This window comes from Coregonus clupeaformis, chromosome 24, assembly GCF_020615455.1.
Source record: "Coregonus clupeaformis isolate EN_2021a chromosome 24, ASM2061545v1, whole genome shotgun sequence".
NCBI classification, from domain to species: domain Eukaryota; kingdom Metazoa; phylum Chordata; class Actinopteri; order Salmoniformes; family Salmonidae; genus Coregonus; species Coregonus clupeaformis.
The window spans coordinates 10,377,286-10,492,434 of NC_059215.1; the positions used below are offsets into that span (position 1 = coordinate 10,377,286).

General features: G+C 43.2%; 5 protein-coding genes across 7 annotated transcripts; all 5 read left to right on the forward strand.

The window, feature by feature from the left end:
- The first annotated feature begins 8,332 nt into the window (after positions 1 to 8,332).
- Positions 8,333 to 19,706, forward strand: LOC121538088 (synaptophysin). The gene is made up of 7 exons (XM_041845858.1): positions 8,333 to 8,417; positions 10,088 to 10,153; positions 16,100 to 16,224; positions 16,565 to 16,763; positions 16,925 to 17,116; positions 17,267 to 17,592; positions 17,770 to 19,706. The coding sequence occupies exons 1-6, from the start codon at positions 8,400 to 8,402 to the stop codon at positions 17,567 to 17,569; spliced, it is 903 nt and encodes a 300-aa protein (XP_041701792.1). The 5' UTR covers positions 8,333 to 8,399; the 3' UTR covers positions 17,570 to 17,592; positions 17,770 to 19,706.
- An 8,922-nt stretch (positions 19,707 to 28,628) lies between these two features.
- plp2b (proteolipid protein 2b) lies at positions 28,629 to 45,473 on the forward strand. Its single transcript, XM_041845857.2, has 5 exons — positions 28,629 to 28,928; positions 43,659 to 43,814; positions 44,020 to 44,118; positions 44,284 to 44,380; positions 45,305 to 45,473. Exons 1-5 carry the CDS (start codon positions 28,833 to 28,835, stop codon positions 45,316 to 45,318), a joined length of 462 nt encoding a protein of 153 aa, XP_041701791.1. The 5' UTR covers positions 28,629 to 28,832; the 3' UTR covers positions 45,319 to 45,473.
- Positions 45,474 to 51,582: 6,109 nt separating this feature from the next.
- Positions 51,583 to 87,294, forward strand: LOC121538085 (prickle planar cell polarity protein 3-B). The gene is made up of 11 exons (XM_041845855.2): positions 51,583 to 51,816; positions 68,118 to 68,200; positions 80,000 to 80,183; positions 80,976 to 81,089; positions 81,347 to 81,484; positions 81,750 to 81,953; positions 83,233 to 83,419; positions 84,275 to 84,613; positions 84,919 to 85,227; positions 85,508 to 85,873; positions 85,974 to 87,294. Exons 1-11 carry the CDS (start codon positions 51,775 to 51,777, stop codon positions 86,450 to 86,452), a joined length of 2,445 nt encoding a protein of 814 aa, XP_041701789.1. The 5' UTR covers positions 51,583 to 51,774; the 3' UTR covers positions 86,453 to 87,294.
- Positions 87,295 to 89,054: 1,760 nt separating this feature from the next.
- On the forward strand, positions 89,055 to 96,477 carry LOC121537215 (protein FAM110A-like). Of its 2 annotated transcripts, XM_045207034.1 has the most exons (3): positions 89,055 to 89,371; positions 89,706 to 89,767; positions 93,778 to 96,477. In XM_045207034.1, the coding sequence occupies exon 3, from the start codon at positions 93,994 to 93,996 to the stop codon at positions 95,245 to 95,247; it is 1,254 nt and encodes a 417-aa protein (XP_045062969.1). In that variant the 5' UTR covers positions 89,055 to 89,371; positions 89,706 to 89,767; positions 93,778 to 93,993; the 3' UTR covers positions 95,248 to 96,477. The 2 variants fall into 2 exon arrangements, with proteins under 2 accessions (XP_045062969.1, XP_045062970.1); XM_045207035.1 differs by lacking the exons at positions 89,055 to 89,371; positions 89,706 to 89,767 and adding an exon at positions 93,590 to 93,667.
- A 2,733-nt stretch (positions 96,478 to 99,210) lies between these two features.
- On the forward strand, positions 99,211 to 106,493 carry LOC121538083 (sodium-dependent lysophosphatidylcholine symporter 1-like). 2 transcript variants are annotated; one of them, XM_041845852.2, is made up of 14 exons: positions 99,211 to 99,749; positions 100,203 to 100,322; positions 100,638 to 100,762; positions 100,874 to 101,006; positions 101,599 to 101,677; positions 101,785 to 101,948; positions 102,332 to 102,422; positions 102,660 to 102,781; positions 102,861 to 102,944; positions 103,216 to 103,299; positions 103,387 to 103,499; positions 103,806 to 103,949; positions 105,667 to 105,840; positions 106,069 to 106,493. In XM_041845852.2, exons 1-14 carry the CDS (start codon positions 99,630 to 99,632, stop codon positions 106,445 to 106,447), a joined length of 1,932 nt encoding a protein of 643 aa, XP_041701786.1. In that variant the 5' UTR covers positions 99,211 to 99,629; the 3' UTR covers positions 106,448 to 106,493. The 2 variants fall into 2 exon arrangements, with proteins under 2 accessions (XP_041701786.1, XP_041701787.1); XM_041845853.2 differs by having other exon boundaries at positions 103,216 to 103,257.
- Positions 106,494 to 115,149: the final 8,656 nt, after the last annotated feature.

A 115,149-nucleotide genomic window follows, 5' to 3' on the forward strand; every position in this document is an offset into this window, starting at 1 on the left:
TCATTAGTGCCTTAGCAGATGGAGAACATCTATGTTTCCTTGGCCCACTCAGTTCCACATTAGAAACTCCTCTTTAATTACCATGACAACACTTGGCTTAGTGGATGATTTTGTTTTTCAGCAAGGAAGATAAATAAAGACGTATATGACTGGCCATTGTCACGACTTCCTCCGAAGCTGCCTCCTCTCCTTGTTCGGGCAGGCTTCAGCGTTCGTCACCTGCCTTCTAGCCACTGCCGCTCCTCATCTCATCATTCCATTTGTTTTGTCTTGTTTATTACACACACCTGGTTTCAATTCCCCTCATCAGTACCTGTATAAGTGTTCCCTCTGCCCCCTTGTCTTTGTGTGTGATTGTTTATTGTGGAGGTTATATGAGCTCGGTGGAGCTCCTTGTACTTTGTATCGACATATATACGGAATAAACCTTTATTCTGTGGTTTACCCTCCTGCGCCTAACTCCGTCAAAATCACATGCCACAGAATCACAAACCCGCCATGGAGTCAGCAGGAGAAGAGCCCATGCCTGGAGTCGTGGCACAGGTCCACGAGCATTCCATGATGCTAGCCAGCTTGGGAGAAGCGATGGATCGGGTTCTCCAGGTCGTCCAACGCCTGGAGAGGAGAGGACCCGACCCGTCGGGACCAGCTGAGCTACCGGATCCGGCCACCCACACTCCAGCACCCCGAGGGATTCATCTATCCCGACCGAGGGAGTTTGATGGGACGGCTGCCCGCTGCCAGGGATTCCTCCTTTAGCTGGACCTCTACTTGGTGAACATCAGCCCGGCTCCATCGGAGTGGGAGAAGGTGTCTGCCCTCGTCTCCTGCCTCTCGGGGAAAGCCCTGGATTGGGCCAACTGCGTTGGACAACTACGGGGAGTTCGCTCGCCTCTTCCAGGCAGTCTTCGACCACCCGCCCGAAGGACGAGAGGCAGACGAGCGTCTGGTCCAACTGAGGTAGGGTACAAGGACCGCGCAGGACTTCCCCCTGGAGTTTCGGACCCTAGCGGCTGGGTCCGGGTGGAACGAGCGGGCCCTGATCGACGGATTCCGGTGCAGCCTGCGAGAGGACGTCCGAAGGGAGCTAGCCTGCCTGGATGCCATGTTAACCTTCGACCAGCTGGTGGACATGGCCATCCGGTTGGACAACCTGCTGGCTGCTAGAGGACATCCTGGGAGTGGCCTGCCCATTTCACCCCCCCCCCCCCAACTCCGAGTCCGTTCCGATGGAGCTGGGTGGGGCAGCGATCCGGGAGAATGGAGGAGGAAAGCTTCAGTGTCACTCTTGTGGCAGAAGAGGACATTATACTGCACGCTGTCGTCAGGGTTCTTTCGGGTCTGGAGGCGGCAGGCAGGGCACTCTTGCATCACCGCAGGTAGCGCAAACCCACACTCGGTCAGAGCCCTCTGCTGCACACTGCACAATATACGTCACCTTCCCTGAATACCCCGTAGTTTCCCAGTGTAAGGTCTGGTCGATTCAGGCGCAGCTGGGAACTTTATGGACAGGTAGTTAGCTCTAAGTCTAGGTATTCCATTGGTTCCCCTATCCACTCCACTGCCCAATGAAGCACTTGACAGTTGACCATTAGGGTCAGGGTTCATTAGGGAAATTATAGCTCCAGTCACAATAGTGAGGACCCATAGAGAGCATGTCACATTTTTTTATTATTTTGTCCCCTGATTTCCCTGTTGTGTTGGGTCTTCCCTGGTTAGCACTACACAACCCCACCTTTCATGGCCGCAGAGGGTTCTCACGGGGTGGTCGCGAGAGTGTCAGGGTAGGTGCCTAGCTGTTTCCGTTGGTGCAACCACGGTGGAAAGTCCAGATACTTCCTCCACTCTGCGCATCCCCCCCGAATACCTCGATTTGGCGCACGCGTTTTCCAAAACGCAGGCGACCAAATTACCACCTCATCGGGGCAGGGGGGATTGCGCGATAAACCTATGAGTAGACGCTGTGCCCCCCAGGAGTCATGTATATCCCCTGTCGCATGCTGAAACGGAGGCGATGGAGACAAGCGCCAGGGGTTCATACTTCTCTCCACTTTGCCCGCCTACTGAAGTTTCTTTTTTGCGAATAAGAAAGACGGAGGTCTGCGCCCGTGCATTGATTACCAAGCATTGAACAAGGGGACAATATGTTATAGTTATCCTCTGCCCCTCATCCCATCTGTGATCGAGTCAATGCATAGGGCGTGCTTTTTCACAAAATTAGATCTCCGGAGTGCGTATAACCTGGTGCGGGTCCGAGAGGGGTACGAATGGAAGACAGCATTCAGCACAACTACGGGGCATTACGAATACCTGGTGATGCCATACGGTTTCCATAATGCTCCATCCGTTTTCCAGTCCTTTGTGAATGAGGTGTTTCGGGACATGCTTGGTCATGGTGTAGTGGTCTACATCGGTGACATTCTGGTTCCGCTACGTGCGCCGAGCATGTGTCCCTGGTTCGCAAAGTGCTGGGCCGACTGTTGGAAAATGACCTTTATGCCAAGGCAGAGAAGTGTCTGTTTTTCCAGCAGTCCGTCTCCTTCCTCGGATACAGCATTACCACCTAAGGTGTGGAGATGGAGGGAGATCGCATTTCAGCTGTGCGTAATTGGCCGACTCCAACCACGGTAAAGGAGGTGCAGAGCTTTGCCAACTACTATCGGAGGTTTATCCGGGGCTTTGGCAAGGTCACAGCTCCCATCACATCTCTGTTGAAGGGTGGGCCGTCCCGGCTCTGCTGGTCTGCTGAGGTTGACAGGGCCTTCAGTAACCTGAGGGTTCTTTTCACCTCAGCCCCGGTACCGGCCCATCCCGATCCATCACTACCGTTCGTAGTGGAGGTGGATGCGTCGGAGGTAGGGATAGGTGCTGTCCTGTCTCAACACTCGGGGCACGCCACCCAAGCTCTGCCCCTGTGCCTTCTTCTCCAAGAAGCTCAGCCCGGGGGAGCAAAACTATGACGTTGGTGATGGGAGCAGTTGGCTGTAGACAGAGCCCTGACAGTGTGGAGGCACTGGCTCGAGGGGGTGAAACACCCTTTCTTCGTCTGGACGGACAACCGTAACCTCGAGTACAGCCGGGCAGCGAGGAGGCTGAACCCTCGCCAGGCCAGGTGGGCCCTAATCTTCACCCGGTTTGAGTTTACTCTGTCATACATCCCAGGTACGCAGAACGTGAAGGCAGACGCGCTGTCACGACTGTACGACACAGAGGAGGGCCCATAGACCCCACACCCATACTCCTGGCCTCCTAAATTGTGGCGGCGGTAGTATGGGCGATGGACGTGGACATAGAGCGGGCGGTACGCACAGAGCCATCTCCACCTCAATGTCCAGCTGGGCTGCAGTAGGTGCCATCTCTTGTCCGTGACCATCTGATCTATTGGGCCCACACGTCTCCCTCCTCTGGTCACCCAGGAATCGGTCGATTTACCCTCCTGCGCCTGACTCCATCCAAATCACACGCCACAGCCATATTTTACTGAGAAACATGGTCATGGCTAAAAAGGATACATACAGCTTTTGTCAAATTAACATCAAAAGTAGTTTTTTGTATATTAGCTAATCCTAACTCTTTTCCTAACCTTAACCTAATTATCCTAACTTGCTACACTCTAAGAATGAGGGGTTCAAAAAGGTTTCTTCTAAGATCCTCAAAGTTCCTTGAAGAACCTTAGGGTTCTTGGCACTGAAAAATGCCCCCAAAACGTTCTTCCAAGAACCCCATAGGGGATGGGATTAATTGAGGAATCTCTAGTTCTTGGGGGTTCTTGCAGGAACCTTTTTAAAAAAAAAAAGTGTTTTTACTTCACCTTTATTTAACCAAGTAGGCCAGTTGAGAACAAGTTCTCATTTACAACTGCGACCTGGCCAAGATAAAGCAAAGCAGTGTGATTAAAAACAACAACAGAGTTACACATGGGATAAAACAAAACATACAGTCAATAACACAATAGAAAATATATATACAGTGTGTGCAAATGTAGCAAGTTATGGATGTAAGGCAATAAATAGGCCATAGTGCAAAATAATTACAATTTAGTATTAACACTGGAGTGATCGATGTGCAGAAGATGTGCAAATAGAGATACTGGGGTGCAAATTAGCAAAATAAATAACAATATGGGGATGAGGTAGTTGGGTGGGCTAATTACAGATGGGCTGTGTACAGGTGCAGTGATCGGTAAATTGATCTGACAACTGATGCTTAAAGTTAGTGAGGAAGATAAGTCTCCAGCTTCAGATATTTTTGCAGTTCGTTCCAGTCATTAGCAGCAGAGAACTGGAAGGAATGGCGGCCAAAGGAGGTGTTGGCTTTGGGGATGACCAGTGAGATATACCTGCTGGAGCGCATACTACGGGTGGGTGTTGCTATGGTGACCAATGAGTTAAGATAAGGCGGGGATTTGCCTAGCAGTGATTTATAGATGACCTGGAGACAGTGGGTTTTCCAACGAATATGTAGTGAGGGCCAGCCAACGAGAGCATACAGGTCACAATGGTGGGTAGTATATGGGGCTTTGGTGACAACGGATGGCACTGTGATAGACTACATCCAATTTGCTGAGTAGAGTGTTGGAGGCTATTTTGTAAATGACATCGCCAAAGTCAAGGATCGGTAGGATAGTCAGTTTTACGAGGGCATGTTTGGCAGCATGAGTGAAGGAGGCTTTGTTGCAAAATAGGAAGCCGATTCTAGATTTAACTTTGGATTGGAGATGCTTAATGTGAGTCTGGAAGGAGAGTTTACGGTCTAACCAGTGTTAAGTTGCGTCAATTCAAATCTGGTATTAGGAACAAAAGAGGTCAATACACGTCTTCTAAAATAGACTAGTATTTTAATTAATGCAAACCACTTCAATGGTAAATATGATGTTCGTATATACGGGTCCACTGAAATACCACACAGGGCACTCAGAGAACTAAGCCATTGTTATGAGTTCTTCTTAAAATACTCTGACAGAGATAGTTCCTGCTCCCTGCTGGCCAATCAGAGTAGAGACTGAGCGTGGTTTAGACTTACTCAGCCTATCCGTTGGCGCACAGGCTGGTCCCAGCCCCTTGGCGCTCCACTGTTGCCAGGCATAAGTTGTTATCATCACAACCTGTAGAGTCAGCACCCATAGACACTGTTCCCCTGTACCTACGTCCTTGAGCGCGGTTTAACAAAGAGGCAGTGTTCGTGTCTGTGAGAAATACAAGTCTTATCTCATCCTACCCCCTAACGTTCCTGACATGAATCACAGCTTGTTATGTGAAACAATTTATATCAGTACAGTACAAACCCATTATGTTTAATCATTAATGCATTCCTTCTAAGCTAGTCATCACATCTAGATCCCCACACCAGACACCTAGGTATTTGTAGTTATTTGTAGTGATTCTAGTCGGGCGGGCGGGTGCAAGCAGTGTTCGTTTGAAGAGCATGCATTTAGTTTTACTAGCGTTTAAGAGCAGTTGGAGGCTACGGAAGGAGTGTTGTATGGCATTGAAGCTCGTTTGGAGGTTTGTTAACACAGTGTCCAATGAAGGGCCAGATGTATACAAAATGGTGTCGTCTGCGTAGAGGTGGATCTGAGAGTCACCAGCAGCAAGAGCGACATCATTGATATACACAGAGAATAGAGTCGGCCCAAGAATTGAACCCTGTGGCACCCCCATAGAGACTGCCAGAGGTCCAGACAACAGGCCCTCAGATTTGACACATCTCTATCTGAGAAGTAGTTGGTGAACCAGGCGAGGCAATCATTTGAGAAACCAAGGCTATTTAGTCTGCCGATAAGAATGTGGTGATTGACAGAGTCTAAAGCCTTGGCCAGGTCGATGAAGACGGCTGCACAGTACTGTCTTTTATCGATTGCGGTTATAATACCTAACTGAAATATTTTGATTTGAATTTGAGAGGACAGCAGGTGCAGACACCTAACTGAAAAATGTAAAGATGTCCTCAATTTAAGGTAAGGTTTCTCCCTTTATGATCTTAATTGATATTGTTTTATGATAGGCCTACCATCTATCTTTTCATATTTGTGCAAATGACTGTGCTATTTGACACTTTCTCATTTTTAAAACAGAACATGGACACAATTCAATGGATATGAATCAACAACAAGGTAAGAATATGTTAAAGGCTATAGTTGTATTGGGCGCAGATGACTGAACTGCTCACTTTTTTAGTTGTCTGTCTGCATACAGGTATACTGACAAGGAGGCACACAAAGGTATGTACAATTTGTATTGGTTTGTCTCATAATGTTATGCAGATCACATGCATCATCTACAATTAATTTGAATTAATGGTTTCTCTAAAACCTTATGACTCAGTCACAGCGGCCATCTTCCTCCTCCCTGACCTCTTCAATGAAGATCACAGATGGCCTCTACATTATGGACAAGGTATGTGTTACGAACCCCGTGGCTTTAAAAATCTAGGGTGGATGGAAAAGAGACCCGTAACATAACTCATGCAAATTAGAATAGTGACACAGAAACAGTGAGAACAAAAATACACCGACAACCATAAACTACAGTCAAACACAAAATGTTTATTATGAACACACAGTAAAGGTTTGGGAAAAAGGGCTGAGCAGGACCCAAGGAATGAAACAATAATGTCAAAAACCCCTAAACTGATCTTGCCTGCCTCAAGAACCGCTAAGCTACTGCTAACCATACAAAAATACAGTGGGTGGTCCGCTCAGGTCTAACTAGTGTTTTTAGACAATGTTCTTTCTACAGGTAATGTATACCCATGGGCAACTTGCTAAATCCCCCTTTTCCCAGGAACACACAACATAGTTACCATATAGAGTAACCAGCAAATTAGTGCGTACACATAAAACAGGACACCACAGTATCCATACTCACAAACGAAAAGAGTCTCTGTCAGCAAATACAACTGACTGGCTTTTAAAACAATGGGAGGTGTGAGTGAAAAACCAGAAACAGGTGGTGCAATGCAGAGGAATGTCCATTGATTGGTCCACCTCAGCAATCAGCAGACAAACGGATGTCGGACAGGTGGGACACCCCAACGACCACCAATCAGGAACACAAAGGACACCTGTGATTAGGGCAGAAGGAGAGGAAAAACACAAAAACACATACAGCATACCTGTATCCGTAACAGTATGTGTATGAAAACTGTTGTCAAAAGTGAACCTTTTTTCATTCACATAATTTTTACCACAAAAAAGAAGATATGAATACTGTTGTGTGCACGTTTTGTTAATCATCTGTATAATTAGATTTTTTTTTTTATTCACAGTCTTCACCCTCCGTTCACCTCTGATGAATTTATCAGGAAACCTATTCCATCACCATGCACTGCTAAATCATTCTGACCTACAGAGAACAACACGCCAGAGGATATAATGAACCTATTGAACTTGGGGCTGGGAGTGTACCTCATATTTGGGTTTTATATTTCTGCTTTGCCACTAAAATCATAACTAACACTGCCAACTAAAAGATTGTGTTATTATTGTGATTTTATGCTGATTATTATTATTAATAATAATAATGGGGGGGCAAAAATGAACCCCAAAAGGTTATTTGTGGAACCATTAATGGGGGTTCTTTGAAGAACTTATAGGGGTTCCCCCACAGTTTCAATTTGAAGAACCCCTAAAGGATCCTACAGGAACCTTTTCTTTTTACAATAATTATCATAACTTTATTTTTTTTTATTTACCTGCTGCATAAGTTTTCCTAACCTGGTATGAAAAGTCAAATCTGACAAAGGCTGTATTCCGACTAGTCAAAACCATTACCAGTCACCACCATCATGGTCAGCACCCACTAGTGGAGCTCTTGTTTGATTTCTCACATCATGGACCATGAGCACCCTGTAAGGTGATAAAATATACTGCATTATAATCACATATAATATAGTTATATAAGAATATCAGGCTATTTTAGACCCGTTTTCTGTGATGATGAGACGGCCTTTGGTAGGCTTTATGGTAATCGAACAGGCTTTACAGGCTTATGAGCGTCAACCTGAAGCCCTAAAGCTCAGACTAGTCTTGGCAGTGCAGCTTGATTGCCTCTCCAATATCATGTATAAATACTAAACCTGCCCAGTGCCCACCTCCTAACAAACGTAGTAAAAGACGTATGCATGCACACATTTGTGTTGTCTCTCTGTTATCCCTTGTGGCAATCGCTGTAGTATACTAGAATAAAGCAGCCATATGATTGGCCAAGCTGTCGACCTCGTCATTACTGTATGTCCAATTATTTATCTGACTCGTCCACGCTCCAGATGCCCTCGACGAGCTCGTGACGTAATACAGCTATTCCCATCTCTTTACCCTCGTCCCCCCGTGGGCTGTTCCGGATGTAACGCCTCCCTCCCGCCACCTCGCTGATCCTCTTATCTACAAGCAGGCGGCCAAGATGGATGTTGTGAACCAGGTAGGGCTCTGGGATGAAAACCAGCAATACCAATGTTTTCATTTGATTTAGTTAGCTGAAAAGCCATAATTTGGCACTCCTGCAGAATGCGCACTTTGACGGGGTAGCGTTTTGGGGAAAAATAATAGGACATCATTATGATAGGGGCCGCTGTAATTGTAAAGCTGCGGACGGTTAGTCTGAAATACAGTGCTTTCAGTGGTCGACTCGTGAACGAAAAGTGAGCACTGAGCGCAAAACACCGCAATACAGGCATGATAGATTGCATGTGATTTAGCCAATTTTGAACCAGCAATGGACTGGTTCAGTGGAACGGTTGGCTCATAAATAGACCATGGTCCAAAAGTCCAAAGAATTGATCAAGATACCCTGCGCAATATAATTTCAACAGCATTTCAAATAACTCCGACAAATAGGCTTAACACATCCAGGGTATTAGTTGAGGTGAAAGCTATTGGTTGTAGGCTATATGAAGAGATATGCCGTTTCAATTGTGGACACATAAATGGATTGTCTATTTGGAAAGCCTACTTATATTTTTGAATAACTGCTATTGAACTAATAGAATCGTTGACTGGATCTATTTTGAGGGGATTAGTTTTTCTCTCTCAGCCTATGTAGCCTATGGGGTGTGTGCAGAGTATATGCCAGAGCAGAGGCTGAAGTATAGCCGATTAAATATGGAATGAGGATATTTTTTCAACCAAAAAAAAAGCTACAAAACAAGAGATGATGCAAAATAAATGTCTAACTCGTGAAAGAGAAAAGAAACAGAGATATGTTTTTTTTAACTGATCTTGCTAAAAATAGAAGAAGCATAGGAATAGCGACAGCCCCTATTTCATCAATACCGCAATATTAGACGTCGTGCTTCTCTTACTACTGTAGCGAGTTATATTATAGGCCTATCAATTTATGAGGGGCGGCAGACCGACTGGGGGTTAAAAATTAGATATTGCGATGTGAATCGATAAGCTAAAGACAGAATCGATAGGCTACAGGCCATCGCTTCTTCAGGGATGCTCACAGACCACCTTCCTTTGCGACTGATGTGTTGCTTTCAACCGCACATGGCAAGGCTTTACAAAGTATAGCCTAAACTATAGGGCCAGCTATATCTACTATAGGGCCAACTACTATCGAGGTAACTCGAGATTTTCTTTCTTGTCTAAATTTCTAGTAGAGTGCTTGCTGTCTATCAAGCTTTGGCAAAACAGTGGGATAAGCAGCTTTGTCTAATTCTATGCTGGCAAAGTCTCTCTCTCTCTCTGTCTCTCTCGCTCTCGTCTCCCCTAAACGATGTCAGTGCTTTGTCACACGACCTGTCACGCCCCAAGTCAAAGAATACAATTACTGTACTAGCGAACAAATGGCAGCATGAGAAAATTGATCATATCACCGCCTCCTCCACCGCTCCAGAAATATACATTTAAATTAATTGAAAGGTGCAAACTGTGGAGTAATGACAGATAGGCTATGCTGAAAATGCATGTAGGCCTACACAGCACACACTACAAACGTTCAAAAGACAATTCGTGTCTGTCAGATAACCTAACTATGTGGCCTCTTGCTGGATTGTGCGCACTCACTCGAGTGTTTTAATATTTTTAGAATCTAAGCTGTGGACAAATTCATAAAACAATGTTGATTGTTGATTTCTGTGTTGACAGTTGGTGGCCACCGGGCAGTTTACCATAATCAAACAGCCTTTGGGATTTATGAAAATCCTACAATGGGTAAGTTACTGTTTTCATACAATGTTTAATTCTTTGGCTTCTGATGATGGCCTTATAGTGATGTTGGGCCCCTGTACTGTGTCAGAACGTGTCCTTCTGTCACACAGAGGTCACAAAGCTACGTGAAGCTTTGTGCTCGTGACGACAAACAGGCAGCGCAAGGTGGATGACACTGGCCATCCTCCCACTCGCTGCTTCCTCTCGGTCACCGCAGGCAGGTCTCTTGAAAGCTCGACGTCGTTTCAGTGGTACAATGTTACTGTAAATCGATCATGGTAATTGTTATAAATCTCTCTTCAAACTATCCAGGCCACTGTATTTATGTGTCCTCTCCTGTGGAGTTTGTTGTAGGCCTATCTGATCCACCAGATAATTAACTCACATCACATTAGCCTTTCACTCTGTAATCTAATCTACAGTATTTTGTGACCACCTCGTGTAGTTAATTCTTTATGTGTTCTGTAGTTGCTCCCTCCTAGTGCTAATCATTTTCACTATCATTTCATGTTTTGGAAGTGGCACATAATTATTGAATAAGCCTACACTGAACTAAAACCTGGGTAGTAGTAGTAGTGGCCATTGCCGTTCCTGCAGCGTCACCTGAAAAAGGCGCTGTCCACTTTCAGGGGTTCTGAAACGTCACTCACGGGGTTCCAAATGACCTCTGTCCATAGTGGTGAATCTGAATCTCCGCTATTTGCTTGTTTGTTTACCTTTACAATTCTTCATGCGACAAAGTCACCACAATGCTCTATTTGTTGTATTGTGCTGCAGCATGACAATCGTTGATGGGCAATTCATGATGAATCTGTGATAAAGCATTCCACACATCAATGTCACAAAATGTACTTCATACATCCACATCAAGGTTTCTGCATGCTTTATGTTCTCTTTATTCAGTAACACCCGAGGCACAGTGTGACCCCTCTGCCAAAGTGTTTTGTGCCAGGGGCTAGAGTTATTCGTCTATGTAGATAGGCTCTCTCAATTGTACAAAGAGGAGTCTACATGGCTGCATTTACACAGGCAGCCCAATTCTGATATTTGTTTCACTAATTGGTATTTTGACCAATCAGATCAGCTCTAAAAAAAAGATCTGATGTGAAAAGATCTGTTGTGATTGGTCAAAATACCAATTAGTGGAAAAAATATCAGGATTCGGGGGAGGGGGGGCTTATTGCTGTTGTGCTCTCTCTTGGGAGCTGTGTGCTGATAAAGCCTAGTTTTGATGGATGATGGGAGAAAGCACATCGAAATCTCCCCAAATGAAACTAATGCTGTATAGAGAATGGTTAACCACTGTGTCTACCATAACAACATCCTGCCCCAGGTCACGCTTGGGAACTAGGTTATTTTTGTCTTACAGTTAACTGCTCTGTTACAGTTTACATATTTGCTTTACTGATTCACTAAGTGCATTATTGTACTGTAAGACCAGTTTTTATACTGTGTGGTCAATGCAGTAGAGATCTGGGATAATCTGGCAGTATTCTATAAGTGGTTCCTGGTGTTGTTGATCATCAAAGCTGCTCATTGTAGGAGTATACAGTGCTGCTTGAAAGTATGTGAACCCTACAGAGCTGGTAATTATTTTGCTATAAAATATTAAAATAAACATAAAATCCTTATCTAAACCCCAATTCGTAATAAAGACATTCCAATAAATTACAGAAACAAAAAAATATTATCAATTTTCATTGTTTATTTAACAAAAGTGGTTTATTTAACAGAAACTCAGATTTGATGTATGCAAAAATATGTGAACCCCTTCAGTCAATAGCTTGTGGCACCTCCATTAGCAGCGATAACTTGGACTAAACGTTTCCCATAGCCAGTAATCAGTCTCTGTTTTGAGGGATTTTTACCAACTCCTCCTTACAGAACTCAGCCAATTGAGTGAGGTTTGAGGGGTGCCTGGCATGAACTGTCCGCTTCAGGTCCTGCCACAGCATCTCGATTGGATTTAGGTCAGAACTTTGACTTGGCCAATCCAAAACACATCTTCTTTCTCCTGAGCCATTCTTTGGTAGATTTGCTTGAATGCTTTGGGTCGTTGTCTTGTTGGAAGACCCATTTTCAGCCCAGCTTTAGCTCCTTGACTGATGGCCTGACGTTCTGTTCAAGAATCTCCTGGTGTACCTCAGAATTCATTGTTCAGTTAATGATGTGGAGTCGTCCAGGTCCAGAGGAGGAAAAGTAGCCCCAGTATGAAAATGTATGCACTCACTAACTGTAAGTCGCTCTGGATAAGAGCGTCTGCTAAATGACTAAAATGTAAATCTTGACATTTGGTGGTAGGCAGTGTTGGGTTTTCGCCAAACATAGCGGTGTTGATTGTGACCAAAACGGTCCATTTTGGACTCATCGGTCCAGAGAATGGACCACCAGAAACCTTCAGGTTTGTCCAGGTGGTCTCTGGCAAAGTTAAGACGGGCAGTTTGGTTCTTTTTTGACAGCAGAGGCTTCTTCCTAGCAAACCTCCCATGAATGGCATTTCGATTCAGTGTTCTTACTGTTGAAGCATGCACAGTTACCTGAGATGCAGCAAGGGAGGTCTGCAAATCTCTAGATGTTATGTTTGGGTTGGCTTTTACCTGATTTATTATTGTTCTTGTGGCTCTTGGGATATTTGGAAGGGCGTCCACTTCTAGGCCGAGTTGCTGTCATGTTAAATGCTCTCCAATTGTAAATTATTTGCCTCACAGTGGACTGATGGAGCTCAAATATTTTTTAGATGATTTTATAGCCTTCCCCAGTCTGATGTGCTCTCACTACACTCGTCCTGATGCCCTCTGAGATCTCCTTTCCTCTCGGCATGGTGTGCTTTGCAATCACCTGAATGGGTAACACCAAACTGACCAGGTTTCTTATCTTTATTTATCAGAGTTCCACCCAAACCCTTTCCTGACGATCTCTCCTTTGATTGGTTCATTTGGTAGCTAAATATTTACCCACCTGATTCTACTTACCTACTTGATTTAACCAATGCAATTTGGGGTTCACTTATTTTTGCACCTGCACTAATTCCTTTTTAATTTAGTTTTTCTACTACATGCATGATTTCCTCCACACCAACATATGGTATTGGTAAATATAAACCTGTTATGTCAGATCAAAAATACTGGTTCTGATTAAATGAAGATTCCATGGTAAAAACTGAACAAATCTGTAATTGCACAAGGGGTTCACATACTTTCAAGAAGCACTGTATATGGTAAGGAGTTTACATGTTAAACCTTTGCAAACTCATTGCCAGGGCTCTCTGCCCACTCGTCTGCCCCTGGCTTAGAGGAGGTGTGATTGGTTGAAGCTCTCATACTTTGGATTCCTGCCAAACTCTGAGACAGAAAGACACTGGAGAGCATACATACGGTACTTACATGGTGATGGATAGACTTGTGGTCCTACAACATCCATTTATGCTTGTGTATCAATCAATGTATTAAGTTCAGTTATTCATTTACTTGAGTTAATTTTGGAATACCTGTGGTTTTCAGTCGTGTCGGACTCGGCTATAAAATAAGCAGGTATTTATAAATGCTGCTGATTCTAACTCCAAGAGTGTGTGTGTATGAGTGCACTTCTGGGTTTGCTTTTATGCATGTGCGTGTTTGTGCCTGCTTGAAATGTGGTAGTGTGTCAGTGGATTTATGTGAGAGACTGCAACATTTACCATGTTAGTGGGAACATAGAAATAGAATGAACAGAACGGGCATCCCCATTCAAGTCAATGATTGCATAATGGTGGACTGGCGGCCATTGCGAGGGTACCCATAGGAGCAAAGCAGAAAGTAAGTGTACCCATCAATATGTGCTGTGATTTGTTGATTCAACTCAACTGACATTACAAAAAATACATTCCATTGCATGAGCCACATCAGTTAACATAATTTGAATGAACATTCTACATTACCATGGACATTTTAGCATCACAATACTACGCAGCCATTGTGAGTGTACCCATGACTTTACCAGTAAAATTGGCAGGGTTAGAAGTTCCAAGCCCGTTCTATTCATTCTATTTCTATGAGTGGGGACCTCCCTAGTTGGGCCACTCAAGGACATTCGCTCTGGAGCAGGTTTTCTTCCAGGATCTCTATGTACTTTGCTCCGTTTGTCATTCCCTCGATTCTGACTAGTCTCCCAGTCCCTGCCGCTGAAAAAAACATCCCCACAGCATGATGCTGCCACCACAATGCTTCACCGTAGGGATGGTGCCAGGTTTCCTCCAGACGTGACGCTTGGCATTCAGGCCAAAGAGTTCAATCTTGGTTTCATTAGACCAGAGAATCTTGTTTTTCATGGTCTGAGTCCTTTAGGGGCCTTTTGGCAAACTCCAAGCGGACTGTCATGTGGCCACTCTACCACCACTCTACCATAAAGGCCTGATTGGTGGAGTGCTGTATAGATGGTTGTCCTTCTGGAAGATTCTCCCATCTCCAAAGAGGAACTCTGGAGTTCTGTCAGTTTGACCATCGGGTTCTGGTCACCTCCCTGACCAAGGCCCTTCTCCCCCGATTGCTCAGTTTGTCCGGGTGGCCAGCTCTAGGAAGAGTCTTGGTGGTTCCAAACTTCTTCCATTTAAGAATGATGAAGGCCACTGTGTTCTTGGGGACCTTCAATGCTCAAACATTTTTTGGTACTCTTCCCCAGATCTGTGCCTCGACACAATCCTGTCTCAGAGCTCTATGGACAGTTCCTTCAACCTCATGGCTTGGTTTTCGCTCTGACATGCACTGTCAACTGTGGGACTTTATATAGACAGGTGTGTATCTTTCCAAATCATGTCCAATCAATTGAATTTACCACAGCTGGACTCCAATCAAGTTGTAGAAACATCTCATGGATGACCAATGGAAACAGGATGCACCTGAGCTAAAGTTCGAGTCTCAAAAATTTATAAAAACCTGTTTTCGCTTTGTCATTATGGGGTATTGTGTGTAGATTGATGAGGAAAATAAATAATTTAATCAATTTTAGAATAAGGCTGTAACGTAACAAAATGTGGAAAAAGTGAAGGGGTCTGAATACTTTCCGAATGCACTGTGAGTGTGCACAAGCATGAGCGTGTGTGTGTGTGTGTGTGTGTGTGTGTGTGTGTGTGTGTACAATAGCCCTGTGCAGCGTCCTTTAGTGACAGATGGTAGAGGACCTCAGTCAGATTAATAGACTGCTTTTCCATCCAATGGGATCTGGCCTGCAGGGAAGGGAGGGTGTGTAAAAATAGGCTGTCTAATCTCCTATGTATGTGCACGCTCGTGTGTAAGAGAGTAGGTTAGCGTTCAGGTACACAAGCGCTGGTTTACATTACTGTACACCCCCCTGTAGTACTGTAGCCTGATCAATAGAGTTGATCATAACTTCTTTAGTACAACAGATATATCAATATCAACCAAACATGTTATTTTACATTTCTTGTATTTATTATTTTATACAAAAGCACACAACTTTAGGTGTTGGAGTAACTATGGCAACAGGTGTAGCGCTGTAACCTGGCAATACAGCTGCATTGATTTGCAGTCTGTGTGCCTTTGAAAGCAACCTGCAGTGATTGGAGGAACATTGGAGCGCAGGAGACACAGCAGATGGTGAAACCACAGTGTCAGGTTTTTCCGTAGCAGTATACCTTTAGCGGGGTTTGCCATTATACTGCATGGGCTTTCCTTAGGCTCACATCAACACCTATTTCAGACCAAACTAGAGTTATGCCAGTTCCTCAACAGAGCACAATCTCTGTGAATAATCATTCCAATATAAGTGCAATTTAATAGATGTATTCTGCTTCTCCCCACACTTCTCTCTGTCTGTGTCATTCTTACAACCATATTCCTTCCCCATTCCTTTGATCTCACTACTCTATTTTCCCCTCACCTTCTCTTTACTTCCCGTTTACTTCGACTGTCTGTCATTTTCCTCCTCTTCTCATCCACCCTCTGTGTCTTTCAGATTTTTGCCATCTTTGCTTTCTCGACATGCGGCAGCTACTCTGGCATGTTCAAGATGAGTGTGGAGTGTAAAAACCGGTCAGAGAGTGACCTGAGCATTGAGGTGGAGTTTGAGTATCCATTCAGGTCAGTATGCCTATTCAGTCACACGTAACCCCTTGAACCCGCACAAATATGGTCTGTCTGTAATTTCTACAGTACCACTGGGCTGCAAAGTCAGTGGTGGAACATTAACCTGTAAACTTTATTATCCCAAATTGACGTCTCTTTCTCTCTCTCTCTCCCCTCCTCTCTCTCCATCTCTCTCTCTCCCCTCCTCTCTCTCCCATCCTCTCTGTCTCTCTCTCCCTCTCTCTCTCTCTCCCATCCTCTCTGTCTATCTCCCATCCTCTCTCTCTGTCTCTGTCTCTGTGTCTGTCTGTCTCCCATCTTCTCTCTGTCTTTCTATGTCCCTTGTCCTTGCCAGGCTACATCAGGTGTACTTCAATGCCCCAACCTGTAAGGGGGGAAACACTGAGCGTCTGTTCCTGATTGGAGACTACTCCTCCTCAGCTGGGTTCTTTGTCACCGTCGGAGTCTTCTCTTTCCTCTACTCCATGGCAGCCCTTTCTGTGTACGTTTTCATTCTGGAGAAATACCGTGAAGGCTGCAAGGGAGCCCAGATTGTGAGTTTGTCTTTCGCGCTTCTTGTTTCTAGTACTCCTGTTACTATTACTAATATCATAGTAATGATGATGATGAGATTGATTATGTTTCTGATAAGGACTTTGATTTGATGATGATGAGCATGTATTTTGCTAATGCTTTATAACGTGATTATCCTCAGGACTTCGTTGTGACCTGTGTGTTCACCTTCTTCTGGCTGGTGGCTTCTTCTGCCTGGGCTAAGGGTCTGTCGGATGTGAAGGCATCCACTGACCCAGACAAGGTCCTCTTACTAATCGAGGCATGCGACGAACCGGAGAACCGCTGCCGTGAAGTCCACGACCCTGTCGTCTCTGGTCTCAACACATCTGTGGTACGTTTTTCCGGATTTAATTTTAAATGGTGTGTTTTTTTAAAAGGGCATGGACTGCTGAGGATATGATGGAAAAACCCTGTACTACAACATATTGACTTCTCTTCGTCTTCTTCTTCTTATTATTTTTCTTCCAAATCAACCCTCTAGGCATTTGGCTTCCTCAACCTGATCCTGTGGGGAGGAAACCTGTGGTTCGTGTTCAAGGAGACCGGCTGGCTGGCAGCCTTCGGAGGCACATACGCACCTTCCCAGGAGAAAGCGCCTGCCCCAGAGTCCTTCGGCCAGGACGGCTATGGGCAGGAGGGCTACGCACAGCAGGGGGATGCCTATGCCGGCACCCAGGGAGGCTACCAGCCCGACTATGGCCAGGGCGGCTACACCGAGGGAGGCGGAGACTATCAGCAGGGGGGATACGAACAGCAGCCCACCTCCTACGCCAATCAGATGTGAGCTGGTCCACCCTATGGAAGCTGGTGAGTGTCAGTGCATATGATGGAGCAATACTGATAAACAACTGTGAGATACTGCATTACTCTTCCAAAGGGAAATACAGACTATGTGGCTTTATGACATCTTCATAATCTTTAGGTATGAATTAGTTGTCATTTCTTTCTCTCTCTATCGCTCTCGCTCTCTCTCTCTCTCCCCAGGGCCACCATGTGATTTGGGAGTGTGGTGCCTGACCACCACCCACAATTCCACACTCGTCTGTTTGTGCATCTGTGAGTTGACAAGAGGAGGGAGGCAGGGAGCGAGGGATGGAGGAAGGTGGGCTCTTGGGAGGGGAAGTGAGCAACACCGTGTCGTTTGGGAGAGGGTTATTTTGTTGAGGGGGAAATGGGTCCTTACTGTAAAATGCTGTTTATTCTCGTGATGTATTTAACTGTAGAAGACAACAGGGGATTGATTGTCCATTTGATCATACGAGGACAAACTTGAATACAAAACCAAAACCTGAATAAAAAAATTAAAAAACAAGATCAATCTTATAAAGGAATAACACTTAAATGAAGGACAATAATGGTAGTAATATTTAACTTGGGAGAATGTATTTGTCTGTGCTATGTAAATATCAACATATTCATATAGAAATATGTACACAGTTGAATAATTGTGCACTCCATATTAGTTGTTATACAACAAATGTAGAGCACAGAGTTATTCAATTGTATTTACTTCAGTTCTGTTTAGGAGCTCACATAGTTCAACCCTTGTCATTTTTTAATATTTATGTTTTGTATATTTTATTTCTCCATGTGTGTTTCTTTACATTTTCTGTTTATTCATTTTCAGAATAGAGTTATATATTTTCTATTTTCTCATTGTGCTTTTTTATTTGTTCAACATTACTGAGTGAGTTTGACGGGATAGAGAAGACGTGATGGCAAAGGATGAAGCAAAAAAAGAAAGCAAAAAGAACGATGAATTCAGAGAGTGAAGAATGAGAGAGGTGTTAGCAGTGGAGAGGTGTTAGCAGTGATTTATGTATTTAACATTGGTTTCATTCATTACAACTTGTGTTCATTGTCTTTTATATTTTTCCATCGAAATATTACTCAAGCAATGATTTCGCTATGTTTGTTCCAGAGAATCTCTTAAAAGCTGAAATGTAAAAAGGAGAAAATGCATCTAGGATAATGAAAAAGTAGTTTGCATGGTAAGAATTGGTATTCTGCTAATACTATGCTGTTTCTAAAAACTGCTGTACGTAGTGTGCTATCAACACTCTTATTTAAAGATGATTTGAGGATGTTAAGGGGGATCATGTTTTTTTATTTTATTGTAGTTTGGAACTTGGCATCGGACAGATTGGGCCCAGAACCTTGTCCTGTTTCGATCGCCTATTTATCTAGTCTAGGGATGAGTCATACGACAGAGTTATTAATCGTGTTTAATCACCATTTCTATTGGTTGTCTGATCAAAATGCATGCATATATTTACATAGAACTAAATCAATATGGCACAATATGTGCCATTTTCAAGACCATACACAAGCCATAGAAAATAAGTACAGCATTTTTTACATATTAATATAGCCAACTGAGGTGTTCTGAACAGTATCTTGGTTCCATGTAAATAAAATATCCTGCATCCCCCATCCCCCCACATTCACTCTCAAAAGCCGGTTTTGCATGTGTCTGACTCCTGGACTTAAAGCAGCCTGGAACAAATTGTAGGCAAGTAGCAAACAAGTGTTACAGCATTTTAAGTAATAGTATGTTTGGCTCATCATAAGGTGACAACACAGCACAGAACAGTGCAGCTCTGCTATATTTTACACAAAGTACAGGGACTACACGTGCTGCGATGATCACTCTTTTCAAGGTCATGTAGATAGGTCTACTCGCCATACTGCCAATCCTCTGTTTGGATAGAAGAAAAACTGTATTGCCAAATGGTAACAGGACAGATAGATAGATTTTGCTTCATCAGTTATCATCACAAATAAATTGTTTTTCATCCATGTTATTCCATTATGCAGTTTTGGATCCATAATTTTCTTTATCAGGTTTTTTTTAATCAGTCGGTGTAGAGCAGGGTTCTTCAATTCCGGTCCTGGAGGGCCGAAACACCTCTGTTTTTCATCCTCTCCTTTTAATCAGGGGCTAATTCAGACCTGGGACACCAGGTGAGTGCAATTAACTACCAGTAGAAATAAAAAACAGAAGTGTTTCGGCCCTCCAGGACCGGAATTGAAGAACCCTGGTGTAGAGGCACCTCACTTTCTCTCTCTTCCCCTGTTCTTCTCTATATTATGCTCTCTCTCTCTCTCTCTCTCTCTCTCTCTCTCTCTCTTTATTTTTCTCTGTAGCTCTTATAAATATGCTCAATGAAATACGTATAGTCTGTCGTTAGTGGTGAATGATGACTTGTGATACTCTTTACGCCTTTGGATAGTTGTATTTATTGTGTATGATGTATTCTTATTAGTATTTATGATAATGACTATTACAATTCAGAGAAAAAAATATCCAAGATTCTCCAGAATTCTATAGTATTCTTATTTTATGGAATCCATGTGAAACAAAATCAAATAAACTTGAAATTATTCTGTTGAAGGTTAAATGTCTTCTCTAACCTTGTAGATCATATGCATTGTTTATGCTGTACTATTTACTGATTGATGTTCAGTAGCGCCGTGAGGTCACTGCGGGATTCACTGTCTGAGGGTATAAGGTATGCCTACTACTAGGCTACATGGGCTGCATTTAGACAGGCAGCCCAATTGTGGTCTTTTTTCCACTAATTGGTCTGTTGACCAATCACATCAGTTCGTTTCACATCAGATCTTTTTCAGAGCTGATCTGATTGGTCAAAAGATAAATTAGTGAAATAAAGATCAGAACTGGGCTGATCACCAACTTCTATTATTGCCACATGTAGTCCTGCTGCTTTGCCACATGATGGCATGATATCGCTGTTTTCCAGAATGCTACTGTTGTAATGCATCGAATGCTTTTTCATTATCAGGGTTTGTAAAATATTCAAAGCGTTTTAATATGATTCAAAAATCTTCAAATCCTTTAAAGTGGCAATCTGTGATTGATACATCAATTTTTGTACTTTTAAATTAATGACATACAGTATACCCGTTTTTCTCTTGACGAGTACAACTTATAAGTGCCTAGTGAGCTTAATTCAACTGTCTAACCCAGGGGTGTCAAACTCATTTTAGCTCAGGGGCCACATGGAGGAAAATCTATTCCCAAGTGGGCCGGACCGGAAAAATCATGATATATATAACTTAAAAACAACAACTTCAGATTGTTTTCTTTGTTTTAATACGATCAACATACAACATAAAGCTGGAGCCTGAGGACAGTGTGTCCAAAATAGTACAAGCACAACATCACTATTAATCACAAAACACGTCAAGTTTATTTGAAAATTCTAAAGAAAAAGAACACACAAACAAACAATGCCTCAGTGATTAACAGAACTGTTTCACAGATCACAGAACTATATCAGGGTGTCATTTCTCAGGCAGAAATGTAGATAAAAATAATGAAATCCTGTTCCCCAAACAAGTGCAAGAACCACAGAGTCAAGAATAGGTTAAATATACAAATAAAATAAAATCAATTAAAAACAATAGCACATCAACATATAAACATAAAGCTGGAGCCTGAGGACAGTGTCCAAAAGCACAACATCACTATTAATCATAAAACACCTCAAGTTATTTGAAAGTTCTGAGGACAAAGAACACACAAACACACAATGCCTCAGTGATTCACAGAAGTATATCACAGATCACAGAACTATATCAGGGTGTCATTTCTCAGGCAGAAATGTAGATACAAATAATGAAATCCTGTTCCCCAAACAAGTGCAAGAACCACAGAGTCAAGAATAGGTTAAATATACAAATAAAATAAAATCAATTAAAAACAATAGCTTTGAACCGCTTCATGTCTGCCACATGTTGGGTCGCGCACACATTTTTCAGACAGGGGAAGTGAGCTGCATCACCACCGGCAAGTTGCGTCTCCCACAATGACAGCTTCAACTTGAAAGAACGTATGCTGTCATAATACTGCGTGACAACTTTGTTGCGCCCTTGCAGCTGTTTGTTCAAGTTATTCAGGTGCTCTGTAACATCCACCATAAATGCAAGGTCCGGCATCCATTCTGCGGAATGAAATTCTAACACTGGTTTGCCCTTTTCTTCCATGAACTGTTCAATTTCTTCTCGTAAATCAAAGAAACGCCTCAGCACAGCACCTCGGCTTAACCATCTTACCTCAGTGTGGTATGGCAGGCCATAGATGTGGTCTTTCTCTCTGAGAAGGCTGTCAAACTGACGGTGATTCAGGCTTCTGGATCGGATGAAATTAACAGTTTGGATGACCACCTTCATGACGTTATCCATCTTTAATGACTTGCAACACAAAGCCTCCTGGTGCAAAATACAGTGAAAAGTCAAAAAATCACATCCTCCATTTGCAGATTGCACTTTCTCTCTGAACTTTGTCACAACGCCTGCTTTTTTCCCTATCATTGAGGGCGCACCATCTGTAGCCAGGCTGACAGCGCGGGACCAGTCCACTCCGACCCTGTCCAGCGCGCCGACGAGTGCGGTAAAAATATCAGCTGCTGTCGTTGTATCTGTCATCGGCACCAACTCCACGAACTCCTCGGTGACGGTCAATGTGTCATCAACTCCGCGGATGAAAAAATGGCCAGTTGTGCAACATCTGTAATGTCCGTGCTTTCATCAATTGCAACCGAAAACGCAATAAATGACTTTACTTTTTGCTTCAACTGGCTGTCCAAATCCACTGAAAGATCGGAAATCCTGTCTGCAACTGTGTTTCTTGTCAGGCTGATATTTGCAAAAGCCTGCCGCTTTTCAGGGCACACAATCTCCGCTGCCTTCATCATGCATGTTTTTACAAATTCACCCTCACTAAATGGTTTTGAAGCCACTGCGATTTCATTAGCAATGAGGTAGCTAGCTTTCACTGCAGCGTCACTGATGTCTCGGCTGTGAGTAAACACAGACTGCTGTTTCTTCAGACCCGCCAACAGTTCATTCACCTTCTCTCATCTCCGCTGTCCTTGAAAGTTGTCATATTTGTCGGCATGAAGACTCACATAGTGGCGACGAAGGTTATATTCTTTCAGCACTGCAACATGCTCTGAACACACCAAACATACAGCTTTCCCATTCAATTCCGTGATTCAATAGGATGACCATTTTTCTTGGAACACTCTGCACTCTGCGTCCACTTTTCTCTTTTTTGACAGAGACATATTGGGGCAATGAGGGTGCCAAAGCACATAATGTTAAAAGTAGAAGCCGTAATAAATATCGCGGGCAAAACAAAGTAGCTCATTGGCTGCACGTGCTTGACCTACTTGCTCTGCCCCGGTATAAACAGTTTGCTTGCTTAACACAATTGCTATTGCGCCATCCAGTGGACGCAATTGGAACAGCAGTTTATTTTATAGAAAAATTGAAGCGCATTTTTATGCTTTACAATTATTTTTATTTTTTTAATCTTTTTTTTTTTCAAAATCATCTCGCGGGCCGGATTAAACCCGTTTGCGGGCCTGATCCGGCCCACGGGCCGTACGTTTGACACCCCTGGTCTAACCCTATCAGAACACAAAATATAAGCTTATTGTTTTAGTCCACTGTTTGTAAACAACATAATTGTAAACAAACACTGTATAGCTTAAAAGCATGGTTAAAACAATCATTTTGATCTCATGGATGGTCAGTCGTTGCATCCATAGCCCCATCTATGAATTTGAGAGTGGTTACATTTCTCCAGCAATCTATGTCAAATCAAATCAAATTCTATTTCCACATGTGCCGAATACAACAGGTGTAGACACCCTTAACCAACAATGCAGTAAAAAAATTTTTTAAACGTGTTAAGTAAAAAATAGATAAGTAAAAAATATTAAAATAAAATAATTTAAGAGCAGCAGTAAAATAAAATAACAGTAGGGAAGCTATATACAGGCGGTACAGAGTCAATGTGCGGGGGCACCGGTTAGTCGAGGTAATATGTACATGTGGTTAGAGTTAAAGTGACTATGCATAAATAATAAACAGAGTAGCAGCAGCGTAAAAGAGGGGGTTGGGGTGGGGTGGGGGGGGCAATGTAAATAGTCCGGGTAGCCATGATTAGCTGTTCAGGAGTCTTATGGTTTGGGGGTAGAAGCTGTTAAGAAGCCTTTTGGACCTAGACTTGGTGCTCCGGTACCAGTCTATGAGAACAGTCTATGACAAGGGTGGCTGGAGTCTTTGATAATTTTTAGGGCCTTCCTCTGACACCGCCTGGTATAGAGGTCCTGGATGGCAGGAAGCTTGGCCCCAGTGATGTACTGGGCTGTACGCACTACCCTCTGTAGTGCCTTGCGGTCGGACGCCGAGCAGTTGCCATACCAGGCGGTGATGCAACCAGTCAGGATGCTCTCGATGGTGCAGCTGTATAACTTTTTGCCAAATCTTTTCAGTCTCCTGAGTGGGAATAGGCTTTGTCGTGCCCTCTTCACGACTGTCTTGGTGTGTTTGGACCATGATAGTTTGTTGGTGATGTGGACACCAAGGAACTTGAAGCTCTCAACCTGTTCCACTACAGCCCCGTCGATGAGAATGGGAGCGTGCTCAGTCCCCTTTTTTTCCTGTAGTCCACAATCATCTCCTTTGTCTTGATCACGTTGAGGGAGAGGTTGTTATCCTGGCACCACACGGCCAGGTCTCTGACCTCCTCCCTATAGGCTGTCTCATCGTTGTCGGTGATCAGGCCTACCACTGTTGTGTCGTCGGCAAACTTAATGGTGGTGTTGGAGTCGTGCCTGGTCATGCAGTCATGGGTGAACAGGGAGTACAGGAGGGGACAGAGCACGCACCCCTGATGGGCCCCCGTGTTGAGGATCATCGTGGCAGATGTGTTGTTACCTACCCTTACCACCTGGGGGCAGCCCGTCAGGAAGTCCAGGATCCAGTTGCAGAGGGAGGTGTTTAGTCCCAGGGTCGTTAGCTTAGTGATGAGCTTTGAGGGCACTATGGTGTTGAACGCTGAGCTGTAGTCAATGAATAGCATTCTCACGTAGGTGTTCCTCTTGTCCAGGTGGGAAAGAGCAGTGTGGAGTGCAATAGAGATTGCATCATCTGTGGATCTGTTGGGGCAGTATGCAAATTGGAGTGGGTCTAGGGTTTCTGGGATAATGGTGTTGATGTGAGCCATGACCAGCTTTTCAAAGCACTTCATGGCTACAGACGTGAGTGCTACGGGTCGGTAGTCATTTAAGCAGGTTATCTTAGTGTTCTTGGGCACAGGGACTATGGTGGTCTGCTTGAAACATGTTGGTATTACAGACTCAGTCAGGGACATGTTGAAAATGTCAGTGAAGACACTTGCCAGTTGGTCAGCGCATGCTCGGAGTTCACGTCCTGGTAATCCGTCTGGCCTTGCGGCCTTGTGAATGTTGACCTGCTTAAAAGTCTTACTCACATCGGCTACGGAGAGCGTGATCACATAGTCATCCGGAACAGCTGATGCTCTCATGCATGCTTCAGTGTTGCTTGCCTCGAAGCAAGCATAGAAGTGATTTAGCTCTCCTGGTAGGCTTGTGTCACTGGGTAGCTGACGGCTGTGCTTCCCTTTGTAGTCTGTAATAGTTTTCAAGACCTGCCACATCCGACGAGCGTCGGAGCCGGTGTAGTACGATTCAATCTTAGTCATGTATTGACTCTTTGCCTGTTTGATGGTTCGTCGGAGGGCATAGCGGGATTTCTTATAGGTGTCCGGGTTAGAGTCCCGCTCCTTGAAAGCGGCAGCTCTACCCTTTAGCTCAGTGCGGATGTTGCCTGTAATCCATGGCTTCTGGTTGGGGTATGTACGTACAGTCCCTGTGGGGACGACATCATTGATGCACTTATTGATGAAGCCAGTGACTGATGTGGTGTACTCCTCAATGCTATCGGAAGAATCCCGGAACATATTCCAGTCTGTGCTAGCAAAACAGTCCTGTAGCTTAGCATCTGCGTTAATCTGACCACTTCCTTATTAACCGAGTCACTGGTGCTTCCTGCTTTAGTTTTTGCTTATAAGCAGGAATCAGGAGGATAGAGTTATGGTCAGATTTGCCAAATGGAGGGTGAGGGAGAGCTTTGTACGCATCTCTGTGTGTGGAGTAAAGGTGGTCTAGAGGTTTTTTTCCTCTGGTTGCACATTTAACATGCTGGTAGAAATTAGATAGAATGGATTTAAGTTTCCCTGCATTAAAGTGCCTGGCCACTAGGAGCGCTGCCTCTGGATGAGCATTTTCCTGTTTACTTATGGCCTTATACAGCTCATTGAGTGCAATCTTAGTGCCAGCATCGGTTTGTGGTGGTAAATAGACAGTTACGAAAAATATAGATGAAAACTCTCTTGGTAAATAGTGTGGTCTATAGCTTATCACGAGATACTCTACCTCAGGCGAGCAAAACCTTGAGACTTCCTTAGTATTAGATTTTATGCACCAGCTGTTGTTTACAAATATACACAGACCGCCACCCCTTGTCTTACCGGAGTCAGCCGTTCTATCCTGCCGATGTAGCGTATATCCCACCAGCTGTATGTTGTCCATGTCGTCGTTCAACCACGACTCGGTGAAACATAAGATATTACAGTTTTTAATGTCCCGTTGGTAGGATAACCTTAATTTTAGGTCGTCCAATTTATTTTCAAATGATTGAACATTGGCTAATAGGATTGATGGAAGAGGCAGTTTACTCGCTCGCCGTCGGATCCTTACAAGGCACCCCGACCTACGTCCACGATGTCTCTTTCTCATGCGAATGACGGGGATTTGGGCCTTGTTGGGTGTCTGTAGGATATCCTTCGCGTCTGACTCGTTGAAGAAAAAATCTTTGTCCAATACGAGGTGAGTAATCGCTGTCCTGATATCCAGAAGCTATTTTTGGTCATAAGAGACGGTGGCAGAAACATTATGTGCAGAATAAATTACAAATAACGCAAAAAAAACACACATAATAGTACAATTGGTTAGAGGGCTGTAAAACGGCAGCCATCTTCTCTGGCGCCATTCATTCATCACACTTTTTTTTTTTTTTTACAGAACAACAACAAAATGGTATGTTCAAAGTCCATAACAATGCTTAAACCACGTCAGGAGACCACTTTCGAGGTCTGGGAAAATTCTAAGACATTTTTATTTTTGACAGTAGTTACCCTTTAATTCAAGTTTGCAGGCATCTAGCACTATTGTTTGATTAGCAGTGTTTCTGTAGCACATGAGATGTAGTTTGCAAAATAAATGGCCACTGGATTGATGCAAATAATCATCATGATATTGTAGTATCTGAACATTTATAGCTTTGGCTGAGGTTTTCATATTGTTGGTTAAATGAACTTTGCTCTGCTGTGCTGAAACATCTGGAAAGTGTTACTATAGGGGCCCCCTAAAACAGTGGACAGGGGGATATGGGGAGGCCAGGGATTGGTCTATTCAAAACACGCCATTTTGTGTTACATAGGATATATACCATGTTTGAACAAAGGGATGAGAGAGTGATTATATTTGAGATTGGGTTAGTTGCTCTCCAGAAATCTGTAAATTGATGCTGAAATCTTTGATGTAATAAAAGTTATAATCAAGTACAGTGTCAGTGGATTCCTTGTCAACACAGCATCTCAGCACTGCTGTCACCACCACAATATCATTCTGACAGGTAGGCATGGGCTACTTTGTAGCTAGTTAACATTTAATAGAGAAGGTTTTTGGCAAAGCCTTTCCATCTACCAGAAGACGGTTAGGCCTATCATTAGCATCTCTATATTTTTCCTGTTCCTTAATTATTTGTCTTACCTTGCTTCATGTCTTACATTGCAATTATTTTTATAAAGACTTACTCATATGTGTTCTCTTGTTCTATTGATTTTCTTTAAACGTTTTTTCCTTGGCTAGCAGCCAAAGGCATTATCCTTATCATATTAGCAACCCATGATAGTTGTTGCATCTTTAAATCCCCCGTCTTTCTAATGGATATTTCCATCTCTGTCCATGAAACCGCCTACTGCCGTGTGTACAGGTCGGCAGGTAGCTTAGTGGTTAAGAGCGTTGTGCCAGTAACCGAAAGGTCGCTGGTTCTAACCCCCGAGCCGACTAGGTGAAAAATCTGTCGATGTGCCCTTGAGCAAGGCACTTAACCCTAATTGCTCCTGTAAGTCGCTCTGGATAAGAGCGTCTGCTAAATGACTAAAATGTAATGTAAATACATTGCTGCGCCTAAAATGTGAAGAAATAATAGTTTATCAACATTTTAAGCTAAACATTCTGATCTGTTCCATCAGCCCTATTAATTGATAGGGCGTATACGTTCACTACACTACTTTGATACGTATCAGTTGGGATTAAGTGAGTATGCGCAATGCCTACTGAAAAATAAGTGGGTATACGGCGTATACCTGCGTATACCCTCCACTACACCACTAAGATTGCCCCTCTAATGAACAATCAATTAACAACACAGTTCTGTTCTATTCTATTCATATTCTATTGTATTCTGCATAGAGCAAAGTAAATGAAACAACACATTTTACAAAAAGGTCATGTGTCATGCATAGCCGTGGGCAGCTGTTCTCAATCTTGTTTGCTCTAAAAACAACTGCTCACACCCTCTGGATGAGAAAGCTGCGCGCTAAGAAGGGGTTTCCCGTATGTGCCCAACAGCACCAGACTACCAGTAGGCAGTTCTAGTTAGTTGTCAAGAACATAGTCGACACTGTTGCCAAAGCAAATAGAGGCTTGTCACACAACAACTGCATAGGATAGGTCTAATGCTTTCGGTTAGTTTCTGCCCACTGAACTTGAGAAAACATATTACTGATGGCTATAATGTTCATGAACGATAAATAACTTCCATAAATTAATCATAGAAACAGAGAAACAGTTATGAATCAACAGTTGGAGCAAACCCACCTCTGTGCGCCAACAGCCCCCCCTCCCCTTACCCTTCCCCACCTAAATCTCTAGAGAAAAATTCAAGCCAACGCCCCATTGCCCGTCTTTACTCCCTCCTTCCTATTTTGTTCTCTAGTTTTGCTAAATCAAGGAAGTTGCCATTACTGACCGATTCGAAGGAGTGGCAAATTGGAGAGAAGAAAACTTGTCTTCGTTGAGTTCTGCAACATTGCAATATTCAGCCGTTATAATTAGCTGGTAAACTATACATTTAATTTCGTTATGGCTGATACAGAGGCCAGTGTCGCTGCAGGCTGCCTGGAGAAGCTGAAGGGCTACGTGAAGACCCGAAAAGGAACTATTCTTGCTGCAGAAATAGTACGTTTGTTTCCATTTACTCTTATAGCCTCACACAAAGAGTAGACTACTGCTGTAACCTAAACGTACTGCTATTTAGGAGTTTCCAAACTATGAATGAAAGGTCTGTTGTAGAAATATAATATAATTTCCTCGAATATATCATTGTTATGATTACATACTACTTTAGGTTTGCATGGTTTGCATTCATGACGTTAGCTTAGGCCTATATTAAGCAATAAGTAAACCTACTACTTTACAAAAATGTATCTTAGATCACAACTGAATAGGCTATGTAGGTGTAGTTCATTTACCTACAGCTGTTTCTGCAATACAGATCTGTGAGTATTTCCATGATGGTATTCCAATGATTTGATCATAGCATGATAATGAATGGGGCCTTTTAAAATATTTTACCCAGTTGTGTGGATTTAGAGGAACTGGACCTGGAATGAGAACCATGTGGTCTTGGAGGTAGGGGCCAGGCCAAGGGCTGGGTTTGTGGGCCAAGGGTTAAGAGCTTCCACCTGTCACTTCTAATGTGGTGGTGTGCTTGAAGCTCCCCTCATTTGGCACCCAACAGTCAAATGCTGACAGTTTAGGTTGAAAATCAGAGTGTACATAGGGTGACATGCTACAGGATATAGTTATGATTATGTGTGACAGTCATGAAATAAAGTACATAAAAATGTATGCACACATGACTGTAAGTCGCTTTGGATAAAACCGTCTGCTAAATGGCATATTATATTATATTATTATGAAATGATGACCGACCTCTCCTTAAGATTGATAAGGAGTTGGTATGCCGAAGCTTTACACATTTACTACCTAGCTGTAGGCAGTAAATGTGTAAAACTCATTCTCTTTGATGTTGCTCTCATTAATGTTCCGTTATGTAGCAAGGTTATTATAGTAAATTATTAACGAAAACTAATCGTGATTAAAAAAAATAAAAAACAGAAATAAAATCATTAACAAACCCATCTAAAAAACTAAAACTATACTGAAATGATTATCTTTGACCCCAAAACTAACTAAAATAACATAAAAACTATCATGAATTATGTTCAGTAAAAAAATAATGTAATGGGGTTTTCAAGCTTTTGGGGGGTTTTCATGCTACTAAATTTGGCAGGTAAAAATGTGGTCAGGAGATGATGATGTTTCAAATAGGCCTAGTTTATGCATCACTATCACTAGCTATCACTAGCTAACAGGGAAAAAATTGTCTAGTTAGCTAACTTTTTTTTATTATTTTTTATTTTTTTAGGGGGTAGATCAGCTTTAATATTGCAGATAGATTGTAACTTCCATCAATGTAATTGTCTGCATCACTTCCAATCCCCCATATGTTTTTTTCTCTCGCAAAAAAATAATAATATATATATATATATATATATATATATATATAATAATATATATACATATACATACATACAGTGGGGGAAAAAAGTATTTAGTCAGCCACCAATTGTGCAAGTTCTCCCACTTAAAAAGATGAGAGAGGCCTGTAATTTTCATCATAGGTACACGTCAACTATGACAGACAAAATGAGAAAAGAAATCCAGAAAATCACATTGTAGGATTATTAATGAATTTATTTGCAAATTATGGTGGAAAATAAGTATTTGGTCAATAACAAAAGTTTCTCAATACTTTGTTATATACCCTTTGTTGGCAATGACACAGGTCAACCGTTTTCTGTAAGTCTTCACAAGGTTTTCACACACTGTTGCTGGTATTTTGGCCCATTCCTCCATGCAGATCTCCTCTAGAGCAGTGATGTTTTGGGGCTGTCGCTGGGCAACATGGACTTTCAACTCCCTCCAAAGATTTTCTATGGGGTTGAGATCTGGAGACTGGCTAGGCCACTCCAGGACCTTGAAATGCTTCTTACGAAGCCACTCCTTCGTTGCCCGGGCGGTGTGTTTGGGATCATTGTCATGCTGAAAGACCCAGCCACGTTTCATCTTCAATGCCCTTGCTGATGGAAGGTTTTCACTCAAAATCTCACGATACATGGCCCCATTCATTCTTTCCTTTACACGGATCAGTCGTCCTGGTCCCTTTGCAGAAAAACAGCCCCAAAGCATGATGTTTCCACCCCCATGCTTCACATCTTTGGATGCAACTCAGCATTCTTTGTCCTCCAAACACGACGAGTTGAGTTTTTATCTGACCATATGACATTCTCCCAATCCTCTTCTGGATCATCCAAATGCACTCTAGCAAACTTCAGACGGGCCTGGACATGTACTGGCTTAAGCAGGGGGACACGTCTGGCACTGCAGGATTTGAGTCCCTGGCGGCGTAGTGTGTTACTGATGGTAGGCTTTGTTACTTTGGTCCCAGCTCTCTGCAGGTCATTCACTAGGTCCCCCCGTGTGGTTCTGGGATTTTTGCTCACCGTTCTTGTGATCATTTTGACCCCACGGGGTGAGATCTTGCGTGGAGCCCCAGATCGAGGGAGATTATCAGTGGTCTTGTATGTCTTCCATTTCCTAATAATTGCTCCCACAGTTGATTTCTTCAAACCAAGCTGCTTACCTATTGCAGATTCAGTCTTCCCAGCCTGGTGCAGGTCTACAATTTTGTTTCTGGTGTCCTTTGACAGCTCTTTGGTCTTGGCCATAGTGGAGTTTGGAGTGTGACTGTTTGAGGTTGTGGACAGGTGTCTTTTATACTGATAACAAGTTCAAACAGGTGCCATTAATACAGGTAACGAGTGGAGGACAGAGGAGCCTCTTAAAGAAGAAGTTACAGTTCTGTGAGAGCCAGAAATCTTGCTTGTTTGTAGGTGACCAAATACTTATTTTCCACCATAATTTGCAAATAAATTCATTAAAAATCCTACAATGTGATTTCCTGGATTTTTTTCTCTCAATTTGTCTGTCATCGTTGACGTGTACCTATGATGAGAATTACAGGCACCTCTCATCTTTTTAAGTGGGAGAACTTGCACAATTGGTGGCTGACTAAATACTTTTTCCCCCCACTGTATTATGGACACAGTATGCTTTACATTAGTTATCTTGTTGTTATTAGTTGTTGTTAGTTGTTATTAGTCCCATCCTTCAACTCCATTCAACACCACCCATCTATCTCTTAACACCATCCATATTGGATTTCTATTTGCCATATATTTTTCAACTGTACTGTGATGTTTCACAAAAGTTCTGAACCCTTCTATTCTCATTGTTTCTACAGATTGTAAATTGAAAATAAACTTTTTTGCTAAAAGCATTATTATATTATTGATCGATTGACTATGACTTTTCAGATCACCCAGTTGTGCTATCTGCAGGGTTAGCTCCAGGTAAATATTGCAATCCTTTAGCCATTCCTGGACCTGTGTCCAAAAACAAGCTACAAATGGACAGTACCAAAACAAATGATGTAATGATTGTCTCTTCGCAGCAAAATCTGCAAAGCTGGGAAGATTGTATCCCCCATATAAATAACATTCTATTGGTAGCAAGAATTTTGTATAATAATTTCAATAAAAAAATTCTAAGTTTTGAATCCAGCGTCGTTTTGCGTATCAGTTCATTAACACTATGCCATGGAATCGGTACATCAAAAATCTCTTCCCGACTATTTTGCAATCTATATGGGACAGCTGTCAATCCTTTGGTCTTTAAATGAAACTGGTATACTTTTATATTTATCACAATTTTCTTTAACCAATTATGTTCTTACTTTTTCCCCCTTCCACTTTCCTCTTCCATTTTTGTGGTAATGCTGCAATTATTTGGTTGTAATTTTGGATAGAGCAGACATTTCCATATGTTTTTGTTAGCTGCATGTGCGACATAACTCCACCAGTCCTACCTATGATATCATTTACGAAGATTATACCTTTTAAAAACATTTTTTCAAAAAATGTTTTTTTTAATCAATTAGTATATTTGAGTTTAACCACAATATTTGTTGCATTATTTGTTCTGTCGTTTCTGGAGGATTAAATTGAAATTGCAACCAACTTTCTATGGCTCGTTTTAGAAATAGTGATATTTGGGAGATTATTTCCTTTTCAAATAACTGAAAGTGAGAGGTTGTAATCTGAATAAAGGGAAAAAGGCCATTCTTGAACATTGGGTGAGACAATCGTACTAATTTGCTAGAGAACCAGTTCGGATTTAAGTATAACTTTTGTATTACTGAAGCTTTTAGTGATAGGTCTAATGCTTTAATATTTAATCATTTCTGTCCCCCGAATTCATATTCATTATATAAATAGGCCCGTTTAATTTTGTCTGGCTTGCCGTTCCAAATAAAATGGAATATTTTTTTCTCATATAATTTAAAAAACTGTTCGCTAGGCGTAGGCTAGACCATAAGCAAATAGGTCAACTGGGATAATACTAAAGAGTTAATCAGGGTGATTTTTCCACAAATTGACAGGTATTTACCTTTCCATGGTAGCAAGATCTTATCTATTTTTGCAAACTTTCTATTAAAATGTATTGGAGTGAGATCATTTTTTTCATTTGGGATATGTATTCCGAGTACATCCACATCACCATCAGACCATTTTATTGGTAAACTATATGGTAATGTAAAAATTGTATTTTTTTGTGATCCAATACGGAATATAGTGCATTTATCATAATTTGGATGTAATCCAGAGAGGTTAGAAAATGTATCTAGATCCTCTATGAGGCTGTGGAGGGATTCAAGTTGTGGATTTAAAAGAAAACATGAATCATCAGTGTACAATGACACCTTTGTTTTTAAGCCCTGGATTTCTAATCCCTTGATATTATTGTTGGCTCTGATTTTAATAGCTAACATTTCGATGGCCATAATAAATAGATATGCCAATAGTGTACAACCTTGTTTCACTCCTCTTGACAGTTTAAAACTTTTGGAGAAATAGCCATTATTGACTATTTTACACCTAGGGTTACTATACATGATTTTAACCCATTTTATAAGAGATTCTCCAAAATTGAAATGCTCCAGGCATTTATATATAAACCCGTCATACTTTATCAAATGCCTTTTCAAAGTCTGCTATGAATAGCAGGCCTGGTTTCCCTGATTTTTCATAGTGTTCTATTGTTTCCAGTACTTGCCTTATATTATCTCCAATGTATCGTCCATGTAAAAAAACAGTCTGATTAGAATGAATAATGTCCGACAATACCTTTTTAATTCTATGCGCTATACATTTTGCTAGAATTTTTGCATCACAACACTGAAGTGTAAGGGGCTTCCAATTTTTTAATGGACTGGATCTTTATATTTTCCACTTGTATCCTGTTTCAGTAATAAATAAATCAGATTTACATAGGAGTGGTTAAAACATGCTAATAACGGTCTTCTGAGTATATCAAAAAAGGTTTGATATACCTCGACTGGTATGCCTCGACTGGTACCTCTAAGTAGCTAACTTGATTCTTACATGTACTACTAAAGTTAAAACGCATCGGATTAGTATATGGGCTAGAGAGCTTTTCCTTCCACCATATTTTTTGCACCTGTCTCGACAATATTCCTTTTGAATCCAAGTCACATTGAGGTTGACTTTATAAATTAAGACGAGGCTGCCCCGCCCCCCTGCATCACTTTTCCCCAGAGCTGAAGATCTGAATCTCATTCTGCGCATGTTTTTCTTTACCTCTACTTCACGTCAACAGTGAATAGGCGACTCTGGGATGCTGACCTTCTAGGCAGAGTTGCAAAGAAAAAGCCATATCTCAGACTGGCCAATAAAAATAAAAGATTAAGATGGGCATAAGAACACAGACACTGGACTTTTTCTTTGCAACTCTGCCTAGGTCAGCATTCCTGAGTCGCCTCTTCACTGTTGACGTTGAGACTGGTGTTTTGCGAGTACTATTTAATGAAGCTGCCAGTTGAGGACCTGTGAGGCGTCTGTTTCTCAAACTAGACACTAATGTATTTGTCCTCTTGCTCAGTTGTGCACCGGGGCCTCCCACTCCTCTTTCTATTCTGGTTAGAACCAGTTTGCGCTGTTCTGTGAAGGGAGTAGTACACAGTGTCTTCAGTTTCTTGGCAATTTCTCGCATGGAATAGCCTTCATTTCTCAGAACAAGAATAGACTGACGAGTTTCAGAAGAAAGTTCTTTGTTTCTGGCCATTTTGAGCCTGTAATCGAACCCACAATTGCTGATGCTCCAGATACTCAACTAGTCTCAAGAAGGCCAGTTGTATTGTTTCTTTAATCAGCACAACAGTTTTCAGCTGTGCTAACATAATTGCAAAAGGTTTTTCTAATGATCAATTAGCCTTTTAAAATAATTAAACTTGGATTAGCAAACACAACGTGCCATTGGAACACAGGACTGATGTTTGCTGATAATGGGCCTCTGTACGCCTATGTAGATATTCCATAAAAAATCAGTTGTTTCCAGCTACAATAGCCATTTACAACATTAACAATGTCTACACTGTATTTCTGATCAATTTGATGTTATTTTAATGGACAAAAAAAGTGATTGTCTTTGGAAAACAAGGACATTTCTAAGTGACCCCAAACGTTTGAACGGTAGCGTATGTAAAGGAACTCCAGGAATAGACATGAATAACTTCAAGCAGGTCATACAGCTTCTCTGTAGGGTTTTTGTACACAGTAGACCCCTTCTATGTGATCTACATCCATGAGGGGTATTGTAGGGTAGTAAGTGTCCTCTGGGGGCTTTGTTACCCATGTGTAAGTGCATTGGAGAGGGCCATCCCACTACTCTGGTGGAGTTGCTGCATGCATACTGATTGCCTATCTTGTTGCTCAGTGTTTTCATTGCCCTAAGAAATCAGCACTGATGAATCTCTCCTTTTGTAAAGATAAGCAGTATTGGGGATGATAGGTGTTCTGTTCTAAAAGAGGTGGTAACTCACCGACTGAGCTTTCTCATAGAATAGAACAGAATAGAATTCTAGCGAGTTCTAGTTCTAGAATGGAAGAGTTTCTTTCCAAAACGCTATATCCACCAATTTTTCATATTTGTGTTTTTTCCTCACAAATGATTGCTTATGGGTACCTTCATGTGTGTGTAAAATATTACTGTTCTCAGATTTTTAGTTCAGAGATTTTAGATCTCCATTAAAATGGGTTTTGTTGCAAAACACTATATATCCATTGTTTAGCTGGAAAGGAATGTTTGTATCCTGTATATTTGACTGTTATGTGGTTGTCTCACCTAGCGATCTTAAAATGAATGGACTAACTGTGTCAATATTTTACATACAGATCTCATATTACTGTATTAATTCATTACAAAAATATTGTTACATATTGATGTCACAAAGGTATCATTTGTACAGTTCTTTATTTAAAATGTTGTTATTTGACTGTGTAAATCCTAGCAGTGCTACTTATTTCTCTGAGAGTAAGGCGGATATACAGTGAGGGAAAAAAGTATTTGATCCCCTGCTGATTTTGTACGTTTGCCCATTGACAAAGAAATGATCAGTCTATAATTTTAATGTTAGGTTTATTTGAACAGTGAGAGACAGAATAACAACAAAAAAATCCAGAAAAACGCACGTCAAAAATTTTATAAATTGATTTGCATTTTAATGAGGGAAATAAATATTTGACCCCCTCTCAATCAGAAAGATTTCTGGCTCCCAGGTGTCTTTTATACAGGTAACGAGCTGAGATTAGGAGCACACTCTTAAAGGGAGTGCTCCTAATCTCAGTTTGTTACTTACAGTGGGGAAAAAAAAGTATTTAGTCAGCCACCAATTGTGAGAGGTGCCTGTAATTCTCATCATAGGTACACGTCAACTATGACAGACAAATTGAGAGAAAAAAATCCAGAAAATCACATTGTAGGATTTTTAATGAATTTATTTGCAAATTATGGTGGAAAATAAGTATTTGGTCACCTACAAACAAGCAAGATTTCTGGCTCTCACAGACCTGTAACTTCTTCTTTAAGAGGCTCCTCTGTCCTCCACTCGTTACCTGTATTAATGGCACCTGTTTGAACTTGTTATCAGTATAAAAGACACCTGTCCACAACCTCAAACAGTCACACTCCAAACTCCACTATGGCCAATACCAAAGAGCTGTCAAAGGACACCAGAAACAAAATTGTAGACCTGCACCAGGCTGGGAAGACTGAATCTGCAATAGGTAAGCAGCTTGGTTTGAAGAAATCAACTGTGGGAGCAATTATTAGGAAATGGAAGACATACAAGACCACTGATAATCTCCCTCGATCTGGGGCTCCACGCAAGATCTCACCCCGTGGGGTCAAAATGATCACAAGAACGGTGAGCAAAAATCCCAGAACCACACAGGGGGACCTAGTGAATGACCTGCAGAGAGCTGGGACCAAAGTAACAACAAAGCCTACCATCAGTAACACACTACGCCGCCAGGGACTCAAATCCTGCAGTGCAAGACGTGGCCCCCTGCTTGAGCCAGTACATGTCCAGGCCCGTCTGAAGTTTGCTAGAGTGCATTTGGATGATCCAGAAGAGGATTGGGAGAATGTCATATGGTCAGATGAAACCAAAATAGAACTTTTTGGTAAAAACTCAACTCGTCGTGTTTGGAGGACAAAGAATGCTGAGTTGCATCCAAAGAACACCATACCTACTGTGAAGCATGGGGGTGGAAACATCATGCTTTGGGGCTGTTTTTTGCAAAGGGACCAGGACGACTGATCCGTGTAAAGGAAAGAATGAATGGGGCCATGTATCGTGAGATTTTGAGTGAAAACCTCCTTCCATCAGCAAGGGCATTGAAGATGAAACGTGGCTGGGTCTTTCAGCATGACAATGATCCCAATCACACCGCCCGGGCAACGAAGGAGTGGCTTCGTAAGAAGCATTTCAAGGTCCTGGAGTGGCCTAGCCAGTCTCCAGATCTCAACCCCATAGAAAATCTTTGGAGGGAGTTGAAAGTCCGTGTTGCCCAGCGACAGCCCCAAAACATCACTGCTCTAGAGGAGATCTGCATGGAGGAATGGGCCAAAATACCAGCAACAGTGTGTGAAAACCTTGTGAAGACTTACAGAAAACATTTGACCTGTGTCATTGCCAACAAAGGGTATATAACAAAGTATTGAGAAACTTTTGTTATTGACCAAATACTTATTTTCCACCATAATTTGCAAATAAATTCATAAAAAATCCTACAATGTGATTTTCTTGATTTTTTTTCTTCTCATTTTGTCTGTCATAGTTGACGTGTACCTATGATGAAAATTACAAGCCTCTCTCATCTTTTTAAGTGGGAGAACTTGCACAATTGGTGGCTGACTAAATACTTATTTTCCCCACTGTATATAAAAGACACCTGTCCACAGAAGCAATCAATCAATCAGATTCCAAACTCTCCACCATGGCCAAGACCAAAGAGCTCTCCAAGGATGTCAGGGACAAGATTGTAGACCTACACAAGGCTGGAATGGGCTACAAGACCATTGCCAAGCAGCTTGGTGAGAAGGTGACAACAGTTGGTGCGATTATTCGCAAATGGAAGAAACACAAAATAACTGTCAATCTCCCTCGGCCTGGGGCTCCATGCAAGATCTCACCTCGTGGAGTTGCAATGATCATGAGAACGGTGAGGAATCAGCCCAGAACTATACGGGAGGATCTTGTCAATGATCTCAAGGCAGCTGGGACCATAGTCACCAAGAAAACAATTGGTAACACACTACGCCGTGAAGGACTGAAATCCTGCAGCGCCCGCAAGGTCCCCTTGCTCAAGAAAGCACATATACAGGGCCGTCTGAAGTTTGCCAATGAACATCTGAATGATTCAGAGGAGAACTGGGTGAAAGTGTTGTGGTCAGATGAGACCAAAATCGAGGTCTTTGTCAACAACTCAACTCGCCTTGTTTGGAGGAGGAGGAATGCTGCCTATGACCCCAAGAACACCATCCCAACCGTCAAACATGGAGGTGGAAACATTATGCTTTGGGGGTGTTTTTCTGCTAAGGGGACAGGACAACTTCACTGCATCAAAGGGACGATGGACGGGGCCATATACCATCAAATCTCGGGTGAGAACCTCCTTCCCTCCGCCAGGGCATTGAAAATGGGTCGTGGATGGGTATTCCAGCATGACAATGACCCAAAACACATGGCCAAGGCAACAAAGGAGTGGCTCAAGAAGAAGCACATTAAGGTCCTGGAGTGGCCTAGCCAGTCTCCAGACCTTAATCCCATAGAAAATCTGTGGAGGGAGCTGAAGGTTCGAGTTGACAAACGTCAGGCTCAAAACCTTAATGACTTGGAGAAGATCTGCAAAGAGGAGTGGGACAAAATCCCTCCTTAGATGTGTGCAAACCTGGTGGCCAACTACAAGAAACGTCTGACCTTTGTGATTGCCAACAAGGGTTTTGCCACCAAGTACTAAGTCATGTTTTGCAGAGGGGTCAAATACTTATTTCCCTCATTAAAATGCAAATCAATTCATAACATTTTTGACATGCGTTTTTCTGGATTTTTTTGTTGTTATTCTGTTTCTCACTGTTCAAATAAACCTACCATTTAAAGTATAGACTGATCATGTCTTTGTCAGTGGGCAAATGTACAAAATCAGCAGGGGATCAAATACTTTTTTCCCTCACTGTATAGCATTTTGCAGCAAAACATGATTATTTGTCTCTCTGAAATGAAACCATCAAGTGATAGACATGCATTTGTTTGAAATCTATCATTGAACAACCCCATGCCATGATTAGGTGGTGAGAACACACCAATCTCTTTCATAAGTTATTTAAACAATAAATGCTAATTTACCAACATTTCTGAAAATAGATAAACTATATATACAAAAGTATGTGGACTCCCCTTCAAATTAGTGGATTCAGCTATTTCAGCCACACCCATTGCTGAATGGTGTATAAAATCGAGCACACAGCAATGTAATCTCCATAGACAAACATTGGTGGTAGAATGGCCTTACTGAAGAGCTCAGTGACTTTAAATGCGGCACCGTCATAGGATGCCACCTTTCCAACAAATCCGTTCTTCAAATTTCTGCCCTGCGAGAGCTGGCCCGGTCAACTGTAAGTGCTGTTATAGTGAAGTGGAAACATCTAGTGCTGAAGCACGTAGTGCGTACAAATCGTTTGTCCTCGTTTACAACACTCACTACCAAGTTCCAAACTGCCTCTGGAAGCAACGTCAGCACAAGAACTGTTCGTCGGGAGCTTCATGAAATGGGTTTCTATGGCCGAGTAGCTGCACACAAGCCTAAGATCACCATGCGCAATGCTAAGCGTCGGCTGGAGTGGTGTAAAGCTCACCGCCATTGGACTCTAGAGCAGTGGAAACGCGTTCTCTAGAGTGATGAATCACGCTTCACCATCTGGCAGTCAGACGGACAAATCTGGGTTTGGCGGATGAACACCTTTGGGATGAATTGGAATGCTGACTGCGAGCCAGGCCTAATCGCCCAACATCAGTGCCCGACCTCACTAATGCTCTTGTGGCTGAATAGAAGCAAGTCCCCGCAGCAATGTTCCAACATCTAGTGGAAAGCCTTCCCAGAAGAGTGGAGGCTGTTATAGCAGCAAAGTGGGGACCAACTCCATATTAATGCCCATGATTTTGGAATGAGATGTTCAACGAGCAGGTGTCCACATACTTTTGGTCATGTAGTGTATATAGCGTTTTGGAATGAAACACTTCAATTGTAGAGTTTATTCCAGCAAGGGAATTCCTAGACTCAGATCCCGGAGGTCAGTGTTTCACCACACGTTAAGAGTCAGTGCTTTGCAGAGGTAATGGAAATTACCGAGGATGTGTGAGGTTCCTGCAGCCTGGGACAAGGAATGCAGGAATCGCTTTGCTTGCAACTCTACATGACCTGGCTTGGCATTCAAGGATAGTTTCACACCTCACTGGAGACCCAGGTCAGGTGGATGACCCCCCTGTGGAACATCACAACAGCCTGGGAGAAAGTATGAAAGTCACAGGACGAGAGATAGTAGGTGTCTCAGACAGTTTACATACTGTAGTTCATACAGAGCAAAGAATACTCCAGCAGGGAGAGAAGGATCATGTGATGTGAGATACACAGGAAGACAACTCCTACCATCATTAATCAGTTGGGAAATACTAATTCTCTAATTTTCTCGCCCAATGTTTCATAGTAACCCCATGTACTGTATAAGATTGACACTCTGACACTATGGTACATTGCTTCTGAACTTAAATGGGCCTATGGAAGCCATACTCCAAAAGGGCGATTCCATGCCAGCATAGGCCGAAAATATTTTTGGTATCTCAGATTGTTCTGGCAATTCTCACATGGAAACTTCATTGGGACGAAGAATGTTTGATATGCTTTTTACTTTTGTAGCGCAAACCATTAATTAGTTCAGTGGTTCATTGTTTTTGAACATGCTTCTGTGATAGCTAGCTAATGTCAAAGTGAAACACAGTCAGTGTGACTCTCCCTGGATAATGAGCAATCGCTTCCATGTAAGCTGAGTGATGCAGGCATTGCAGTAGCTTGTTCTGTTCTTATAACTGTACTTAGAAATTGTATTTTGCCTCATCCCCATACTATTCAGAAAAGCTAGTTCCATTGAAACAGCAGTTTAACTATTCCTGGCATTTCTTTGTGTGTGAGAGAGATTGTGTATATTTACATCTCTCTTTGTTTTTGGTTGCCACTCTGTTCCTGTTTTTAGTTTGTTCATGTATTGACTGTAGTCATTGACAAAATGTTAGTCATTTTCCATAGTCAGTGTATGGAGGACTGAACATCAGAACAGGGAGGGGCAATGCAAGCCTCTCTGATCCAGGCTCTGTCGTAGCTGGCCGTGACCGGGAGACCCATGGGGCGGCGCACAATTGGCCCAGCGTCGTCCAGGGTAGGGGAGGGAATGGCCAGCAGGGATGTAGCTCAGTTGGTAGAGCATGGCATTTGCAACGCCAGGGTTGTGGGTTCGATTCCCACGGGGGGCCAGTATGAAAAAAATAAAAAATAAAAAATGTATGCACTCACTAACTGTAAGTCGCTCTGGATAAGAGCGTCTGCTAAATGACTAAAATGTAAATGTAATTCCATCTGGGTCTTCAGTCTGGTCAGAAACTGAGCAGTTTTTCCTGTGGTGTAACAGTGAGGTGTCAACATCGCAGGCCCTTTTTTGTTGTGAAGGGCTTTTGGATAGTGGGTGTTTCTCCGTGTGAAGGCCTCTTCATTAGCCGGTTCCCCTTCGAGCAGCCGGCTGAGGCCAGAATAGAATAGAGCCTCATTGTGTAGGCCCCTCGCCCCGGCCACCCCATAAGTGCACAGAGGCAGCTCGTGCCAGTCTCTGGAACACATGAAGCACTGATGCGTGTGGGGGGGCAGTTTATTGCATCATCTGTAGGCTACTACCACGCTTTTCACTGGGTTTGCCCTAGCTTTGCTTACTGCTCTGTGGCCAACTCATGACATATTCCTTGGTGCTACACAATGGATTGTAGTTGAGGTGATTTGGCAGCATGAATTTGATTTGTTTTTACATTAAATTTTTTTACACAGTGTTTGATTAAAAGACTAAGGCCCAAATAATCTAACCTACCCTCTTTACATGTATCATTTTGTAAATGATACATACCAAATCATGCAGTATCCCTCAAATTAATGAAAAAAGGGTAGCTATGCAATTGCAAGCAAAGTTGACAAACTCCAATATCTTCCCTGAACATCTAAGTTAGTAACATCTTTGTCATCCTCACAAAGGCTTTGTGATGTCATGTGACACCATGAAACGTGACCATTCTTTCAAAACCTGCCTGTGGTTGTATTTAAATACATCTACCCACCCAGAATCCTAACTCAACAGCAGCTACAATAGAGAGATTCAGTAAGGGCTGGTGTTGCTGCTACACTGTGGGCTGTCCAAGTTTATGTGCTCTCCACACTGACCCTATTTCACTGGAATGGACTGAAGGGAATGCCAGCTGAATTTTTTTATCTGATGGAAAAATTCATTCTTGACTTGGTACAGACCCCTCTGTAGATAAAATTAAAGCAACATGTTAAAGAAATACATCCAAATGTTTAGGATAAAAATGATCAATCCCAACACTGGGGGTCTTACTCAGTGTGATATATGCTTCTAAACTGATTGGCTATGTTGGCTACTATGTTTGTTGTTGTTGTGTGTGTTTTGTGACAGCCTCTGTTGTTTGTGTACTTTGTTGCGTCACCACAGGGTCTTTAACCCCATATAGGCTGTGTATATTGTGTCCTGTTTGAGGTGTGAGATGCTAGTGTTAGTGTGTGACATGGCAGTTAGGGTGTCTGCCCATTTGACAGTGCTGCCCCCTGGTCTCACTCAGACTGGGTCTTGGAGTAGAAGGCTATCATGGATAAAATATGGTCTTAAGTCAACCGTCATACCGCCTTCATGTGTTGGAAATGACTCTGAGATGACTGTTGCTATCACTGCTGATCTGCTGTCTGGGATGAGTTTTAATCACGTCATTCAACCTGAACTGCTAATTCAAAGGAAAGGGAGGAATTTGGAGCCTAATTGTTAGTTTGTTGTAAACTACAGCGAGACGTTCCCCAAGGATTCTGGGATACGTAGCAGTCATTTCCTAAAAAGGAAATGCTATGAACAACATCCCAAGTTCAAGCAATTAGGCTACAGATTCATTGAACAAAAACCAATTTTTGCCCTACAGATTTAGCATTTTCTAAGTATCTTTATTAACATTTTACACTGAATATTTTCATGCAGGCTGTTTTTTTCTCCTCTTTCTCTCACTCTACCTTTTCCCAAAATTAATTTTCTGTCCTTTTCTTTCAGCTCATCAGTTTTATCATCCTAATCTGCTATGCTGCGTCATTGTATGGAGGTTATTCTGCCGTGGCCATCTGTGAGATGGTGTTCGCCAGCATCTTCTTTGGTGTCTTCATGATGGAAATGGACAAGTCCTTCCATGTGGTCAACTGGGTCTGGAGTGTGAGTACAGTATATATGTTTACACAAACGCACACACACACACCTAGACACACATACTTAGAGACACACACACACATACACACACAGAGAGAGAGAAAGAGAAGCACACAAATTAAAGATACATTCATAAAAACAAACAGTGACACGAGGACTTTCCAAGCGCCTATAGGACAATCATTCACTAATGTTGGTCTCCTCCTCTCAGGATTTTATCCGTGCTACTATTGGTGCAGCCCTGTACCTTATCACCTCTCTGATCTGTGTGATTGGTGGAGCAGGGGACGGCGCCCGTATTGCAGGAGGGGTGAGTAAAATGTCTAACCACCCTGAGATTTTTAATAGAAACAAACTAGAGCATCTCAAAATGCCTAGTTCTTCAGCTCTCCAATACTTCAGACCAAGTAATCACTGAAAAGTAGAACTTGGCGCTTAGATTACGTTTAGATTAAAAGTTATTCCATTCCCTTAGGTGTTTGGCCTGCTGGCTGGGATCCTGTTTGCCTATGATGCCTACACCATCTTTCTGGTTCTCAAGAGCACCAGGCAGCACACAGCAGCGTCCACTGGTGGGTGATTTAGATAAGGCTGCAGCTTTGCTATGAACTGGGTCGTTCCAAGAATTCGGTGCCTTTTGAGAAGAGTAATTTGGTAATAAAAAATAAAAAAACTTTGATTTCACCTAATTTTAACATTCTGTCATAAAGAGCACATGTTCAACTTCATAAAAAACACGCAAAAGGTTAAATCAATAAAAATGACTGTAGTAAGTGCCTATTAACTGCCAAATAAAGTAACAGGGGTGACCGTAACAGGGTTTACAATTTCATCTTAAAATCAGCCATAAATCTCCTTTTGACAGGGGAAATGGAAGCTTGTTGTGTGAAACAGGGAGGGGCAATGCAAGCTTCACATTTATTTTTATTTATTTTTTTACATTTCTATCCTGTCTATATATGGGTAACAGGGTGGATGTGTTATGCTTGACCCGCTCAGATTTCCACCACAAAACACCAGAAAATTGACAAAAAGAGTAGAGTTAAGTTAACATAACAGGGTTGACCTTAAAATGAGGGACAGACGTAAATGAATCACTAATCACATTAAATAAATAATCATCTTCAGAAATGACTTTGTCAAAGCAACAAAATAACTAGGGCTTTACAATGATGGTGGAAACTTGGAGAAATGTTGGGGTTAAGTGGATTAAAATCTTCCTAAAAGTCACAGAGGGTGCCAACCTAAACCACGTTGCTGAATATTGGCACTTTAGCAAGGCTTTATTCAGATTTATTGAATTATCCATGTGGTCTATATTAAAGAGCACTTCATTGAATAATACAGGCTTTTAAAATGCAATATTGGTGCACAGTTTTTACTTAAAATATCAAAGGGACTCAGAAGTCACTCATTTCGTGGAACGACCCAACTACAGTTCTGACTGACATTTTCTCACCTAATTGTATTTGTTCTATTCCCTGCTTTGTTTACAGACGACAGAGTTTAAGCACTCAAAGCTATACCCCAATTTAGCCAGTGAAAGAAAAATGAAGTTTGTGCAGGAGGAGTCGACAATGAAGAGAGAAAGAAGTGGAGCAGGTTGGAAGGAAGTTTGATGCTCAAACGAAGAGATTAACAGCAGAAATTAACCAATGTTAGGGTCAGAAGAGAGAAACATCTACAGTACATCTATAGCTGACCCAGAGGAGAATGTTACACTGCATTGAGATCTGCATGTTCAAAAGAATCATGTCAATTTCAGGAGGGATTCCCTTGAGAAGCATTATTCCAGTCTCGGTGTACAATTCTACCATCTACCGAAAAGGGAAAGATGTAAATATTATGCAGCACAAGGAGGTGAAAAGCTTTGGTCAGTTTTCATACATAATTTGTTTTCTGATCTAATTAATTAATGTGTCAAAAGATGTCTGTTGTTTGTATTACATCCACTACTAAAAGGTTGGTTTGTATTAGTAATGAGATTGTAGCATTACATTCATAGAGGTGCTCAGATTAATATAACATCATAATGTAACATCAGCTGTTTACCTTTGCAGTTTTGGTACAAATTACTACAAACGGCATTCTATCTTTCTGCGTCATCAACATTTCACCTCAGCGGCATAGCCCTCTCCGTATTATCACTAATATATTCAAATTGTGCTGGTCAAATTTAGCCGGCACTTAGTCAATGTTCTCCTTGTGACCAGTGATTTTGCTACCTACACTGAGTGTACAAAACATTAGGAACACCTTCCTAATATTTCATTGCACCTCCTTTTGCCCTCAGAACTGCCTCAATTTGTCGGTGCATGGACTCTACAAGGTGTCGAAAGCTTTCCACAGGGATGCTGGCCCCATGTTGACTCCAATGCTTCCCACAGTTGTGTCACATTGGCTGGATGTCCTTTGGGTGGTGGACCATTCTTGATACACACAGGAAACTGTTGAGCATGAAAAACCCAGCAGCATTGCAGTTCTTGACACACTTAAACCGGTGCACCTGGCATCTACTACCATACCCCGTTCAAAGGCATTTAAATATTTTGTCTTGCCCATTCACACTCTGAATGGCACACATACACAATCCATGTCTCAATTGTCTCAAGGCTTATAAATCCTTCTTAAACCTGTCTCCTACCCTTCATCTACACTGATGAAGTGGATTTAACAAGTTACATCAATAAGGGATCATAGCTTTCCCCTGGATTCACCTGGTCAGTCTATGTCATGGAAAGAGCAGGTGTTCGTAATGTTTTGTACACTCAGTGCATAGTGCTACTTGTACAGTAATGCATACTACACATAGAGCTCCTCTCTCAAACAGTGCCTTTAATACACCATTTGTAGTGCCTTAATTGTATTGGTTGTTATTTTGCCTCTCTACTCACCCAGCACTGTTACTGACCACCATTCATTCTGCCCTCATAGTAAGGTTAGATGTTCCTTTCCCACCAAAGAACTTCTCATTAGTAGGCTACTCTTGCTAAAGGAAACACATGTTTTCATCATCCTGGTTTTCAAAAATCTAACTCAGGTTAAGTGTGTTTCTTACCATTTTTTGGTATGTTTTTTAACCAATGGTAATTAAGATATTTTAATGACATTTTATGTTGTACAAGAGAAAGGTTACCTCAGTTAGTGCACCATTGTTAAGGGATTTTGACCGTTTGTATGCAGTTATAGTAAACTCTTAGAATTGTTTTTATTTAGAATGAGCAATTAATTTAATTAATTAGCAGAGAAGGTTATTTTATCAATTGTGTGGTTGACATTTCAGGATGCATATGTTATAATTGTAATATGCTTTAATAAATGCTACCTGACCTCCGAAATATAAAATTACTTTTTCAAGGTATAATTTGGCCTCAATGTTTTATTTCTAACAGGATTTTTTATTTCTTGTTTCATCCTTTTTGCGTGTTTGAAATATTGCGGCATTCACAATGCTTTGCACAATAAAAGCCATTTGTTTTACTCTAATGAATTATGAACCTCTCTAATAACTGTATAATCACATTGTTGTTAAATACATAGTCCTTACTAGCCTGACGACTCACACTAAATTGTTCTGCTGTTCTGTCGTTTGCTACATACCTCCGTTGGCGCGGTGTTTCGTTTGGCTGGAGCAAGGATTCTGGGTAGCCAGGCAAAGTACTAACAACTGTGTACAGTCGTGGTCAAAAGTTTTGAGAATGACACAAGTATTGGTCTTCACAAAGTTCGCTGCTTCAGTGTTATGAGATATTTTTGTCAGATGTTACTATGGTATACTGAACTATAATTACAAGCATTCCATAAGTGTCAAAGGCTTTTATTGACAATTACATTAAGTTTATGCAAAGAGTCAATATTTGCAGTGTTGACCCTTCTTTTTCAAGACCTCTGCAATCCGCCCTGGCATGCTGTCAGTTAACTTCTAGGCCACATCCTGACTGATGGCAGCCCATTCTTGCATAATCGATGCTTGGAGTTTGTCAGAATTTGTGGGTTTTTGTTTGTGCACCCGCCTCTTGAGGATCGACCACAAGTTCTCAATGGGATTAAGGTCTGGGGAGTTTCCTGGCCATGGACCCAAAATGTCGATGTTTTGTTCCCCGAGCCACTTAGTTATCACTTTTGCCTTATGGCAAGGTGCTCCATCATGCTGGAAAAGGCATTGGTTGTCACCAAACTGTTCTTGGATGGTTGGGAGATGTTTTCCAGATGCCCCAAACAATCGGAAAGGGGATTCATCAGAGAAAATGACTTTACCCCAGTCCTCAGCAGTCCAATCACTGTACCTTTTGCAGAATATCAGTCTGTCCCTAATGTTTTTCCTGGAGAGAAGTGGCTTCTTTGCTGCCTTTCTTGACACCAGGCCATCCTCCAAAAATCTTCGCCTCACTGTGCGTGCAGATGCACTCACACCTGCCTGCTGCCATTCCTGAGCAAGCTCTGCACTGGTGGTGCCCCGATCCCGCAGCTGAATCAACTTTAGGAGACGGTCCTGGCGCTTGCTGGACTTTCTTGGGCGCCCTGGCGCCTTCTTCACAACAATTGAACCTCTCTCCTTGAAGTTCTTGATGATCCGATAAATGTTTGATTTAGGTGCAATCTTACTAGCAGCAATATCCTTGCCTGTGAAGCCCTTTTTGTTTAAAGCAATGATGACGACACATGTTTCCTTACAGATAACCATGGTTAACAGAGGAAAAACAATGATTTCAAGCACCACCCTCCTTTTAAAGCTTCCAGTCTGTTATTCTAACTCAATCAGCATGACAGAGTGATCTCCAACCTTGTCCTCGTCAACACTCTCACCTGTGTTAACGAGAGAATCACTGACATGATGGCAGCTGGTCCTTTTGTGGCAGGGCTGAAATGCAGTGGAAATGTTTTTTGGGGATTAAGTTCATTTTCATGGGACTTTGCAATTAATTGCAATTCATCTGATCACTCTTCATTACATTCTGGAGTATATGCATATTGCCATCATCAAAACTGAGGCAGCAGACTTTGTGAAAGTATTTGTGTCATTCTCAAAATGTTTGACCACGACTGTATACTGGTTTGTGGCATGCACAAGTTCAAGGATCTGAGTGCTCTCTCTCAAGCTACCACTAGATGGAAGCAGCTGCCCTTTCAACATGACCAGGGTTCATTCTGTACTTCATTTGTTTCTTCACACATAGGCCTAATAATAGCAATTAAATGGAATGCTGCAAAATACTATCAATAATTACTAATAATTGTTTAGATTTTGACTTGATCTAAATAACATATTTAGTATGATTTTCAGGAAACTAGATAAACAAATGCCCTTTCGCTATCTTTGGTTGATCCTCCTCTGTAAACCCCATGACCCTTTGTAGGCCTTTTGTTAGATCATAAAGATTTTCCCACCATAAACAAATATATCTGGTTCTCCGTTTGCTTTTCCCAAATTCTCCAACAAACCCTTCAGCTGATCCAACAAGGACCCATACAGTGCTGGGAGTTCTACTGGCTTACACCTCTTTGACCATTTGCATGCTGGCCAATATAATATCGTTTTTTGTGCAACTTATCGCCGATTCCTTCCTCTGGTGTTCGTTAATACCAAAATGTTTGGTCATTGCCGTCAAAAAATCACATTCACGTTGGACAATTATTTGGACAAAAAACTTCATCAGAGATTTTAAATCCCATTAGAATAAAGCCCTCCATTTATACCTAGTTTCATCATTGTGAGAAAATATGCTAGAAATATTTGTCACAAGCTAATTAGGGAAAATGTATGTTGGAATGGGGCCCCTGACAGGACCTCCATATGGGCATAGTTGGCTCATGTAAATATATACTGTATACTGTATATAGGCCTAACATGAACTCCTGTGAATAGTCACTTTTCCATGTAAAGATGCTGTACACTAGGTCAAAGTTGAAACAGAGAGATTGGGTTGGTCAGGGGATGCGATTCATGGTTTGTCTAGGGTCTATTCTGAGTACCCAGCTAGAAGAAAATCCATGTTTTTAGATGATTAATACATTTTCACAAAAATGTCATCGCATCCACCACTAAATTATCTATTCCTAGTATATTTGTATGTTTTTATGAATATCGCTAGCAACAACAGACTAAACTAATGTTTTATTACAAAGAGGGGAATATCGTTTTTCTAATGATGTCAACTGTATTTCTCAACTCCTAATATTTAGCAAATCACACTCATTGGAGCTTTGAAAAAGCACCCCCGAGTCCCAGTCGCGGCAAGTGATGCTGGCTGCTGGCAAGCTTTCTTGACTTGGACATGAACTTTCGTCAACACATTGCTAACCTTTGTTTAACCAGCGAAACAGCTGCTATTAGCGAACATGTGTTTGGAGTATGGCTGGCACAATTATCGTATAATAGTAGTCATAATCGTCTTAATACATTAATTTTAGGAGAGGGGGGGATTCAACTTAATATTCAAGTAGATATAGTTTTCCCAATAGCAGTTCTTCATTTTTACATGAAGTGGATAAAGTTGGGAGGAGAAGCTTCATTTCCATAAGTTATATGCGGTCAGAACCGTTCGTTTATGAAACAGGGGTGTCACCAAAGCTGTGTTGTATTTATTAGGTATGTCGTAGCTAATTTTCAAAGATGCATTACAAGCTCAAAACAATTTTCAACAAAAATCACTATTATGACAATTTGCATGACAATTCATTATTACCCCAAATTCCATAATCGCCAAAGCCCTAGTTTAGAGTTACCTTTCTAGCTAATAGGCTACAGTGTGTTAGAGTTAACACTTCTTCCAATTATAATGTGGGCAGGTCAAAATAATGGGAAAAAACGATCTACCAGATGTATTCATTTTAAAATGTTGATTACTTGTCCTTGCCATTGGAAAGAAACATGTTTTGCAAACATATTATGGGGGTCGCTGGTTTGCCTGGGCCTCTGGGCAAGAAAAGGTTGAAGACCCCTGCTTTAGAAAAGCAAGCAATAACTAAATGTACTGAAATCTTTTACCCAGATTTTAGCAGAGATGCAGAGAAGCATATTTAGTTTCTTTAAAAAAATAACCACCAGTCAGGAGGATACAGACAGCTCAAGAGGTATACTTAGATATGCAGAAAAATATACATATCTTTTACATAGAATTATGCATAATAATTATGGCTCTACATGCTTAGAAAAAAAGATGCTATCTAGAACCTAAAATTGTTATTTGGCTGTCCCCATAGGTAAACCCTTTAAAGAACTATTTTTGGATCCAGGTAGAACCCTTTTGGGTTCCATGAAGAACCCTTTCCACAGAGGGTTCTACATGGAACTCAAACGGGTTATACATGAAACCAAAAAGGGTTCTCCTATGGGGACAGCCGAATAACCATTTTGGAACCCTTTTTCTAAGAGTGTAGATTGCAGGAAAAATATGTTTTGGGTGTTTGTAAAATGCGAAATTCTCCAAATTATGGACGAGGGCCTAGCCCCCCCTCAGGACCACCCACCAGCCATCCTCATGTACTTTGTGCCCCTTCAGGTTTTTTGGGGTGCATGATGCCCCTGGTTCACTCCACCTTTAAAAAGTTGACTCATCTCATGGCCCGAGTGTTTTCTGTATGGAACATTTGGCAACAGATGGGTGATGATGAGGAACCTCAACTTGAGGAGCATACCACCAGGGCCCGGGACAAGAGGGGCAGGAGGAAGGGTGTCGCGTAGTTAGAACTACAGTACAGTGTGCTTCCGTGCTCAATAAGTGCAGTCATCTAGGTGTAGCGTGCTTACGTCTGCGTCAGTAATTTTCAGAAAACTCCAGCAAGTCGACTGCGTAAAACTCCAAGAAGAGGGGCTTTGTACAAGTTGGTACTGTATTTGGGACACAGCTTATCGGAACATATTTTACGTTGTTCTGTGAATTTAGATGCTTCATGTATCTACCTATTTAAAAACCCTGCTGGACTATTTGGAAACAACTAAGCCGCTTGTTCTTTTACAATCGACATGTTCACGCGCGGATCTAAAAAACGACGGTCGAATCGCTCGGTAAGTATAATGGCCAGAACTACAGGTTATAACATTGCACTTTAGTTTTTTAGTTTTTCAGTCCGAGGTATAGGCCTACTGTTATCTGGAACGCACTTAAGACCTTATTGACATATAATAGCTTTTGAAAGTTTATCTAGTTAACTTACAAATAAAGATATAGCCTATTTTGTTCTGCCAACTTTGATCATGTGGTTGTTTTTTGCTAACGTTGTGTTATTCGGATTGATTATAGGCCTGCCTATGCGCTATGCGTTTTTATATGATATAATTGGACAAGTTGCTTTGCTTACCTTGATTTAGTTTACAGGAATTCCGTTCTTTGTTTTCTGAGTTGAAATGAATCATGGTTGCATGGGAGGGGCGTATAGTCACCTACGTCATTGGCATTTACCTGCACAGGTTAGGTAGGCAATTTATAGCCCAAAGTATAGCCTACCACTCACCGACCCCAGACCAGCCCACACACTCTTAGGGAGCTCTGTGTGACACACACTTATATCGTTTTTAACATTTACGCACACTTGTTGCGCAAAGGCAAGGTAGTCTTAAAAATGACTCACCAATGCATTGGTTTTTGTCAGTAAGGGAGTTGAACCATTCAGTCATGGATGACTAGTATAGCTGTTGTTATACTAAACATCTGGCTCCTAGCAGACTTGGAGCCGTTCCAATGCCCATAAAAGTGAATCCCACTATAATTATACTGGACTGTTGGCATGTGGAACACGCCACACACAACTGATCCACACTATGGTCCAATTTAGGGTCTGCTGCATTCATGACTGCTCTGTATCTACAGTATCCATTCTATAAGAACTTCAGTAGAAGTAGATGTGTTATGTGGACATGATATCAGACATACACATTTTAAAGCAAGTTAATATTGCAATTTCAAGAAGGCACATGCAAAGGCATATCCAGGGGAGTACGTGTCTCCTTTCCTCTGCAGGAGCTTCCAAAATGTGAATAAAGCTTTTAGTCAGCGTCATTTTAGAAGCCTGAAGCAATCCTCCCATTGGAAACAAAAAACACAGGTAGTTAAGACATGCAAAAGCTGCAGAATTATTCCTCCTCAGTTTTGTCATGAATCGCTTGAAAGGGTGGTTTTGAGGTCAAGACACAACACAGTAAGCCAGCTGGTGAGTTTAGTTGGTGTCAGCCTCTCTAAGTAAAGAGAAGATACATTTTCAGGAAGCAATAAAAGCATTCTTACCAGAAAATGTATCCCTGACTGAAGTGCTTGTATTAAATCCCTACTGACAACAACATTACATTTTATCCCTGATGTACAGTACAGTAGATGCAATCAGGTAAAAACCTGATCACCTTATCAACGTGCATCACAAAAGGTACATAACTTGTGCATTGCAAAGATAAGCAAAAGGCTGTATGATGTTAACATACAGTATGGTATTGTAAGAACTCAAAAGGGATGGGGATGTGTTCCTGACCATTCCAGAGAGAAGAGACAGATGTGTGTGGTGTTGTGATGGTTAGGTGAAGCGTTCCCTGCAGGCTGTGTGTTTGATGTATCCAGCCTAGTGAGGAGTGTAACAACTCAACCCAGCATGCCTTTAGTGATTTAGGCTGCACAGGCCTGTGACCACTGACCTCTCCTCTGTTAACATTTAACTCCTCAAACACAGCAGGAAAACTCTACGTAAAACATTCTGTTTTATGTCTAAGCTGAACATACCCTGCTGTCTCCATTTCAGCATCTGTTTGTCTATGCATTGTAACAATGTTGTTACTATGTAGTTACATTGTTATAACATGAGTATAAGCAGGGGTGAAAGTAGAATACATTTCCGGTAAGGGACCTCCTATGTGTGCATGCGCTTGTCAAATAATCACTTCAAAGGGCTCCTTTACTAAGCTACGTGCGCATGTTCCTTAGTGATGGGAAGTTCGGCTCTTTTGACTGACTTTGATCTTTTCAACTCGTTCAGTCAAAAGAACAAATCTTTCGACCCATTTAGTTCATTTGAGTCGGTAAGGCCTAAGCACGTAGTAGTGGCCGCAACCGGACTCGATTGTGAAGGACTCTTGGCGGAATGCATTGCTTGACTGCCGTGAGGGTGATAAGCACAATGTCATTTGTGAACTGCAGCCCCCCAAATGATTCGTTCTCGAGTTTGAGTTTGTTGAGCAGAGGCTGTGTATGTTTTGGTTCTACAAAGCTGTGTCCATCATAACATTCAATAATCAATTAATTGCATTCATTCTTGCAGCATGCGATCAATTATGAGTTCTAAACATGTATTTTTCTTCTGAAACCAAAAACGGTTCTACCTGGAACCAAAAACGGTTTTGCTATGGGGACAGCCGAAGAACCATTTTGGAACCCTTTTTTCTAAGAGTGTAGGCCAGAATTTATGCATCCACTGCTGTCCGCGTATCTCGGCCACTCATCTCTGCCTTGGCAAAATGTCAGTGTTCTCGTCGAACCACATCCCATTTTGGAGTGTAGGCTATACCACCCGTTTTCAAGACCATTCGCTAATTTTTCATGCGGTAATGATAAATAGTTGTATAATAGCCTACAGTTTTCTTGACATTTTGTTTTAATTATTGTGATAGGCTCATGTTTTTACCGGTACGGCGTACCCCCAATATCTATTTTTCCAGGACGTCGTACCGGACCGCACCACCTTACTTTCACTTCAAAGTGTTACCCCAAAATTGCCATTATATGATTATGATGGCACTGGTCAGCTTTTAGGTTCAACCCTTTACCTACAGTAACTATCTGTGGCCCTCACAATCTATCTGACTGCTGTGTCCACATAGCCATAACATGCATGAGCCTGAGAACAAACACAAAATATCTGATCCCCACCTTGTAATAACAAAAAAAGTTTTTTTTAGATAAAGCTGATATCAAGGTCATATGCAGTAACTAAAGTAGGGTGTGTGTATATGTGAGTGTGTTTGCCATCGCTCAAGTGTACGCTCTCCTATACCAGCCTTTCCTTTTCATGGAGAGAAGAAGAGGTTTGTGTCATAGTACAAACAAACCTATTGTGAATTCAAATGTTCTATGTAGCTCAATTGGTAGAGCATGGCGCTTGTAACACCAGGGTAGTGGGTTCGATCCCCGGGACCACCCATACGTAAAAATGTATGCACACATGACTGTAAGTCGCTTTGAATAAAAGCGTCTGCTAAATGGCATATTATATTATATTATATTATACTTCACACATATCGTTTATTACCTCACTTCCTTCCTCAGCAGTCCCCACCCATCACATCCCCTACTTCAGAAAGCAAAGAAGGCTAACCCACTGTAGGGCCATAAACCTGATGTATATTATCTCTTTCTAAGAGACGTGAAGGAAATACATGAAACCACAATAACCCACATTACTTTGACTTATGTTACAGTATGTGAGGTTTTCTTGACATCATCTCCTTCCCATGTTCTCTAGCACATGATGCATTTCTCCTTGCTGCTCTTGTCTTCATTCAAGGAAAAATAAGCTAAAGTTGTATGATGGATCTGATGTTTTCCATTACAAACTTTATTCGTCATGGTAATGATATGCAGATAACATCCCCTCTCTCTCTGTTTGCACCGTGCAGTTAAATAGAACCAGCTTGGCGGGTTTGGATGCATTTCTTTCTGGATCAGTTTACAGATGGGACTGTTCTAATGCCAGCTTTTTCTCCATGAGCAGAATGGATCAGCTTTATAATGGGGATGGAGTTTGACCTTGTGTTTCTTGTTTATGTACTATTATAAAGGCATTCATATGCAATACATAAGCTCAAGGCCTACATAACTATTATCTGGACATATGACTCCTGGCATTGATCAACTCACATAAATGTTTACATTGATTGTAAGGTCGAAGAGCAGTGTGCTATTATCGTCAATATGTTTGGGGTTTCACTGCTGAGTACAGTGCATTTGGGAAGTATTAAAACCCCTTGAATTGTTCCACATTTTGTTACATTACAGCCATATACTAAAATTGATTAAATTGTTTTTTCAATCTACACACAATACCCCATTATGAAAAAGCAAAAACAGGAAACTGGAAATATCACATTTACATAAGTATTCAGACCCTTTACTCAGTACTTTGTTGAAGCACCTTTGGCAGCGATTACAGCCTTGAGTCTTCTTGGGTATGACGCTAAAAGCTTAGCACACCTGTATTTGGGGAGTTTCTTCCATTCTTCTTTGCAGATCCTCTCAAGCTCTGTCAGGTTGGGTGGGGAGCATCGCTGAACACATATTTTCAGGTATCTCCAGAGATGTTTGATCGGGTTCAAGTCCCGGCTCTGGCTGGGACATTGAGAGACTTGTCCCGAAGCTACTCCTGCGTTGTCTTGACTGTGTGCTTAGGGTCGTTGTCCTGTTGGAAGGTGAACCTTCACCCCAGTCTGAGGTCCTGAGCACTCTGAAGCAGGTTTTCATCAAGGATCTCTTTGTACTTTGCTCCGTTCATCTTTCCCTCGATCCTGACTACCCTCCCAGTCCCTGCCGATGAAAAACATCCCCACAGCATAAGCTCTGTCAGAGTGACCATCGTGTTCTTGGTCACCTCCCTGACCAAGGCCCTTCTCCCCCGATTGCTCAGCTCTAGGAAGTGTCTTGGTGGTTCCAAACTTCTTCCATTCAAGAATGATGGAGGCCACTGTGTTCTTGGGGACCTTCAATGTTGCAGACATTTTTTGGTACCCTTCCCCAGATCTGTGTCTCCACACAATCCTGTCTCGGAGCTCTACGGACAATTCTTTCGACCTCATGGCTTGGTTTTTGCTCTGACGTGCACTGTCAACTCTGGGACCTTATATAGACATGTGTGTGCCTTTCCAAATCATGTCCAATCAATTGAATTTACCACAGGTGGATTCCAATCAAGTTGTAGAAACATCTCAAGGATGATCAATGAAAACAGTATGCACCTGAACTCAATTTCGAGTCTCATAGCAAAGGGTCTGAATACTTATGTAAATAAGGTATTTCAGTTTTTTATTTTTAATACATTCTATAATTTTTTAAAATAAAAACCTGTTTTCGCTTTGTCATTATGGGGTATTGTGTGTAGATTGATGAGGATTATTATTTTTTTCAATCAATTTTAGGATAAGTATGTAACGTAACAAAATTTGGAAAAAGGGAAGGGGTCTTAATACTTTCTGAATGCACTGTATACTGATTTAACCACACTTGTACTGAACCGAACAGTACTGTACTGGCCTAACAGTTGTCAGGTAACATTTTATGTGTCTTTATTGCATTTACTTATGCTCCTTCTCTGCAGGCTTGGTACAGTATGTAGTACGTCTACAATCCCAAATGGACTGCATGATTTGCATGCCCTCTCTCTCCATTCCTCTCTCTTCTCTCCCCAGTATTCTAATCCTCCATTTGTCAATACAACATGATTGCGCTTTTCCTCCCCCATCTTTCTCTCTGTATTTATTACACACTTTGCTGGACTTTTCCATGGAGTCCCATGCTCTGCTGGCGAGATGCACAAGTCAAGGATCAGTGGGTATGGCAGAGGGCAATGTGGCTTCACTAACTGTTTGTTTTAGCACACGTGTTAACATGGATCGCATTCCCCAGTGACAAAAGAGTCAGCTCTCTGACTGTGAGAGACTATGTGTAGTTATGTGTGAGCATGTGTGTTCAGGACAAGGTATGAAGTACAAAACAGATATTTTCATGTTTGTATTCGTATTTTATTAATAGCAACTTGGAGGGGAACATTTGACGACGACCCCCTCAGGAGACTGAAAAGATTTGGCATGGGTCCTCAGATCCTCAAAAAGTTCTACAACTGCACCATCGAGAGCATCCTGACTGGTTGCATCACTGCCTGTATGGCAACTGCTCGGCCTCCAACTGCAAGGCACTACAGAGGGTAGTGCGTACGGCCCAGTACATGACTAGGGCCAAGCTTCCTGCCATCCAGGACCTCTATACCAGGCGGTGTCAGAGGAAGGCCCTAAAAAAGACTCCAGCCACCATAGTCATAGACTGTTCTCTCTGCTACCGCACGGCAAGTGGTACCGGATCGCCAAGTCTAGGTTCAAAAGGCTTCTTAACAGCTTCTACCACCAAGCCATAAGACTCCTGAACAGATAATCATGGCTACCCAGACTATTTGCGTTGTCCCCCCCACCTCACCCCACCCCCTCTTTTACGCTGCTGCTATTCTGTTTATTATCTATGCATAGTCACTTTTACTCTACCCACATGTACATACTACCTCAATTACCTCAACTAACCTGTGCCCCCACACATTGACTCTGTACCGGTACCCGTTGTATATCGCCTTCCTACTGTTATTTTATTTTACTGCTGCTCTTTAATTATTTTTAATTTTAATTTTTTACTTGTCAATTTTTTATTAACACTTTTTTTTCTTAAAACTGCATTGTTGGTTAAGGGCTTGTAAGTAAGCATTTCACACTGTAAGGTGTTCGGCAAATACAATTTTATTTTATTTTATTTACTTTCTCAGTACTCTGTACCATTGGGCTTGTGTGATTAGAGTTGGGGGTGTCCCAACTTTTATTGACAATTACATTACGTTTATGCAAAGAGTCAATATTTTCAGTGTTGACCCTTCTTTTTCAAGACCTCTGCAATCCGCCCTGGCATGCTGTAAATTAACTTCTGGGCCACATCCTGACTGATGGCAGCCCATTCTTGCATAATCAATGCTTGGTGTTTAAAATAATTTGTGGGTTTTTGTTTGTCCACCCGCCTCTTGAGGATCGACCACAAGTTCTCAATGGGATTAAGGTCTAGGGAGTTTCTTGGCCATGGAACCAAAATGTCGATGTTTTGTTCCCCGAGCCACTTAGTTATCACTTTTGCCTTATGGCAAGGTGCTCCATCATGCTGGAAAAGGCATTGTTCGTCACCAAACTGTTCTTGGATGGTTGGGAGAAGTTGCTCTCGGAGGATGTGTTGGTACCATTCTTTATTCATGGCTGTGTTCTTAGGCAAAATTGTGAGTGAGCCCACTCCCTTGGCTGAGAAGCAACCCCACACATGAATGGTCTCAGGATGCTTTACTGTTGGCATGACACAGGACTGATGATAGCGCTCACCTTGTCTTCTCCGAACAAGCTTTTTTCCGGATGCCCCAAACAATCGGAAAGGGGATTCATCAGAGAAAACGACTTTACCCCAGTCCTCAGCAGTCCAATCCCTGTACCTTTTGCAGAATATCAGTATGTCCCTGATGTTTTTTCTGGAGAGAAGTGGCTTCCTCGCTGCCCTTCTTGACACCAGGCCATCCTCCAAAAGTCTTTGCCTCACTGTGCATGCAGATGCACTCACACCTGCCTGCTGCCATTCCTGAGCAAGCTCTGCGCTGGTGGTGCCCCGATCCCGCAGCTGAATCAACTTTAGGAGATGGTCCTGGCGCTTGCTGGACTTTCTTGGGCGCCCTGAAGCCTTCTTCACAACAATTAAACCTCTCTCCTTGACGTTCTTGATGATCCGATAAATGTTAAATTTAGGTGCAATCTTACTAGCAGCAATATCCTTGCCTGTGAAGCCCTTTTTGTGCAAAGCAATGATGACGGCACGTGTTTCCTTGCAGGTAACCATGGTTAATAGAGGAAGAACAATGATTTAAAGCACCACCCTCATTTTAAAGCTTCCAGTCTGTTATTCTAACTTAATCAGCATGACAGAGTGATCTCCAGCCTTGTCCTCGTCAACACTCTCACCTGTGTTAACGAGAGAATCACTGACATGATGGCAGCTGGTCGTTTTGTGGCAGGGCTGAAATGCAGTGGAAATGTTTTTTGGGGATTAAGTTAATTTTCATGGGACTTTGCAATTAATTGCAATTCATCTGATCACTCTTCATGACATTCTGGAGTATATGCAAATTGCCATCATAAAATCTGAGGCAGCAGACTTAGTGAAAATTTATATTTGTGTCATTCTCAACTTTTGACCACGACTCAATAGTCGATAGTCCCTTTATCCCCACCTAATTGCCATTTTACATTTGGGTGTATACACAAGATGTTCAAACAGGCTATGTTCCACTTTTTAATAACTGTTTCTACCGCGTACTGACTAATTGTCAGTGGGTGCTGTAGGTGGGCGTGGTGCAGGAATCAGATGCAGGACGCAGAAAGATAAGTCCAATAGACTTTAGTGAACAGCACACTCAAAATCACGAGTCAAACGCCCGGAGGCGAGAAAGTCCGCACACAGGCGAAAACCAAAAGGCGCACAAAACAGTGCGTAAATAACCTCCTAAACACAGAGGAGGAAAATCCGAAATGCACAAGGCAAACAGTAGCGCACAAAACACGACAGCGAAACAATAACACACAAACACAGACACACACAACGAGAACTAAATAGAACACTAACGAGGACTAACTAGACACAGGTGTACAACATCAAGACCAAACCAAACGAACATGAAACATAGATCGGTGGCAGCTAGTACTCCGGAGACGACGACCGCCGAAGCCTGCCCGAACCAGGAGGAGGAGCAGCCTCGGCCGAAACCGTGACACTAATTTAGATAACTTTGAGTACTTATATGTCTGTGTGTGAGCATGCATGTGCATGTCTATGTGTAGATATTAAATCACACACCAGTTGCAATAAATCGGTATGTGAACCATTCAATGTTCTTTCCAGAGCTTGTGAGTGTTTCTTGTGGGCTAACCTGTTGATGCTGTTCATAGATTGGGCGTCTGAGCTCAGAGCAGGGTGATGGCGCTATTGGTATGTTGTTGTTGAAGTGTATCAGTTGTGTAGTTTCTCAATGACACACAAACATCTCAACATCTGGACTCAATGAACGAATAGGCACATTGATGAAAAGAGCGAAATGCAGAGGTGTTCTTTCTGTACAACAACATCCAACAGATTGGTCTACTGTAGCACTGTTACCACTGCAGCCCTATCATAATAACCCTGATTCACAAGCAATAAAAACCCAAATGGTATAACTGTCTTGACGTGAATACTAACGTTAACATTACATTTACCCTATGTACTGAGAGGTGGTTTAAGAACGAAGTTGAGCAGGTATGCACAGGTGCCTTCCCAATTCCCGTATCACATGGGTTTGGTTTATTGGCGTGTGTGTGTGTATGTCTGTGTGTGAGAGAGAAGGATAAGTGGTGTGTCTGCGTGTCTGTCTAGTTTGTGAGATTGCTCGAGGGAGTCTCCAGTTTTTTGGCAACGTTCTTTCTATGTGTTCTTGTCTCGTGGCAGTAACTACAGTGAGGGGGAAAAAGTATTTGATCTCCTGCTGATTTTGTACGTCTGCCCACTGACAAAGACATGATCAGTCTATAATTTTAATGGTAGGTTTATTTGAACATTGAATAACAACAACATTTTATAAATTGATTTGCATTTTAATGAGGGAAATAAGTATTTGACCCCTCTGCAAAACATGACTTAGTACTTGGTGGCAAAACCCTTGTTGGCAATCACAGAGGTCAGATGTTTCTTGTAGTTGGCCACCAGGTTTGCATACATCTCAGGAGGGATTTTGTTCCATTCCTCTTTGCAGATCTTCTCCAAGTCACTAAGGTTTCGAGGCTGACGTTTGGCAACTCGAACCTTCAGCTCCCTCCACAGATTTTCTATGGGATTAAGGTCTGGAGACTGGCTAGGCCACTCCAGGACCTTAATGTGCTTCTTCTTGAGCCACTCCTTTGTTGCCTTGGCTGTGTGTTTTGGGTCATTGTCATGCTGGAATACCCATCCATAACCCATTTTCAATGCCCTGGCTGAGGGAAGGAGGTTCTCACCCAAGATTTGACGGTACATGGCCCCGTCCATCGTCCCTTTGATGCGGTGAAGTTGTCCTGTCCCCTTAGCAGAAAAACACGCCCAAAGCATAATGTTTCCACCTCCATGTTTGATGGTGGGGGTGGTGTTCTTGGGGTCATAGGCAGCATTCCTCCTCCTCCAAACACGGCGAGTTGAGTTGATGCCAAAGAGCTCGATTTTGGTCTCATCTGACCACAACACTTTCACCCAGTTCTCCTCTGAATCATTCAGATGTTCATTGGAAAACTTCAGACAGGCCTGTATATGTGCTTTCTTGAGCAGGGGGACCTTGCAGGCGCTGCAGGATTTCAGTCCTTCACGGCGTAGTGTGTTACGAATTGTTTTCTTGGTGACTATGGTCCCAGCTGCCTTGAGATCATTGACAAGATCCTCCCGTGTAGTTCTGGGCTGATTCCTCACCATTCTCATGATCATTGCAATTCCACAAGGTGATATCTTGCATGGAGCCCCAGGCCGAGGGAGACTGACAGTTATTTTGTGTTTCTTCCATTTGCGAATAATCGCACCAACTGTTGTCACCTTCTCACCAAGCTGCTTGGCGATGGTCTTGTAGCCCATTTCAGCGTTGTGTAGGTCTACAATCTTGTCCCTGACAACCTTGGAGAGCTCTTTGGTCTTGGCCATGGTGGAGAGTTTGGAATCTGATTGATTGATTGCTTCTGTGGATAGGTGTCTTTTATACAGGTAACAAACTGAGATTAGGAGCACTCCCTTTAAGATTGTGCTCCTAATCTCAGCTCGTTACCTGTATAAAAGACACCTGGGAGCCAGAAATCTTTCTGATTGAGAGGGGGTCAAAAAAGTTATTTCCCTCATTAAAATGCAAATCAATTTATAACATTTTTGACATGCGTTTTTCTGGATTTTTTTGTTGTTATTCTGTCTCTCACTGTTCATATAAACCTACCATTAAAATTATAGACTGATCATTTCTTTGTCAGTGGGCAAACGTACATAATTAGCAGGGGATCAAATACTTTTTTCCCTCACTGTATCTCTCCCTGTCTCTCTCACTTATCTAAGAAATATTGTTTGAAGGGCTGGCTAATAATGTTTTGCACAATGAAACGAGTAGACTGACACATTGTCATGTACACCACACAAACCAAGACAGGGGGTATCAGGTTATGGTGTATGGCAGGGGTTCCCCAAAAAAAATTATTGAGCGGATGGCCGGAACATAGCAATAAATAATTTGTACACTGCAAATTGACCTCAAGAAGCCCAAACAGATATCGAATTTGACAAAAACAGAATAGTTTCAAACCTTGATAACATTGGGATAAGTTCACATGCGTGGGAATAGTTGGGAATAGGGTTGGGCGGTATACCGTATCCAGTGGAGACTCCTCAGAGGAGGAAGGGGAGGACCATCCTCCTCAGTGAATTGCATAAAAAATTAAAATAGTAAAACATTTAAAAAGTTTTCCTTTTTAGATAAAACTATACTAAATATATTCACGTCACCAAATAATTGATTAAAACACACTGTTTTGCAATGAAGGTCTACAGCAGCCTCAGCAGCACTCTATAGGGTAGCACCATGGTGTAGCCGGAGGACAGCTAGCTCCTCTGAGTACATTGACTTCAATACAAAACCTAGGAGGCTCATGGTTCTCACTTCCCTTCCATAGACTTACACAGTAATTATGACAACTTCCAGAGGACGTCCTCCAACCTATCAGAGCTCTTGCAGCATGAACTGACATGTTGTCCACCCAATCAAAGGATCAGAGAATGAATCTAGTACTGAAAGCATAAGCTACAGCTAGCTAGCACTGCAGGACATAACATGTGGTGAGTAGTTGACTCAAAGAGAGAGAAAGACAATAGTTGAACAGTTTTGAACAAATACATTTCTTCAAAAATGAAGGAGAAGCAAGAGAGAGAGAGAGCTAATATGGTGACAACGATGTAGGCTGTGTGTAGCGGTTATGATATGAAGGTTTGGCTTGGAAATGTTTTTTTGCCTGGTCACAGACAGCTGATGTGTTGTGCACTGAAGTCCTCAAGCAACGGGAAAAGATGAGAGGAGGAGCGCACGTAGATGCAAGAAGGAGTTATCCAACGATCAAAGGGATCATGCTGTTTATATGTCGCTGCTATGAAAGTGAACTGTTATCGCATGTGTACAGGGGTACATTCATTCCGCCGACTCTGTTGAAAAACGTTTCTTAAACGGAATCAAACGGAACGAAATGGAAATAAACATACCTGAATTTGTCCAATAGAAACTCTCATTTGCGAGTGTTGGACTAATGATTACACCCTAGATCAGCTAGATCCAGGCAAGATTGTGCAAGGTGATATTGAATGTGTCAATGTCTGTCACCTTAATTACAAAAATGTATCTTGACTTGTGCACCTACATTGTAAACTTTCATTCATAGGCTAGGTTGTAGCAACCTCATGATTGGTATAAGGAAAATTAGAGTGTCATGGAGTAGCCTAAACTTATCGATGTTACATTGAGCTGGGTGAATGGAATATGAATGACAGTCATCCAATATGCTGTAATAGAAATAAGGCCATGCTCATTAAAAAATATATTGTTCTCCCTCATCTTAAACGGCACCGAATGCCACTGATATATACTGTATTCCGGGGTATTTGGAAATACCCACGGGTTGGTTTTCATATACCGTCAATACCGTTGAAACTATTTATTTGAGGTTTTTGAATATTTGTAGCTACTTTTTAAGTAAATACCTGCAGTCAACTCGTGCAGTATGTTAGGAGATAAAGCAGATTGCTTTCTTCATTTCGCCTGCCAAATTATTTTTCATTATGAAGCATACTGTAGTTCCCCAGAACAGCAGGCAGTCACGTGTTCATTGTAAAGTACCCAGTGGGAGAAAGGGGGCGCTGGTGTGTCCATAGCGTTCTATATCTATCGGTGAGTCCCTCTCTGTTGTGCGGCGCATATGAGGTAACATTACATTTGTATGCAATTCACTACTAAATGTTTGCCATCATATATCTTATAACTGTCTAAGATATGCTCTACTCTCCCACGGGACGAATTTGGCCTGCGGGGCGCCTATTGGGGAACCCTAGTGTACGGTGTGAACCAACTGTTTATCATCTACTGTATCTCTCAACACCTCTGGACGAATGTAAGTGCACATTATTGTGAGAAAATAATTGATTAGAATGTGGGAGAGGAGAGGCAGGATGACAGCGTCAGAGGAAAGGAAAGTGGAGACAGTGACTACATGGAGAGGGAAAGGAAAGGGTGAGGCACACTTCCTGTATCTGTTTCCTTCCTCTCATCTCTAAAAAGAGACACCACAATGAGCAGTAGTGTGACACACACACAACACAATCTCAGATACTACTTACATGAATAGACACACCAATACTAATGTGCAAAGAAATGTTTGGCTTTTTTATGGTTTGTTGAATGTACTTTGAGATATTCTGAATTCACCAAATGACTTGTGATAGTTTGGGTCGCGTGTGTCTGTAGTCCCACTCCCAGCAGGAGCTGTAGTTCTGCTGTATGGGGTTTGGACCCAGGGCCTGGGCTGTTTCTTCTGGACCGGAGGAGAACTTAGCCCCTGTTCCCCTCCCACTAACTAGAGCTGTGGCAGTCATTACAATTTGTCAGCCAGTGATCGTCAAGCAAATAACTGCCGGTCTCACGGTAATTTACTGTTAATGAACATAAACACGTTTAGCATCTCCTGGCTTCCACGCATAGCCTACAAGCCACTGATGCAGACCTTTGGAACATCTACATAAAAAAAGTATAATAAATCCTTGTACAATACAAACAATACAAACGTTGGGCTATATGTTTTGATTTTGAATACATTCTAAGGCTGCATGATGCGACTCTAATGATGATTTGAAAAAAGTTGCATCAAAGGCATGAACTCTGCTTTGTTTCTTGTGCAGACTGCACATCAATCTCTCATTCACAATTTGACAAGCACTTGATAATATTCTCAACAGGCCTCGAATTTCCCGGTGGCATTCCCCTTTTGTGGCCGCAATGCCTCCTAAAAAATCCATGCCTTTTGCAGCCACAGTGGCCGTTGTGCCCTTGGGCTGAATATAATAATTATAATTCCATTCTCCCGGCTGCCATGCTCTGAAGAACCTCTCACTCACATGGCTCTCTCAGATATCTAAATGTTTATTAGCCAATGCCCGTCACATGATCGGGTCCTTCTCACAGGCATCTCAGCTAAGAAGTAGGCTACAAGTGAAGACAGACACATCGGGGACGCAACAGCTCCCGTACATCTTATTGAATTCCGTGGCGCATATTGAAGATGTTAGAACTGTCCACATTTAGCCTACATTTCATCAGCCAACAAGATACAAGAGTAAGCCTAATGAACAGCAAAAGCACTAGCCTATTTCAATCTACTATCCCCTATAGTACAAAAGTTGACTTATTCTATTGGTCAACTTGTCCTTCTGTGCAATAAATAAATATTCAAAACATACTCTGGGACAGTTGTGGGATGCAATAGATCCCAAATTAATACAACCACTCTCATCAAATAAACTTTTAAAAGCAATGAGGCTGACGCAACAGATCAGAACGTTTAGCTTAAAATATTGATAAACTATTAGGCTATTTCTTAACAATATAAGCGCAGCAATGCGCACACGGCAGTAGGCTATAAGGGCAAATGTTCCTAAATGCAATCAATTAGCGGGAAAACATTGTTCTCAAAAGTGACCGCAAATGTGATTATGCATGTAGTGCGTTATTATAAAGGAAAAGGATCTTCCCCAAACTTGAAACTCAGGCGCCGCCTATGTATGCCAGTTATTCTCTACACCGGTTGTAAAGCGGATTAATGTGCTTAATTTTAATGGGCTAGGCTACATGAGGTGTGCGACTATGATTAGAAAAGTCGCAAAAAAAGGCATGTACTGTTTCTTGCCTTACTGCACATGCAGGGCATCCTTCACAAGTGATAATAAATCATTCACAAGTGATAGGCTAATATTGTCACCATCAGACTATTCTTAATTTAATATTGTCTTTACATATACTAAATAATATATGTGTGAAATTAGTTTTGATTTAGAATGGACGATTATCATGCACCTGTCTCGGAACAGGGGCATGGGGGGGAAAAATACATGTAATCTATGAAGGACGCTTTTCCCGTGGTTCATTTTCATGCCAGCCAGGTAGGCTATGCTATATGCTGTTGTATTAGGAAAGTTGATATAAAGTTAATATTAGGAAAGTTGATCAATAAATATAGAAGGCCTAGCCTATAGAAAGCTGATGGGATCCTCCTCTTTTTAATAGAGGCCATCAAAACTCTCACACAATTGCATAGCCTATAGAAATGTTGCGCAACATGAGCTCATGGGCTCTCATTAAGGGTTTTGATTTGATTTTCAAAAACATTTGCGTTGATGTCAGAGTGATTAGAGGGACAATAGAGTGCTGAGTACCAGGCAGTTAACAAGTTTGATAGGCTACTAATGACCAACCGCAGCATCAGAGCTTGGAGAAGCCAAGTTACGTGACTAAATGGTCACGTGAAATTTGACTGCGGTCATGACTCATGACCGCCGGTGTGGCGGTAGTACGGTCACCATAACAGCCCTACCGCTAACCCCCTGCCACATATCAGCGAGCAGTCAGCACCTAATCCGCTCGTCCGCTCGCTCCACACACACAAAGCTGGGTAATGGACCAGGCGGCTATGCAAGCATACACACAGACCTTTGACATGCATATTGGGCGGCAGGTAGCTTAGTGGGTAAGAGCGTTGTGCCAGTAACCGAAAGGTCGCTGGTTCTAATCCCCGAGCCGACTAGGTGAAAAAATCTGTCGATGTGCCCTTGAGCAAGGCACTTAACCCTAATTGCTCCTGTAAGTCGCTCTGGATAAGAGCGTCTGCTAAATGACGTAAATGTAAATGTAATAGGAATACAGTCACAACATAATGTATGTGTGTACACATAAACATACACAACCCTATTAACACACCCTGTTACACAGTCATGCACATTATTTACACGCATGTACTCACAGATGGCATCACACCCATGGATTATGAGCAAGACCACTCTCACATACAGTACCCTGATGTGGATTTGAACCAATGCAATCCTACTTCTCTGTCAATCATGGAATCAAACTGCAGTTGTGCAAATTGAGGGGGGAGAGGATTTTTCCATGTATTTCTCTGGATCTCTGTGAATTTATTTTGCTTCCCAGAGAATAATCTATTGCGAAAGATCACTCCACTCACATCCTATGCAATAAATGACAGTAGAGATTGACCTCTCAGGGATTAACCTCTCACAATCCATACTGCTTTTGATTAAAGTGGAATGACCACTTGACACATGTGACCATTTCTCCTCACACTCACTAACTGTCATGTGAAATAAATAAATGCTGTATTTGTTGATCATTTTATTGTCATTGTTTGTGATGCATGAATGATGTTAACATACTGGGTGTCTAATGTCATGTTGTTGTATGTTGTGATTTCAGGAGGAGACGGAAGACCCAGACCGGGGACAACCATGTATAAGATGTGGAGACCAGTGTCCTGGCTTTCGCATGCATGGCTGGAGGTAGGCCTCTCATACACCCATCACATACTCCTCACCTCCTCACAGGAACATAGACACTGTTTCCAAGATGTTTCATGTGATTACATTTGCATTTACATTTAAATCATTTAGCAGACGCTCTTATCCAGAGCGACTTACAAATTGGTGCATTCAATTTAGGATAGCCAGTGGGACAACCACCACTGGGGGAGGGGGGGGGGTGTAGAAGGATTACTGTTATACTATTCCAGGTATTCATAACTCATAAGTAGGATAGGTATGATCACAGTCTAGTGCAGGCAGTGCCCTCTTGTGTGTCACTATTTGGTTGTGACTTACTTATTGAGGAAGAGTCATATAGCTAACTTCCAGTCTTTATTGGGTGATTTGAGGTGATTGCTGACAACAATAGGGTTTCTCTGTGTGTTTGTATGTTAGAGTGGAGAGCTGATTAACCAAACTGTGTCCATGTTGAGAGTAGGTCTAGGTATTGACTCAAACAAACATTATCCACACACAACGCATTTACCACATCCAGAGCAGATAAAGCATCCAGCAATGTGAATGAAAAGGTCATAGAGAATCGAGGCAAAAAATAAAGTGAGAGCAGCTGCACTTTGTGTGAGTGGACGTTATCCACACACAACACACACAACCTCTGAGGGCAAGGGATTACCATTAGACATGCTAGCTGCATGTGGTTTAGCACGTTTTAAACTTTTGAAAGGGTTCATAGCAGAGACCTAAAACATACTATGGATGGAGGGAGCTCTCTGATTATATATGGAGCCTATATAGTGTATCACTGTATCTCATTTCATTGAATAAAATATGATACATTTGGAATGGAAATGGCCGAGATTAAAAGAGACCATTTGGCTAAACTAAATAAATCTTGACTTGGTCTTACTACCAGAGAGTAGGAAATAGCTGAGTGTTGAACTGGAACAAACTCTACAGGACACAAGGGGAATTCCACCAGGCTCAGAGGTGTGAGCCTCTGTCTGCCGGTGTGTCACACATTTTAAAATAATCTACCCTACATATTTATTTGGACAGTGAAGTTCAAGCTTTTAATTTGGCTCTATACACCAGTATTTTGGTACAGAATGTCACCTTTTATTTTATTTGACCATTTAGAAATGAAAGCACTTCATGTATCTAGTCTCCCCATTTGAAGTTGTCATAAGTATTTAGACAAATTCACTTATAGTGTATTCAATTTAGTCAAAAGTTTAGTTTTTGGTCCCGTATTCCTAGCACGTAATGACTACATCAAGCTTGTGACTCTAAAAATATGTTGGATGCATTTGCAGTTGGTTTTGGTACGGTTTTGGATTATGTTGTGCCCAATAGAAATGAATGGTAAATAATGTACTATTTACAGGGGAGGTTAGGATTTTCTTGGGGGTATGATATTTATGCATCTGTAACTTTCTCACTCATCATTATTCACGATTCATTCATGATTATCCGTAATCATCGTAGCATCCACATGAATGTAGAAGTGTTCAGAAATATATTACATTTATATTACATTACATATTCTATTCTTATTTGTCCAGAATAGAATTTGTCCAAATACTTGACACATTGTATTATGTAGCATTAAGATTTCCCTTCACTGGAACTAAGGGGCCTAGTCCGAACCATGAAAAACAGCCCCAGACTATTATTCCTCCTCCACCAAACTTTACAGTTGGCACTATGCATTGGGGCAGGTAGCGTTCTCCTGGAATCCGCCAAACCCAGATTTGTCCGTCGGACTGCCAGATGTTGAAGCGTTATTCATCACTCCAGAGAACACGTTTCCACTGTTCCAGAGTCTAATGGCGGCAAGCTTTACACCACTCCAGCCGACGCTTGTCATTGCGCATGGTGATCTTAGGCTTGTGTGCGGCTGCTCGGCCATGGAAATTCATTTCCTGAAGCGCCCAACAAACAGTTATTGTGCTGACGTTGCTTCCAGAGGCATTTTGGAACTCGGTAGTGAGTGTTGCAACCGACTATTTTTACGCGCTACACGCTTCAGCACTCGCCGGTCCCGTTCTGTGAGCTTGTGTGGCCGACCACTTCGCGGTTGAGCTGTTGTTGCTCCTAGACGTTTCCACATCACAATAACAGCACTTACAGTTGACCGGGCAACTCTAGCAGGGCAGAAATTGGACGAACTGACTTGTTGGAAAGGTGGCATCTCTAGCAGGGCAGAAATTTGACGAACTGACTTGTTGGAAAGATGGCATCCTATGACGGTGCCACGTTGAAAGTCACTGAGCGCTTCAGTACGGGCCATTCTACTGCCAATGTTTGTCTATGGAGATTGCATGCCTGTGTGCTCGATTTTATACACCGGTCAGCAACGGGTGTGGCTGAAGTAGCCAAATCCACTAATTTGAAGGGGTGTCCACATACTGTATAAAAACACACTCAAATAAAAGGTGAGATTCTGTACTGTCGCCTCATATAAAACATTTGATCTCAAATCCAAATTGCTGAAGTATAGAGACAAATTAAAAGTTGTAGCTTCACTGTCCAAATACATACTGGTGTCTGAGTGTCTATGAGTGTCTGTCTGTTGATGTTTTTCAACCACCTATGGTCATTTAGGTGTCCAGTCAGTGTCCTCGTGTCTTTCTGAGCAGCAACTAGTTTTCCTCTCCTCTTTCTTCTGTGTTGTGCAGTCCTCCTGTATGAATCCTCTCCCCTCCCTCCCTCTTCCCTCCTCCCCTCCCCCCTCCCCTCCTCAGTGTGTCCAGCCCATTGGGTCTCTTGGTTAGTGCTAATCCTGTCCTTCACCCTAATAAGATTAGCCCTTTCAGCTCCTGCTACTGCCGCCACCGCTGTGATGAAGCCCTAACCTTCTCGCCCTCCTTCATCCCTCGCTCACTCTCCGTCCTTCTCCCCATCCCTTTCTGACTTTTCACTGTCCTCATACAGTTAATAAGCACTTTGAGGAAGGGCAGTTTTTTGAATATTTTTGTAGACATACTGTACATTCGCACAAGGCTTGAAGTTAACACAGCTTGCACTTCTGACTATTTTCTGAAGTGCTCCCTTTATGAGTTGTTTTAGTGAATGGAGACAATAGCCACATTTCATGGTAGGTTTGACAGAGAGAAAGAGAGTTCTGGGTAAAATAATGTAGCATACACAAACACACATTGGGCCTTCAGAAAACAAGCCAACCCTGGCTGGCAGATTGAACTAATAAAGCGTCAAATAGAAGAAACACCGACTAGGCTATACAATGGAATAAAGGCTGCAAGGAGGGTATTCATTTATATCAAATTATTCTAATTGAGTGCTTGCTTCCTTGGTTAGTCTGTCCCTGTGTTAAGGTCAAGTCAACAGGCTTTGAGGACAAACAGTCCTTCATCTAAAGCACATGGTGACTCTACTGTACTTTATACTGGCATGCTAAAAACACAGACAAACCAGATATGAAACTGCCACTGTCATCATATCATTAATGTGTTTACCATACATGTTAATCTGTGAATCACAGTTATGGTGAAGTTATTGGCGAAGTTATTGGCGAAGTTATTGGTGAAGTTATTGAAAGACATTTGAGCAGAATAGAGAGGGTACTTGGTTTGAGGTCTGGTGACAGGGAGTTTTTGTTTAATGTTCCAGTCTGATATCAGGGCAAGAATAATGAGAGCTGTTTAATCCTTTTAAGCAGGAGGCGTCAGAACCACAGTTACTGCCCAGTTACCACAGGGCAGAATGATTAAATGATTGAGATGTATGGGGGTCGCTGCTTAACATCTTAAAGACTCCAGAGTCCAGGACAAATGACATCTCCTTTATTAACCCATTCACAGTAACACCTACCCCCATTTCCCCCTTGGAGGACAAACAGGCAAGTGACCAAAGAGCTCAGCTGTTTAACCACACTGTCAGGGCAGTGATCCATCTTCGATCTTCTCTCTCCCAGACAGGGCCGGGGCTGAGGCCTCATAGGCAGAGTGCAGATGGCTCCACTACCCCATCCACCAGAGGAGGAATTAAGTTACTTGTGACCCCATATGTCCCAGTCAGTGACACTGAGACACAGAGTGCTCAAAGCCAGCCTCCCCTATTAGTTGGGAAGAGCAGGCAGGTGGCATGGCGATTACTCAGGCACTAATTAGTGACCACAGAGCGAGCATTCTGGGACAGTGTCCATCTGTTTCTCAGAGGGATGGATGGATGGATCTAATCTGGACTCAGAGCACTATCAGGCCACAGAGAGAGACAATGTAGCTACTCAGTTTAATTCACAGCTAATCACACCAAGAGCAGAGTACACACACACACACATTCATCCCAAGAGGGTTATCGATCACTGTATTGTACAAACTGGTTGGTAGATTACCCATTTGACAAATGTATGGCCAAAACGAATGGGATGGATTGACTGGCTAATGATACATCAAAAAATTCAGACTTTTGACTTTGTTCTAAGTTGTGATTGTATGGAAGAGTGAGTATCTTATTACTTATCTTGTCAGGGTTGATGGCACACTTGTTGATGTTTGAACAGTTAAATAGTTATTCTAGGCGAGAGTGAGAGAAACCGTAAAAGGGTCATGAACAGAGAAAGATAAAAGAGAGATTGACAAGCGAGGCAATTTAACATAGATCTAAGGACAAAGGGCCTTTTTGGTGGGACCTGTTGATTGACAGGTCATCCTGGAGTGATTGACAGCGAGGTCAGATGAGCTGTTATGATTTTGGACTTCTTAGAGGCCCATAGCCAGGCCATGATGTTCTCTGAAATGTCATCCTTTAATTGGTCAGAAGGGCTTGATGTCCAAACATAGGCTTTTTTTTATCTGTGCTGCATTGCTCATCTTGATTAGACTTGTCAAAACTTGGAATGATTCATTCCCAAATGAAGTTGAGTCATAGAATCTGCTCCAATTATTTCAAACATTGAAGCTGTCGGCATTGGTGTGTCTAAGTGTGTATGTGTGTTCTGAAAAAGGGTGAGGTCAAATTTACCTATTACACGCTTTTTAGAAGTGTGGAGAAAACATGCAGTGAATGGAAAGAATGGAGTGTGTGTGTGTCCAGTGGCTTATTGTTTGGTCAACTCTATCAGATGGGGGTAGAGGGATGGTGTGGGGGAAGGAAGGAGTGAGACATTGAAAAGAGACACTCAGAGAGAGAAAACACATTTCCCATGGTAAGGAGCTGCCTCAGCTTGACCTCAGCTCTGACAAGGCATACAGACAGACAGACAGACAGACAGACAGGCAGGCAGGCAGGCAGGCAGGCAGGCAGGCAGGCAGGCAGGCAGACAGGCAGCAGCACAATGTGACTGATTCTGAGATAGGAGGATGTTACAGAGTCAGCATGGATTTATTTGTGACGTTGATGACGAAAGGTAAAGGTCTTGGCTATTTACTGCTTTACTTTTTTGTTTTGGTGTATGTAGCCACTAATTGGAAGGCTAAACACTCATAGAATAGAAATAAAAAGTAATTGTGTGTACTTGAATGCGTTAGCTCACAACGGATAGTGGGAAGTGGATAGTGGGGGCACATAGCCCCTACTCTCCAGAGGGGGAAGGTTTAGAATTTAGATTGAGCCTGTTAACACTGCTAGCAAATTTGAAAACAGGACCGCTAATGATTGTAATTTGGGTTGTGGCATTCCAAAAGTGAAAACGAGCAGAGAGAGAGTTATGTCTGCTCTCCTTCAAGAGGGCTAGTAGAGAAAATGGAAGTTATTCAGGATTATGTGTCAGGATTATTTGGTCCTGCTGTGCAGTATGTACAGTGCACTAATGGAAGTTACAGAGTCTCCATGCTGGCCCAGTTCACACTGTTTTACTCTGTAAAGTCACAGAAGTTATTCAGTATGTTTAGTGGTTAAGACCAGATTAGAGTACCACAAGCTAATAGGTATTTTATTATAATTATAATTTAGTATACATGTGCTTCTTAAACCATTTTTGGGGGGGATAAAAGAAGGATATACTGTATTGATTATTCAAATATACTACTAGTGAACTACGCTAAACCCATCAGTGCCGTGTGAAAAGACCAGAGAGGTCATAGTAAACATTTAGGCCATGTGGCAGAGCATTGATTTCTGACCTCAGGAGAATCACAGAGAAGCAGGCTACACTACTTTACTGTATCCTTCTGCCCAGCAGTCAGTCATGGACGGGATTATCCACAACCAGAGTCACTTCTTACACATCAACACAAAGAAAGATGCCTCAACAACAACAACTGTTACAGCCACAGTGCGCTGACGCCCAGCAGGTTGTGATGTAACCTGAGAATCGGAGGCGTAACACGGATTACAGGCGAAACAGATCACATCAGCATCTGTTCTGGGACCACAGTAGCGCTGCTGGTCATTTCAGAGGGTGCTCGGTAGCAGTGGCTGGGTGTGGCTGTGGTGGCTGAGTGTGCCATCCTGGCATTTGAGCTAAATATACTCTAAATGGCTAGCTAGATGTCTTTCCAGGCTGGCAAAGAGATACAAGTGGGTTAATAACACTCAAGCCCATTTGCAAGCACAGTCCTACACATCATTTAAAATGAATTGCTCTGGTGCAATAACGTTTCATGTTGGACTTGGCAACTATACTCTGGACAACTCTTTGCTGATTATTTTCCTGATAAACCTCCCTGTTATTTTGAGGAGTTTATGGGTGGCTGGATAACATTCCCTGGTACATCAGTAGTGGTTTTATTGCTGCCTGAATGTTGCGGGCCTACTGTACGACGCGCACACACACACACACACACACACACACACGTGACTCTGTGTTGTACTGTGTCTCTCACATGCACACACGTACAGTGTACACAGGCTCTGAGAACAAACAGCTGGGGCTAGATTGTGGCTTGTGAGTCTTTCCAGCATGGCTTACCCTGAGGTGACCTGCTATGTTTACCATGATTTATACTGGACCTGCTGCACTACAACATGGCCTTATAAGGAGCTAAGGCAGCTAGGGATAGAAGCGATCCGCAGGAGAGCTGTTCAGTTTAATATTTTATTGGGAAGGGAATAGTAGTAAGGATGGGATGGGAGACTTTGGAACAGGGGATAGAAAGGGAATGCCATTTATCCACATGAAAGGATTGGTCTCTGGTCGGAGTGTGTGTGTGTTTTAAGGGGGATGTCTACGCAAAGCGGCTTTATCCTCCATCTGTTCCCGAGGAGCAGGCCTTGAGCTGCAAATACCAGCTGAGGGCCTGTTATGCAATCACACAAGAGCCAGAGAGATACTGTATATACAGGAGCCCACACACTGATGCATCCACACACGTAATGCCTACACATACATGAACACATACTGTACAAACCCTTTCTCACACTGCCACAGTCAGTCCCACATACAGACAGCCCCAATTACTCTGAGGAAAGATATGACAGCCCAGATGGGGTGAGAAGGGGGAGGATTACTCCCCCCATCTCCATCTTCTCTTCCTCCTCCTGTTAATAACCACTGTGGGACAGGGGAGAACGACTGCCCCCTCTCATTGTAGCCACGGAAGTTCAAGGCTGACCCCAGCACTGCAGGCGTTGTTAGTAGAAAACAGGATCCCCCATTATAGTGAATGGAAAAATTGCTATATTTGTGGTCAACCTTTGTGTAAATAAATATAAAAACATCAAAGACAATCATGGTACCAATAATTGCTTCTAGTACACCAGATGTATGTCATTGAACCCATTATTTTAAAATCGCACACAGAATAAGTTATAAGGATAATTTAGTTACTAATGGCAACCTGCAGTACCCCGGTCGGCCTTCAACTTGAGTTACTCAATGAGAGGGGGCAACACGTAGATAGCCTGCAGCGTCACTTTCTGGAGTAGGTCAAACTGCGCATGTTATGTCTCCATAAGACGCCATTTTAGCAAGCTAAAAACGTCTTCCTGGGCTTCAAATGAGCTACTGAGTCTTCACTAGGGCTGTTACGGTGACCATATTACCGCCACACCGGCGGTCACGAGTCATGACTGCTGTCAAATTCCACGTGACCATTTAGTCACGGTAATTAGGCTTCTCCAAGCTCTGATGCTGCTGATGGTCATTAGTAGCCTACCAAACGTACTAACTGCCTGGTACTCAGCACACTATTGTCCCTCTAATCACTTTAACATTAATGCAAATGTAATCGCAAACACTTCATGAGAGCCCATGAGCTCATGTTGCGCAACATTTATATAGGCTATGCAATTGCGTGAGAAAACAGAGTGATGGCCTCTATGAAAAAGAGGGTCCCATCAGCTTTCTGTAGGCTAGGCCTATTATATTTATTTCTGAACTTTCCTAATATTAAGCACATTGCTTCTCTTTACAACAGGAGTATAGCCTACCTGGCTGGCACGAAAATGAACCACGGGAAAAGTGTACTCCATTCACTATTTAAGTGCATGTATTTTTTTCCCCTGCCCCTGTTTCGAAACGGGTGCATGATAGTGGTCCATTCTAAATCAGAACAAATTTCACACATATATAATTTAGTATATGTAAAGACGAGATTAAATCAAGAACAGTCTGATGGGTGACAATAGTAGCCTATCACTTGTGAATGATATATTATCACCATCTTGTGTGCAGTAAGGCAAGAAACAGCGCATGCCTTTCTCTCGACTTTTTCAAATCCTAATCACAAAAAAACCCTAGCCCATAGGCCTATATGTTTTGATAAGGTTTGTATCACAACTAAAGTGGCCAAATAACCTATTAAAATAAAGCACATTAATCAGCTTTACGACGGGTGTAGAACCTAACTGGCATACATATGCAGCGCGTGAGTTTCAAGTTTGGGGAAGTTAATTTTCACAATAAAAATGCACCTTTTATAATAAAAGCCATACATGCATAATCGCATTTGCGGTCACTTTTGAGAATGGTGTTTTCCCGCTAATGTGAGGACAGACGCTGGGAGAGGAGAAGCAGGTACAGGGAGTGAATATTTAATATAAACAGACACGAAACAAAACACGGACAGCGTCTGGACAGGGGAAACATAACAATATTAATGCTGACACGGGGATCACAACTGAGGAACAGACAGATATAGGGGCGGTAATCAAACAGTGATAAAGTCCAGGTGAGTCCAATGAAGCGCAGATGCGCGTAACGACGGTGACGGGTGTGCGTAATGATGGGCAGACTGGCAGAGGGGGAGCGGGAGCAGGCGTCCCACCTGGGTGAACCTGACCGGCTGGCCGAGGCATGGGAGCCGAACGAGCCGGCGGAGGCGTGGGAGCCTGACGAGCCGGCTGAGGCGTGGAGGGGGAGCGGGAGCAGGCGTGACAGCTAAATGATTGCATTTTGTAACATTCGCGCTTATAGCCAACTGCGGTGTGCGCATTGCTGTGTTTATAATGTGAAGAAATAGCCTAATAGTTTATCAACATTTTAAGCTAAACGTTCTGATCTGTTGCATCAGCCTCATTGCTTAAAACAGTTTTTGGGATGCTAGTGGTTGTATTCATTTGGGATCTATTGCATCCCACAACTGTCCCAGACTATGTTTGGAATCATTATTTCTCACACAGTATAGAATAGGTCAACTTTTGTACTATGGGGGATAGTAGATTGACATAGGCTAGTGCTTTTGTTGTTCGTTAGGCCTACTCATCTTGTTGGCTGACTAAAAGTAAATGTGGACAGTTCTTCCAATATCTTCAATATGCGCCTCGGAATTGGATAAGGACACTCAGTTGCGACCCTGATGTGTCTGTCTTCAGCCTGTGAGAAAGACCCGATCATGTGACGGCATTGTCTAATAACAATTGAGATATCTGAGAGAGCCATGTGAGTGAGAGGTGCTTCGGAGCACGCAGCCGGGAGAAGGGAATGATAATTATTATATTCAGCCCAAGGGAACAACGGCCACTGGCCGCAAAAGGCATGGATTTTTTAAAGCAGCATTACGGCCACACAAAGGGGATTCTGCCGGGAAATTCGAGGCATTATCAAGGCTTGTCAAAAGAATAGCCACATGTGCGCACTCCCTCATCATTTGGAGAAAATATCCTTTCTATTTTATTCAGCTATGTTCAATTGTATTCTTCATACTATAAAACAATATAAAATAATGCCACGGAATTCTAAGCAAATCTTGTCTGCCAAATGAACTAGTGTAGCCCACAGCCATATGCCATAGCCAGATCGGGATAGCAGCTTACACAAGAAATAACTAATATTAATAACCATCTAGATGTCACCTTGATACATACATACAGTCTACTACTCAATGGGGTGGGCATGAACGGTAACAACATCGCCAAGAACTACTGTCCGGCAATGGCGTGGGAAGTAGCCAATATCAGGGTGACAGTCACAGTAAGCACACACATATAACACATGAAGCAACAGCACACCCATCATCAATACTTTTAATCAAAAATAAACAATCGTCAGTTTTATAACTGAAAATGTACAATAATTTTTGAGAAACTAACAGTGAAATACAACTCAGACTCATGCTCTGGCTTCAAAACAGAAGTCCCAACCTCTTGCGGTACGGTAGTTGCGTGGTAAGAAACAGAAGAAGAAAAAACACTGCTCAATCAAAACCGTCTAACCTACACAGTGTACAAAACATTAAGAACACCTTCCTAATATTGAGTTGCACCCCCCTCACCCTTTTGCCCTCAGAACAGCCTCAATTCGTCGGGGAATGGACTCTACAAGGTGTCGAAAGAGTTTCACAGGGATGCTGGCCAATGTTGACTCCAATACTTCCCACAGTTGTGTCAAATTGGCTAGATGTCCCTTGGGTGGTGGGCCATTTTTGATACACACAGAAAACTGTTGCGCGTTAAAAACCCAGCAGTGTTGCAGTTCTTGACACAAACCGGTGCACCTGGCACCTACTACCATACCCTGTTTAAAAGCATTTAAATATTTTCTTTGCCCATTCACCCTCTGAATGGCACACATACACAATCCATGTCTCAATTGTCTCAAGGCTTAAAAATCCTTCTTTAATCTGTCTCCTCCACTTCATCTACACTGATTTGAAGTGGATTTAACAAGTGACATCAATAAGGGATCATAGCTTTCACCTGGATTCACCTGGTCAGTCTGTCACCTGGTCAGTCATACACTCAGTGTATAGCAGAGCGCTTTCGACACACCCACTCCTTTCCACACACCCACTACTGTCCTTTCGACACACCCATTTGCCCATACTCCGGTCGCCATATTGGGATGCAGCTACCACCTTCCCAGCAACGGTGGGAATCTTAATGTGCAGGGCATGACTCAGGCAAAGATGAGGCTTACCGGTATGTTTACCATAGGTGACAAGGTGTTAAACATGTCCGCTCAATGGGCTGGGGTCTCCTTCAGCAGGTATTCAGAGAATGGTCAGCTACCTCATCCAGTTATGTGTGTCCAACCATGTCACTGTTAGACTGAATGTGTGTGTGTGTCAGTTTGCAGTTTGACTCCATGCTTGTTTTAGCCTCTGATTGTGCAGTGTGTATTTGACTGTATCCGAGCTGGTGACATGCCTCTCCTTGGATGAACACCTGTTTGTTGTCTTAGGAATGCGTAACTGTAATGTAGGGAGTCATATTGAGTCACACTCAAGAATGTTTGTGGACTGGCTAATTACTTCATGTCTCCAACGCAAATTATGTTCCAACCATGCAATACTTGACTACAGACAGTATGGGTATTGAGTTGGCAATCAATGGCGTGTTTTTATGATAAGATTATTCAAACGTAGTCACACTGTTGCCAACTGTTCAATCCTAGCCTTCTGTTTGGTAGGTGTTGCATCTGTGCAATACTCTAAGTTGGCATGTATTGAACCCATTGTCCTCTTCTTCTCTCCACAGAAAGATCTGTGTGCACTGTAAGTGTGTGCGTGAGGAGCATGCAGTGCGGGTGGTGCCGGGCCAGCTGGAGAGGATGATGATGAAGCTGGTTTCAGACTTCCAAAGACACTCCATATCTGACGACGACTCGGGCTGCGCCTCCGAGGAGTACGCCTGGGTCCCACCTGGACTCAAGCCGGAGCAGGTCAGAACCAGTACAGCGAGCGCTTCACTTACATACATTAATGCATGCACGCAGGCATGCAAGCACATACACGCACACATGCACACCACACACACAAACACATGCACGCACACACTCACATACATGCAGACATTAACACTCAGCATATACAATAAGTGTACAAAACATTAAGAACATCTTCCTAATATTGAGTTCCACCCCCCCTTTTGCCTTCAGAACAGCCTCAATTTGTCGGGGCATGGACTCTACAAGGTGTCGAAAGCGTTCTACAGGGATGCTGGCCCATGTTTACTCCAATTGTGTCAAGTTGGCTGGATGTCCTTTGGGTGGGGGACCATTCTTGAAACACATGGGAAACTGTTGAGTGAAAAACCCATCAGATTTTCAGTTCTTGACACTCAAACTGGTGCACCTGGCACCTACTACCATACCTTGTTCAAAGGGAATTAAATATTTTGTTTTGCCCATTCACCCTCTGAATGGCACACATACACAATCCATGCCTCAATTGTCTCAAGGCTTAAAAATCCTTCTTTAACCTGTCTCCTCCCCTTCATCTACACTGATTGAAGTGGATTTAACAAGTGACATCAATAAGGGATCATAGTTTTCACCTGGATTCACCTGGTCAGTCTATGTCATGGAAAGAGCAGGTGTCCTTAATGTTTTGTACACTCAGTGTATGTTTAAACTTCAACACACATTCTTATTTGCATACACACAGGGTTGAAAATGTGTGTGTGTGTGTGTGTGTGTGTGTGTGTGTCTGAACATTCTTGTTTTTTAATGCAGGTGTATCAGTATTTCAGCTGTATCCCGGAGGACAGAGTGCCCTATGCTAACAGTTCAGGAGAGAGATATCGCATCAAACAGCTCCTTCACCAGCTACCAGCCCACGACAGTGAGGTAACGGTCACTAATACTGTAACTCTGTGTGAGGTTTTGGTGTCCTAACGCCCCTGGGCTGTAAAAAAAAAAATTTCTGCTGGGATGCTTGTCTGACTCAGCATTGTAAGTGTTCTCTAGGACTAGTCTGCAACTCTGTGTGAAATGTTGGTTTTCCTAACCTCTGGGCTGTAATGTAGTTGGTTTGTGTTGTTCCTCACTAAACTGTTCTGCTTGTCTGAGTCAGCATTATAACTGTATGTGTTTCCGGTTTCCAGCATCAGTACTGTAACCATCTGGATGAGGAGGAGAAGAAGGAGCTGTGTCTGTTCAGTCAGCAGAGGAAGAGGGAGAACCTGGGAAGAGGCATGGTCAGACTGTTCCCTGTCACCATGACCGGAGCCATCTGCCAACAGGTAGACAGTGCTGAGGGAGGGGGATGGGGGATCAGGGGGGAGACTAGGGTGGAATGGAAACAGTGAGAGAGAGGGATCAAGGAGATGGAGATGGTTTTTAGTGTATGTATGCTCTGTACTCCCACAGGCTCATTTGCATTTTGTTTACTTGTTGTTTTGTCTCGCTCTCATTTTCTCTCACTCTCTCTCTTTCTCTCTCTTTCTCTCTTTCTTTCTCTCTCTCTCTCCGTCTCTCTCTCTCTCTCTCTCTCTTTCTGTGTTTCAGTGTGGCAGACAGATCTATGGTGGGGACATAGCGGTGTTTGCCAGCCGGGCGGGGCACGGTAGCTGCTGGCACCCTCAGTGTTTCCAGTGTGCCTCGTGCACTGAGCTGCTGGTAGACCTCATCTACTTCTACCAGGATGGACAGATCTACTGCGGCCGGCACCACGCTGAGAGAATGAAACCACGCTGCCAGGCCTGTGATGAGGTGACTGGCTCTGCCCTGTCATGTCCTGTCATGTCTACAATGCAAATCTCTCCATACTGGCTCATACACTCTGGCCTGCCCTGTCCAGTCCACAAATCTCTCCATACTGTTACTGTTTAACTGCTGTCTGTCCTGTCCCCACAAAGCTCTCTAAACTGTGTATCCACTGTCCGTTTATACATTCTATCTGCCCTGTCTAAAAATCTCCAGTTCAAATCGCCACTCTCTCCAGTTCTAACACTGACTCTTATGAGGAGATGTGTACTCTTACTCTGGGCTGGGAGAGTCTGTCTTTTGTCTTTGATTCATGTGCCTGTAGACCGGGGTTGTCAAACATACGGCGGGGGGAGGGGAGAACTCAATATACTTTAAAATGACTAAAATAAAATTGAAACTGTGTAGAAATTATAATGGCCCGACATTCATAGTTTCTTGACTGTTTCCAGCTCGCTAATAGCCACTGAAATGAAAGCTTGACAGTCAGGGAGCTTTGAAAATGCAAAAAATGATGGATAGAGTCAATATTTAGCCAGTTTTGACGGCGAGGAAATATAAGCAATTTTCAGTGCGGCCCTCTGGAGCTCATTGAAGACCAAATGTGGCCCCTGGGTCAAAATGAGTTTGACAACACTGCTGTAGACCCTAGAGGAACATCTAGTCCCACAGTGAGCCATATGTTGTTGTTCCACAAGCACCTTTTTAATCTCTCCTCCTCAGGCACACACACTCACACACACAGAAATATTCACTACTTTTCACTGATTATGAATGCAGCAACACTAACAGGGTAAATTTGATAGGACAAACAGACAGCCAGACAAACAGATAGACAGCAATCCAGACAGACAGACACAAAGATCAACACGCACGCACACACACACACACACACACACACACACTCTGACTCCCTCTCATTTACACCCTCTTTGTTTGTGACTTAAAGAGATCAGTTGAAGTAGACAAATAGGTCTGTCATGACTGACTTTCACAACCCACTGGGCACAGACATAAATTCAACATCTATTCCATGTTGGTTTCAACGTCATTTCATTGAAATGACATAGAAACAATGAAGATTCAACCAGTGTGTGCACAGTGGGAAGTCCTTAGAGGACACAACATTGGCCCTGTCACACGGATACTCTGGGAAAGCCTGTTTGTCAGAGGAATGAAAATGTCTTTCAACATCCAGAAATATTCAATAGTGAAGTATTTTCTTGAGATATGATTTGTTGACCCACCTTCTTTCTTCTTCACTCTTTCTCTCCCTGAAATGCAGATCATTCTAGCAGATGAGTGTACGGAGGCAGAGGGCCGACACTGGCACATGAAGCACTTCTGTTGTTTTGAGTGTGAGGCAGCGTTGGGAGGGCAGCGGTACATCATGAGGGAGAGCCGGCCATACTGCTGCTCCTGCTATGAGTCCTTCTATGCAGAGTACTGTGACACCTGTGGGGAACACATAGGTACTGCAACTACACATGTCCATGTTTCCACAAAGGGAAACATACAATGAGTATACAAAACATTAAGAACACCTGCTCTTTCCATGACATAGACTGACCAGATGAATCCAGGTGAAAGTTATGATCCCTTATTGATGTCACTTCAATCAGTGTAGATGAAAGAAGGATTTTTAAGCCTTGAGACAATTGAGACATGGATTGTATATGTGTGAGGGAGAATGGGCAAGGGAGAATGGGCAAGACAAAATATGTAATTGCCTTTGAACGGGGGTATGGTAGTAGGTGCCAGGCACACTGGTTTGTGTCAAGAACTGCAACGCTGCTGGGTTTTTTACGCTCAACATTTTCTTGTGTGTATCAAGAGTGGTCTACCACCCAAAGGACATCTAGCCAACTTGACAAAACTGTGGGAAGCATTGTAGTCAACATGGGCCAGCATCCCTGTGGAACGCTGTGAACACATACAGATGTAGGATCGTCATATGAGCCAGTTTACTACAGCAGGAAAATAATCCTGCAGCAACAGGAAATGTTAATAGTTTTGTGGATTATAATGAAGGGTCATTTTTGTAGGGGTTGGTACATTTTCCGTTAGGGCAAATCAAGTCTGACATTTTAAAGAGGAAATTACAAACTTTAGAAGCCTTTTTAACCTTGAATACACTACAAGTTAGCATTTCCCGCTGTGCAGGAAACTTCCTGCAACAACAGGATGATCAAATTTAAGATAAGGCATCTGTACACATAAAAAATAATATACACACGTGCACAGAAAGAAACATATACTCACTCACACAGAGAAATATACACGCTCACATAGAGACAACTTTCTTAGAGCCTCTCTTTGTCTTCCAGGTATAGACCAGGGTCAGATGACCTATGAGGGCCAGCACTGGCATGCAGCCGAGTCGTGTTTCTGCTGTGCCCGCTGTCGGCTCCCCCTGCTGGGGCGGCCCTTCCTCCCGCGTGGGGGCCTCATCTTCTGCTCCAGGCCCTGCTCCCTGGGAGAGGACCCAGATAACTCAGACTCATGTGACTCAGCCCTCCAGAGCCGGCCTCCACAGCACAGACGCTGTGAGACAGCAGAGAAGATCCAGCAGTCGCAGCGCTGCTCCCCACAGCAACCACCAGAGGGAGCCAACATCCCTGTTGTCCCAGGAAAAGACTGCGTTCATGCTGCACAGGAAAATATAGGTAGGGACCTACTGTACATGCATATATGCAGATGGCATTTACATGTTATGTAGGTCATGCCTGAGCCTTTTTATTTGCCCAGCATGTAACAGCTATGTAATACTCATACACATACAAACATAACATAGCCTGCAGGGAATGTAATTGAAATGAAGAAAGATAATTTGAGTTATTTAGCAGGTTATTTTATCCAAGGCAACTTTGATCAAATTATCAAAACAATACCATTTAGAAATTGTCAAAGATTACATAGCCTTTTCTATTCAAGCAAGGTGTTTTATCTTCATTTCAACTCTGTCTCCCAGGTGTTCCCATCTCTACTAATGTTCCAAATGGAGTCCCCCCGCCACCCAAAGGTCATCCTAACCTCAGAAGGTCCTACTCTCCACTTCCCCACTGTCGCTTAGCCAATGGCTGGGCACCATCTTGGCCTGTCGACCAATCACTCAACAGTTTGCACCCTGGAGACTGTGGCAAGCATCAAGGCAGTAGTCTGGAGTTTTTAGGAGAGCCCAACGGCTACGCTGGACACCCCCTCACCAGTTTCAGTAGAGGAACGTCTACAACAAAGGACTGTGGGAACTGGGTGGAGAAGAGTAGTCAAGTTACGCAAGGTATTACACATGGGTGAATTGTTCTACAAAGTGCCACTTCAAGGCAATGACATGCATAATAAATGTGGGTCTTAAGCTAAAGCATTGTGTTCAGAATGAAACAGTTAACTGTAGTGCTCTGTTAGATACAATTGGCCATAAGAAAGAGTTGGTAGTATTCTATAAATCCGTCTTCACATCTTTCTCACCTCCTGTTATTGTGAGTTGATTGAACAGTAATTGAATCCTTTACCTTTTTATGGATTGAGGTATTTTATTTGTTCCCTCTCCCTCTTCCCAGTGTTTCCTCCCCCGAGGAACTCCTCCTTACCTGCATCACTAAACCACCCCAGTCCTGCTGACCCGCCGCCCCTCCCACTCACTCTACCCACCAAGTCTTGTGATTTGATGACCAAGCCAAGTCTGCACCAACCAGAACCAAGCCCCCCTGACCATAGCCCCCAATCATTTCGCAGTGGGACAGCCAGGGTCAGCTTTCGAGAGCCAATCAGCTGCAGCTACTCTGTGAATGAGGAGGAGGAGGAAGAAGAAGAAGATGAGGAGGAGAAAGGAGATGGGGAAGAAGAACAGGGGGAGGAAGAGGATGGAGGTTTTGGGCGCAGATTACATATGCAGAAGGGCATTCCACCTCAAATGGACCTTCTGGGTAAGAGACAAATACCACTTTTTTTTATTTTCCTTCTCCTGTTCTTTTTTATTTTCTTCACAACTACCAACCGTCTCTAATTTTCTGTGTCTCCTCACAGATGGTTCATACCAACATCGTAGTTTACGGCGGGGGTGGAACCGCGGCCGCGTGGCCTCGGACTCCATTCTCCACCTAGGCACAGAGAGACACTTCCATTACTCTGTGCCTGATCGGCCCCGTCTGGACGCTCTAGAATGGAGAGGAGAGAGGGAGAGGGCTTCCCTCTCTTCCCCTGGCACCACAGAGCCCCTGTCACTCACCCTCCAGCCAGCCCAGTACAACAAACACGAGGACTCCTGCTCAACCTGCTCCTCCTCCTCCTCCTCAGAGGAAGAGGGTTACTTCCTGGGGCAGCCCATCCCCCTGCCCCCCCAGCTAACCCGAAGGCCCCAGTCCGTGGATGGAGAGAGGGAGGGAGAGGGGGACGGAGAGAGGGAGGGAGTAAAGGACAGGGGTTTGAGGAACAGCCTGAGAAGGAGGAGGAGGGCAAATAGCCTTGGCGCAAAGGACAAAGACAAGAACTGTGCAATCTCCTAACTTTGACCCTCACAGACCCAGTGAAAGTTAAGGCAATGTTCAATATCACAAAAATAAATCTGTAATATGTTGGTATTCCTTTGGGATACTTTGAACACAATACTCCTATGCAGCAGACTTATTCAAAGATGGAGTGAACTACTGTACAATGACGAATCAGAGAGATACGTCATAGTACATATTAGTGTACATATTAAAATAACAATTGTATACGTTTTATGTTTGTATATTGTTTCGGGCACTTTTTTGCACAGTAAAATGAAACTTGCATCCATCTGGGAAGATCTGTAAGCTTCTGTAAGGAAACGTCACTGTGTGCCACAGTGCATGTTACAGCATAAGAACAACCAAAGGATTTACTCAGAAAAGGGGGGAAATTCACTTTGCATTATATTATTCAAGTGAATTTGTGGAGAGAGAACTCTCATTCCAGTATAAACATGTAAGCATTTATTGTGGGAAGTTATTCTTACTGACCTTTCTATTTTTGTACAGTATAGGACCATAGATGTAAGGTTTTGAGGATTCCTTCTCAGTCTACCTTTATTTGTAGTTAATGAGTCTTCATGGGCATTTCTCTCACAGCTTCCACACAGAGAGTTGTTCTCCACCACATTCTTCCATCTAGCCAAGGCCGATATAAATGTTTCAAATGTTTTTGTAGCCTACTGTTTTTTTCTTTGGCATTATATGCAATGTTACACAGTTATGAGTCACCAAATAGTTGGTTAAATACTCTGGGAGAGCAGTGAGTACCAAAATTAAGAATGTCAAATCAAATCAAATCAAATTGTATTGGTCACATGCGCCGAATACAACAGGTGCAGACATTACAGTGAAATGCTTACTTACAGCCCTTAACCAACAGTGCATTTATTTTTAACAAAAAAAGTAAAAATAAAACAACAACAAAAAAAGTGTTGAGAAAAAAAGAGCAGAAGTAAAATAAAATAACAGTAGGGAGGCTATATATACAGGGGGGTTACCGGTGCAGAGTCAATGTGCGGGGGCACCGGCTAGTTGAGGTAGTTGAAGTAATATGTACATGTGGGTAGAGTTAAAGTGACTATGCATAAATAATTAACAGAGTAGCAGGCCCACACAGTGAGATTTATCTGTACACAATAACCTGGGCTGTGAATGTTGGTGTGTATGTTCATGTGTGTCTGCGGTTTCCATTTTGAAGTAAAGCCTCCCTATGTAAGTGTATGATATGTTCAAAAGAGGAAATAGTGCAACATGTACATTAATATTTGTTTTTGTCCAGTTATTATTTGTATACTCTTGGGTGCTGGTTCCTGTTTTTCTATGTTTTTTGTTGAAATATAAAACGCTATTCAATTAAACTGTAACTTTTCAGAAATTATGAGGAAATTACCGTTTCTGTAAGTTCTGTAATAGGGGAAATACATTTATTTAAAACAACCCTTTGTTCTCATTTCATATTTTAAAAATCATTCTGATTACTGAAATCATTAGAGAATTGGAAACTGCTATTATCACATGACAGAAGAAGCCAGTGTACTTCCTTATGTAGGAGTGATTTGGTCAGAGTAACCAGGTGGGACGACGCAGACCCGGTGGAGAGCGTGGTGAAACTGAGAAGACACTGGCCGTGTTAGAGAGGATCAAAACCCCAATGTATCATGGGTAAATTGTGACTAGCTGATTGATCTACAAATAATGAGTCGTTATTAATGATGCAAGGTGATTTGTAGATCAGTCAGTCGCTTTGATGCTTTCGAACACGGCCACTGGGCGCGTTCGAGCGGATCACTTTTGTCAAGTCGTTGACTCGTTGGTCACCGCCTTTTAAAGTGTGTTGCATTATGGTTATAACAATTGTCAGACTTGCGACTACATGAACTTTACAAAAATCATGTGATCAAAGGTCATGCAGTTTTTTTTAAAGAGGTCGTTACAGTTGCTTCTCACCAACTCCACAATACAGCCATCACTTGCATTGTGGGAGGTGCTGTTTATCAACACTAGGTTGTTTTTGTTTGACCCACGCAAACGTGGCCAATTATTTAACTGAAACAGGAACCAATTTTGCTGTGATTCAGGGGATACAAATGAAAAGTAATATTAATCTAACCAACGAATTGTACATGTTATGTTTCCAGTTTGTTAGTGTGTGATATGGGGGTACAGAAAGGTTTATTTCGACATTTATACAGACAAACCTTTATAAACAATAGCAGCTATGTTGACACTGCCATGTTGATCTGAGCCTTGCTGTTGGAAAACCACCACAGTGTCCGACTTTCAAACAGGAATAACGTGCTTCAGCAAGGTTGGCTTCATAGTATTCATTGCCATGGTTATCAACTGGCAGAAATGGAACATAAATCAAAGAAAATAGATGTGGTGGCAGCTGCAGAGAAGTACTTGTATGTACAAGATTTTACAGCAAAAGAGTTACAAGGTGTGTTGAGCAACAGTGTTCCGTCCTCCCAGGCTGCCAGCCTGGGGTAGGCTCAGATAGAGCCAAAGTAGTGGAATAGTGGTGAGGTTTTAATTGGTGTAGGTTTAGTTAGTTAGTTGGCAGGGCACATTGTTTTCTTCTCTTTTCCCCCTCCTTTTTTCCCATCCCTTTTTGTTTCACAAAGTGTAATGAATTCACACTCCATAACAGTAGGCTGACACAGCCCACACAGAAGGTGGCGGCATGCACCTCTAACGTATGTTTGCAGACAGCCATAATACCATAGAAGGAGAAGAAAAAGTAGTAGTCAGGTAGGGGAACGAGAAGGAGGAGCACGTGAGCAATCTGACAAGTTTGGCTGGTCTGTTGCTCCTTTCCATTCTGGCTCTGCAGTAGAATTCTGCAGTTTGTATCGTCTGTGGCGTGCTGAGCTGTGGAGAGAGGCCCAGAGTTCTGTTGGGGACCTGTAAGATATTACTTCCATTCTAAAGGTGAGATTTCATTGGAGAGTAACCCCCGAGGAAGTCTGTGTGTGTCCAAGTAACAAACGCCTTCAAACAAACAGGATCAAAGAACTTAAGGACAATCAATCTATAAGCCTTGAGTGTATGCATGTGAGAGATCCTTTCAGTGTTAGGTGTTTTTTCTTCCTAAATGGAAGAAGCTGACACTTGACACTGGGTTGAAGGAGAAGGATCAGGTTTTGTTTTACGTACCACTTTACATACCTCTGTGTGTTCAGTATTACTGTATTCTGAGAAGTTAGCCTAATAAAACAGAATGTACTCTGCCCTCATTGACTAATAAATTGTACTGTGTGTACAGTAGGAGTGTGTGTGGAGGGAGAGGAGGAGCGACATCGAGATGAAGAGATAAGGAACATGCAGGTAAGAGGGTGCAGTGAGACCGCTCTAACATCAGTAGGGGATTGGCATGGTTCTAGGTGGAATGGGAAACATGTTGCTGAGAATGTGTCTGTCAGATACAGAGCGGTTTCTTAAACACTCATTCATAAAGCACAGATTACTGGTTTAACATTCATATCTTTGCACTTTATCTACCAACAGCGCATGACACCACACAATAGGAACATCTTTAGAAGTTAATAATAGGCCTACAATATTAACTTATTCTTCCCCAGAAGTGCCAGATTAATGGAATAGTTTGCCAGACCCAACCCCATTGTACCCAGCTACTCAAGGTAATGTTTGTTGTTGTGGTCACCGATCTTCAATACATTTACTGGTGCAGACCAAAAAATACATGATTTGTGTTCTAAGCAAAACAAATTGATGATAACTACAGTCAACTTTTAGAGGGGTGGATCAAGTGGTATGGTTTCAGAGATACTGAAGACCTCTATCGCAGGGTCTGCAGTCTAGAGCAGTGTTTCCCAACTCCAGTCCTCGAGTACCCCCCCAACAGCACACATTTTTGCTGTAGTCCCAGACAAACTCACCTGATTCAACTCACTGAGGGCTTGATGATTAGTTGACAAGTTGAATCAGGTGTGCTTGTCCGGGGCTATAACAGAAATATGTGCTGTAGGGTACACTCGAGGACTGGAGTTGGGAAACACTGGTCTAGAGGAAGCCCAGCACGACCCCCTAGCAACTGGGATCTTTATTTAAAGATGACATGCATTGTTCCCCTCTACCAGCTGTTGCTGTGTGTGATAGGCTCTGTCTGAGTATTCTTCCAAACAATAGTTTGTTGACAGCTGTGGAGATGTACAGTGGCTTGCAAAAGTATTCACCCCCCTTGGCATTTTTCCTATTTTGTTGCCATACAACCTGGAATTAAAATAGATGTTTGGGGGGTTTGTATCATTTGATTTACACAACATGCCTACCACTTTGAAGATGCAAAATCTTTTTTGTGAAACAAACAAGAAATAAGACAAAAAACAGAACTTGAGCATGCATAACTATTCATTCCATGCACCATCCATTATTCCTTCAATTCTGACCAGTTTCCCAGTCCCTGCCGATTAAAAACATCCCCACAGCATGATGCTACCACCACCATGCTTCACTGTGGGGATGGTGTCTCGGGGTGATGAGAGGTGTTGGGTTTGCGCCAGACATAGCGTTTTCCTTGATGGCCAAAAAGCTCAAATTTAGTCTCATCTGACCAGAGTACCTTCTTCCATATGTTTGGGGAGTCTCCCACATGCCTTTTGGGAACACCAAAACGTTTTTGCTTATTTTTTTCTTGAAGCAATGGCTTTTTTCTGGCCACTGTTCCGTAAATCCCAGCTCTGTGGAGTGTACGGCTTAAAGTGGTCCTAAGGACAGATACTCCAATCTCCGCTGTGGAGCTTTGCAGCTCCTTCAGGGTTATCTTTGGTCTCTTTGTTGCCTCTGATTAATGCCCTCCTTGCCTGGTCCGTGAGTTTTGGTGGGCGGCCCTCTCATGGCAGGTTTGTTGTGGTGCCATATTCTTTAAACATTTTTATAATGGATTTAAAGGTGCTCTGTGGGATGTTCAAAGTTTCAGATATTTTTTTATAACCCAACCCTGATCTGTACTTCTCCACAACTTTGTCCCTGTTTGGAGAGCTCCTTGGTCTTCATGGTGCCGCTTGCTTGGTGGTGCCCCTTGCTTAGTGGTGTTGCAGACTCTGGGGGCTTTCAGAACAGGTGTATACAGGAAGGGAAAAAAGTACTTGATCCCCTGCTGATTTTGTATGTTTGCCCACTGACAAAGACATGATCAGTCTATAATTTTAATGGTAGGTTTATTTGAACAGTGAGAGACAGAATAACAAAAAAAATTCCAGAAACACATGTCAAAAATGTTATAAATTGATTTGCATTTTAATGAGGGAAATAAGTATTTGACCCCTCTGCAAAACATGACTTAGTACTTGGTGGCAAAACCCTTGTTGGCAATCAGAGGTCAGACGTTTCTTGTAGTTGGCCACCAGGTTTGCACACATCTCAGGAGGGATTTTGTCCCACTCCTCTTCCCAGATCTTCTCCAAGTCATTAAGGTTTCGAGCCTGACGTTTGGCAACTCGAACCTTCAGCTCCCTCCACAGATTTTCTATGGGATTAAGGTCTGGAGACTGGCTAGGCCACTCCAGGACCTTAATGTGCTTCTTCTTGAGACACTCCTTTGTTGCCTTGGCCATGTGTTTTGGGTCATTGTCATGCTGGAATACCCATCCACGACTCATTTTCATTGCCCTGGCTGAGGGAAGGAGGTTCTCACCCAAGATTTGATGGTACATGGCGCCGTCCAGCGTCCCTTTGATGCGGTGAAGTTGTCCTGTCCCCTTAGCAGAAAAACACCCCCAAAGCATAATGTTTCCATCTCCATGTTTGACGGTGGGGATGGTGTTCTTGGGGTCATAGGCAACATTCCTCCTCCTCCAAACACGGAGAGTTGCCAAAAGAGCTCAATTTTGGTCTCATCTGACCACAACACTTTCACCCAGTTCTCCTCTGAATCATTCAGATGTTCCTTGGCAAACTTCAGACGGGCCTGTATATGTCCTTTCTTGAGCAGGGGGACCTTGCGGGCGCTGCAGGATTTCAGTCCTTCACGGCGTAGTGTGTTACCAATTGTTTTCTTGGTGACTATGGTCCCAGCTGCCTTGAGATCATTGACAAGATCCTCCCGTGTAGTTCTGGGCTGATTCCTCACCGTTCTCATGATCATTGCAACTCCACGAGGTGAGATCTTGCATGGATCCCCAGGCCGAGGGAGATTGACAGTTATTTTGTGTTTCTTCCATTTGCGAATAATCGCACCAACTGTTGTCACCTTCTCACCAAGCTGCTTGGCGATGGTCTTGTAGCCCATTCCAGCCTTGTGTAGGCCTACAATCTTGTCCCTGACATCCTTGGAGAGCTCTTTGGTCTTGGCCATGGTGGAGAGTTTGGAATCTGATTGATTGATTGCTTCTGTGGACAGGTGTCTTTTATACAGGTAAAAAGCTGAGATTAGGAGCACTCCCTTTAAGAGTGTGCTCCTAATCTCAGCTCATTACCTGTATAAAAGACACCTGGGAACCAGAAATCTTTCTGATTGAGAGGGGGTCAAATACTTATTTTCCTAATTAAAATGCAAATCAATTTATAACATTCTTGACGTGTTTTTCTGGATTTTTTTGTTGTTATTCTGTCTCTCACTGTTCAAATAAACCTACCATTAAAATTATAGACTGATCATTTCTTTGTCAGTGGGCAAACATACAAAATCAGCAGGGGATCAAATACTTTTTTCCCTCACTGTATATATACTGAGATCATGTGACAGATCATGTGACACTTAGATTGCACACAGGTGGACTTATTTAACTAATTATGTGACTTCTGAAGGTAATTGGTTGCACCAGATATTATTTAGGGGCTTCGTAGCAAAGGGGGTGAATACATATGCACGCACCACTTTTCCGTTATTTATTTTTTAGAATTTTTTGAAACAAGTTATTTTTTTCATTTCACTTCACCAATTTGGACTATTTTGTGTATGTCCATTACATGAAATCCAAATAAAAATCAATTTAAATTACAGGTTGTAATGCAACAAAATAGGAGAAACGCCAAGGGGGTTAAATACTTTTGCAAGGCACTGTATAACATTCTGTGTTGTGATTGGCTGCATCCTGGGGTTTTGTGAGTGCAGTGGGAGGGGCCACTACTGTTGACTTATAATATCCCTGAGTCAACCACAGCACTTTAAAGTGATTTGTGTGAGTTGAAGTATCAGTGCCATAGGGGTAGTTTCTCTGTAGGAGGTCAATGATCTGACAGAGAGGTGCTCCCTCTGTCTTTGAGGTAACTGTATTTATATTGATTGCTTGCCTGTATGCTGTCTCTCTCCTCTGATGGTGTGTAAGTTGCTATCTGATGTGATGCTGTTTCTCCTTTTTCTGCTGGACATCCAGGACTTTAGGGCACCAGGGTTCAAGTGACACCCCCATGGGAACTGGAAGAAGATGGAATCATATCAGCCACACAGCAACATCCTGTCAGCTTTTAGGGACTTGTGTATAGGGAACAGTATGATCCTGGACTGAAGGCATCTGAAGAAAAGGCTGGATAAAGACAGGAGTCAAGGACAAACAAGCCCACTCGTGCTACCTCCCAACCCCACCTCCAGCATGCCTGTGGAGACCCTCCAGCCTGGCCTAAGACGGCCGGTGGCCGTGAGGGCTGCTGCTGCTGGAATGCCCAACCGCCTTCTCATGCCCAACCGCCTCCTCCTACAACCAAGAACAGCGGCAGCAGCTGAGCCCAGGCAGAGCGCAGTGGAGAGGCTGGCAGCAGACAAGGCTAAATATGTCAAGAGCCAGGTGGCCCTCTCCAAGCAGCAGCCAATCAAAGTGCCTCCGCCTGTCATGCGCAAGCCTCTGATGTCCCCGGCCCCCGCCCTGCGGCCCACCCGTAAGGCCCAACCGCCTCGCCCTAACTACACCCAGCAAGGGAGTTCCCCACTGGACCTGGAGCACCTGAGTAACCTGATCAACGGGGTGGGTGAGGCTGAAATTCCCCCCACCTCCCCTACCACCCCCACCATGGACCCAGTGGAGAGTAGTCAGGCCTCTGACTGCCCCACCACTACCAACTCTCCCTGTCCCTCTCCAGTCTCTGCTGGGTCGGGGGCTGCTGAGAGTATCCAGACCCCCTGTCCTGAGTGGTCCACCCCAGTCAAAGTAAGGGTAAATGCCTCTGGCCCACTAAATCCTACAGAGTCTCCTACTGCAGTGACCATACGTAGATTGGACGTCATACCCCAACCCCACCACACCATGCCAGTGAGGACGCCCCTTAGAGCACAGCAGCAGCCCATGGCTCTGCATCCACACACCCAGATCCACAACGCTATGTCATCTCTGCGTCTCCACCACCCCCGAACTACCTATACACCAGGCCATGCATCTCCTAAACCTGTCCCAGCCCCTCCACCACAAAACTACACCCCAACCCCCACCTCCCCGTCTACCCCCATCCAGCTCCCATCCAACCCCCCCATACTCCCGCCCTCCCCGTCGGTCACCCGCCTGTCGTCCGGTACCTCCAGGAAACGTCCCTCTCTGACCCGCTCCAAATCAGACATGAGTGACCGTTACTCACGGGCCAGTACTGAGCTGGAGCGCTTCTTCAACCTGTGTGGTTTGGACCCTTCGGAGATGGAGGTGCTGAAGGGGCCGGGCTCAGACATCGCCTCCCTTGCACAGTTCCGCAGTGCCAGCGCTCCTGGGTCAGAGTGTGCAGGCCAGGAGGGTGAAGAGGAAGGTGGGGCTGCAGAGCCAGCTCCCTATGGCATCTCAGTAATTGAGAGGAACGCCAGAGTTATCAAGTGGCTTTATGGTATCCGCACATCCAAGGATAGTGCCAGGAGCACCAACCTTTAGGGCCATGAGAGACTGATGTAAATAGAGGCAGGGGAGAAAAACATGGAGGTAAACTTTAAACACAATTCCTGTACAGAGAAAAAAGCAGGAGAACTGTTACCGCCGGTATAAACCAACTAAGGAAAATGAAAGGAAGGGACTGATCTGGACTAATAGTGAAGGAAACTGTCTGTCAATGCAGTTTGATACAGTGTTGGATATCATTTGTGCACATTTATTTTATTGCAAGGTACTTGGTACTAACACCTGTTTCATCCAGCGCAAGGAAGCAGTGTTTGGTGAATGGGGCTTCTATTGATGAGGGTCCTCCGTCCCTCATCTCCCGTCGGTCCTCAAGGAGGCTCAGAAAAGGCTGGATGTCCACAGCTACTCACTTTCCTCCAGCCATTATCATTGGTAGTTCCATGGTGAGGCACATCTTAGTTCCTGGAGCTAAAACTCTGTGCTACCTGGGGGCTACGGTGAAGGATATCACAATATTTATTTTTCTGTCCTCACCTTCCTACAGCCAAGGGCTGCTGCTGTTGTAGTGCATGTGGGATCAAATGATATCAAAAAGGGTAAATCATGGCTAATGAAACAGGATTTTATTGAGCTGATCAACACCCTAAAAGGCTCTGAAAGCAGCCGATTATCTCTGGTCCTGTGCCATCGCTGAGTTGCAGCTGCAAAAGGTTCTGCAGGCTTTTAGCACTTCATATCTGGCATATCTCTGAAAGAACTTCTAAGCCTATTCACAATGATATTGGGCTGGATGCTGATAGGGGAAACTTGCTGAATGATCAGAGAAATGGTCAAAGCTTTTCATTTAGGCTATTTACAGAAAAATAAGTCCTGGATGGTTTGCTAGCCATAGACAACAAGAAATCCACAATGATGTGCAGCGCCCATCATTGTTGGCTCAATAACCCACATTTTTTATTTAACATTGTTATTGGGAAATATTCCAAAATTATGGAAATCAGCTCTTGTGCTGCCACTCCATAAGGGCGGGGATAGTAGTGATATTAATAGTTAATCGCCCCATTTCAAGGCATCCTTGTCTAGCTAAGATTCTCGAATCCTTGGTAAATGCACAACTTTGCTCTTTTCTATCTGAGAAATATATTTGGAATGTAAACCAATCAGGATATAGGCCTGGCCATAGCACTATTACAGCAACCACTTTAGTTGTTAATGATCTTGTCAATACTTTAGACACTAAAATGAAATGTGCGCTTTGTTTGTGGACCTGTCCAAAGCTTTTGATACTGTTGATCATGCTATTTATTTGAATAAGTTGTCCTCGATAGGCCTGAGCTCTGACGCCTGTTCATGGTTTCATGATTCTTTTAGTGGAAGAACTCAGGCCATCATGATTGATTGGGGTTAAGGGAATTTCTTGAAGTGCATTTTTGGGACCTGTTCTCTAAACTATTTATATAAACACCATTGGTCAATCTGTTAAAAATGTGTAAACGTCATCTATATGCGGATGATACTATTATGTATGCTATTGCCCCGACTGTTGATCTGGCAGTGTCAAAACTACAGTCAGATTTTATAGCTATGCAGGAATCCCTTGCTGATTTAAAACTTGTGCTTGGTACGGGCAAAACTAAATTCATGTTGTTTTTAAACTCTCGTAAGAATGTTTCAGATGAATTACATGTTCACTCATTAGATGGTTCTCCAATCAAACGTGTTCCCGCACATAAATACTTAGGCATTTGGATTGATATGGGTTGGACGTTTAAAAAACATATAGATGAGCTGGTTAAGAAGCAAACATTTTTTTATTGACTTTCTCTACAGTAACAGATCGTGGCTTTCTCTAAGCAGTAGGAAGCAGATTATCTGTTCTTGATTATGGTGATATTATTTATCAAAGTGCAGCTGCTACTACTCTTAAACCTTTGGATGAAATCTCCCATAATGCCCTTCGTTTTGTTAACAGGCGACCGTTTTGATATTCATCACTGTATCAAAAGGTTGGCTGGACTTCGCTAAAGACCTGGCCCAACTTCATAAAGGCCCAACTTCATAAACTTCCACCTTATCTAACATTTCTGTTAAAGTATAGACATCTGATTTGCCTAATCCGTTCACAGGATTGGTTAACTCTTGAGGTTCCTAGAGTCTCCACCGAGCTAGGTAAATCTGCTTTTAGTTTTAATGCACCATAATGCTGGAACAAAATTCAAAATACATTTAATCTTGATGTTCTGGTGCCGTTAAGTCAATTTAAAGTATTGATTGGGGATTTATTTGTGGAGGAATGTAACTGTTTTTCTGAGTGATTTGTGATGTTTTATTTGTGCTCACCATGAGAGTAGGTGTGTCCAAACAAATGTTTTCTTTATTTTTACTATTTTCTACTTTGTAGAATAATAGTGAAGACATCAAAACTATGAAATAACACATATGGAATCATATATTAACCTAAAAAGTGTTAAACAAATCTAAATATTTTAGATTCTTCAAAGTAGCCACCCTTTGCCTTGATGACAGCTTTGAACACTCTTGGCATTCTCTCAACCAGCTTAATGAGGAATGCTTTTTCATCAGTCTTGAAGTAGTTCCCACATATGCTGAGCACTTGTTGGCTGCTTTTCCTTCACTCTGCGGTCCAACTCATCCCAAACCATCTCAATTGGGTTGAGGTCGGGTGATTGTGGAGGCCAGGTCATCTGATGCAGCACTCCATCACTCTCCTTGGTCAAATAGCCCTTACACAGCCTGGAGGTGTGTTTTGGGTCATTGTCCTGTTGAAAAACAAATGATAGTCCCACTAAGCGCAAACCAGTAGAGATGGCGTATCGCTGCAGAATGTGGTAGCCATGATGGTTAAGTGTGCCTTTTGAATTCTAAATAAATCACTGACAGTGTCACCAGCAAAGCACCATCACATCACCACCTCCATGCTTCACAGTGGGAACCACACATGCGGAGATCATCCGTTCACCTACTCTGCGTCTCACAAAGACACGGCGGTTGGAACCAAAATCTCACATTTGGACTCATCAGACCAAAGGACCGATTTCCGCCGGTCTAATGTCCATTGCTCGTGTTTCTTGGCCCAAGCAAGTCTCTTCTTCTTATTGGTGTCCTTTAGCAGCAATTCCACCATGAAGCCTGATTCACGCAGTCTCCTCTGAACAGTTGATGTTGACGTGTCTGTTACTTGAACTCTGAAGCATTTACAGTGGGGGAAAAAAGTATTTAGTCAGCCACCAATTGTGCAAGTTCTCCCACTTAAAAAGATGAGAGAGGCCTGTAATTTTCATCATAGGTACACGTCAACTATGACAGACGAATTGAGATTTTTTTTCTCCAGAAAATCACATTGTAGGATTTTTAATGAATTTATTTGCAAATTATGGTGGAAAATAAGTATTTGGTCACCTACAAACAAGCAAGATTTCTGGCTCTCACAGACCTGTAACTTCTTCTTTAAGAGGCTCCTCTGTCCTCCACTCGTTACCTGTATTAATGGCACCTGTTTGAACTTGTTATCAGTATAAAAGACACCTGTCCACAACCTCAAACAGTCACACTCCAAACTCCACTATGGCCAAGACCAAAGAGCTGTCAAAGGACACCAGAAACAAAATTGTAGACCTGCACCAGGCTGGGAAGACTGAATCTGCAATAGGTAAGCAGCTTGGTTTGAAGAAATCAACTGTGGGAGCAATTAGTAGGAAATGGAAGACATACAAGACCACTGATAATCTCCCTCGATCTGGGGCTCCACGCAAGATCTCACCCCGTGGGGTCAAAATGATCACAAGAACGGTGAGCAAATATTTGCATGTGTCTGCTCAAACGGTCAGAAACAGACTCCATGAGGGTGGTATGAGGGCCCGACGTCCACAGGTTGGGGTTGTGCTTACAGCCCAACACCGTGCAGGACGCTTGGCATTTGCCAGAGAACACCAAGATTGGCAAATTCACCACTGGCGCCCTGTGCTCTTCACAGATGAAAGCAGGTTCACACTGAGCACACACTGATACATTTTATTACCATCTTAAAACAATTTAATATGTTTAGTAGATATTGCGATCTAAAGGCTTAGACTTACAGGGGCTTTAACACCTGTTTGTGTTAAAACAATGTAGTACTTTAATAGGTGGGTTGAAATAGACCTCGACAGGAGTTTCTCACTTTCAAAGGGCCAGAGTTGTTTGGTGGGATTCCAATGTCACAAAGGATTAAGAGGTGTGCACACACAGCACAAATGTGTGTGCATGTGTCCATTGTTACCAGATACTAGTAGTTTGTTTGTTCTCATGTCAGAAGCAGAGAAACATGTTGAAGTTGTAGGACAGAGCTTTACCCTGTCGAGGAGGCAAATTGTGATCTGGAGTGGACTGTAACCACGGGAGACACCTAATTCCAAAGGATGAGCTGCTTCCAGACTTTGACAGATCAACTACAGACCTTGAGGAGTCATTTACCCCCCCATACCATTGAACGGCAAGATGGAAACACATGCAAGGACAGTCATCAATGCAAGACCACTGTAAGCTTTAAAAGTTTGAATTTCTTCAATATAACATTTACGTCATTTAGCAGACGCTCTTATCCAGAGTGACTTACAAATTGGTCCATTCAATTTATGATAGCCAGTGGGACAACCACTTTTTTTTCCATCTTTTTTTTGGTGGGGGAGGGGGGAGTAGAAGGATTACTTTTATACTATTCCAGGTATTCCTTAAAGAGGTAGGGTTTCAAGTGTCACTATTAACAACCTTTTATTGTGCTTAGTAAACCAAATCAGGGTATGTTTTCCACTAATAAAGCTGTGGAATAGGACAGGGAAACATGAGGTCCTGAAAGCTTTAAAAGTTTGAATTAATTAAATATAACACTGTTAACAACCTAACAATCTCTCGCTCTCTCTTTCTCTCTCTCGCTCTCAAGCATGTCTGATCAATTTGTGTGTGTGTCTTTGTAATATATCCGATCACTGTAGCGTCCGGCAGGGATTCCTCTGTCCAGGAAGCTGTGCTATGCCGTGGGAGGTGTGCCATATCAGATTACTACGGTTGCCATGGGCTTCTCCTTACAGATTTTCCTGCTAGATGTTGTACAGGTCAGTAATGTTACTCTTGTCTGTCTGTCTGTGTACAGTCCACTGTCTCATGTCTGTCTGTGTAACCTCTCTAGGCTGGAGTCTCTGTCTCTATCAAATCAATCAAATGTATTTATAAAACCATTTTTACATCAGCAGATGTCACAAAGTGCTTATACAGAAACCCATCATAAAACCCCAAACTGCAAGCAATGCAGATGTAGAAGCACGCTGGCTAGGAAAAACTCCCTAGAAAGGCAGGAACCTACGTAGAAACCTAGAAGAACCAGGCTCTGAAGGGTGTCTGAGTCCTGTCTGTCCCTGGCTCTTTTGCAGATCGAGGCCTTCTATGTTTCTCTGATCCTGTTTGTGAGTCGGGCCTGGGATGCTGTAACGGACCCACTGGTGGGGTACTTGGTGAGCCGCAGTAGCTTGACACCCATTGGCAAACTCATGCCATGGTCAGTGGATCTCAACAATGCCTCTTCCATTTTGATATTGATTTTGGCCAGTGCAATCCATTCTTGCTGTCCTTCTCAGAGCATCCCTTTCTGTATTTTTGTGTTTTTCAGGGTGGTTCTCGCCATGCCTTTTGGGGTCCTCTCCTATGTCCTGCTGTGGTTCATGCCCCAAGGCTCCATGTCTCAAGCCTTCAGTGTTCCCTGGTACCTCACAGCAAGCTGCCTGTTTGAGACTCTCATGACTGTAAGATCTACGATCTCATCCACTGGATGAGACATTTCAGCCTGTTAACATCAAGGCTGTTCTACTCTTTCTTCACATACAGTATGACCACTCAGCCCCATCTCCAAGTCTTAATCATCTAGTCTACATCCTCAACCCTTGCTTGCCTTGCTCCATTTCTATAATAATAATAATAATAATAATAAAATAAATGCCATTTAGCAGACACTTATCCAAAGCGACTTAGTCATGTGTGCATCCATTTTTCACGCATGGGTGGTCCCGGGAATCGAGCCCACTATTCTGGTGTTGCAAGAGCCATGCTCTACCAACTGAGCTACAGAGGACCACTTACTGTATCATAATTACTACTGTATGTATCCCAAACAAATCACTTAGCTGCTTTCTGTAGTCTGATCTCTGCAGTGTTATCATTGCTGCCTCTTGATAATGACCACTTTCCTTTAGGGCATCACTATGGTTACTGCGTGCCATACTCTTCCTGTGTCAGTGTGACCATGGTTACAAGGTGCAATTATTGACTCACAGTACAGTATCACATACCCCTTTTTTTTGCACCGTCACCATGGTTTCTGTCTCTTTCTCCTGACAGTGTTTTAATGTGCCTTACCTTTCGCTGAGCATGTTTTTGGGTGGAGACCAGAGAGATAGAGACTCTGCCACAGCCTACAGTAAGAGCTTGACATCCACTCTCTGGCAATTTTTTAAAATCTTGTAATGATGAATGGCATACAGTAAAAATGGATAAAATCATACATTCTCTCTCTCTCTCTCTCAGGGATGAGTGTGGAAATGCTGGCGATGCTGGTGGCCTCAGTGATTCAGGGTCAGGTTGTGGCTGTATATAACACAGAGAGGGCTGGGGCCTGTCAACAGCTGGACCAGATCCAGGAGCTGCCTCACAACACCCCTGCGCCACAGGCAGATACACTACAGGCCACGGTACTACCACTATGCGTCACACAGCAGGGCTTGGTGCGAGTAACTACTCTCCAGTCACAATCACTAACCCAGCACTGACACACACACTGATGAACATAACACTCCTCTACTATGTTAGTTTAGCAGCATTTCTTTGTCAGTGGAAGTGAACTAACTAGTCCCAGGGATATCATATTACACAGTAATTAACTGTTCTTAGCGTGTGTGTGCATGCTCATGTATGCGTGTGTACTTGCGTCCGTGTGTCTTTGCATTTCAAGTATGTGCGTTTGTCTTGTTTGTTTACCCATAGGCCTAAGTGGTTTTTTATGTATATGCATACATGTGAATCATTTGTTTGTGTAGCTTTGCTTACCTGTGAGGTTTTGTGTATCTCTCCCTAGCGTAAGGCTTTCCTGACCTCAGCGCTGGTCATAGGCGGGCTGTTCTTCCTCTGCTGCCTGGTCCTCTTCCTGGGGGTGAAAGAGCAGCATGGTGAGTCAAGGGTCAGAACACTAGAGTTGGGGTCAGTTTAGAACTGCCAGAGCAAAGCACAGGAGAGGTCAAGGTTCAGTAGAATGTGTTCAAGAGTCTAGTTCTGGGAGGTGGGCTAAATGATGTGCTTGGAACTAAAGTTTTGCAGAAGTCACTTTTGACATAAATCACAGTAACTATTTTTTGAATTAATTTTTTTCTACAACACCAAATACCTCTCTCTGATTTTCTCTCCAGCTCCCCTCTATAGTCCGGCTAGAGTGCGTCTGTCCTATCTCACCACACTAAAGATGCTTGTGTGCCACATTCCTTACCAACGACTGGTCCTTGGCCTCCTCTTTGCTGCAGTTGCCTTCCAGGTAAATCCTTGCCTGGACTGCATCCAAATAGATCAACTTATACATCTTGAACCCGCTAATGCACATTTGTCCCTTTTAGATGTCTTTGGGGAATTTTGCACTGTTCTGTACCCATGTAGCTGGGCTTGGGGCCCAGTTCCAACACCTTCTCCTGGCTCTGCTGGTAAGACAGTTCTGTTCAGTTCTGTCGACCTCACACATACTCGTATCACACACCCCACACCCTCTGATTGGCCCAATACACACACAGATGACAGAACACAATTGTTATCTAATCCGGCATATCATACTCTTTATGATGTGATATATTTATGTGTAACTGGTATTCGTCTCTGGAAGCTAACCGCTTGTCATTTCCTTATTAAAGGGAAAACTACAGCCACAAGACATTCTCTTGTTTTTGTTTTATATAGTCTGTTTCTTCGTCCTAACAGATTGCAGCCACTATAGCTGTTCCACTGTGGCAGGCAATCCTGGTACGAGTTGGGAAAAAGACCACACTTTTCATCGGCCTATTTGTGAGCACAACATTGTTTGTCCCTTTATGACAATGTTTATGCTGAAATACTTACTGTGTGTGTGAAATGTTTTTGTATTTTTTATAGCTCTTCATCCCAGCTGTAACAATCATAGCTTGTGTACCCAGTAACCTGCCGGTCTTTGTGACCATGTGTGTGATGTTAGGATTCAGCTTGGCAACAATGTTCCTGCTGCCTTGGTGAGTCAGCGTACTCTGGCTCAGGGCCATGTCTCCTCTCTGTACTGCACTCTGCTCCAGTTCTGTCTCTGCCACTTTTAATGACTCTAAACACACACACACACACACACACACACACACAATGCTAACATTCATAACCCCCCATGACAGCCTGTCAAGTGTTGAATATTCTTATATGCTGATTTGACACTCGGCCAGTTCACTAATATAAACTGTTTTACACTTCAATCGATTCACTCAGACAGTGTTTGGTGCATAATCTGTGTGTGGTCTGATTTGCAAGGCAGTCTCTTATTATTCATGTAGGTCCATGCTCCCGGACGTGGTAGATGACTTTGCCTTGAGAAACCCCTGCTGCAAGGACCTGGAGCCCCTGTTTTTCTCCTGCTATGCCTTCTGCAGTAAGCTGGGGGGAGGCCTGTCTGTTGGAATCTCAACCATGACATTACAGTGAGTCATTCATCCACCTACTCCTTCTCTCCCTCACCCCTTTTCTCCCCCTCATTATGTAAAATATAATTTCATTATTACAGTGCATTAGGAAAGTATTTTCCACATTTTGTTACGTTACAGCCTTATTCTAAAATTGATTAAATATACAAATGTCCTCATCAATCTACACACAGTACCCCATAATGACAAAGCGAAAACAAGTTTTTGGAAATGTTTGCACATTTATTAAAAATAAAAAAACATGCCTTATTTACATAAGTATTCAGACCCTTTGCTATAAGACTCAAAATTGAGCTCCGGTGCATCCTGTTTCCATTGATCATCCTTGAGATGTTTCTACAACTAGATTGGAGTCCAAATGTGGTAAATTCAATTGGTTGGACATGATTTGGAAAGGCACACACGTCTATATAAGGTCCCACAGTTGACAGTGCATGTCAGAGCAAAAACCAAGCCATGAGGTCGAAGGAATTGTCCGTAGAGCTCCGAGACAGGATTGTGTCGAGGCACAGATCTGGGGAAGGGTACCAAAACATGTCTGCAGCATTTAAGGTCCCCAAGAACACAGTGGCCTCCATCATTCTTAAATGGAAGAAGTTTGGAACCACCAAGACTCTTCCTAGAGCTGGCTGCCCGGCCAAACTGAACAATCGGGGGAGAAGGGCCTTGGTCATGGAGGTGACCAAGAACCCAATGGTCACTCTGACAAAGCTCCAGAGTTCCTCTGTGGAGATGGGACAACCTTCCAGAAGGACAACCATCTCCGCAGCACTCCACCAATCAGGCCTTTAGGGTAGAGTGGCCAGATGGAAGCCACTCCTCAATAAAAGGCATGACAGCCCACATGGAGTTTGCCAAAAGGCACCTAAAGAACTCTCAGACCATGAGAAACAAGATTCTCTGGTCTGATGAAACCAAGATTGAACTCTTTGGCCTGAATGCCAAGCGTCACGTCTGGAGGAAACCTGGCACCATCCCTACGGTGAAGCATGGTGGTGGCAGCATCATGCTGTGGGGATGTTTTTCAGCGACAGGGACTGGGAGACTAGTCAAGATCGAGAGAAAGATGAACGGCGCAAAGTACAAAGAGATCCTTGATGAAAACCTGCTCCAGAGCGACCTCAGACTGGGGCGAAGGTTCACCTTCCAACAGGACAACGACCCTGAGCACACAGCCAAGACAATGCAGGAGTGGCTTCGGGACAAGTCTCTGAATGTCCTTGAATGACCCAGCCAGAGCTCGGACTTGAACCTGATCGAACATCTCTGGAGAGACCTGAAAATAGCTGTGCAGCGACACTCCCCATCCAACCTGATGGAGCTTGAGAGGATCTGCAGAGAAGAATGGGAGAAACTCCCCAAATACAGGTGTGCCAAGCTTGTAGCGTCATACCCAAGAAGACTCAAGGCTGTAATCGCTGCCAAAGGTGCTTCAACAAAGTACTGAGTAAAGGGTCTGAATACTTATGTGAATGTGATGTTCCCGTTTTTTATTTTTAAGAAATTTGCAAACATTTCAAAACTGTTTTTTGCTTTGTCATTATGGGGAATTGTGTGTAGATTGAGGGAAAAAATACATTTTAGAATAAGGCTGTAACGTAACAATGTGGAGTGAAGGGGTCTGAATACTTTCCGAATGCACTGTATATGTTTCGATCACCATATTATTTCTATGTATTTATGTTGTGTGTTTGTATGCTTGTTTGTACTGCAGCTTTGTGGGGTATCGTGCAGGTGCCTGTAGCCATAGTGAGGACGTGGTGACTGCTCTTATTGTGCTGTTTGCCCCTGTGCCCATCACCCTGCTGCTGGTGGGGCTGGTCTTCTTCCACCTGTACCCCATCAATGAGGATCGACGCCTCCAGCTCCAGAGAGAGCGAGGAAGAGTGTGAGTCATTCACACTCCTAATAGGCTGCCTTAGTGCTCCTACTCTGACAATAGCTTCCTCTCTAAATCCAACATACTGCATCACAACTTCCCTTACACATTCCTGAGTTTATGGTTCTCAAACATCCTGCCCCACTCTTTTATTGACGTTTTGTATGTGCATGACGATGAATATGAATATGTGTAGCCCTAGGTAACTAACTGTTTTCTTGTTTTCCCTCTATTCAGTGTTGAAGCCATACATTCAACTGATATAGAAGAGGAGATAGGATCACACATTCATCAGTCAAGACACCAACCACATGAGTCCAGTCTGAAGTCAAGTGGCGAGTCACAGCCAACTAAGTCCAGTTGTATTTCAAACAAGTCTACCTTGAAAAGTCACAACCTCAGAGGCTCCAAAAAGTTAAATAACCAATCAAACAAATCTGCTCATCACAATCCACTGGAGGTCAGGCCTGATTTGAATTCCCATTCACAAGAATCTAAGCCCAACTCAGATCACCTTCCATGGAATTCTAGGCCAAATTCTAATCACTGCTCACATAAATCTCATCATAGGATGTCTAACAAGTCTGAAGGAAAATTTAAAATTACATGGGTCTAAAAAATAAAAATAAATAAACCTATCATTAAAATTATAGACTGATCATTTCTTTGTCAGTGGGCAAACGTACAAAATCAGCAGGGGATCAAATACTTTTTTCCCTCACTGTATAAGGTCCCATAGTTGACAGTGCATGTCAGAGCCAAAACCATATCTGCAGCACTCCACCAATTGGGCCTTTATGGTAGTGACCAGAATACTTTCTGAAGGCACTGTATGTGTGGGAATACTTGGGACAGATTTCCTACATTTAAAATAACTTTTAACTGATTTTCTGATGATTGTACAGTCTTATGTCCAATAACGAGGTATTTTTATATAATAATACTTTTCTGAGGGGCCAAATAAAGTCACCAGTGGGCCGAATATCTTCTTTATGTTTCTTGTAGGACTGTGTTCACCCGGAATGAAGAAATACAAATCAAATATTTGGTGATTTCTGTTAAGAAAAAAAGCTACAAATGTCAATAAATACTACATTAGAAAATGTGAATATGTAAAACATAAAATAATCATACACTTTCAGGATAGGCGTAGACCTGCTAGAACATCTGACTAGCTAGGTTTCTGTCCAATTGGCGACAGATTTTCATGCGAATACTCTAGAATCTGTATAAAGAAAATGTGCATTTTCCCAACAGGGGTGGGAAGAGCTTTTGAAAGGCTGATTCTCCCCCAGCTGCAAAAGGAGGTATGCTCTTAAACAGACCCACTCCAGTTTGCTTGCAAGCGGCACAGGGGTGTTGATGCAGTTCTGTCCCTACTGCACTGTGCCTACACCCACCTGGGGAAGCCCAAGGTATAAGTCAGGATGGTATCTTTGGATTTCTCTAGTGCATTTAATACAGTGCAGCCTCACTTAATGGGTCAAAAGCTCCAGAACATGAATGTCAATCCACATCTGATTATCTGGGTCCTCTCCTTCCTGACAAATAGAGAACAGTTGGTCAGATTCAATGGTCATTGCAGCTCGTCCAGAATCATCTCTACAGGCTCTAATCTCGCCTGTTTTATTCAACCTGTAAACAGACGACTGTAGGAGCTCAGACCCAGAGATGATGTTCATGAAGTACTCGGATGACACCGTAATCATGGACACAGCAGGCAACTCGGGGAAACTCCAGGCTTTCACTGTGGTGTAGCCAGAACTACCTGCACCTCAATGCAACCAAAACCAAAGACCTGGTCATTGACTTCAGAAGAGACCAACCTAGCATCCAAGCGCTGGACATTAACAGACAGATCATTGAGCGAATGGAGGACTACAAATACCAAGGAACCAGCATTGACAACAAGCTCTCCTTGAAAAGAAACATTGAACACATTCACTCAAAATGTCAACGCATGTTCTTTCTACAGAAATTGATGAAGTTTAATGTACACCAATTCCCCAAGCATTTTATATATGCTTTATAGAATCCATCTTAGGCTTTAATATTGTGGGGTGGTTTGGTGCTCTAGGGAACACAAGTCAGAACCCATTGAACAGGGTAATAAGAATTAGTAGGAAGGTAATCGGAGCAAGTCAGGAACCTCTCAGTGACATTTACAAAAAACAAGTGAGGAAGAAGGGGGGAACAAATAGCATTTGACACCACACACACACACACACACACACACACACCTGACAGACCAATATAGCCACCTACCCTCCGGGCGCGGGTATAGAGCTTTCCCATTAAAATCTAAGAGTTTGTGCCAACATCCATCAAACTCATTAACTCTGTTTTTATTTGTGTGTGTATATACAGTGGGGAAAAAAGTATTTAGTCAGCCACCAATTGTGCATGTTCTCCCACTTAAAAAGATGAGAGAGGCCTGTAATTTTCATCATAGGTACACGTCAACTATGACAGACAAATTGAGATTTTTTTTCCAGAAAATCACATTGTAGGATTTTTTATGAATTTATTTGCAAATTATGGTGGAAAATAAGTATTTGGTCACCTACAAACAAGCAAGATTTCTGGCTCTCACAGACCTGTAACTTCTTCTTTAAGAGGCTCCTCTGTCCTCCACTCGTTACCTGTATTAATGGCACCTGTTTGAACTTGTTATCAGTATAAAATACACCTGTCCACAACCTCAAACAGTCACACTCCAAACTCCACTATGGCCAAGACCAAAGAGCTGTCAAAGGACACCAGAAACAAAATTGTAGACCTGCACCAGGCTGGGAAGACTGAATCTGCAATAGGTAAGCAGCTTGGTTTGAAGAAATCAACTGTGGGAGCAATTATTAGGAAATGGAAGACATACAAGACCACTGATAATCTCCCTCGATCTGGGGCTCCACGCAAGATCTCACCCCGTGGGGTCAAAATGATCACAAGAACGGTGAGCAAAAATCCCAGAACCACACGGGTGGACCTAGTGAATGACCTGCAGAGAGCTGGGACCAAAGTAACAAAGCCTACCATCAGTAACACACTACGCCGCCAGGGACTCAAATCCTGCAGTGCCAGACGTGTCCCCCCTGCTTAAGCCAGTACATGTCCAGGCCCGTCTGAAGTTTGCTAGAGTGCATTTGGATGATCCAGAAGAGGGTTGGGAGAATGTCATATGGTCAGATGAAACCAAAATATAACTTTTTGGTAAAAACTCAACTCGTCGTGTTTGGAGGACAAAGAATGCTGAGTTGCATCCAAAGAACACCATACCTACTGTGAAGCATGGGGGTGGAAACATCATGCTTTGGGGCTGTTTTTCTGCAAAGGGACCAGGACGACTGATCCGTGTAAAGGAAAGAATGAATGGGGCCATGTATCGTGAGATTTTGAGTGAAAACCTCCTTCCATCAGCAAGGGCATTGAAGATGAAACGTGGCTGGGTCTTTCAGCATGACAATGATCCCAAACCCACCGCCCGGGCAACGAAGGAGTGGCTTCGTAAGAAGCATTTCAAGGTCCTGGAGTGGCCTAGCCAGTCTCCAGATCTCAACCCCATAGAAAATCTTTGGAGGGAGTTGAAAGTACGTGTTGCCCAGCGACAGCCCCAAAACATCACTGCTCTAGAGGAGATCTGCATGGAGGAATGGGCCAAAATACCAGCAACAGTGTGTGAAAACCTTGTGAAGACTTACAGAAAACGTTTGACCTGTGTCATTGCCAACAAAGGGTATATAACAAAGTATTGAGAAACTTTTGTTATTGACCAAATACTTATTTTCCACCATAATTTGCAAATAAATTCATTAAAAATCCTACAATGTGATTTTCTGGATTTTGTTTCCTCATTTTGTCTGTCATAGTTGACGTGTACCTATGATGAAAATTACAGGCCTCTCTCATCTTTTTAAGTGGGAGAACTTGCACAATTGGTGGCTGACTAAATACTTTTTTTCCCCACTGTATCATGTCACCAGAATGAGACCCTCGATATTTATTGGAAAGGCACATCAAGATCACAGTGCACTTTCACCACCCTGTGAATTTCATAACTTATTTCAACTGTAGCCTAATAAACTGCATGGTTGGTCTCCTTTGGCAAAATGGCAGCGTCCATGGAATTGTTGCTTGAATCTGGAAGTCCGGCAAGGGAACTGTGTGACAATTAATGGAAAATTGTGAAATCAAGGAATGGAACGAAACGAGCAAAAGTTGTAGTAGTAGAGGACAAGGATCGGTCTAATAATGCATTTCTTGTTGGACTTTTGGAAAGATGGATTTAATCAAGGTGACTAAAAGCGGCCTTGTTTTGGTTAATTGTGTCGATGAAGAACGAAGGTTACTCACGTAACAACAGTTCTATGAGCTAGGGACTATGCTAGTCACTCAATGGGATATTCTTACGCCTGGCGGCAAGATGAGTCAAGATATTAATATCAGAGTAATTCCGTGCCACGGGTGTGATGCGCGTGCCCCCACCCCCTACAAATACCTGCACACGTATCATCACTTCCTCAAGACTCTTCCCGAGGCTACAAGGGATCCAACAGCTAGACTAGCATAGTCCCTAGCTCATAGAACTGTGGTTACGTGAGTAACCTTAATTCTATTTTGCTTGAGGGACTACGCTAGTCACTCAATGGGATGACAATACCAGAGTAAGTCGGTTCCCGTAGGGCACAGCCTAGAGCAACACATCACCTTAGGTGCTTGAGGCAGTACCCGGACCAACCACAGGTTAGTTTTGGGAGGGAAGGGTAGCACCAAGCACAGCTGAGCTCACACTGAGGGTTAGCAACATTCCCCCAGTAAAACCTGCAAAGGTACTGGGGGATGCCCAGCTGGCAGCCACAGATGTCAGAGAGGGGGACTCCCTTAAGCAGTGCCCAGGAGGTGGCAACTCCCCCGGTGGAGTGCGCTACCATAAAGGATGGGGCTGGGTGGCAGCTAGACTATATGCTTGCAGGATGGTGTCTACAATCCAAAGTGACAACCGTTGTTTTCAGAGAGGCTTACCCTGTATCTCCAAAGCACACAAACAGCTGATCAGAGCGACAGATCGCCACTCCACGTACGCGTTTAGGGATCTCACAGGACACCGAGCGCGTACATCAACATCATGAGCCCCAGTTGGCATGGAGGTGGATAAGGCTGTTAGCACCATTTCCCTGTTCATGTGACCTGGGGGCAGGACCTTTAGTAGAAAGGCAGGACTAGGCCACAGAGTAACACTCGCCTTACCCGGGCCTAGATGATAACACTCATCACTAACAGACAAAGCATGGAGCTCACCAACCCTCTTGGTAGAGGCGAAGGCCACCAGACACGCTGTCTTGAGAGAGATGTTTCATGTCTATAGCATCTAACGGTTCGAAGGGAGGTCTGGATAGTACTCCAAGAACCAGATCCAAATCCCATTTGGGATCTGAGGGGGCTAATGAGGGGCGTAATTGACAGACTCCCTTAAGAAACCTTGCCATGGGCGGGTGGCTGCCAAGCGGACTATCCTGCTCTTCATCATGACATGCTGAAATGGCTGCTGCGTATATCTTAAGTGTGGATGCAGCCCTGCCAGCATCGAACAAAGACGCCAAGAACTGGAGCACAGTTCTTATGCTGCAAGATTCTGGAGCAACCCACTGCTCCCCACACCACTGGCAGAACACATGCCACCTCGTGTCATAGGTTGACGTGGTGGAGGGGGCCCTGGAACTCTGTAAGATGTTAACAACCAGACTGAACAGCTTTTTCGCTGTTCAGCGGCCAGGCCCACAGCTGCAGGCAGAAGGGATTCGGATGCCACAATGTGCCCCCCGCCTGCGACAATAGGTCCAGCTTCCGAGGTAGTTCCCATGATGTCCCCGCTAGGAGTGACAGTATTGTGCTGAACCAGTGGCGTCTCTGCCATCTCGGGGCAATCAGAAAGACCTGGTGGGGGGGTTTGATATCGAGAACCAGAGGGGGCACTGTGTGTTCCTCACTGAAGCAAACAGATCCACCTCCGCTTCCCCAAAGAATCCCCACATGCGACTCACTTTTCGGGGATGTAGACGCCACTCCCTTTCCGGAGGCCCTTCCCTGGACAGCATGTCCGCCGCAGTGTTCAGGGTCCCTGCGAGGTGTACAGCTCTTAGTGAGGCCAGATTCTTCTGTGACCACAGCAGAAGGCGGATGGAACCCAGAACCCCTTGGTGGTTTATGTACGCTACCACTGTGGTGCTGTCTGTCTGTACCAGCACGTTTGTCTCGCAGTTGTGAGACAAAGTTGAGCAGAGCTAGTTGGACTGCTCTCAACTCCAGCATATTGTTTGGACCAGCTGGAGCTCCATGTCCCGCTGGCCGCCCTCCCCCTCAATACTGCTCACCAGCTTGTCAAGGAGGCTTCTGTTTGAACCATTTCCCTCCGATGGAATCAGGCATATCCCGCCTGAAAGGAATTTCAGGGATCACAATCTTGCCAGGGCTTGCGTGCATTCCTTGGACACAGTCAGGCGACAATACCGGGGTTCCTTGGGATTTAAACCTTGAGCATTGAACCACCTCTGCAGGGGTCTCAAGTGTAGAAGGCCCAATGGGGTCAAAAGAGACGGTGCGAAGAGGAGACCCATCAGTCTCTGACACTGAAGAACAGTTACCTTCTTGGACAAAAGGATTGAGGAGATCTACAATTTTCTGGACTCGCTCTTCGGTGAGGTGAGCCCTCATTAGAGACAAGTCGATCCGTATGCCCACAAACTTCAGTTTGTGCGGGGACCAGGTGTCCTTTTTGCATGTTCAACCTGAGGCCTAGCACTGAGATATGCTTCAGGAGATATGTTGTCTGCTGCTGCCTGTTCTCGTGACCAAGCGCAGATTAGCAAATCATCTAGGTAATTTAGTACTATCATCCCTTGTGATGTTAGGGGTGCTAGAGCGGCATCCATGCATTTTGTGAATGTTCTTGGTGCCAGGGAAAGGCTGAAAGGTAACACTTGGTACCCTTCTTCACGGAGGCTGACATCTTTGTCTGTGAGAGCCAAAGCGGTCTGCGTGACAAGATGACCGTATACAGGGCTTTGCCATTAGCACGTGACATCTCAACATTTAAGAGGGAGAGGAGTGTGGACCCTGGAGTCTCCTGAGTGGCGAAGTGGTCTAAGGCACTGCATCGCAGTGCTAGCTGTGCCACTTGAGATCCTGGTTCGAATCCAGGCTCTGTCGTAGCCGGCCGTGACCGGGAGACCCATGGGGCGGCGCGCAATTGGCCCAGCGTCGTCCAGGGTAGGGGAGGGAATGGCCGGCAGGGATGTAGCTCAGTTGATAGAGCATGGTGTTTGCAACGCCAGGGTTGTGGGTTCGATTCCCACAGGGGGTATGAAAAAATATATATAATGTAAGTCGCTCTGGATAAGAGCGTCTGCTAAATGACGTAAATGTAAATGTAATGTAAATGTAAAATGTAAATTTCAGCTTTCAGCTCAGGGTCACCGTTGGTGGACAGGAGAGCTATCAGACCATGCAGGTATGCCTGCAGCAGAGTGGTCGTATTCATGAGGCGAGCCACCACAGCCAAGGTCCAGAAGGTGTCCTTTAAGTGGTCGTCAGCAGCCTGATGAGGACAGCAGGGAGACTTACCAATGATCTCCTTGTCTGGGAGGACCATGACCGCAACAATGGGGTCCATGACTGGGTACTGGTCCAGTACCAACTCCTCGGGAGAAGCCATGAATGTCCAAGGCTTGCACTGGCTTGAGTTCACCTTAGCCCAAGTTTGACGCAGTTCATTGGAGAACTTGGGGCACTGAGGAATGTACACTCTGCCCAGGCTGCTGTTAGGGTCTGGATTAATATCCAGAGCTTTCAGGATCCTAGAGAGGAGCTCCTGCAGATCAGCTGATGAAAAGGGCGCTTCACTCTCAGCCCTATGAGCCATGGTTCGCTGACCCAGAACCGGCCTCAGAGGTCTCTCTTTGTCTAGGTCATTACCAGTAAAGATGGAGATGGCATCAGGATCCTGTCTTAAGTCTTCAACTGAGCCTGTCAGGCTGAGAGAACGGAGCTGTGAAGGTGGGCGGGCCCGCCGCTGAGGAGGGTTGTTTACGCTTGAGTCCGTTCCCGGAGCCTCTAGCATTTGTCTCCTTCATAGTATCTAATCGCGCTTCACATAGGCGTGGGCCAAGAGAAGCACAATACATGCAGCTAAGGGGGGAATCCACAACCTGAACGGCATGCTCTAAGCCTAGGCACATCATACAGGTGGAATGGGCATCAACCGAAGCCAAGCCAGCATTGCATTTATCACAGTAGTATGGCATGTATAATCTTCTCCCGGTCTAGACAGAAGCAGAAATACAGATATGTCTTATAGAACAGATAATCTGCATAACACCCCTTTAATACTATACTAGGTGTAAGTTTAAAGTAGTTCTGTTTCAGGGCAATACGTGAATTTAAGTAATAATATATTCTATGGATAACAGAATATATTTGGTAAATTCACTCACAATCCCCAAAAGGTATGGATGTGAGGAGCCAATTACACTGAGACAGTAACAGACTGTGTGAGGAGAGGTCCTAAGAACAGACGCTCTGAATCTCACTCCGGCAACAGCTGCAGCTCGAGCCAGTAAGAGAGTATGCTAGCTAGGATGCAAAGCCTGGACATTAAGGTGTGACCCGGAGATCTAGCTAGAGCTAGATAACACAGCCTTCCTTAGCCTGGGTAGGCGCGGTACCCAGACTCCAGAGAGAAGAGGCTAGCCTCCAGCTGAAGCTAACAAGCAACAGGTAACGCAATTAGCCGGGAGGCTAACCGGCGGACAGACACAGACAAGACAAGTCTTGCGCCGTGAACAGGTTGGCCCAACCAGTTCACCCTACTTCGTAGCATGTTGTCGACCTGTAAGAAAAAGCTTTGACAACAAAACACTGAAGAGCACTCCTGGGAGGAGCAATCTTTGCCCAAAATGTAGTATACTCTACACACAACGAAAAACTCACCTACCTTGTCTTCTATATCCACTTTTCGCTCACCTGCGTAGCCGAGTTAAGAAAATAGGAAGTGATGCTATGCGCCCAGGGATTTATAGGGGATGGGGGCGCATCACACTCGTGGTACGGAATTACTCTGATATTAATATCTTGACTCATCCTGCCGCCAGGCGGAAGGATATTTCATTGAGTGACTAGCATAGTCCCTCAAGCAAAATAGAACAGAAGGACCTGCCCACGTCAGAAGTAACCTGTATTGATCTTCGGAGCAGGGTGCCTGGTTGATTTTGTTTAGTTGATTTCTTCTTTCATAGTTTGTATGATTATAATAAAATAAATAACCCG

Bases quoted from the DNA above. Each gene is read 5' to 3' on its own strand.
- plp2b (XM_041845857.2), top strand. From the start codon at position 28,833: ATGGCTGATACAGAGGCCAGTGTCGCTGCAGGCTGCCTGGAGAAGCTG. The intron at 28,929-43,658 runs GTACGTTTGTTT...CTTTTCTTTCAG, and splicing joins CTATTCTTGCTGCAGAAATA to CTCATCAGTTTTATCATCCT. The intron at 44,119-44,283 runs GTGAGTAAAATG...CCATTCCCTTAG, and splicing joins GCGCCCGTATTGCAGGAGGG to GTGTTTGGCCTGCTGGCTGG.
- LOC121538085 (XM_041845855.2), top strand. From the start codon at position 51,775: ATGTTCACGCGCGGATCTAAAAAACGACGGTCGAATCGCTCG. The intron at 81,954-83,232 runs GTGACTGGCTCT...CCTGAAATGCAG, and splicing joins GCTGCCAGGCCTGTGATGAG to ATCATTCTAGCAGATGAGTG. The intron at 85,874-85,973 runs GTAAGAGACAAA...GTCTCCTCACAG, and splicing joins ACCTCAAATGGACCTTCTGG to ATGGTTCATACCAACATCGT.
- LOC121538083 (XM_041845852.2), top strand. From the start codon at position 99,630: ATGAGCTGCTTCCAGACTTTGACAGATCAACTACAGACCTTGAGGAGT. The intron at 100,763-100,873 runs GTCAGTGGATCT...TGTGTTTTTCAG, and splicing joins ATTGGCAAACTCATGCCATG to GGTGGTTCTCGCCATGCCTT. The intron at 102,782-102,860 runs GTAAATCCTTGC...TGTCCCTTTTAG, and splicing joins TTGCTGCAGTTGCCTTCCAG to ATGTCTTTGGGGAATTTTGC.
- LOC121537215 (XM_045207034.1), top strand. From the start codon at position 93,994: ATGCCTGTGGAGACCCTCCAGCCTGGCCTAAGACGGCCGGTGGCCGTG.
- LOC121538088 (XM_041845858.1), top strand. The intron at 16,764-16,924 runs GTGAGTTTGTCT...GATTATCCTCAG, and splicing joins GCTGCAAGGGAGCCCAGATT to GACTTCGTTGTGACCTGTGT. The intron at 17,117-17,266 runs GTACGTTTTTCC...TCAACCCTCTAG, and splicing joins CTGGTCTCAACACATCTGTG to GCATTTGGCTTCCTCAACCT.